The 138,707-nt window shown below is 43.3% G+C and overlaps 2 protein-coding genes across 3 annotated transcripts; both read left to right on the top strand.

Annotated features, from left to right (window-relative positions):
* Positions 1 to 456: 456 nt before the first annotated feature.
* LOC120032369 (son of sevenless homolog 1-like) lies at positions 457 to 86,745 on the top strand. Of its 2 annotated transcripts, XM_038978419.1 has the most exons (23): positions 457 to 1,444; positions 17,744 to 17,869; positions 20,162 to 20,293; positions 32,501 to 32,665; positions 33,548 to 33,757; positions 34,124 to 34,267; positions 34,891 to 35,001; positions 36,479 to 36,577; positions 41,593 to 41,720; positions 46,112 to 46,773; positions 59,485 to 59,566; positions 61,956 to 62,078; positions 65,946 to 66,049; positions 66,214 to 66,436; positions 70,567 to 70,686; positions 72,170 to 72,332; positions 72,629 to 72,746; positions 73,087 to 73,259; positions 73,846 to 73,962; positions 74,896 to 74,946; positions 75,689 to 75,959; positions 84,108 to 84,229; positions 85,018 to 86,745. In XM_038978419.1, exons 1-23 carry the CDS (start codon positions 1,358 to 1,360, stop codon positions 85,594 to 85,596), a joined length of 4,110 nt encoding a protein of 1,369 aa, XP_038834347.1. In that variant the 5' UTR covers positions 457 to 1,357; the 3' UTR covers positions 85,597 to 86,745. The 2 variants fall into 2 exon arrangements, with proteins under 2 accessions (XP_038834347.1, XP_038834348.1); XM_038978420.1 differs by lacking the exon at positions 74,896 to 74,946.
* A 3,589-nt stretch (positions 86,746 to 90,334) lies between these two features.
* On the top strand, positions 90,335 to 103,609 carry LOC120032798 (serine/arginine-rich splicing factor 7-like). The gene is made up of 7 exons (XM_038978979.1): positions 90,335 to 90,440; positions 92,309 to 92,489; positions 92,834 to 93,010; positions 94,128 to 94,196; positions 99,825 to 99,896; positions 100,042 to 100,095; positions 103,338 to 103,609. Exons 1-7 carry the CDS (start codon positions 90,413 to 90,415, stop codon positions 103,390 to 103,392), a joined length of 636 nt encoding a protein of 211 aa, XP_038834907.1. The 5' UTR covers positions 90,335 to 90,412; the 3' UTR covers positions 103,393 to 103,609.
* Positions 103,610 to 138,707: the final 35,098 nt, after the last annotated feature.

The following is a 138,707-nucleotide window of genomic DNA, read 5'->3' on the forward strand; positions in this document are numbered from 1 at the left end:
AAGTAATTAAGTAAGCATACGGTACTATATACAGGACATTTTTTAAATGTTAGTTCCAATACCATATTTACACGTGCAGGGATACTGGAGTGATGGAGGTAGATCTGTATAGGGGTAATGTGACTAGGCAACAGGATATAAAATATACAGAATAGTAGTAGTTTGTATGTGAGTGGGTGTGTCGAGTCAGTAGAAATGTATGTGCATATTATGTGTGAGTGAGCAAATGATGGTAGTGAGTGTGTGTGTGTTGGAGACAGTCAGTGTTTAGAGCCCTGTGAGTATGCAATGGTTTCAAGTGATCCTCATCAAGCGATATTTTTCGTTCTATCGTTTAATCAATTATTGCTCTCGGTTTAGCCAGATTATATCCAGATTTTGGGCAGGCGCGATGATTATCGAAAACAAGCCCGAAGTACGTCATTAGCTATCCATTGCGCCTGTGCAATTCTTCTACCAACAACTGCACCCGACCAGTCATAACAATCGTCCAAATAAATAATTTTGACCAAAGCCAAACTGGTCATTAAAGCCAGCCTGTGCGTGGGAACTTGGTTTTCTCGATAACCTAACAAAAAGCTAAATAGTCTGGAGACATGATTTGGAAATTATAAATTCATGGAGGATAACACGGTTATCAATATCCACCCTGTCGAAGATTCGGTGAAAATGGGCGATTATGCACCGAAGAGGTTTTTTCCCCCCAAAATATAGGGAATGATTCAACTGGCCGAAAAGGACGAACAGTATCGCAGTTCCCGAAACGTGAAGTGACACATTAATCCCCAAATTGGATACTAGCTAGACAGCTACGCCACTGTCCACAGATTGCTAGTTGATCACTACTGCCAACCATCTACCGATTCGGATCGATCGGCTATGGCTAGTAACATCACCAGCTCGGCTGCAAGCTAGTTTGCTAAATTAGCAAGGCTAACGTTGTTGCCATCAACAACGTCCGTTCAGAACTTGGAATAATTTCCATTTGACAACGCAACGCAAGCTTGCTAGTTAGCATTTGAAGTATATTTGGTTTCGTGAATTTTGGCTTTTTTAAACTTGATGTCCGAAAGAGCAAGCCTGCTAGTTAACGATAGCTACTTGCTTAGGCAGCTGCAGACGGCTAGCTAGCAGCTATCAACATCTGCACACGACCGATGCGATGGTCGCATTGTTAACTGTTTTGGTAGAGGAATGCTCATTGCGTGGATATTCTGAGGCAGCGGGCGCACAGAATATTGCACCTCTCAGTTCCAAACACGGGCCACACTATATACTGTTTTGATGTGAAGAGTGGCCGTGAACACACATCGCTCGCTGGCTGCAAGATAGCGCACGAAGACGAACAGCTGAAGCTATGCAAGCGGCCCAGGTTCAGTACGACTTTTTCAGCGAGGAGAACGCACCGAAATGGCGGGGGCTATTGGTACCCTCCCTGAACAAGGTAGGCTAGGAAGTTGGCAGGTGCAAAGCGAACTAACTAGACGGCGAGGGTATGCATTACAAGCAAAGTACCTATTATTAGCTAGTCAGCTAACGTTAATTAGCTAACTCAAACTGTGTTGTCTTGTAGGAATAGATTTTGTTTGCAACATACCCAGGGTCGTTACAATACATTGATGGTGCCATGTCAAAACACACCATGTTGCCAGTGACACATGGTTTGGTTGGTCAAATCACATTTTATTGGGTGCATACACATATTTAGCAGATGTTATTGCGGGTGGAGCGAAATGCTTGTGTGTGTGTGCTAATAGTACCAAGATAACGTTGTATATCGGCTACTGTTGTTAGCTGCCCCCTGCTCATTATTGAGGTGCACCCGTGGGGACCCGTGACAGACGCACACATCCCTATGTTTGACTTAACTTTTTTTTGTTATACCTAAACTCGAACGTCGCTAGTTCCCCTTGCATTACACCATTCCTACAAATGTCTCCTCTTATTTGTATCTGCTATCTCAGCGTCACTGCATGCACATCTTGCCCACGGTGTCAGTTTGAGTGTGGTGGCACTGGCAGCTTCTGTGGGGGAGGACGCTGTCACACTCACAGAACGAGCTTCTGTGGGGGAGGACGCTGTCACACTCACAGAACGTTGTCCCCCCTCGGCAAGACTGCATCACTTTTTCCTAAGCTAAGGGGCCCATAGCAACGTTCAAACTGGGCCCTCAATTTCAGACACGGAATAAATAAACGACTTGCTAGCAGCAACCCTGAATATTGTAGTATTAATCATCTTGAGAAATGCAAGAGTAGTCATAAGTGTCATTATATTGTTGCTGTGGTACTCTGCTTGCCTGCTTCCACAGGTATTTAAAGAGAAATGAGGTTTTGAAACATTACATACTTGGGTCACAGCCCATCAAGATTGATGCAGCACATTTTTTCAAGTAGATTCTGACTCTGTCTAGATATTTTGGGACACCCTCATATAGTCTCATAAAGGTGCTGGCCATGTTTTGGGCGATTTACCAACTCGCTGCTGAGTGAAATTGATGTTATTGATCAAACAAACGCATATCAGCCTTTGTCGGGAGGGTTTGAAATAACATGCCTGATGTGGGCAAATTTTAGTGACACACCACACATGTTACCTTGGTCTACACAGAGTGAACACTGACTAGAGCCTCTCCAGTTTGCGTGTGTTGGTAAATAGAGGCCTGTGACTGGCGTGAGGTGATCAGGGTGGGGGTTTTTCAGCAAGATGCTGCGAGCAGGGGAATGCCGAGTCGGTGAACTTCAGTCACAGCCCTCAAGTGAGATGTTACAATGACAGCTGCGAAAATTGTTTCTTTAAAAAAAAAAATCTTTACATTTTTTTTGTTCACCCCAGTGCTTTCTCAAGATGAGTATTGTTAATGACTAGCATATATTTAGTTCACGACAGCCTAGGCCTAGCCCAAGTTGTTTTGCACTGTAAAGTGCTTAGCTAAACCCACTTCAGACTGACCAATTTAGGCCTAAAAAGTAAAAGTATTAGGCCTATATAATGGTAGTGGTCAAGATGACGAAAAGGACACCTGAATGACAAACAAAATAAGTAGTCCAATTTACAGTGGGAGTTTGACATGAAGGGGTAGGCCCAGCCTAAGCCCCGCTATGTGTCATATTGGGCCAGAGGTAGTGATCAGGAAAAGAGAATGCTAAGAAGAACTGGGAGAATCAGAACAGTACTGAAACAGTAGGTTAATCATACTGAAACTGAATTCTAGCCTACTGAAAAAAACATCCTAATGGACCAGCTAGGACTGAATGATGTAATGATACAGTGTACCATTTGATATGAATCTGGAAATGATCTTTGACATGCCTCGGTTAATCTTTTAGCCAACGCTACAGAAACAGTACACTGTTCATTATGTTGAGAAGTTGGTCTTATGTGGGAGATTGAATGAACTGTGAAGGAATGCTGCAGAGAAACAGTTAAAGTCTTTGCTCGAGTTCCCACTGTTGGACGACTGGCACATGTGGCATCCCAACGATGGGGGATGGAATCTGCATTCCTGTTGTGTGTAGACTGGCAAGGGCCGGCAAATGCTAAAGTGCGATGATGCCGTAGCAATGTAACGCCACAGGCATGGCAGGAATGTAGCCCGATGCATGAGGTTAGAGCAAGTCAGCCCTCGCAGAGAGCGGGAGTGAGAGACAACGGTGGGGAGGTTATAGCCCCAGTGGGTCGCATTAAGGAATTTTTTGCGACAAGCTTTTACCCCCTTTCTTCTCCACCCCCCTCGGATCCCTCAAGTGTGGCTTTCCCCGCTCAAGCTGTGTCAACAAGTCTAGGAGAGGTTATGGAAGACTTCAAAAGAGCCCCATGGCAAGACCAGCTTTTCCCCATTGAGCCGTTCAAAGTGGACACACTGTCTGTTAACCTTATTGATTTAGCCATTGGCCTCTCGGCTTTAAAAAAAAAAGTGTTACATTTGTCTGGAACGTGCTGGCACAGGGAACTGAGAGGATTCAAAAATGTGCATGCGCTCCAGTGGATGAGCATTGTTCAGGTTTCTGCTGTGGAATGAAATGGGGAAATCGGGATTGTTTTGTCATGCCATTTTTAAAATTTATATTTCCTCCTTGGTTCATTGCTCAAGACATTTTGGCCAGCTTTGCCAAAGTCAAAATGCCACGTTTGTCAGCCCTGCCATGAGAGTGCCATGAGAGGCTTTGTCAAGAGCAAGCCCTCATTTTAGCCTCCCTGCACATTTCCAATGGAGTGAGTTTGCAAAGTCTTTCAAGTTCTCTGCTGGAATTTTTGTACTTAATGCGCAGAGTAATTTGTTCATTTTGTAGGCAAAATTGTGGTCAGGTTTTTCAGAAACCCAGCTGTAGTCTGTAGAATATTCCCTAATATTCTCCCAGCCCTGCTAAATATCAATGGAGATAATCTTAAATTGAAGATGGATAATGTCACACCAACTCAGCCATATGTACTTACAAAGACTTTTCACGTTACAATTGCATTTACATCCAAACATGCTGCATCTTGTGCCTCTACTCTTCGACGATAATCAATCAAATTAATCAGTTTAGCGTCGGCAATAATCACAATTTTCAAGCGCAGACAATTTTCCATATAAACAGTGTGCCCCATTTCCTCTTTCTGTTGTTCTCCTAGTCTGTTTGCTAGGGATGTAACGATTCACCGATACACATCAGTCCCCAATTCAAATGTTTAACATCCGCATTGGTCTGCGGACTCAAAACCGATCCAAATGTAGCTTGCATCAGTCAGAAAATCGATTTTAAACTTTACGAATCACCCGTTCGCAATTTTTTGGGGAGTCGTATTACATTATTTCTGCCTTCTGAAAGTATCTAATCTTTTGCGACAACTGATGTGTCCTCTCCTTCAGTGTCGAACTGTGTGTAACTGTTAACAGTCATTGATCTACAAGTCATTTTGCATGCCGAACAACCCCAGACAACATCAGTAGCCTAGACAAACTGCGCACTGTGCTCAGCTTTGGGCGCTGACCAACGTGGGGTAGGCAGCCTGTTCCGGATATTGCACATCTGCTCGGTACCTTCAGCATTCAAATTGTAAAATGGCTTGCGTAATATTAGGCTTTATTAGTTCAGCAACAACCTATGTGTTTGCTGGGTAATTGTTATCTATGCACTGTTGAAAATAGAGGTTGACTGATTTAATCGGCATGGCCGATTTCAAGTTTTCATAATCGGTATTTGGCATTTTTGGACGGCGATTATGGCCGATTACATTGCACTCCACGAGGATACTGCGTGGCAGGCTGACCACCTGTTACACGAGTGCAGCAAGGAGCCAAGGTATGGTCCTAGGTAGCATTAAACTTATAAAAAAACAATCAATCTTAACATAATCACTAGTTAACTACACATGGTTGATGATATTACTAGTTTATCTAGCTTGTCCTGCGTTGCATATAATCAATGCGGTGCCTGTTAATTTATCATTGAATCACAGCCTACTTCGCCAAACGGGTGAGGATTTAACAAAAGCGCATTTGTGAAAAAAGCATAATCGTTGCACCAATGTGTACCTAACCATAAGCATCAATGCCTTTCTTAAAATCAATACACAAGTATATTTTTTAAAAACCTGCAATTTTAGGTAAAAGAATGCATGTTAGCAGGCAATATTAACTAGGGAAATTGTGTCACTTCTCTTGCGTTCAGTGCAAGCAGAGTCGGGGTATATGCAGCAGTTTGGGACACCTGGCTCATTGCGAACTGTGTGGAGACCATTTCTTCCTAACAAAGACCGTAATTAATTTGCCAGAATTGTACAGAATTATGACATAACATTGAAGGTTGTGCAATGTAACAGCAATATTTAGACTTACCACCCTATTGATAAAATACGGAACGGTTCCGTATTTCACTGAAAGAATAAACGTTTTGTTTTTGAAATTATAGTTCCCAGATTTGACCATATTAATGCCCTAAGGCTCGTATTTCTGTGTGTTTATTATATATAATTAAGTCTATGATTTGATAGAGCAGTCTGACTGAGCGGTGGTAGGCAGTAGCAGGCATTCATTCAAACGGCACTTTCCTGCGTTTGCCAGCAGCTCTTCGCAATGCTTGAAGCACAGCGCTGTTTATAACTTCAAGCCTATCAACTCCCGAGATTAGGCTGACAATACTATAGTGCCCATAAGAACATCCAATAGTCAAAGTGAAATACAAATGGTATAGAGAGAAATATTCCTACAATTCCTATAATAACTACAACCTAAAACTTCTTACCTGAGAATATTGAAGTCTCATGTTAAAAGGAACCACCAGCTTTCATATGTTCTCATGTTCTGAGCAAGGAACTTAAACGTTAGCTTTTTTACATGGCACGTATTGCCCTTATACTTTCTTCTCCAACACTGTGTTTTTGCATTATTTAAACCAAATTGAACATGTTTCATTATTTATTTGAGACTAAATTGATTTTATGTATTATATTAAGTTAAAATAAGTGTTCACTCAGTATTGTTGTAATTGTCATTATTACATATATATATCTATATCGCCGATTAATCGGTATAGGCTTTTTTTGGTCCTACAATAATCGGTATCGGCGTTGACAAATCATAATCGGTCGACCTCTAGTTGAAAATTGGGAAAAGTAAGCTACCGGAGACGACTCTCATCTGGATATACCTGCCGAACCGGGCTTAAAATTGATTTTATTTTGATTGTTGAGGTTTACCATCAGCAATAGTTTTTGTAGGTTTGCTTTAAACAATCTGTATCGTCATTTATACATAAAAAGGGTAAAGTTGATCATTTCATAACGAGGACAGCAATCCTTTTTGCGAGGCCCACTGCGTGGTCGAAGCGAGAGTGGAAGAAAATGTCACTCTGTAAAAACTTAAAAATGGTCAAAACCATTAGATTTTGAGATGGGGTGAAATCCAAAGTATTGCTATATATTCATTGGCTATGTCATAGCTAATTTGTAAATGATAAATATTGATACACTACTAGCTTAAACACTTAATCTGCTAAAATGACAAGTTAATTAGTGGGTGGTGGCGATTTTAGAAGAGGGGGGGACAAAAAACATTACCCCCCAGATCTGATAGATCTGATAGTGGTAATGGGGTAGTAGATGCCTAGTCTCCCTTATTGCTCAGCTTATTGCTCAGCTCAGGTGCCTACATAGTACACCATAGACATGCATAATTTACACACACACACACACACACACACACACATAAATCAGCTCAGACAGATCCAGCTCAGGGAGGCCCAGCTTATGAGTTCCATCAGCAGATTTTAATTTGGAATGGAAAATGAATGTGTTTTACACAACAAATGTTAGTGTATCGCATTGAACTGAATTGCATTGATTCATTCTCCAATCGAACTGAATCATTTCAAACTGAAATGTATCATTCCTGTATGGGAAAGATGCACATCCCTACTATTTGCATGTGGTGCCGTGCAGGCCCGCACTGGCTGGGGTTCCTGGGAATGAAATTCCTGGCATTGCTTTGAGTTAGTCTAGCATGCAGGAACCAGGGCCTTCTCTCCACCACACCCACCTGCCTGTGACGGGCAGCTCCAGCCCGGATTCCTTCTGCTCTTTTCCCCCATTTTTTTCTAAACCCTTAGCCCATTCTCACATGATTCGCACAGACCTGACAGGACCTGGACAGGTGAAAGCAATATGGTGCTATTGAAGATCTACGTTGCAGATTAAGAGATCTGTCTGGTCCCTTCAGTTCTGCTAAGACTCTTGAGAAAAGGGCTATGGGCAAGGGTTGGGGACCGGAATTGAGCTGAGATTTGAGGGAGAAGCACCTGGGTACACCGGCTTGGTTGTCATCGGCAACCTCTGGGACAAGAGTGACACAGGATCATGTCAAGCGGTCATGTGGGGCTAGGGCTCACAAGGCCACCTTGCGCATCGGGAGTCAATTCACTTGAGCTTGAATTATCAACAAACTTGATTCACATGATCAGCAGCTTACTCTGGATTTGAGACTCCCGTACTACCTTCAAGAACGACACTCAGTCCACTCATAACTCGGGGTTGGAGAGTGACCTTGGATTTGCAACCAAGGGTTCAATTATACTCTTTACTTGATGTTATCTATCAGAGGACCACACTGCTCTACTACATATGTCTGGATGTGAGGACACAGACAGGCTGGAAGAACATTTAAAACATACAATACATTTTGAGTTGAAGTCCACCGTAGACATTGTTTCTGTGGGGGAGCATTGAGTTGCCTCCCAATTTTCAGTTGGAATAATGAGCCTTTCTTCCAATTTTTCTGGGAGCGTCCCATAAACCTATCCTCCATATATTATCTTGTGTGTGTTCAGATTTTATTTGCAACTCATTTATTCAGATTATTATTACCCTATTGCAATGAGTTTTAATGCTTTTCACTTTCTAGTTTGTTTCTCATTTGCCGTACAAGGAGGCAGAGCAAAGGAAGAAGACTAAAACGGTCTAAAGAATTGCAGCATGCAATGTATTCCAGCATACAGGTCCTCTACAAGCAGAGCTTTCTTGTCAATCTCCCTGTTTTTTTCCCCCATCGGCAATCACGATGTAGCCTAACATGAGCCTTGTGTCCGGCTAGGCTACATCTTTTCCATTATCTCAGGACCTATGTTAGACCTTGATCGTTCCCCACTCAAAACACACTGAAAGCACCTACGTATATGCCCAACAACAGATGAATACCTCTGCATTCCGACGCAAGCTGAGAAAGGTAGGTAGGTGTGTGTCAGTGGTCGTTGCCGTTTAAGATGAGGGAGGATTATCTTTTTTTATGAGCATTGCCTTCTTTCTATTACAGCATATTGGATGACTCATTCATGTTCCATTCATCCAGCTCAATGTAACATCAATAGTTTCAGGCTACTACATGATACTCAAATGTACCCTGTACCCGTCATGAGGTTGCTACAACCTAGCCTATGAATGAAAGTTTACAACGTAGGTGCACAGGTAGAGAGAATTTTCAGTAATCAAGATGAGAGACAGTGACGCATTCAGTACCACCTTGCCTGCATGTAGCTGATCTAGGGTATAATCATTAGTCCGACAGCTACAAATGAGTTTATATTGTACAAATTCAGGTATGTTTATCCCGGTTTTGTTTTCTTCGGTTTTTGAAAAAATGTTTTTCAACAGAATCGGCGGGATGAATACACCCCTGATCACACGCAGACATAATTCACTTTCATAGCAGCCACATAAAAACAGCATGCTCACTTTGCTCGTTGTGTATATAATTCCTTCTCCCTGTAGACCTTCATTGCAAAACTGTGTGTTTTAATCAATTATTTGGTGATGTGAATATATTTATAGTTTTATCTTAAAAGGATAACTTTTTTTAAATGTTTCACCATTTCTATTAAATTCACTGAGGAGGATGGTCCTCCTCTGAGTAGCCTCCACTGTGTGTGTAATGGAGGCATGTTGAGCTTTTACATTCAGGCTCTATAGACCCAGTACAACAACCTCTGTATTTCCATAGAACATGTCCACTGGGCATTTTTCTTTGCCTATGATGGGAGAAGATTGCACTTCAGCTGCAGTACCGTTTATTGCCACTTTCCGATTCTCTGCCTTTCTAACTGAAGTTTTCTCACTTGCTCCCTCCCCTATTGAGTTGGTGTTTTTCATGGGCTCGAATGGGTTTCCACCATATTTCTTGCTCCATTGAAGAGTCAAGAGAGTGCAAAGGTGTCGTCAAAGCAAAGGGTGGCTACTTTGAAGAATCTCAAATATAAAATATATGTTGATTTGTTTAACACTTTTTGGCTTATTACATGATTCCATATGTGTTATTTCATAGTTTTGATGTCTTTAATATTATTCTACAATGTAGAAAATAGTAAAAACAAAGAAAAATCCTTGAATGAGGTGTCAACTTTTGACTGGTACTGTATGTATTTTGGAATTTTTATTTCGTAATTTTAATTTTTTTAATTGTTGGACATTACTGTTAACACCAGGAAAAAAATGTCCCACAGCTGAATCTAGTTGATGACCCCTGCTGTAGGTTATAGTCCCCTCTACTTACCTCCCTTCCGTCTGCGCTTTTCTTTTTGCTTTTATTCATTCTATCTGCACCTTTTTAGCGCTCAGTTAACTATTTGATGCGGTCTCTCCCTTAAAATGAAATGGCATATTCATAGAAATTGTTTTACTTTCTCTTTCTATGGTCTCCATCTTTTCACTTTCTCTTTCTATGGTCTCCATCTTTTCACTATCTGGCCTCCTTTATCCCTCTCTTACCCCATCCTCAGTTCCTCAGCCCACTCTGTCTCCAAAACTCCCTCTCACACTCACTCTCTCCCTTTAACTCTCAGTCCCTTTCTGCCTCTGAAGTGCTGCTAAGTTGAGTAGAGACTAGAGGTCGACCGATTTTATGATTTTTCAACGCCGATACCGATTTATTGGAGGGCCAAAAAACCCGATGCCGATTTTATAAAAAATAAAATAAATACAATTATTTGTAAAAATGACAATTACAACAATACTGAATGAATGAACACTTATTTTAACTTAATATAATACATCAATAAAATCAATTTAGCCTCAAATAAATAATGAAACATGTTCAATTTGGTTTAAATAATGCAAAAACAAAGTGTTGGAGAAGAAAGTAAAAGTGCAATATGTGCCCTGTAAGAAAGCTAACGTTTAAGTTCCTTGCTCAGAACATGAGAACATATGAAAGCTGGTGGTTCCTTTTAACATGAGTCTTCAATATTCCCAGGTAAGAAGTTTTAGGTTGTAGTTATTATAGGAATTATAGGACTATTTCTCTCTATACGATTTGTATTTCATATACCTTTGACTATTGGATGTTCTTATGTTGGATGTTCCAGTATAACAGTATAGCTTCCATCCCTCTCCTCGCCGCTAACTGGGCTCGAACCAGGAACACATCGACAACAGCCACCCTCGAAGCATCGTTACCCATGCAGAGCAAGGGGAACAACTTCTCCAAATCTCAGAGTGAGTGACGTTTGAAACGCTATTAGCGGGCACCCCGCTAACTAGCTAGCCATTTCACATCGGTTACACCAGCCTAATCTCGGGAGTTGATGGGCTTGAAGTCATAAACAGCGCAATGCTTGAAGCATTGCGAAGAGCTGCTGGCAAAACGCACGAAATTGCTGTTTGAATGAATGCTTACGAGCATGCTGGTGCCTACCATCGCTCAGTCAGACTGTTCTATCAAATCATAGACTTAATTATAGCATATTAACACACAGAAATACGAGTCTTACGTCATTAATATGGTCGAATCCGGAAACTATCATCTCGAAAACAAAATGTTTATTCTTTCAGTGAAATACGGAACCGTTCCGTATTTTATCTAACGGTTGGCATCCATAAGTCTAAATATTGCTGTTACATTGCACAACCTTCAATGTTATGTCATAATCATGTAAAATTCTGGCAAATTAGTTCGCAAAGAGCCAGGCGGCCCAAACTGTTGCATATACCCTGACTCTGCGTGCAATGAACGCAAGAGAAGTGACACAATTTCATCTGGTTAATATTGCCTGCTAACCTGGATTTCTTTTAGCTAAATATGCAGGTTTAAAAATATATACTTCTGTGTATTGATTTTAAGAAAGGCATTGATGTTTATGGTTAGGTGCACGTTGGAGCAACGACAGTCCTTTTTCGCGAATGCGCACTGCATTGATTATATGCAACGCATAAATAAATAAACTAGTAATATCATCAACCATGTGTAGTTATAACTAGTGATTATGATTGATTGATTGTTTTTTATAAGATAAGTTTAATGCTAGCTAGCAACTTACCTTGGCTTCTTACTGCATTCGCGTAACAGGCAGGCTCCTCGTGAGGCAGGTGGTTAGAGCGTTGGACTAGTTAACCGTAAGGTTGCAAGATTGAATCCCTGAGCTGACAAGGTAAAAATCTGTCGTTCTGCCCCTGAACAAGGCAGTTAACCCACCATTCCTAGGCAGTCATTGAAAATAAGAATGTGTTCTTAACTGACTTGCCTAGTTAAATAAAGGTGTAAAAAAAAAAATATATATATATAATCCATTTTGGCGTCCAAAATTACCCATTTCCGATTGTTATGAAAACTTGAAATCGGCCCTAATTAATCGGTCGACCTCTAGTAGAGACCATGCCCCCTCTAAGAGGAGGAGGGGAGTAGAGACGCTCAGAACTTGCTTAGTCATGCTCTGATAGGATGCCTTGGCTAGCGATGCGAACTGACGAGACAGGAGTGTCAGTGCAGTGTTCTCGTCATGCTCTCGTCGCTGGGCTCAGTCAGTTACCAGTGACGGCTTTAGAGGCAGTAGTCCCACTCCATGGGCTTCGAACCCGTATGCTTATTCCAACCTAAACTAAAGTAGCCTAATTGTGTACTTCTTCCCCTAATGTATTTGACCCATTACCAGCCATAAAGTCAAGATTGAATTCTTGTACCAACTCAATGGATGATGGTTTAGGAGATGCAGGACCAAAAGGTAGTAATGTGTCTTTATGGTTATGTTCGTAGCGACTGCGATAAACCTTCATCGCTGGTCATCTCTTTTTCTAGCCATGTTTGTTACTGTTTGAGTGACTGCATGAAAGTGGGCACAAGTAGGCAGTAAGTCCACACAAAATTAGTTAGTGATAATGAGCACTTAAATAGCAATTTCCTGCTTGAAAAATATGAATTGACTTGGAAAATGGCTTTCATCAATATTCATGTAGCCTTTGTCTAGTGTTTGATTTTACAGCCAACCATGGGCTGTGTTTAAGGAGTTTGGAACTATGTTATGATGGGCGTGTTCTGCAAGAACTCCTCATGTAGGTCTTTCTATACATTAACTTGTGACTGTTATGATTGAGTGCACTTGACTGGAATGCAGATGGGCCTATCCAACCAAAAGTATCTCTGAGAGTGTGAAGTCTAGCCTACTTTCAGTAAAAAGTTGACTATTGTATTCTGTCTGTTTTTGAGTGGTCCAAATGAGAAATCCAACTTTTTTTCATATTTTTTTTCTCACAACGGTTATTTTCACATATAGTCCTTTTTTAACATGAACTCCGGGTAAAAAATAAGGAAAATAACTCTGTTCTCTTTGTATTCACACTGCCCTCGCCTTTGAATGAGGACTCAACTCTTTTGCCAGTTCACTTCACCTATTTTGTGTTCCGAGTTCTCTTTGTATTCACATTTGCTATGTTTAGAAAGGATCCAAGAGCATTTTCCAGCATTCCCTCAATGCACTCTGGGTTTTTACAAAGTGCAGGACAAGCCATTCCATCTGAATTTGTTATCAGACAGCTAGATTGGAAAGCTTAGAGATTCAGACACATTTTCGGAATGTTCAGGTCAGCAGAACTTTGACTATTGACCTCTATGGTACATAGCAGCAGTGTTGGGAAAAGTACTCAATTGTTATACTTGAGTAAAAGTAAAGATACCTTTTCTAATAGAAAAACACTCAAGTAAAAGTCAGTGACCCAGTAAAATACTATTTGAGTATTTAAAAAAATATATATACATAAGTATCAAAAGTAAATGTAATTGTTAAAATATACTTAAGTATTACAAATTATAAATAATTTCAAATTCCTTATAAAGCAAACAAGACGTCACCATTTTTTAAATAATTTTTTGGTTTACTTATGGACAGCCAGGAGAACACTCCAACAGACATAATTTACAAACGAAGCATGTGTGTTTAGTGATTCCGCAAGATCAGAGGCAGTAGGTAGATAGATGTTTTTGAGATCTGAAAGTCGTATTCCTATTAACTTCCAGTGTAGTGAGTGCGACTTTGTCATAGTGCTGCGTCATACCGGACGGATTCTGCCTGCTTGAACGCCAATAACTCCGATACACATTAAATCACCCAAGGGTATCGATAGAACATCACTCAGAGATGCACAAAAACAGTATAACATTCAAAATCGGTGAACCTTTCCTTTAAGTATTTTACACGAATGCCTACATACATTTTGGAAGCTAATAGATTACAATTATTGGTAACAGAATAAATAGCAGAATAATAACTGCAGATTAAATAATGCTGTTATTGAAAATTGTATACCGAATGTAGGCTACTGCCTCTTTAAGAGCTTGAATTTATTTTGTACCCCATGTTGTGATTTTCACCAAATATGTTGTCTTCTCACACTATTCAAACCCCACAATTTAATAAACAGTGTATAAACAGTGTATGAAGCTATCTTAGCCTATAGATCACATATTGCAAACAAATACCGGTGACTAGAACCATTCAACGCTGGTCTGACCAATCGGAATTCATGCTTCAAGATTGTTTTGATCACCAGGACTGGGATATGTTCCGGTCAGCCTCAGAGAACAACATCGATCTATACGCTGACTCAGTGAGTGAGTTTATAAGGAAGTGCATTGGAGATGTTGTACCCACTGTTACTATTAAAACCTACCCTAACCAGAAACCGTGGATGGATGGTGGCTTTCGCAAAACTGAAAGCGCGGACCACCGCATTTAACCATGGAAAGAGATCTGGGAATATGGCTGAATATAAACAGTGTAGTTGTTCCATCTGCAAGGCAATCAAACAAGCGAAATGCCGGTAAAGGGACAAAGCGGAGTCGCAATTCAACAGCTCAGACACGAGACATATGTGGCAGGGTCTACAGAAAATTACGGACTACAAAAAGAAAACCAGCCACGTCACGGACACCGCCACGCTTCCAGACAAACTAAACACCTTCTCTGCCCGCTTTGAGGATAATACAATTGCCACCGTCGCGGCCCGCAAACAAGGACTGCGCCCCCTCCCCCTTGGCCGACGTGAGTAAAACATTTAAACATGTTAACTCTCGCAAGGCTGCTGGCCCAGACGGCATCCCTAGCTGTGTCCTCAGAGCATGCGCAGACCAGCTGGCTGTTGTGTTTACAGACATATTCAATCGCTCCCTATCCCAGTCTGCTGTCCCCACATGCTTCACGATGGCCACCATTGTTCCTGTACCCCAGAAGACTCACTTCTGTCATCATGAAGTGCTTTGAGAGACTAGTCAAGGATCATATCACCTCCACCTTACCGGCCACCCTAGACCCACCTCAGTTTGCATACCGCCCCAACAGGTCCACAGACGATGCAATCGCCATCGTACTGCACACTGCCCTATCCCATCTGGACAAGAGGAATACCTGTGTAAGAATGCTGTTCATTGACTACAACTCAGCATTCAACACCAAAGTACCCTCCAAGCTCATCAAGCTGGAGGCCCTGGGTCTGAACCCCACCCTGTAGAATTGGGTCCTGGACTTTCTGATGGACCACCCCTAGGTGGTGAAGGTAGGAAACAAAATCTCCACTTCGCTGACCCTCAACACTGGGGCCCCACAAGGGTGCGTGCTCAGCCCCCTCCTGTACTCTCCGTTCACTCACGACTGCGTGGCCATGCACGCCTCCAACTCAATCATCAAATTTGCAGACGACACAACAGTAGTGGGCTTGATTACCAACGACGACGAGACAGCCTACAGGGAGGAGGTGATGGCACTCGGAGTGTGGTGTCAGGAAAACAACCTCACTCAATGTCAGGAAAACAGAGGAGATGATCGTGGACTTCACGAAACAGCAGAGGGAGAACCTCCCCCATCCACATCGAAGGTGGAAAGCTCCACGTTCCTTGGCGTACACATCACAGACAAACTGAAATGGTCCACCCACACAGACAGTGTGGTGAAGAAGGTGCAACAGCACCTCTTCAACCTCAGGAAACTGAAGAAATGTGGGTTGTCACCCAAAACCCTGACAAACTTTTTTACAGATGCACAATCGAGAGCACCCTTTTGGGCTGTATCACAGCCTGGTACGGCAACTGCACCGCCCGCAGCCGCAGGGCTCTCCAGAGGGTAGTGTGGTCTGCACAACGCATCACCGAGGGCAAACTACCTGCCCTCCATGATACCTACAGCACCCGATGTCACAGGAAGGCCAAAAAGATCATCAAGGACAACAACCACCCGAGCCACTGCCTGTTCACACCGCTACCATCCAGAAGGCGAGGTCAGTACAGATGCATCAAAGCTGAGACCGAGAGACTGAAAAACAGCTTCTATCTCGGCCATCGGACTGCCAAACAGCAATCACTAACTCAGAGAGGCTGCTGCCTACATTGAGACCCAATCACTGGCCACTTTAATAAATGGATCACGAGTCACTTTACACAATGCCACTTTTAAACAATGCCAATTTAATAATGTTTAAATATCTTACATTATCATATGTATATACTGTATTTTATACCATCTATTACACCTTGCCTATGCAGCTCGGCCATCGCTCATCCATATATTTCCATATATATTCTCATTCATCCCTTTTTAGATTTGTGTGTATCCGGTAGTTGTTGGGGAATTGTTAGATATTACTGCACTGTCGGAACTAGAAGCACAAGCATTTCGCTACCCTCACATTATCATCTGTATGTGACCAATAACATTTTATTTGATTTCATCTGAACAAAACCTCCACACATTTTGGAATTTCTGTGCATCCTTAACAATCGCTAATCAGTATCCAAACATGCCCTTTCTTTCTTTATCTGACCCTGCATATCATCTCCTGTAACACGTTATGACACGGTCAAAACCATGTCATATCTCATAACAGCTGACATAACTTGTCATAACACTGTCATGAATCATATATTTACACCTGTTGTGACATATTGCGTTATTTTATGGCTGGTTATGACACCTACTTAAGAGTGTCAAAACCCAAATTTATTTAAGTTTTTTTTTCTCTGTGAAGAAGTTTCCTTTCCACTCCTATGTAGGTGTCATAACAGCCATAAAATGACACAATATGTCACAACAGGTCTAAATATATGTCATGACAGTGTTATGTCGTCTGTTACGACGTGACACGGTTATGACCGTTTAATAACGTGTTATGACGCTGGGTGTCAAGTGAAGTGTTACTTCATCTTCTCTCTCTTGTGGCACCAATGTGAGGGCTTATGGCAGGGAAAACGCTGCTGCAGTAGCCTAGTGTGGTGCGGAAATTCAAGCAAACCCAATTCCGACCACCTCTCACAATGGTCTCAATTCGGTTTGCTTTTGGGGCTCTTTTAAGGGGTCTGAGTTCTTTTGGAGTGTTCATACTGCACAAAACATTAAGCGAACGGCACCGAGTTCACACAAATTACCTGAAAAGGGACTAAGTGTGAAAACACTCAAACTATGCTACACTAGAAAATGTCTCTCCAGTTGCACCCCGAGGATTTTAACAGTTTGATTGTTTAAAAAAAAAACATAGACGTCACTTCAACGTTTAGATTTGCATTTGATTGCGTCGTCAACTAACGTGTAATCAACAAACATTTGAGCTGTGTCATTGGATTTAGGTTCAAAATTGGGTGAAAAAAATTACAAAATGTCTCAATTCCTTTTATGTTGATTTACTTTTTGCAAATTCAATCAGTTTTCCACGTTCATTCTATTCCATGGAAACACCATTGAGTCAACCAGTTTGGGCCCAGCGGCAATCTGTACTGAATTAGTAGCCTAGCCACATCTCTCTTAGTTTCTGTGTAAAGCTGCTGAGCCAGATGCACTCCAAGCTTTTTAACAGTTTATTTAAAAAATGATATGATAATCAACTCCACCTATACTGAACTCATACATGTCTACCACATTCTACCAATCCAACCTCTTTTAACAGTTGATTTTCTTAATTTTTTTTTTGACACTTTTTTTTTTTGACTCTTGAACTAATGCACAACTCTGTCTCTGTGAAGGTGCTGAGCCAGGTGCATCCCAAGCTGTCGTCCCAGGAGGATGCGCTGCAGTACATCGAGGAGCTGATCCTGCTGCTGCTCAGCATGCTCTGCCAGGCACAGCCACGCAGCGTGCAGGACGTGGAGGTGAAGATCTCCGTCAATAGCGCAACAAGACCTAAAACCTTGTTGACCCCCTTTTTTACAGAGGATAAACAGAGGGTGGTTTTGTACACTTCCAAAGCAATAACGGGAGCTTTGGACAAAAAGGTCCAATACATAGAGAAAAAGGGAATGTGTGCTTCAAATGTGATCTTTTACTAAAGCTTAGGCCCAGGTGATAAAATCACAACATTTCAATCACAATTAAGTTGATTCGTCGTGATTGTGTTGTCTAAGCTGTATTAAAAGATCCCGTTGGGAGCAGAAAAAGAGTGAGCAGACCGTCCCTTTCAGAATCCCTCAGGGCATCAACAACAGATCAATGAACTGCGGCGAGGTAGAAGTTGCCTCTAAATCACAGGTCTGGGATCAGACGACTGTTCCCCTGATCCTCTCACTTTAACCTATTGTCCAGTAAATAAACTGACCCTTGACCAGTGGTTAGGGGCTACTTCTACTTAAAGGGGCAGTCAGCAGTTGCTACACTAAACAAAAATATAAACGCAACAAACACTATATAGCCTCAAAACATGGTTAAAACTATAATTTTGATATAATGGATGGCCAGTCCTTGCATCCATAGCTCTGTCTATGAATTTGAGTGGTTACATTTCTCTAGCCCCATCCCTCAGCTTTTTACCAAACCGGGGCAAGGAGTCCGCTTTGTTATTGTTTCAACTGCTGATTGCCGCTTTAACGTCGCTCACAGCGTATCATAGCATTCAGCTTAATTTTATTCTGTAGCAGACCCACTTTTTATTGACAGCTGGTTAAGTCAGGGTTCCCGTAAAGGAGGATGTTGATTTATGTCCCCAACCAAAAAGGGGAAATTGTAAATGTTTGTGAAGTTTAATTTCTTTTCAGCTCAGATCATGGTGTTCTTTAGGCGGTTTGTTTTGCACTGAGATATAACTCTGTTTTTGTCCATTTGTATTCTTATGAATCCAATCCAATCCATTTACCCAAAGTGAAAGGTAGAAAAGTTAAGCTATTTGCGGACAGGTATTTTGACTCCTATTGCTTTGACAATCATTTGAACAGAACTCGCAACAGTCTCATATTTTGAGTATGAATACCTTTTTAGTTCAAGTTTGGTTTTATGTCATTTAACAGTAGAATGTTTTCTTGCGCATCATCGCACTAATGGCCACTACTATTGTGTTGATTTTTTTGCAAATCTTTCTTTGTTCAGGCCATGTTTTAGAGGGCCAACCTGTTTTCACCTCTTGTTTTTGTTTTGTCCACCTTGACTCATTTTCGCGAGCAGACGGATCACGTGAAATCCACAGGTGCTTTTTCGGGTCCATGGCCCTAGCCATGGGGCATGGTAAAGTCAAACCATGAATATGTGGTCTCTTTTTACCATGTTTACTCCTCCCTTAGTTCTGTGCTCTCACTTTCTGTTGACCTCTCCCTGTGACCCAGTCTGTAAGAACTTTAACCCTTGACCTGTGCTCCCTTTTTAACCATTGACCTGCCAGGGTTGATGATTGGCCACACTCATTTGTGCTTGTGTGTATTGTAATACAAAAATGTGTATTGTTTGTTTACTATGTATGTACCCTACATAAGAACTACATAACACATTCATAAGGAGTTCCTTAACACCTTTGTAGGCACAACATACATGTTTGATTCCCTCTAATATACAACACAAACATTTTGTAAATGCCTAGGCCTCAGAAAGCCTATGTCAACTTGAAGTTGTTGACAAAAGCGCTTATTCATTTTTATGTAGTGCTTATGAAGATGTCCTCTGTTAACTGTGGATGTATTTTGTAGTGCTCACCCTTTTTTAAAGGGTTACAGTAACTCTTAGACCAACTCCTACGTCAAGGGAAGGACATCCTGGTAGTGCCTCTAGCGGAAAGTGTGACTTGACATGTACATGTCACGTACCCGCCCTCCCATTGACATAACCTGTTAATGTCCCTTTTTAAGGGAAAAGTCCCTTGTGAAATGCCTGCGACCAATAAAAAAAGTGGTGTAAAGTGTCATAGGGCAGTTTGAAGGAGGAGGAGGCATGTTTACCCCCAGTGAACGTCTTCGTTCACTGGGGGTAATGTTTGCTTTGCCTATGGATGCAGCATCAATAGAGTACCAGGAAATATGTAATTAAAGTAAATAAGAGATAAGTAAGTCTGCAGCCCAAATGGCAACCTATTCCCTATGTATTCCACTACATTTGACAAGGGCCCATAGGGCTCTGGTCAAAAGTATTGCACTATTAAAGGGCTCTCGATCTCCCTCACTCCTTCCCTCCTTTCCTCCCCTCAGGAGCGAGTGCAGAAGAGTTTCCCTCACCCTATCGACAAATGGGCTATCGCTGATGCCCAGGCGGCCATTGAAAAGAGGAAGAGGAGGAATCCTTTGGCATTGCCCGTGGATAAGATCCACCCGCTGCTCAAGGTAACCCATAATCCCAAATGTCTGGGTCATGTTCAGTAGGGCAAAGCAATTTGAAATGGAAAGCGAAAATGTACGTTTCTTACTGGACACTTTTAGCAGGATCTGACATTAATGGTTGCCCGCTGGCCAGTAAAAACATGCTGGGCCAATATCTTCTCGGCACATTTTGTCTTTCCAGTTTACCTTCTGCGTCGCAGTATGCTATTGAAAACCATTGAAGACTGCACATGCTCATGCTATTTGTATTTGAGCAAAATGATTGGCCGTTCATTCAACCACGCTCCTCGCCAATCACAACTTCTTGAGCATGCGAGCGGTACATGAGTTGATGCCTTCACACGGCACACATGAGCTGTCGAGAGTGAAAAGAAGTGCTCAACAATCTACTCACTAAGCTTATTTATTTTAGGGAAAGTAGTGAACATACTAGCAAAAATAATACATTGTCTATATTGCTAAATTATATTAGTTTTTTTTAATACAGTATATACCATAATGACCAAATGTAGCCTATTACTCGCTGAATATATAATATATATATATATATATACACTGCTCAAAAAAATAAAGGGAACACTTAAACAACACATAACTCCAAGTCAATCACACTTCTGTGAAATCAAACTGTCCACTTAGGAAGCAACACTGATTGACAATAAATTTCACATGCTGTTGTGCAAATGGAATAGACAACAGGTGGAAATTATAGGCAATTAGCAAGACACCCCCAATAAAGGAGTGGTTCTGCAGGTGGTGACCACAGACCACTTCTCAGTTCCTATGCTTCCTGGCTGATGTTTTGGTCACTTTTGAATGCTGGCGGTGCTTTCACTCTAGTGGTAGCATGAGACGGAGTCTACAACCCACACAAGTGGCTCAGGTAGTGCAGCTCATCCAGGATGGCACATCAATGCGAGCTGTGGCAAGAAGGTTTGCTGTGTCTGTCAGCGTAGTGTCCAGAGCATGGAGGCGCTACCAGGAGACAGGCCAGTACATCAGGAGACGTGGAGGAGGCCGTAGGAGGGCAACAACCCAGCAGCAGGACCGCTACCTCCGCCTTTGTGCAAGGAGGAGCACTGCCAGAGCCCTGCAAAATGACCTCGGTAGTCTAAACTGTGGCAGTTAATGGAGGAGTTTTCAGTCAGTCTCTCCTTTGGCACTAGAGTCCTGCATCAGGCAACAACAACAAAAACTGTTGGTGGTCCTGGAGTTAAGAGAGAACTTGGGTAAATACAATGGGGGAATTTCACTTCATGTGGATTGATGATTTTCAAAAAAAATAGGCACGGTAGTCTTTTGCTTTCTCTCCATCTAAAAACAGAAATAAATAATTCTAAATAACAAACTGAATTTATTTACAAATTAGTAAGAATGTCTCACCCCATGTTCAAGAATGGCCTTTTTCCCTTTATTCAGATTACAAATGCTCACTTTTGATTATTTGAAATGAAATCATATCCAACATATCCTTATTTTTAAACAAGCCATAGAAAGTTAGATGCAATTTCAGTAAATAAATTGAAAAAAGTAATGAACTTGTCTGTCGGCCCTGGATTAAAGACCAAAATTGGTTAAAGAAAATTGTGATGAATAAAAATATATACCACCGTCTCTTGCGCATGTAATTTTCCTTTCATAATGCGTTCTTATTTACAAAGCGACTATTAACCCTCCATTATTATTAGATTAAGCCCCTTAGGGGAAATCTGGTCTGTGAGAATATCTAACGAAAAATGCCCCTTATATATTCATTTAGAATCCTTCAATCCTCTAAATGTAATTATTGGCGGAGAGTCAGGCCGCATTGGCGGAGTTGAAGAGGGCGAGGAACGAGATGGTGTCACAATCCATGCCAGGCAAACATGCAGTTGTTTATTTCAACTACATTTTAGTGGCAACAAGTTCGATCGGGTTTAAATCAGGAGACCTACAAAATATTTGTAGATATACTGTAGGCCTACCGTAGGCGACATGAGTCTCACTAGTGTTGAGTAATGTGCTGTTAAAAGTGTTGTAGGTCTTTTTTAATTAATTAATTTTTATTTAACCTTTTATTTTACTTCATGAAGGTCTACTTACTCTGCTGGCATCTTGACCCAGTTTATGCCCTCATTTTCAATGCAAACCATAACGAATTACTATGGGAATAAATGGAAGAGGCAAGTGGAAGGGGGAAAAAGTAAGGAACTTCTCTGTCGGCCCTGGAGGCCTTTGGCTATTAGCAGGACAATAGACACGACGTTGTCCCAAAAACACCTCTCTCACCAGCTTTGATCTGGGCCTGCAGTAACCAAAGTTCTTAGATTGTCAGAAGAATTATTGGGTCAACTAGAGAACAGTACAAAACAAGAGAACACACATGGTTAATGTTCTGGGGGGGAGAAATAAATATATATTTGAAAAAATGTCTTACAGAGCCTTTCCATAAGTCCACTCAAGTTTATTCAACTGTCTTCTGACTGTGATTAGAGCGATGTTGATTGCCTTTGCCGATCGCTCATCTTCAACCATCAGTGAGTCCATCTTAGAGTCCACCAAATGCATTGTTTTCTAATAAGGTCACAGTTATGAAAACTTAGGACACTAAAGAGGCCTTTCTGCTGAAATCCCCAGGGTCCCTACTCATCTGCGTGAACGTGCCTTAGGCATGCTGCAAGGAGGCATGAGGACTGCCGATATGGCCAGGAAGAAGCCACTGCTCCAAAACCGCGATTAAAAAGGCAGACTATGGTTTGCAACTGCACATGGGGGACAAAGATCATACTTTTTGGAGAAATGTCCTCTGGTCTGATGAAACAAAAATAGAACTGTTTTGCCATAATGACCATTGTTATGTTTGGAGGGAAAAGGGGGAGGCTTGCAAGCCGAAGAACACCATCCCAACCGTGAAGTATGGGGGTGGCAGCATCATGTTGTGGGGGTGCTTTGCTGCAGGAGGGACTGGTGCACTTCACAAAATGGAATGGCACAATGAGCAAGGAAAATTATGTGGATATATTGAAGCAACATCTCAAAACGTCAGGAAGTTAAAGCTTGGTTGCAAATGGGTTTTCTTAATGGACAATGACTCCAAGCATACTTCCAAAGTTGTGGCAAAATGGCTTAAGGTTGACAAAGTAAAGGTATTGGAGTGGCCATCACAAAGCCCTGACCTCAACCCTGTAGAACATTTTTAGGCAGAACTGATAAAGCGTGTGCTAGCAAGGAGGCCTACAAACCTGACTCAGTTACACCAGCTCTGTCAGGAGGAATGGGCCAAAATTCACCCAACTTATTGTGGAAGGCTACCCAAAACGTTTGACCCAAGTTAAACAATTTAAAGGCAATGCTACCAAATACTAATTGAGTGTATGTAAAATTCTGACCCACTGGGAATGTGATGAAAGAAATAAAAGCTGAAATAAATAATTCTCAACTATTATTCTGACAATTCATATTCTTAAAATAAAGTGGTGATCCTAACTGACCTAAAACAGGGAATTTTTACTAGGATTAAATGTCAGGAATTGTGAAACTGAGTTAAAATGTCTTTGGCTAAGGTGTATGTACACTTCTGACTAACTGTGTGTGTGTGTATATGTATAAACTCAGCAAAAAAAGAAACATCCTCTCACTGTCAACTGTGTTTATTTTCAGAAAACTTAACGTGTAAATATTTGTTTGAACATAACAAGATTCAACAACTGAGACATAAACTGAACAAGTTCCACAGACATGTGACGAGCAGAAATGGAATGTGTCCCTGAACACAGGAGGTGTCAAAATAAAAAGTAACAGTCAGTATCTGGTGTGGCCACCAGCTGCATTAAGTACTGCAGTGCATCTCCTCATGGACTGCACCAGATTAGCCCGTTCTTGCTGTGAGATGTTACCCCACTCTTCCACCAAGGCACCTGCAAGTTTCCGGACACTTCTGGGGGGAATGGCCCTAGCCCTCACCTTCCGATCCAACAGTTTCCAGACGTGCTCAATGGGATTGAGATCCGGGCTCTTCGCTGGCCATGGCAGAACACTGACATTCCTGTCTTGCAATACGTCACGCACAGAACGAGCAGTATGGCTGGTGGCATTGTCATGCTGGAGGATCATGTCATGATGAGCCTGCAGGAAGGGTACCACATGAGGGAGGATGTCGTCTTCCCTGTAACGCTTAGCGTTGAGATTGCCTGCAATGACAACAAGCTCAGTCCGATGATGCTGTGACACACTGCCCCAGACCATGACGGACCCTCCACCTCCAAATCGATCCCGCTCCAGAGTACAGGCCTCGGTGTAATGCTCATTCCTTCGATGATAAAAGCGAATCCGACCATCACCCTTGGTGAGACAAAACCGCGACTCGTCAGTGACGAGCACTTTTTGCCAGTCCTGTCTGGTCCAGCGACGATGGGTTTGTGTCCATAGGTGACGTTGTTGTCGGTGATGTCTGGTGAGGACCTGCCTACAACAGGCCTTCAAGGCCTCAGTCCAGCCTCTCTCAGCCTATTTCGGACAGTATGAGCACTGATGGAGGGACTGTGCGTTCCTGGTGTAACTCAGGCAGTTGTTGTTGCCATCCTGTCATTGTCCTACAGGTAAGATGTTCGAATATACCGATCCTGTGCAGGTCTTGTCACACGTGGTTTGCCACTGCGAGGACGATCAGCTGTCCGTCCTGTCTCCCTGTAGAGCTGTCTTAGGCGTCTCACAGTACGGACATTGCAATTTATTGCCCTGGCCACATCTGCAGTCCTCATGCCTCCTTGCAGCATGCCAAAGGCACTTTCACGCAGATGAGCAGGGGCCCTGGGCATCTTTCTTTTGGTGTTTTTCAGAGTCAGTAGAAAGGCCTCTTTAGTGTCCAAAGTTTTCTGTGACCTTAATTGCCTACCGTCTGTAAGCTGTTAGTGTCTTAATGACCGTTCCACAGGTGCATGTTCATGGTTCATTCAACAAGCATGTGAAACAGTGTTTAAACCCATTTATAATGGAGATCTCTGAAGTTATTTGGAATTTTACGAATTATCTTTGAAAGACAGTGTCCTGAAAAGACTTCAAGCTCTGAAGTTGGTGGTTGATCATTGCTAGACATCCATTTTCAATTCTTGTCATAAATTGGCTTAAAAATCTATGTCTGTAACTAGGCCACTCAGGAACATGCAATGTTGTCTTGGTAAGCAACTCCAGTGTATATTTGGTCTTGTGAAAGGTGAATTTGTCTCCCAGTGTCTGTTGGAAAGTAGACTGAACCAAGTTTTCCTCTAGGATTTTGCCTGTGCTTAGCTATATTCCTACACTCTTTTTATTTATAAAAAAATTAACTTCCCTTGTCCTTGCCGGAGACGAGCATACCCATAACATGATGCAGCCACCACCATACTTGCAAATATGAAGAGTGGTACTCAGTGATGTGTTGGATTTTCCCAAAACATAAACCTTTTGTATTCAGGACAAAGTTAATTTCTTTGCAACATTGTGTGAAGTATTACTTTAGTGCCTTACTGCAAACAGGATGCATGTTTGTGAATATTTCTATTCTGTACAGGCTTCCCTCTTCAATATGTTATTTAGGTTAGTGTTGTAGAGTAACTACAATGTTGATCCATCCTCAGTTATCTCCTAAATGAAATCAAATGTTATTTGTCACATACACTTGTTTAGCAGATGTTATTGCAGTGATTTCAAGTCTATGTACATAGGGCAGCAGCCTCTGTGCTCGTGCTGGCTATTTAACACTGATGGCCTTGAGAAACTGCTTTTCAGTCTCTTGGTTCCAGCTTTGATGTACCTGTACTGACTTCGCCTTCTGGATGATAGCGGGGTGAACAGGCAGTGGCTTAGTGGTTGTTGTCCTTGATGATCTTTTTGGCCTTCCTGTAGTAGTTTTCCCCCAGTGAGGCGTTGGGCAGACCACACCATCCTCTGGAGAGCCCTGCGGTTGCGAGCTGTGCAGTTGCCATACCAGGCGTGATACAGCCCGACAGGATGCTCTCAATTGTGCATCTGTAAAAGTTTGAGGGTTTTAGGTGCCAAGCCAAATTTTTTTCAGCCTCCTGAGGTTGACGTGGCGCTGTTGCGCTTTCTTCACCACACTGTCTGTGTGGGTGGACCATTTCAGTTTGTCAGTGATGTGTATGCCGAGGAACTTTAAGCTTTCCACTTTCTCCACTGCTGTCCCGTCGATGTGGATAGGGGGTGCTCCCTCTGCTGTTTCCTGAAGTCCACGATCAGCTCCTTTGTTTTGTTGATGTTGGGTGAGAGGTTATTTTCCTGGCACCACACTCCCAGGGCCCTCACCTCCTCCCTCTAGGCTGTCTCGTCATTGTTGGTAATCAACCCTACTGCTGTAGTAGTCTGCAAATTTGATGATTTGAGTTGGAGGCGTGCGTAGCCACACGGTCATGGGTGAACACGGAATACAGGAGGGGGCTTAGCACGCATCCTTGTGGGGCCCCAGTGTTGAGGATCAGCGAAGTGGAGGTGTTGTTTCATACCTTCACGTCCAGTTGGCAGCCCGTCAGGAAGTCTAGGACCCAGTTGCACAGGGCGGGGTTCAGACCCAGGGCCTCAAGCTTAGTGATGAGCTTAGGGCAGTGTAGTGCGATGGCAATTGCATCATCTGTGGATCTATTGGGCCGGTAAGCACATTGAAGTGAGTCTAGGGTGTCAGGTAAGGTAGAGGTGATATGATCCTTGACTAGTTTCTCAAAGCATTTCATGATGACATAAGTGAGTGCTACGGGGCGATAGTCATTTTGTTCAGTTACCAATGCTTTCTTGGGTACAGGAAGAACGGTGGACATCTTGAGCATGTGGGGACAGCAGTCTGGGATAGGGAGAGATTGAAAATGTCCGTAAACACTCCATCCAGCTGGTCTCCGCATGCTCTGAGGACGCGGCTATGATCCTTGACTGGGCCGGCAGCCTTGCGAGGGTTAACTTCTACTTGCACACAATCCCGGATCCGGGAGCACCCCATCAGTAAAAAAGCTGACTAGCATAGCCTAGCATAGCGTCACAAGTAAATACTAGCATCTAAATATCATTAAATCACAAGTCCAAGACACCAGATGAAAGATACACATCTTGTGAATCCAGCCATCATTTCTGATTTTTAAAATGTTTTACAGGGAAGACACAATATGTAAATCTATTAGCTAACCACGATAGCAAAAGACACAACTTTTTTTTCCCACCATTTTCTTCCTGCATAGGTAGCTATCACAATTTCGACCAAATAAAGATATAAATAGCCACTAACCAAGAAACAACTTCATCAGATGACAGTATTTATTGTATAGCATATGTTTTGTTAGAAAAATGTGCATATTTCAGGTATAAATCATAGTTTACCATTGCAGCCACCATCACAACTCTCACCAAAGCAACTAGAATAACTACAGAGACCATCGTGTATTACCTAAATACTCATCATAAAACATTTCTGAAAAATACACAGCGTACAGCAAATGAAAGACAAAGATCTTGTGAATCCAGCCAATATTTCAGATTTTTTTAAGTGTTTTACAGCGAAAACACAATATAGCATTATATTAGCTTACTACAATAGCCAACCACACAACAGCATTGATTCAAGCCAACAATAGCGATAACGAATAAACCAGCAAAAGATATTAATTTTTTCACTAACCTTCTCAAACTTCTTCAGATGACAGTCCTATAACATCATATTACACAATACATATAGAGTTTGTTCGAAAATGTGCATATTTAGCGGCACAAATCGTGGTTATACAATGAGAATAGTAGCCAAGCTGCCAACAATATGTCGGGAGAAATCTTGGGAGAGGCACCTAATCTAATCAGTAACTAATCATAAACCTGACTAAAAAATACAGGTTGGACAGCAAATGAAAGATACATTAGTTCTTAATGCAATCGCTGTGTTAGATTTTTAAAATTAACGTTACTACGACATACAGCGTGCGTTAAAGCGAGACTGCACCGAAATTAATGGCGGAATATGAGTTTTACATTTTTCAACAGAACAACGAATTAACATCATAAATAGTTCTTACTTTTTGATGAGCTCCCATCAGAATCTTGGGCAAGTTGTCCTTTGTCCAAAAGAATCGTTGCTCGGTTGTAGATTGTCGCCTTCAACTTTGGAATTAGCAGTAAACATTAGCCATGTGGCCCAGACGTGCCCAATTCACTAGAACGCAGCACAAATAAATACCCGAAAATCGCAATATACTGATATAAACTGATATAACTCGGTTTAAAATAACAACATTATGATGTCTTTAACATCTATATCGAATAAAATCAGAGCCGGATATATCTAAGGGCTATAACGGGAGCTTTCTAGAACGCCATCCTGAGGTCTGTCTTGCGTCATGGCGAACGAAGGAAAGAGAGGACCCCACGTTGCCAGCCCATTTATAAGGCCTCAGATCTGCCTAGCAACTCCATTCCAATTCTCACTATTTGCTGACATCCAGGGGAAGGCGTATGCAGTGCATCTCAACCAATAGAAGACATGCAAATTAATAAACTGACCTCAGAACAGCCTGCAGATTTCAGATTTCTCACTTCCTCATAGGAAAATTGCTCCAACTCGAGTTCTGTTTTACTCACAGATATAATTCAAACGGTTTTAGAAACTAGAGTGTTTTCTATCCAATAGTAATAATAATATGCATATTGTACAAGCAAGAATTGAGTACGAGGCAGTTTAATTTGGGAACAAAATTTTTACAAAGTGCAAACAGCACCCCCTATTGAGAAAAGGTTAACATGCTTAAATGTCTTACTCGCGTCGGCCACGAAGAAGGAGAGCCCACAGTCTTTGGTAGTGGGCCGCGTCGGTGGCACTGTGCTATCCTCAAAGAGGGCGAAGGTGTTTAGCTTGTCTGGAAGCAAGACGTCGGTGTCCACGACGTGGCTGGATTTCCCTTTGTAGTCCGTGGCTGTCTGTAGACCCTCCCACATACATCTATTGCCTGAGCTGTTGAATTGCGACTCCACTTTGTCTCTTTACTAATGTTTTGCCTGTTTGATTGCCTTACGGAGGGAATAACTACACTGTTTGTATTCAACCATATTCCCAGTCACCTTGCCATGGTTAAATGCGATGATTTGCGCTTTCAGTTTTCCCGCGAATGCTGCCATCTATCCACGGTTTCTGGTTAGGGAAGGTTTTAATAGTCACAGTGGGTACAACATTGATACGGTGACTGAGTTCATCAGGAAATGTATCAGTGTGTATTAATTTATGTTATTCTTAGAGGCTACCCGAAACATATCCCAGTCCGCGTGATCAAAACAATCTTGAAGCATGGATTTCCGATTGGTCAAACAAGCGTTGAATAGTCCTTAGCACAGGTCCTTCCTGTTTGAGTTTATGCTTCTAGGAAGGGAGGACCAAAATGAAGTCGTGATCAGATTTGCCGAAGGGAGGGCCTTGTAGGCATCCCGGAAGTTGGAGTAGCAGTGGTCGAGTGTTTTAGCAGCGCGAGTACTACAGTCAATGTGTTGATAGACCTTTGGCTGCGTTTTTCTCAGATTTGCTTTGTTAAAATCTCCAGCTACAATAAATGCGGCCTTAGGATATGTGGCTCCAGTTTGCATAAAGTCCAGTGAAGTTCTTTGAGGGCTGCCGTGGTATCGACTTGAGGGGGAATATACACACACGGCTGTGACTATAACCGAAGAGAATTCTCTTGGATGGTAATACGGTCGGCATTTAATTGAGGTATTCTAGGCCGGGTGAACAAAAGGTGTTGAGTTGCTGTACATTAACACAATCACGCCATGAGTAGTTAATCATGAAACATACACCCCTGCCCTTCTTCCCGGAGAGATATTTATTTCTGTCTGCGCGATGAACTGAGAACCCAACTGGCTGTACGGAGTCAGACAGTATATCTCAAGAGTGCCATGTTTCCTTGAAACAGAGTATGTTACAATCCCTGATGTCTCTCTGGATGGAAATCCTCGCCCTGAGCTCGTCAACTTTATTATCCAGAGACTGAACATTAGCGAGTAATATACTCAGATGAAGAATATACTCTTCAAGAATATACTCTTGAATCAGTTCAATTGCCCTGGGGGGTATGAACAAAGGGTCCGATGAGGGAAAGTTGTATTCCTGGTCGTAATGCTGGTGAGTTACCACCGCTCTGATATCCAAAAGTTCTTCCCGGCTGTATTTAATAACACACATTTCCTGGGCTAATAATGTAAGAAATAACACAAAAAAACAAATACTGTAAAGTTTCCTATCTGTCGGCGCCATTTTCATTAATGGCTCTCACAGACATTCGATTCTGTAAATGTTCTAAAATCACTGTTGGCCTCATGGTGAAATCCCTGAGCGGTTTCCTTCTTCTCCGGCAACTGAGTTAGGAAGGATACCTGTATCTTTGTAGTGACTGTGTGTATTGATAACTGCACCATGCTCAAAGTGATATTCAATGTCTGCTTTATTTTTTTACCCATCTACCTACCAATAGGTGCCCTTTGCGAACCATTGGAAAACCTTGCTGGTCTTTGTGGTTTAATCTGTGCTTGAAATTCACTGCTTGACTGGGGGACCTTACTAATTGTATGTTTGGGGTACAGAGATGGGGTAGTCATTTAAAAATCATGTTAAACTTCTATTTTTGCACAAGGTGAGTCCATGCAACTTATTATGTGACTTGTTAAGCACATGTTTACTCTTGAATTTATTTAGGCTTGCCATAACAAAAGGTTAAATACTTATTGACCCAAGACATTTCAGCTTTTTTTAAATTAATTTGTAAACATTTCTCAAAACAATTCCACTTTGAAGTTATGGGGTATTGATCAGTGACACAAAATCAAAATTCAAAAAAATGTGTAAACTCATGGGGTGTGAATACTTTCTGAAGTCACAGTAAAAAGTCCTGAATGTTGCAAGTAGGACTGTCTGTCATATATTAATTTATTCATTCATTCTAGCTGTTCTACACAGTATATCTGAAAGTGTTGTAATCCTCCTGCGCAGGGCCTGGTTACTGATGTCTGTGTTCTACACTTCAGGAAGTGGCAATGTTATGAAACAGAAAAAGGATTGATTGGACTGCTTTTGAAGTGACTCAATAAACAAAATAGACATTTTGTGTTGTCCAAAAATGTTTTCTGTTTCGGTTCTTACTGAATGAACACAGCCCTGGTAAAGGTATTGGCCACTTTTCTCACAATACCTATACTGACCAATAGAGGGAGACGTTGAACTGTGTTGTGGAATTGGTCACTTATTGAAAATCCAGGATGAACCGGTGATGCTTAACAAAATGTCTCCCCCCATGCCAAATACTTTGAAATTATATTAAAGGGGCAATCTGCAGTTGAAACAATAAAGTTTTGGGTAAAAGCTGTGGGATGGGTATGGAGAAATGTAGAAAGGCCAGTATGAGGGTTTGCACACAGGCTAGAATGAAGTGTGGCTGTAGAGATATCTGTAGAGTTCTCAAACCACGAGAAGTAAAATTCCAAGGAGAGGCAAAGATTGACTTAATTTAGACCATGCTTCAAAGAATACAAAAGGTTGAAGTTCTGAAAGACCTAAACTTTTTTGCACTTTTACATTTTTGTACTCTTTCACCTATTGCCCCTTTAAATAAGGAATGATAGCAGTCTAAAATGTAAAGCCTAACTAACACCTAACCATAGATGCTTTGAGTGACCAAGCAACCTTTAAAAAAAAAAAAACATGCCTCTTTTTGGATACTTGAAGAATATTCCACTTATATTCTTTTAGACCTTTTTTGCTCTGAGCTCCTAGTGCTCTTTGTTTTAGAAATATACACATATACATTCATGTGCAGCAACAACAGAATTACTGTGGTTGACATCATTTTAAGAACACAGGTTATACAATTCTTAGCGAATTACCTTGCATCACCGTCTCACATGACTTAATTGCTATTCAAGTACCTGTTGTGCCCAATTGCTGTTCAAAGATGTGTACCGGTAACTAAAACGCTTGAAGGAATTCTTCCCCTGCACATTCTGCATTCTGTGGACCATTTAGGCCGACACCGTTTACATTAGTTTGAAAGTACAGTGGTCGGATTGTACAGTAGTTAAACCACACTGACCCTGCTTACCCAGGACTCATTTTGCCATGATTCCTGTTCTGTATTCAGGAGGCACTCGGGTACAATATCAACCACCAGTACAGTAGGTGTACGCGTACATTGTGGACTCATTTTCCCATAATTCCTCTCCCTTGTTCAGGAGGTACTAGGGTACAAGATTGACCACCAGGTGTCAGTGTACATCGTGGCCGTGTTGGAGTACATCTCAGCAGACATCCTGAAGCTGGCAGGGAACTACGTGAGGAACATCCGCCACTACGAGATCTCCCAGCAGGACATCACCGTGGCCATGTGTGCCGATAAGGTGAGAGGAACGCCTGTGTTGTGCATCACAATGTGTTGTAATGCGTTATGAAGAGGGTCTTTAACATCGGCTACAATGAGATCTCCCAGCAGGACATCACTGGCCATATATGCCAATAAACAATTTCTAGTTATATAAGTGTTATTCTTCAAGATTCAATGACTACCAATCCCAGATTGTCCCTTGTTGTTGCTGTGAGTATGAAATTAGATTAGCTTGTAAATGCTATTGTTGTTGTTGGCCTTAGTATGGCTGGTGGTGTGTGATGGTGAGAAGGCCCAGGAACCACACTGACTGGCCAATATTCCACTACAGCTGGAGTCCATAGGGTCATTTCTGAACATAAGCTGATGAAGAATGCCAGGTGTGTGTGTGTGTGTGTGTGCTCGCGCTTCTAAGCTTTGGTCTCTCAGGATCTATTTCAATTCAAGAAGTAAACTGAAATTCCAATATCACATTTTCTTTATAGACAATTACTGAAGAAAATTGGAATTTGAATTTCAGTTTACCTCCTGAATTGACTGAACTAAAATGAATTGACTCCAACCTGGTGTTTATGCTGATGTCCCTCTGTGTGACTATTCAACCTATAATTATTTATTTTTATTTAACTAGGCAAGTCAGTTGAGAACAAATTCTTATTTACAATGACGGCCTACACCGGCCAAACCCGGACGACGCTGGGCCAATTGTGCGCCACACTACGGGACTCCCAATCACAGCCGGATATGAAACAGCCAGGATTTGAACCAGGGACTGTAGTGACGCCTCTTGCACTGAGATGCAGCGCCTTAGACCGCTGCGCCACTCGGGAGCAAAAAGTATCTTTTTGAGTAATTGGTAAGAATATGTCTGGCCGCTTCTATTCCCCCCCATCTCCAGGTTCTGATGGACATGTTCCACCAGGATGAGGAGGACATCAGCGGTTTCCCCCTGATGGACGAGGAGCCATCCACCAATGAGGAGCAGACCTACTACGACCTGGTCAAGACCTTCATGGCCGAGGTCCGACAGTACCTGCGCGACCTCAACCTCATCATCAAGGTGTTCCGCGAGCCCTTCGCCTCCGACGCCGTGCTTTTCCCCCACCATGTGAGTAGTGATGGCGGTAGATGGAGATAGACAGACAGACACACACACACACACACACACACACACACACACACACACACACACACAATTGCGCATACATGCACACACGTGTGCAGAGATGGTCTTCCGTCATGACTTTGTTTGACTCTACTTTAGTCTTTTTCCACTTCTCCCCTCTACCACCACTCTCTCACTTCTCTACTGCCCCCTTCCTGCATTACTGTGCTCCCCATCTCCCCCTTCCACCTATCTCTCTATCACCCCCCCTCTTCCCCCAACTCTCTCGCTGCCTCCCTCCCGTTCCTTAATTCCCTGTCTCCCATCCTCTCTCTCTCGCTCTCTCCCCCTCTCTACTACCCCCTGCAGGATGTGGAGAACATCTTCAGCCGCATCGTGGACATCCACGAGGTCACCCTTAAGCTGCTGGGCCTTATTGAAGACACGGTGGAGATGACAGATGAGGGGAGCCCACACCCGCTGGTGGGCAGCTGCTTTGAAGACCTGGCCGAGGTCGGTTTGTGTGGGGGTGTGTTTGTGGGTGGGTGGGTGCATGTGTGTATATGTGGTGTTTGTGGGAGCCCAGCTTGTTTGTGATGAGCAGCTGCTTCAAAGACCTAGCCATGGTAGGTGTGTGGTTGGGGGGATTGTTATGCATGTGTGTGATAAGCTGTCTGTTAAGAAATTGCTGTCTGCAAAAAAGTATGTTTGTGGGGATATGTGTGTGTTTACAAGCATATATATTGTGTGGGTGGGTGGGCTGTTTCTGCAAATAAATTGCTCCCAGGCACCCAAAGACAACTAAGGCTTAGGCATTAGCTTGGGGAGCTAACATGAGTTTTCAGGTACCAGGCAAGGTTGCTCATTACACAAGTGTGGTTCACTGAACCACTTCTGTTACTCTTACACCCGTGTCTGAAAATACATTGCTCCTGTGCACCACAAGGCTGTGTTAGTCCGCCGAGCTTAAGCCTCGGACCTAGACATTAGCTCAGGGAGCTAACGCAAGTCTTCAGGTCCCAGGCAAGGTTACTTGTCCTTCACAGACCCCACTTACACCCTACGGTTGTGGCCAGTGTCAGCAGCACGACTGTTAAAGCACATGACATTTGATACAGCTTTCTTTTTATTTCCAGGAGCTGGCCTTCGACCCCTACGAGACGTATGCTCAAGACATCCTGCGGACTGGCTTCCACGATCACTTCCTCAACCAGTTGTCTAAACCGGGAGCTGCCTTCTACCTCCAGGTCAGAGACCACAGCCCCCAGCCTGCTAACCACACTCCCAAGCCTGCTCATTACTCCCCCAGCCTACTGACCACACTCTCAAGCCTGCTCATTACTCCCCCAGCCTACTGACCCCACTCCCAAGCCTGCTCATTACTCCCCCCAGCCTACTGACCACACTCCCAAGCCTGCTCATTACTCCCCCCAGCCTACTGACCACACTCCCAAGCCTGCTCATTACTCCCCCAGCCTACTGACCACACTCCCAAGCCTGCTCATTACTCCCCCAGCCTACTGACCACACTCCCAAGCCTGCTCATTACTCCCCCAGCCTACTGACCACACTCCCAAGCCTGCTCATTACTCCCCCAGCCTACTGACCACACTCCCAAGCCTGCTCATTACTCCCCCAGCCTACTGACCACACTCCCAAGCCTGCTCATTACTCCCCCAGCCTACTGACCACACTCCCAAGCCTGCTCATTACTCCCCCAGCCTACTGACCACACTCCCAAGCCTGCTCATTACTCCCCCAGCCTACTGACCACACTCCCAAGCCTGCTCATTACTCCCCCAGCCTACTGACCACTCCTTATCATAACCCCAAAAGTCAGGCTTGGTTACTCCATTGTTGATGTTTATGTCGTCATAGGAGACATTGTAAACAACTGATGTATTCAAATGATGTTTTATAGTTCTGAGTTGCTCTGATGGAATGTAAGTAATCGTGTACTACAAATATTATTGGTCACGTGCTATTTACATGTGAATTTCATTGGAAGCATTTGCTCATTAACTTTTTTTGTTGGTTGCCATTCTTGGATGTGCATCTAACACAGTTTGGCATTAAATTATGACTGTAAGGGCAACCAGGCAAGGTCCACGCCAGGAAGGCCCAGAAAGAAAAATACATTGAGAATCAAGATGAAAGTGGACATTTTAAGCCCTTTTCTAGACCTGTACATGCCTCATGTACAAGTTTTTGATTTGTGAACCGTACATGATACAAGACAGTGTCTTGGTGTCATTGTGCTCCAAAATTTTTATTAGAATGAATGTGAACAATTGTATTTCAGAATCGAGACATACTCCTTATTTTAGAGCACACTATAATGAGTATAATTGCATCACGATGTTGGCATCGTGTACAGTTCATGGATCATAAGGTCTTACAGGAGGCATGTATAGGTCTAAAAAGGGCATAAAATATACACTTTAATCATAATTTTAAAAAAATAATTGTGATTTAAAAAAAAGTACGTCAAACATTCCTCCCAATGCAGTTCCTGTGAGAATTGCCAGAACAATCTGAGATACTAGAAATGTTATTGGCCCTTTCTGGGGTGGATTTTCCCACAAGTAAGACATTTGTTTGTTTAAGAATTTCCCTCCCAGACCACTGTTTGCGTATATCACTGGTCTATATACCTTGATAAGATTTGACACTTTATTACCTGCCCAAGTTAACCCTCATCTCCCTCTGTCTCTGACTCCCCAGTCTATATGCGAAGGCTTTAAGGAAGCAGTCCAGTACGTCCTGCCCCGGTTGCTCCTCACGCCGGTCTATCATTGTCTCCACTATTTCGAGATCTTAAAGGTAAGCATGTATGAGGATTCCTAATGCGGTCCTCTGTAGCTCAGTTGGTTGAGCATGGCACTTGCATTGCCAGGATTGTGGGTTTCGATTCCCAGGGCCACCCATACGTAAAATGTATGCACGCTGGACTGGAAATCGCTTTGGATGAAAGAGTCTGCTAAATGGCATATATTATAACGTTTAATAATAATAGTGTATTAGCGAAGGTACTGTATAGGGATCAGAATGCCTTGGATGGATGCAGGGGGCTGGTTTTTCCCCGACGATGATCCACCAGCCCACAGTAGATGTGGAATCTCAATGTTTCTCTTTTCTTTTTTTTCTTAACGTAATGCAGTTCAAAACGACAACAAAGGGGCCGCGAGGCTAAGGGATGGGGCAGGAGAAATGTAACCACTCTCAAATTCATAGACGGACCTATGGATTCAAGGACGTGAGATCAACATGATCGTTCCTAACCGTGTTTTGAGGCTGTATAGTGTTTGTTTACAAACAATGGAGTACAACAAGCTTATATTTCGGTTTCTGATAGGGTACGACAGTTGAACTGAGCGCATGAGGCATTTTAAAAATATTTTTAAAGAATTAATGGGTATATGTCATTCATTTAAAAGTTAAAAATGAATGTATCAATTGCAGATTGCCCCTTAGGAGGTTCCACACTCCTCCTCGTATTGTTTAACTTATTCAGACAGGTTTGAAGTCAGAGAAGGGAGTGTAGGTGGGAGGGACACGAGAGGAAGGGAGGATGCGGCGATTGGTCTCTGGTGGGTAGTCGTGCGTGTGTTTAGAGCAGAAAGTGTTACCGCTGGACCACATGATCTGTACTAGTGTGGAATATCTGCTAAAAGTCACAAGGACATGAACCATGTGCCCCCTCCGAGAGAGCCTTAGTGGCGGGCTCCTTGTTCACACTTAAGGCCTAGATTTGGCCCACACAGTCCTTATTCTCCCCTAAGCCTCTTTCCAGCAAGCCATGGAAGTGGCGGCTGCTCCGGAGAGGGCTCCGGAGAGGGCTTTTTTTTCTACCCCTAGCTTACTTGCTGCGAGTCCACGGTAAAGGGAAAGTGGGTGTGGAGAGGAGTCTCTTTCTGCCTTGTCCTCAGATGGCATAGCCAAAGGGACAGCCATAGGATGCAAACACATGGGTTATGCAACTCCGTGGAAGGTTAGTTCCACTCCGCTGGCACATAGTAGAACACTCCTTCCACGTCGTTCATGATTTCCCATAGAAAGCATAGCCACTCATTGATAATCCTTTACATGTCATGCGTTTGTACAGGTATACAAGACTATATCAGACCATGGGGCTCCCGAGTGGCGCAGCGGTCTAAGGCACTGCATCTCAGTGTAAGAGGTGTCACTACAGTCCCTGGTTTGAATCCAGGCTGCTCAACCACATCCGGCCGTGATTGGGAGTCCCATAGGGCGGCGCACAATTGGCCCAGCGTCGTCCAGGTTTGGCCGGGGGTAGGCCGTCATTGTAAATAAGAATTAGTTCTTAACTGACTTGCCTAGTTAAATAAAAAATATAGAATAATAATATAGACACTGTTGCTACAGATGCAAAAGGTAGGGCTTTCTGTACTTTAACCACAGCATGCTAGCTACCTTATTAGTTTAGAGACTTGAATAAAACTGCAAAGAAGATGACATGGTTTAAGGATAGAGAGAGGAAAAACTGACGGTTACTTTATGTCCGCTCACCTAAACACATTTGGCTACCAGAGCCATGTACGTCTATATATGGCTTATACATTGCATTCAGAAAGTATTCAGACCCCTTGACTTTTTACACATTTTCTTACGTTACAGCCTTATTTTAAAATGGATTAAATAGTTTTTTCCCCCCTCATCAATCTACACACAATACCCCATAATGACTATTCAGACCCTTTACTCAGTACTTTGATGATGCACCTTTGTCAGCAATTACAACCTTGAGTCTTCTTGGGTATGAGGCTACAAGCTTGGCACACCTGTATTTGGGGAGTTTCTCCCATTCTTCTTTGCAAATCTTCTCCAGCTCTGTCAGGTTGGATGGGGAGCGTCACTGCACAGCTATTTTCAGGTCTTTCCAGAGATGTTCGATCGGGTTCAAGTCCGGGCTCTGACTGGACCACTGAAGGAGATTCAGAGATTTGTCCCGAAGCCACTCCTGTGTTGTCGTGGCTGTGTGCTCAGGGTCATTGTCCTGTTGGAAGGTGAACTTTCACCCCAGTCTGGGATCCTGAGCGCTCTGGAGCAGGTTTTCATCAAGGATCTCTCTGTACTTTGCTCCATTCATCTTTCTCTCGATCCTGACTAGTCTCACAGTCCCTGCCGCTGAACCCCACCATGCTTCACCTTAGGGACCGTGCCAGGTTTCTGCCAGACATGGTGCTTGGCATTCAGGCCAAATAGTTAAATCGTGGTTTCATCAGACCAGACTTGTTTCTCATGGTTTGAGTTTTTAGGTGCCTTTTGGCAAAGTCCAAGCGGGCTGTCATGTGCCTTTTTACTGAGGAGTGGCTTCCGTCTGGCCACTCTAACATAAAGGTCAGATTGGTGGAGGGCTGCAGATATGGTTGTCCTTCTGGAAGATTGTCCCATCTCCACAGAGGAACTCTGGAGCTTTGTCAGAGTGACCAGGCCCTTCTCCCCCGATTGCTCAGTTTGGCTGGGCGGCCAGCTCTAGGAAGAGTCTTGGTGGTTCCAAACTTCTTTCATTTAAGACTGATGGAGGCCACTGTGTTCTTGGGGATCTTCAATGATGCAGTAATTGTTGGGTACCCTTCCCCAGATCTGTGCCTCAACACAATCCTGTCTCGGAGCTCTACAGACAATTCCTTCGACCTCCTGGCTTGGTTTTTGCTCTGACATGCATTGTGAACGGTGGGACCTTATATAGACAGGTGTGTGCCTTTCCAAATCATGTCCAATCAATTGAATTTACCACAGGTGGACTCCAAGTTGTAGAAACATCTCAAGGATGATCAATGGAAACAGGATACACCTGAGCTCAATTTCAAATCTCATAGCAAAAGGGTCTGAATAATAAGGTATTTCTGTTTTTAGTTTTTTTTTTATATATACATTTGTTAAAGTTTCTAAAAACCTGTTTTCACTTTGTCATTATGGGGTATTGTGTGTAGATTGATGAGGGGAATATTTTATCAATTTTAGAATAAGGCTGTAAAAAAAATCAAGGGGTCTGAAAAATCGAATGCAGTCGTGGCCAAAGGTTTTGAGAATGACACAAATATAAAATTTCACAAAGTCTGCTGCCTCAGTTTGTATGATGGCGATTTGCATATACTCTAGAATGTTTAGATGAATTGCAATTAATTGCAAAGTCCCTCTTTGCCATGCAAATGAACTGAATCCCCAAAAAACATTTCCACTGCATTTCAGCCCTGCCACAAAAGGACCAGCTGACATCATGTCAGTAATTATCTCGTTAACACAGGTGTGAGTGTTGACGAGGACAAGGCTGGAGATCACTCTGTCATGCTGATTGAGTTCGAATAACATACTGGAAGCTTCAAAAGGAGGGTGGTGCATGGAATCATTGTTCTTCCTCTGTCAACCATGGTTACCTGCAAGGAAACACATGCCGTCAACATTGCTTTGCACAAAAAGGGCTTCACAGGCAATGATATTGCTGCCAGTAAGATTGCACCTAAATCAACCATTTATCAGATCTTCAAGGAGAGCGGTTCAATTGTTGTGAAGAAGGCTTCAGGGCACCCAAGAAAGTCCAGCAAGCGCCAGGACCGTCTCCTAAAGTTGATTCAGCTGCGGGATCGGGGCACCACCAGTACAGAGCTTGCTCCGGAATGGCAGCAGGCAGGTGTGAGTGCATCTGCACGCACAGTGAGGCAAAGACTTTTTGGAGGATGGCCTGGTGTCAAGAAGGGCAGCAAAGAAGCCACTTCTCTCCAGAAAAAAAATCAGGGACAGACTAATATTTTGCAGAAGGTACAGGGATTGGACTGCTGAGGACTGGGGTAAAGTCATTTTCTCTGATTAATCCCCTTTCCGATTGTTTGGGGTATCTGGAAAAAAGCTTGTCCGGAGAAGACAAGGTGAGCGCTACCATCAGTCCTGTGTCATGCCAACAGTAAAGCATCCTGAGACCATTCATGTGTGGGGTTGCTTCTCAGCCAAGGGAGTGGGCTCACTCACAATTTTGCCTAAGAACACAGCCATGAATAAAGAATGGTACCAACACATCCTCCAAGAGCACCTTGCCATAAGGCAAAAGTGATAACTAAGTGGCTCGGGGAACAAAACATCGATATTTTGGGTCCATGGCCAGGAAACTCCCCTGGAGTTAATCCCATTGAGTTAATCCCATTGAGAACTTGTGGTCAATCTTCAAGAGGTGGGTGGACAAACAAAAACCCACAAATTCTGACAAACTCCAAGCATTGATTATGCAAGAATGGGCTGCCATCAGTCAGGATGTGGCCCAGAAGTTAATTGACAGCATGCCAGGGTGGATTGCAGAGGTCTTGAAAAAGAAGGGTCAACACTGCAAATATTACCTCTGCATCAACTTCATGTAATTGTCAATAAAAGCCATTGACACTTATGAAATGCTTGTAATTATACTTCAGTATTCCATAGTAACACCTGACAAAAATATCTAAAGACACTGAAGCAGCAAACTTTGTGTCATTCTCAATTTTTGGCCACGACTGTGTATATATAAAGGAGGGAGAGACTTGCGTGGTATTTCCCAAAGGGTCATGCGGTGTTAGTTCAATGTTGGTAGCCATTTTGTTCCTTGGTCGTCGCTCAAGAAAGTAAGAATTAAGGGGAAACACTGGAGTTGAGGGGGTTGGGAATGAGAGAATGATGGAGAGATTTTTTTTTTTCCTCAGCCGTAATCTCGCTCATGAGTTTGGCCTTATACCGCATCATGATCCTTCGCTAGACTCCCCCTACCAGCGAAACCACCTGATCCAACATTTTATTCTCTACCCCTCTTTCTCTGCCCCATCCCCTCTTCCCCCCCCTCCTTTCCACAGCAACTAGAGGAGAAAAGTGAGGACGAGGAGGACAAGGAGTGTCTGAAACAGGCCATCACGGCGCTGCTCAATCTGCAGAGTAGCATGGAGAGGATCTGCTCCAAGAACATGGCCAAGAGGAGGCTGAGGTAGGCAGGGGAGCGCCAACTTACAACCCCTCCTGGTCCATCCACACCTGGTTCTCTTTACCCAAGAAGATACAAAGCTAGCTCTGTCACACACAGTACATATGCACACACAATAATAGAAATCCACAAGCAAAATATGGAAAGATGACTCACACACACATAATGGCACAGACCAGACAAGCACCAAAAGGTGGATATGTCTCATATGTGCACTATATATGCTCAGAGGTGTTAACACTTGCACAGCAAAATACACACCTCACAATAGACACCCACACGAACACACACACAGCAATTCATACTACTGCCTCATTGGTGTACTCCTCCCATCCTCTGCACACCCCCCACCCTAAGCTCAGTTCTGAGTTTCCCTCTGGACCTAAAATAGACTCGTGGGGGGGAGGGAGAGGGTTGGAGGGGGGCTCGCCACTGTGTTGTCGGAGGGAAGTTGTGTCAGGATTTGGGCTGTCCTGTTCTGCTATTATTGTTCCCGGCTTTGAGGGAAAAAAAGGTGAGAATTTGAAAGGGGGGAGAAAAATAATAATTCCCTTGCTTTCGACAGTGGACTTTAGCATCCAAACCTTGCGGACCATTTTTATCTCCATCCCTCCTTTTGTATTGGGGAAGAAAACAGGGTGTTTTTTTGGTTACATGCGGTTGTCACTCGTTATTTACTTGAGTGGAAGACATAGAGTATAAACAAGAAGAAGATTACCCCTTTGCTGCTCTTTTTAAGTCGTTTTTTTGTTTATTTTTCATGGGGAAAGGATGGCTTATCTTACGGTATGTCTTTGCACCCCATACTTTGGCGGGAACGTGGGGATGGCGACACACATAGGAGGCTAAAATGGATGTTCCGAGAGGACACACTGAGTTGGGGTACCCGACAAGGGTTACCTTTATTGACTTTGGCCGTTTCGCTACACCTTTCCTGTCTCTAGGGGTCTTTTGTATTTCGAGAGCCAGAACAAAGAACAACCCAAGAGCTCTGTCACAGCCATTTGAATTATGCCTGCTCTTTCGCAAGCTTGCTGTTCATTAGGAAAAACGTAATAAGCTCTTTGTCGCCAATGCTCTGGCAAGGTCCATCGCTGCCTGGGATAAATGATAGTTTGATAATGATGCTCATTATAATGTTTTGCTTTAATTAACTACATGATTCAATTCATTGCAAGACTGCTAGTTTAAAGATGAATGTAAATGCACGTCAAATATAACCTCTTTGATCAGACTTGAGAGTAGGCAAAGTTTTGACAGTTTCTTTCTGTGTATAGTTTTTTGAGTTTCACACTTAATGGACTGGGAAATGGAAATTGTAGTTTCTGGGGCGAGTTTTGTGTGTAGTCTATCCCTTGCCCTTCAGAGGTGCCCCTTGTCTCTCAGCGAAGCTAATTCGGGCCAGGTGAAAGTCATCCTGTACTTTGAGGTGCTGGTATGAAGACAAGCGCGAGTGAGTTGGCTTCGCCTGCCTCCCCCTCCTCTCAGGAGCACTGATGCAAGTCGTCGTGCCTCCACGAAAAACAAAGTAAGCCCTCCCGCGATTGTTTACAAGTAGTTTTAGTTCAGACGCACTGTACTAGCTAGCGGGTGTTAAATCCTTGTTGATTTTTTTCCTAATCATCCTCTCACTCAATCAATTTGTAGAACCCCCCCCCCCCCCAACAAATGTTTAACCACCCCAAAATAAAAAAAATAAATTGGGATATCTGAAATCAAGCCCCAATGGCGCAATGCTGTTCGATTATTCTAAGTATGTGGTTTTAGAAGTGATCATTGGAATTATTGCTCAGCTGATTTGTCATGAGCAGTACGGGTGAGGTTCTGGTGGGCCGCAGAGCTTTCTCGTCTTCTGTATACTTAAGTTTTGTCATTCTGGTTTTGAAAGAGCACCGTATAGTGCTGGTTTTCACAGCAGTCTTTTTGTATTGAATTGCTAAAAGAGTTTTGAACTTCGTCCTCACATGACCTAATTATTACAGGGGGCATGGTCCTTAATAATAAATAAATACTGAAAATAGACATTGGTATAATATGAGAATAAAGATTGATTAAAACAGACTAGTCTACATTGTGGTCCTAAAAGAACTGGAATGAGAGATGCTCATTTTGAATATGATAGTCATACCATAGACCATATTAATGGTACGACGAACCAAAACAATATTTAAATAGTGTCTGGCTCAAAGAAATATAATCAGATGCTCTTTATTCTTTTAGACTCATTCTATTCATTCTATTCGTATGCACTTTCTTTTTTTGGTCCTCCAAGGCACCCTGTTAACCAATGGGTTGTGGGCCCTTCCTCGGGAGACTACCGTTTTGTTTAACTGCTGGAATGGTGAGGAAGTTTAGTCAATTGGCCTGCTGGTCCAACAGTGTTGGGTGTAAACTGAAGGGACATGCCTGACCAGCATACTGATATTGAATTACCTAATTGGTTCTGGTTAAGTTTCGGGTTATTGGTGTGGTTAAAGGAAAACTCCATCCAAAAACGTTTAGTATTTATTGCTGACATGCAAATCATTTAGGGACTATATCAACAATGGACTAATGAAACAAAAACTAAAAGGTAGTTTTTGGGTGGAATTTTCCTTTAAGGTTAGGGTCAGGATTATAAAGTCAGCAAAAATAGAAACTTCCCTTTTTCAGGACCCTGTTTTTCAAAGATAATTCGTTAAAATCCAAATAACTTCACAGATCTTCATTGTAAAGGGTTTAAACACTGTTTCCCATGCTTGTTCAATGAACCATAAACAATCAATGAACATGCACCTGTGGAAAGGTCGTTAAGACACTAACAGCTTACAGGCGGTAGGCAATTATGAAAGTTTCACAGTTATGAAAACTTAGGACACTAAAGAGGCCTTTCTACTGACTCTGAAAAACACCAAAATAAAGATGCCCAGGGTCCCTGCTCATCTGTCTGAACGGACCTCAGGCATGCTGCAAGGAGGCATGAGGACTGCAGATGTGGCCAGGGCAATAAATTGCAATGTCCGTACTGTGAGACACATAAGACCGCGCTACAGGGAGACAGGACAGACAGCTGATCGTCCTCACAGTGGCAGACCATGTGTAACAACACCTGCACAGAACTGGTACATCCGAACATCACACCTGCTTGACAGGTACAGGATGACAACAACAACTGCCCGAGTTACACCAGGAATGCACAGTCCCTCCATCAGTGCTCAGACTGTCCGCAATCGGCTGAGAGAGGCTGGACTGAGGGCTTGTAGGCCTGTTGTAAGGCACCGGCAACAATGTCACCTATGGGCACAAACCCACCGTCGCTGGACCAGACAGGACTGGCAAAAAGTGCTTGTCACTGACGAGTCACGGTTTTGTCTCACCAGGAGTGATGGTCGGTTTCGAGTTTATCGTAGAAGGAATGAGCGTTACACCGAGGCCTGTACTCTGGAGTGGGATCGATTTGGAGGTGGAGGGTCCGTCCGTCATGGTCTGGGGCAGTGTGTCACAGCATCATCGGACTGAGCTTGTTGTCATTGCAGGAAATCTCAACGGTGGTCGTTACAGGGAAGACATCCTCCTCCCTCATGTGGTACCCTTCCTGCAGGCTCATCCTCTCATCCGTTGACCCAATGCCACCTGCCATATTGCTCGTTCTGTGTGTGATTTCCTGCAAGACAGGAACGTCAGTGTGCTGCCGTGTCCAGCGAAGTGCCCGGATCTCAATCCCACTGAGCATGTCTGGGACCTGTTGGGTCGGAGGGTGAGGTCTAGGGCCATTCCCCCAGAAATGTCCGGGAACTTGCAGGTGCCTTGGTGGAAGAGTGGGGTAACATCTCAGAGCAAGAACTGGCAAATCTGGTACAGTCCATGAGGAGATGCACTGCAGTACTTAATGCAGCTGGTGGCCACACCAGATACTGACTGTTACTTTTGATTTTGACCCCCACTTTGTTTACGGACACATTATTCCGTTTCTGCTCGTCACATGTCTGTGGAACTTGTTCAGTTTATGTCTCAGTTGTTGAATCTTATGTTCATACAAATATTTACACATTTTCTGAAAATAAACCCAGTTGACAGTGAGAGGATGTTTCTTTTTTTGCTGAGTTTAGTTATGGGTGGGGATGCCAGTCACGTTGCTTGTTATTTGTAGGAACCCCCTCCTGGACCAGGTTTAGTTGTACCGCTGCTTTAGCCACCCACACCGACCCTCCACTCAATCTCAGTCTCGCTGGCTTTGTTGACTTGTTTTCCATTGTCAATGTGCTGTGAACATCAGACCCACATTTCCCTTCCTCTCTTCTCCCCCTCTTTCCCATTTTTCTCTCACATTCTTTTTCTTACATTCAACTTTCTGTCATTTTATCTCTTTTTCATCTTTTCTTTCTCTCTCTCCTCAAACTCTTCGGCGGCACCAGCGAGTCGGCCTGCCGCTTCTACAGCCAGCAGATGAAGGGCAAGCACCTGGCCATCAAGAAGATGAACGAGATCCAGAAGAACATTGACGGCTGGGAGGGCAAGGACATCGGCCAGTGCTGCAACGAATTCATCATGGAGGGGACGCTGACACGCGTGGGCGCCAAGCACGAACGGCACATCTTCCTCTTCGACGGCCTGATGATCTGCTGCAAGTCCAACCACGGCCAGCCGCGCTTGCCTGGCGCCTCGTCCACCGCCGAGTACCGCCTCAAGGAGAAGTTCTTAATGCGCAAGGTTCAGATCAACGACAAGGACGACAAGGAGGGCGAGTACCGGCACGCCTTTGAGATCATCCTCAAAGACGGCAACAGCGTGGTGTTCGCCGCCAAGTCGGCCGAGGACAAGAATGGCTGGATGGCGGCGCTCATCTCACTGCAGTACCGCTCAACGCTGGAGCGCATGCTGGACTCGGCCATGCTACAGGAGGAGAAGGAGGAGCAAATGAGGCTTCCCGGGGCGGAGCTTTACCGGTTCGCCACGCCCGACTCTGAGGAGAACGTGGTGTTCGAGGAGAACGTGCAGTCCAAGTCGGGCATCCCCATCATCAAGGCGGGTACAGTGCTCAAGCTCATCGAAAGGCTCACCTTCCACATGTATGCAGGTGAGAAAAAGCACATGACACAGCAAAGGTTTCCTATGATGACCTGTTATGACCTTTTTGAAATGCGTGCCTTTTCCATACAGTAGGCTATACAAATACCTCCCTCAGATGTGTGGAATAACAGTAGTTGCTAAATCCTAGTAGAGAACATCTCGCAGACCCTTTCCTATCGTAGAACAGGGGGAAGGGGCCGGGTTTTGGTTTTAGAGAGGAGGAGAATCCTGTGGAAAAAGTAGTCGGTAGGAGTCAAATTTGGTGTTCAACAACAGGTGTAAAGGTTTAACCCTTTACAGTCATGGGATTTGGCCTATATGGATAGGGCTAAATTGAAATGTTTTTTTTAAAGAAGAAATATGAAATGCATAAGCATAGTAGCAATTGAAAGGGAACTGGAGATTATGGGAACATTATTTGACCAAAGTTGAGGATACGACAGTTCACCTTTCACAAGACTGAATCCCAAACATTACACTGTTGATTTTATGTGCGTTTTACCTTTACTGTACTTTTCGCCGCATTTGTTGATAAGGAAATCTGAAATTACTCTGGATACATTCAGTAACATGATAACAATATTCCGGGAAAATTTGGGGTAGGTGCAACATAAGACAAAAAAAATTGTTTGAGTGAGAGGACCAACTGGTGTGCAGAGTTCCTAAGTAATTTCAGTGCACTTTAATGACTCAAAGAAGAGTCTTCAACTATAAGATTTTTTTTTGCGTTCTCCTAGCTGAACCGTTGAGCAACAAGAGCAAGCACACTTGTAGTTGTTTTGTTTGTTACACAGACATGCTTCGCTGCCAATTACTCTTGTTCATGCAATCCAAAAACAGCCCATTTTATAAATTGCAATCGGAGTCAGCTGGGCGTCATGAAAGCTTGTTCTATTGCCAACATGACTAGCTAAGTTATAAAATGCTATCTTACGGTGTTAGGCTTTCACAGGGCAATTCAGAGAAACGGATCGTAATTTTGGTGCGCATAGAAAAGAGTCATGCTTTAGACTGTTAGGTTCTAATTGTTCAGAGTAAATAACTCACGGACACTAGAGAAGCTTAACCAAGTTTAGTATCCCACTTAAGACACTCCTCCTTCTCTCCAATCCTTACATCTTATGGTTCCACAGGAAAAGGGTAGTAAACCCTTATTATTCCCTTCAGGGGATCTGACCTGACCTCAACCCCTCCTTCGCCTAATCCACAGATGTCCATCCGCTTCCCCTATAGCAATCCTGTGATCTCCTCCCGTCCAACCAGCACATTCCACAGCCACTCTGTCTTTCTACAGATCTCGTTCCTTTATATACTCTGCGTCTGATCTATCATGTCTTTAATATCTCAATGTTCAACGTTTAGAATCCATCAAGACAAACAGGCTCATTCTGTTCAGAACAACCGAGGGTATGACACCATGTCATCTTGTAATTGTACATCAAACATAGTGATCATAAACGTTGACACTGCATGTTATTGTATAGCCACTGTTGTTCCAATTTAGGCGCTTAGCAGTGCCCGAATATGCCATTTTCAACCCGTATACAGGTACGAGTGTAAAGGGCTACAGGGAGCAGGAAGTAGACATGGGTCACATTTCAAATTGCTCCCTCTCCACATTTAATTTATTTGAAGTGAGAGAACTGGACAGGCGAAAGCGAATGCCAAGAAACCTAGATATTTTCTGTATCTTGTTAATTTCTGTCCTGACTATTAGGGCCTGGTCTCTTACTCGCGTGTCCCCACCATTGTACACCTCCATTGTTTGTGTTTATGCAATACGCACTTGCCCAGTGCCTGGAGTGCCTGTTCCTGTTATCACCTTGTTGTTCTACACACAAAACCTTGAGCTTGGCACAGACGCAGTTTGTGCCTAAACATAAAAGACAAGATAGTGGAAGGCCTATTTCTTCCCCCCACTTTCGTCATCCCCACATCCATTTATAGCTGTTTTCACACGGCTTGTAAATATTTGGCCACACTTGACGTCAGAACGCGGGATGTGATGACCTGCTTCGTTCCAGTGTCAGTTTAGCCCCAGATAACACAACGAGAGCTGATAAAGAACAAAAAACAAGAGGACGAAGCCTATTTATCGTCACTTCGCCATTTTGTAAGTGACCGGTAGTAGCAGATCTTTCCTGCCTGTTTTTTGTGTTTTAAAGGGGAAGTTCAGTATCCTCACCTTGTGTGTAGCTGTTTACAGAAAACCATGGGTTACAGTTTCTCCGGGCCCATAGACTACTTTCAGGGTCATGAACCGTCTAGCATCATGTTATAAAATACTGAACTTCCCCTTTAAACACAGCCCTTTGTGGAGTGTTGGTGAGCTAGCCATTAGTGTTGTTGAGGTAATCACTTTGCAGACTTCAGTGGCACCTGAACTCCTTTAGTGATTCCTCACTAAAGCCCAAACAAAAAAATTACATTCTTTTTGGAATGTTCATGAAATGTAATCCATAATATAGTCCTTTTGTAGGAAGAATTGTTGACATATATTTGTATCTAGAAGTTGGCATATTTATGACATTTTGGCCTTACCCAGGCCTCCTTTAAGACTCCATAATGCTTCATCTGTAGGTGCTACAAAGCAAAAATGGATGTCATATGAAGCTTTACCACTTGCTCTGTAATACGAGTAGTATTTTAATAGTAAAAAATACTAATTTATTTAGTTCCCCTCTGGAACTTTGATATGCCTGTAGAATAGGCTATATTATGTTCAACAATATATGTTTTTAAGCAAATCAAACATTTCTATATTCATATTTATATTTTTATATATTCAAAAATGTATGAAAAAAAAGTGATTGAAACCAAAATACTACTCGTATTTCAGAGCAAGTGATAAAACTTCATAAGACACCAATGTTTGTTTAGTAGCACCTACAGATGAAACACTATGGAGTCTTAAAGGAGGCCTGGACAAGGCCAAAATATCAGAAAAATGCCAACTTGTATTAAATATTTCTCAATTATGCTTTTAGACACATGTCAACAATCCTTCAACCAAAGGACTATTTTATGGACTATATTTTGTGAACATTTCAAAAATCATGGTCTTTCTTTGACGTTTCGTGAGCAATCGCTCTTAAGAAAGGCTGAATGACCCAGCACACACAGCAGTTGTTAGACCATGGGATCTGTATTCTTCTCCACTGACGGGTGCCGTTGTACCTAACCAGATACAAGGCTGCGATTGGACTAATAAGCTCTTCATTAATTAAAAGTCATGATGTCATTTTGGGGAAATAAATCACCAAATTCAATCGCTCAAAGTCCCAAGTGGATGTGGGCTCTGGTAATCCGGGGAGCAAAACATTTAGGTCAAGCGCTTTTGAAATGTGTTCTGTTTCTATGCGTTGTTATGCAATGTCATGCAGGTGTTGTATAAAATCTTCTTAAAGACACATGTTTTCCTTTGTTTCGCACGGAAGCCTTTCTGAACTCTTACACAAGTTTGGGTTTCATCTTGTTTGTGTCTGGAAGTCTAGAGCGGGGTTTCTCAACTGTGGTAAGTGAGTACCCCCAGACTGTACACATTTCTGTTGACGCACACCTGATTCAACTCACCCAAGTGCTTGATGATTAGTTGACGAGTTGATTCAGGTGTGCTTGTCCTGGGCTACACCAAACCTGTGTGCTGTTGGGGAGTAGTGAAGGACTGGAGTTTAAAAAACACTGGCCCAAGGTTAATGCAGCACAATACAAGGCCAGAAGAGAACATTCCTCGTATGGGTGGACTGTCCAGCTCACACCCCTGTGTAAACTTCCTCCCCCGAATAAAGGGTAGGGTGTAAATTTAGGCCACACTTTTCCTTTTTAGTTTTCAACCGTCTGTGTGCCACTGATTTCCAAATAAGCCAAGGGAAATGAGCCTTTTGAGGAAAAAGTGTGTCTGTGTGGCCAGGGTAATTTGAAGGGGAAAAAGGTGCTTTCTGTGCGATGCACCCCATGCCTGGACACACACCCTGCTCCCACCCAGGAGACAGCAGGGGAGGGACAACGCACGCTTTCTCTCTTGTCTCTCTGTCCTGACTATCTGCATTACAATTTGCAAGGATCTACGCTTCTGTTTTTGCCATAAATTGTCATCAAGAATCCATATAGTCCATGAGGCAGAAGGGTCGGTCGGGCTCACTTGGGACGGCGATGTCTCATGGTGATTTTATTTGAAGGTCTATGTCCCTAGAGTTGGAAAATGTGTGATAGCAGTGCAGCAATGGTAGCTTTCTGCGTGTTGTCTTTCATCCCTCCGTCCCATCAATTTTTCCCATAGGGGTTTTACCCTATGGCAAACAATATCAGTATTGCTCACTTGTACTCTTTAATCTTGTATCATTGGAAAGCTTAGAGATTCAGACACATTTTCAGGAATGTTCAGGTAAACAGAACTTTGACCATTGACCTCTATGGTACATCGCAGCAGTGTTGGAAAAAGTACTCAATTGTTATACTTGATACCACAGAAAAGGACTCAAGTAAAAGTGAAAGTCACCCAGTAAAATACTACTTGAGTAAAAGTCTAAAAGTATTTGGTTTTAAATATACTTCAGTATCAAAAGTAGATGGAACTGCTAAAATGTACTTAAGTATCAAAAGTAAAAGTATAAACCATTTCAAGTTCCGTATATTAAGCAAACCAGACGGCACAATACTTATTTTTCTGTTTTTTATTGATGGATAGCCAGGGGCACACTCCAACACTCAGACATCATTTACAAACAAAGCATTTAGTGAGTCCTCCAGTTCAGAGGCAGTAGGGATGACCAGGGATGTTCTCTTGATACCATTTTCCTGTCAAAATGTAGTACTTTAGGGTGTCAGGGAAAATGTATGTAAAAAATAATGTAAAAAGCACATTCTTTTCTTTAGGAATGTAGTGAAGTAGAAGTTGGCAAAAATATGAATAGTAAAATAAAGTACAGATATCCCAGATATTTTTACTTAAGTACTTTACACCACTGCATATCAGAATGACCTGTAAGCCATTAAAGAGGAAACCCTGATATATTTTAAACTTTGTTTGACAAGTGGTTCTGAAAGGACATGAAATTACCTTTCAAATGATATTTAATATAGTGCATTCGGAAAGTATTCATACCCCTTGACTTTTTCCACATTTTGTTACGTTACAGCCTCATTCTAAAATTGATTAAATCTATTAAAAATAAACTGATCACATTTATGTAAGTATTCAGACCCTTTACTCAGTACTTTGTTAAAGCACCTTTGGCAGCGATACAGCCTCGAGTAATTTATTTTAATTTTATTTAACCTTTATTTAACTTGGCAAGTCAGTCTTCTTGGGTAGGACTCTACAAGCTTGACACACCTGTATTTGGGGAGTTTCTCCCATTTCTTCTCTGCAGATCCTCTCAAGCTCTGCCAGGTTGGATGGGGAGCGTCGCTGCACAGCTATTTTCAGGTCTCTTCAGAGATGTTCGATCGGGTTGAAGTCCGGGCTATGGCTGGGCCATTCAAGAACATTCAGAGACTTGTCCCGAAGCCACTCATGTGTTGTCTTGGCTTTGTGCTTAGCGTTGTTGTCCTGTTGGAAGGTGAACATTTGCACCAGTCTACGGTCCTGAGCGCTCTGGAGCCGGTTTTCATCAAGGATCTCTCTGTACTTTGCTCTGTTCATCTTTCCCTTCATCCTGACAAGTTTCCCAGTCTCTGCCGCTGAAAACCATCCCCGCAGCATGATACTGCCTCCACCATGCTTCACCGTAGGGATAGTGCCGGGCTTCGTCCAGATGTGACACTTGGCATTTAGGCCAAAGAGTTCATTCTTGGTTTTATCAGACCAGAGAATCTTGTTTCTCATGGTCAGAGTCCTTTAGGTGCCTTTTGGCAAAATCCAAGTGGGCTCTCATGTGCCTTTTTTACTGAGGAGTGGCTTCCGCCTGGCCACTCTACCATAAAGGCCTGATTGGTGGAGTGCTGCAGAGATGGCTGTCCTTCTGGAATGTTCTCCCATCTCCACAGAGGAACTCTGGAGCTCTGTCAGAGTGACCATGAGGGTTCATGCTGGGCGGCCAACTCTAGGAAGAGTGTTGGTGGTTCCAAACTTCTACCATTTAAGAATGATGACAGCCAGTGTGTTCTTTTGGACCGTCAATGCTGCAGAAATGTTTTGGTACCCTTCCATAGATCTGTTTCTCGACACAATCCTGTCTCGGAGCTCTACAGACAATTCCTTCGACCTCATGGCTTGGTATTGCTCTGACATGCACTGTCAACTGTGAGACCTTATATAGACAGGTGTGTGCCTTTCCAAATCATGTCCAATCAATTGAATTTACCACAGGTGGACTTAAATAAAGTTGTAGAAACATCTCAAAGATGATCAATGGAAACAAGATGCACCTGAGCTCAATTTAGAGTCTCATAGCAAAGGGTCTGAATACTTATGTAAATAAGGTATTTCTGTTTTTTATTTGTAATACATTTGTTAACATTTCTAAAAACCTAGCTTTTGCTTTGTCATTATGGGGTATTGTGTGTAGATTGAGGAACTATTTTTATGTAATCCATTTTAGAATAAGGCTGTAATGTAACAAAATGTGGAAAAAGTCAAGGGGTCTGAATACTTATCGTGTGTGTGAGAGAGACCATTTGCTCACACACACATAACATGCACACACATTTATACTGACTCAACACAACTCAAAAGTTTGGACACCTACTCATTCAAGGGTTTTTCTTTATTTGTACTATTTTCTACATTGTAGAATAGTAGTGAAGACATCAAAACTATTGAATAACACATATGGAATCATATAGTAACCAAAAAAGTGTTAAACAAATGAAAATATATTTGAGATTCTTCAAAGTAGCCACCCTTTGCTTTGATGACAGCTTTGCACTCTTGGCATTCTCTCAACCAGTTTTATGAGGAATGCTTTTCCAACAGTCTTGAAGGAGTTCCCACATACGCTGAGCGCTTGTTGGCTGCTTTTCCATCACTCTGCGGTCCAACTCATCCCAAACAATCTCAATTGGGTTGAGGTCGGGTGATTGTGGAGGCCAGTACATCTGATGCAGCACTCCATCACTCCTTCTTGGTCAAATAGTTCTTACACAGCCTGGAGGTGTGTTGGGTCATTGTCCTGCTGAAAAACAAATGATAGTCCCACGAAGCGCAAACCAGATGGGATGGCGTATCGCTGCAAAATGCTGTGGTAGCCATGCTGGTTAAGTGTGCCTTAAATTCTAAATAAATCAAAAACAGTGCCACCAACAAAGCACCATCACACCTCCTCCTCCATGCTTCACGGTTGGAACCACACATGCAGAGATCATCCGTTCACCTACTCTGCGTCTCACAAAGACACGTGGTTGGAACCAGAAATCTCCAATGTGGACCCATCAGACCAAAGGACAGATTTCCACCTGTCTAATGTCCATTGCTTGTGTTTCTTGGCCCAAGCAAGTCTCTTCTTCTTATTGGTGTCCTTTAGTAGTGGCTTCTTTGCAGCAATTTGACCATGAAGGCCTGATTTACACAGTCTCCTCTGAACAGTTTATGTTTATGTGTCTGTTACTTGAACTCTGAAGCATTTATTTGGGCTGCAATCTGAGGCTGGTAACTCTAATGAACTTATCCTCTGCAGCAGAGGTAACTCTGGGTCTTCCTTTCCTGTGGCGGTCCTCATGAGAGCCAGTTTCAGCATAGCGCTTGATGGTTTTTGCGACTGCACTTGGAAGAAACTGACTGGCCTTCATGTCTTAAAGTAATGGACTGTCATTTCTCTTTGCTTATTTGAGCTGTTCTTGCCATAATATGGACTTGGTCTTTTACCAAATAGGGTTATCTTCTGTATACCACCCCTACTTTGTCACAAAACAACTGATTGGCTGAAACGCATTAAGATGGAAAGAAATTCCACAAATTAACTTTAACAAGGCACACCTGTTAATTGAATTTAATTCCAGGTGACTACCTCGTGAGCTGGTTGAGAGAATGCCAAGAGTGTGCAAAGCTGTCAAGGCAAAGGGTGGCTGCTTTGAAGAATCTAAAATCTATATATTTTTTGTATACAGTGGGGAGAACAAGTATTTGAAACACTGCCAATTTTGCAGGTTTTCCTACTTACAAAGCATGTAGAGGTCTGCAATTTTTATCATATGTACACTTCAACTGTGAGAGACGGAATCTAAAACAAAAATCCAGAAAATCACATTGTATGATTTTTAAGTAATTAATTTGCATTTTATTGCATGACATAAGTATTTGATACATCAGAAAAGCAGAACTTAATATTTGGTACAAAAACCTTTGTTTGCAATTACAGAGATCATATGTTTCCTGTAGTTCTTGACCAGGTTTGCACACACTGCAGCAGCGATTTTGGCCCACTACTCCATACAGACCTTCTCCAGATCCTTCAGGTTTCGGGGCTGTCGCTGGGCAATACGGACTTTCAGCTCCCTCCAAAGATTTTCTATTGGGTTCAGGTCTGGAGACTGGCTAGGCCACTCCAGGACCTTGAGATACTTCTTACAGAGCCACTCCTTAGTTGCCCTGGCTGTGTGTTTTGGGTCGTTGTCATGCTGGAAGACCCAGCCACGACCCATCTTCAATGCTCTTACTGAGGGAAGGAGGTTGTTGGCCAAGATCTCGCGATACATGGCCCCATCCATCCTCCCTTCAATACGGTGCAGTCGTCCTGTCCCCTTTGCAGAAAAGCATCCCCAAAGAATGATGTTTCCACCTCCATGCTTCACGGTTGGGATGGTACCCATCCTTATTCTTCCTCCAAACAAGGCGAGTGGAGTTTAGACCAAAAAGCTCTATTTTTGTCTCATCAGACTACATGACCTTCTCCCATTCCTCCTTTGGATCATCCAGATGGTCATTGGCAAACTTCAGACGGGCCTGGACATGCCCTGGCTTGAGCAGGGGGACCTTGCGTGCGCTGCAGGATTTTAATCCATGACGGCGTAGTGTGTTACTAATGGTTTTCTTTGAGACTGTGGTCCCAGCTCTCTTCAGGTCATTGACCAGGTCCTGCCGTGTAGTTCTGGGCTGATCCCTCACCTTCCTCATGATCATTGATGCCCCACGAGGTGAGATCTTGCATGGAGCCCCAGACCGAGGGTGATTGACCGTCATCTTGAACTTCTTCCATTTTCTAATAATTGCGCCAACAGTTGTTGCCTTCTCACCAAGCTGCTTGCCTATTGTCCTGTAGCCCATCCCAGCCTTGTGCAGGTCTACAATTATATCCCTGATGTCCTTACACAGCTCTCTGGTCTTGGCCATTGTGGAGTCTGTTTGATTGAGTGTGTGGACAGGTGTCTTTTATACAGGTAACGAGTTCAAACAGGTGCAGTTAATACAGGTAATGAGTGGAGAACAGGAGGGCTTCTTAAAGAAAAACTAACAGGTCTGTGAGAGCCGGAATTCTTATTGGTTGGTAGGTGATCAAATACTTATGTCATGCAATAAAATGCAAATTCATTACTTAAAAATCATACAATGAGATTTTCTGGATTTTTGTTTTAGATTCCGTCTCTCACAGTTGAAGTGTACCTATGATAAAAATGACAGACCTCTACATGCTTTGTAAGTAGGAAAACCTGCAAGATCGGCAGTGTATCAAATACTTGTTCTCCCCACTGTATATGTGTGTTTTTTATATCCTTTTTTCTCCCCAATTTCGTGGTATCCAATTGGTAGTTAGTCTTGTTCCATCGCTGCAACTCCCTTATCGACTCAGGAGAGGCGAAGGTTGAGAGCCGTGCGTTCCCCGAAACACAACCCAGCCAAGCCGCACTGCTTCTTGACACAATGCCCGCTTAAGCCGGAAACACCGTACACCTGGCGACCGTGTCAGCGAGCACTGCGCCCGGCCCGCCACAGGAGTCGCTAGTGCGCGATGAGACAAGAACATCCCTGCCAGCCAAACCCTCCCCAAACCCGGACGACGCTGAGCCAATTGTGCGCTGCCCCATGGGTCTCCCGGTCGCGGCCAGCTGCGACAGAGCCTGGACTCAAACCAGGAACTCTAGTGGCACAGCTAGCACTGTGATGCAGTGCCTTAGACCACTGTGCCACTCGGGAGGCCAATATTTAGATTTTAACACTTTTTTTGGTTACTACATGATTCCATATGTGTTATTTCATACTTATGATGTCTTCACTATTGTTCTACAATGTAAAAAATAAAAACCCTTGAATGAGTAGGTGTCAACATTCGACTGGTCCTGTGTGTGTGTATAGTGGCAAGAAAAAGTATGAAAACCTTTTTGGAATTACCTGGATTTCTGCATAAATTGGTCATAAAATTTGATCTGATCTTCATCTAAGTCACAACAACAGACATACACAGTCTGCTTAAACTAATAACACACAAACAATTATACGTTTTCATGTCTTTATTGAACACAATGTGTAAGCATTCACAGTGTAGGGTGTAAAACGTATGTGAACCCTTGGATTTAATAACTGGTTGACCCTACTTTGGCAGCAATAAACTCAACCAAACATTTTCTGTAGTTGTGGATCAGACCTGCACAATGGTCAGGATGAATTTTTAACCATTCATCTTTACAAAACTGTTTCAGTTCAGCAATATTCTTAGGATGTCTGGTGTGAACCGCTCTTTTCTTCTGTTGAAGCCATTCTGTTGTTGAGTTACTTCTGTTTTTTGGGTCGTTGTCCTGTTGCATCACCCTACTTCTGTTGCGCTTCAATTGGCGGATAGCCTTACATTCTCCTGCAAAATGTCTTGATCAACTTGGGAATTCATTTTTCCGTCGGTGATAGCAAGCTGTCCAGGTCCTGAGGCAGTAAAGCAGCCCCAAACCATGATGCTCCCTCCACCATACTTTACAGTTGGGATGAGGTTTTGATGTTGGTGTGCTGTGCCTTTTTTTTCTCCACACATAGTGTTGTGTGTTCCTTCCAAACAACTCAACTGTAGTTTCATCTGTCCACAGAATATTTTGCCAAAAGCGCTATGGAACATCCAGGTGGTCTTTTGCAAACTTCAGACGTGCAGCAATGTTTTTTTTTTACATCAGTGGCTTCTTCTGTGGTGTCCTCCCATGAACACCATTCTTGTTTAGTGTTTTACGTATTCTAGACTCGTCATCAGAGATGTTAGCATGTTCCAGAGATTTCTGTAAGTCTAGCTGACACTCCAGGATTCTTCTTAACCTCATTGAGCATTCTGCACTGTGCTCTTGCAGTCATCTTTGCAGGACAGCCACTCCTAGGGAGAGTAGCAACAGTGCTGAACTTTCTCCATTTATAGACAATTTGTCTTACTGTGGACTGATGAACATCAAGGCTTTTAGTGTTACTTTTGTAACCCTTTCCAGATGTATGCAAGTCAACAATTCTTAATCTTAGGTCTTCTGAGATCTCTTTGTTCGAGGCATGGTTCACATCAGGCAATGCTTCTTGTGAATAGCAAACTCCAATGTTTTGAGTGTTTTTTATAGGGAAAGGCAGCTCTAACCAAGAACTCCACTCTCGTCTCGTTGATTGGACTCCAGGTTAGCTGACTCCTGACTCCAATTAGCTTTTGGAGAAGTCATTAGCCTTGGGGTTCACATACTTTTTCCAACCTACACTGTGAATGCTTACACATTGTGTTCAATAAAGACATGAAAACGTATAATTGTTTGTGTGTTATTAGTTTAAGCAGACTGTTTGTCTATTGTTGTGACTAAGAGGAAGATGCTGAAATCCAGGTAATTCCAAAAGGTTCACATACTTTTTCGTGTGTGTGTGTGATAACTAAGGTTTGGGGTGTTAAAACGTTTTCAGTGTGAACTTAAACGTTTAAAGCCAGATATAAAGTATGTAGAAAAGATAATGGAGCTGTATATTTTTTTAATAAGATCATCTTTGAGAACTAACAACCACCAGAATAACTGTCTAAAATACATTTTGTTATAAAGTTTGAGTCACTCAGATAGCATAAGAGCACAACATAAGCCAAGGCAAAATGTGTAGAATTGCAGGAAATTGGCAATAAAACTGCCAATATCTCTCTGCCCCATTGCAAAATGCGTAGAATTGCAGGAAGATAACTTTAAAGTAACTACCCAGTGAAAATCGAACCTTTATAAGTTAATATTCTGTTATGTCATACCCAAATAATGTTGTTGACTTGTCCTATACTTGTATTTGTGATCAATGCCTAGTAGAAATACTGCAGTGTGTATGTCGGTGGTGGGGAGGGCAGGCGAGTGATCTATTTTCAAGCGTGTGTGGTGGAGTGGCAGCTGCGTGCGTCAGAGCAGCGTCTGTTTCCTGGCTGAAATAGTTTCAGGCCGATTGTTTGTAAATCCACACTGAGGCAGCTATTGTCTCCCCCCCACCACTGCCCGCCAACCCCAGCCAGACCCCGGTGAAAGGGCTTGGACAGATCCAACATGTGAACCACTAGCTAACGGTCCTGTTCTCCCGCATAACCACAGTATCAGCACTCCTAATATACACACAGACCTGGGTCATGTTCACTAGGGAATGTTTGACATTTTATTTGTCTGTTCTGTTTGGTGCCTAATAAACATGACATTGGTTAGCATATCTTAGACTGTTAACTTAATAGTTATAAGATATCTAGCTAGCAAACAGTAGCGAATTTAATACAAGTCATCACCGCAAAGTCATGAAAGAACAATAGCTACTTGCACACTGCTGAGAATGATTGATTAACAAAATGGCTGACAATCCCCTTGTTTTTCCTTCTTGCAGATCCAAATTTCGTCCGAACATTTCTAACAACCTACAGGTCCTTCTGTAAACCTCAGGAGCTGCTGGGTCTTCTTATGGAGAGGTGAGGTCAACTGGATACACCGACGCTTTCGTGCTAGCAAACTTGCAACATTGTAATAGTCTGGGCCCTCAGAGTTTCCTGAGCCAGTGAGCTTGGGACACATCTGTAGGGATAAGAAGTAATCAGGTATTTTATGACGTTTTCACTGGATCAGACAGAGCATTACATTTTTCCCTTTCATGCTGAGTGGTTATTGAAAGGGGGAGAGATGGATTTTTTTTTAAATATACATTGAGGAACCATTGTCATTCTCAATAAAAAACACACCTTTACTCACTGTTTGAGGTGAATGTGCGGGGGCACATGAATGTGTGAGGGTTAGTCAAGGTAACATGTATATGTAGGTAGAGTTAAAGTGACTATGCATAGATAATAACCAGAGAGTAGCAGCAGTGTAACAGAGGGGGGGGGACACAATGCAAATAGTCTGGGTAGCCATTTGATTAGCTGGTCAGGAGTCTTATGGCTTGGTGGTAGAAGCTGTTTAGAAGCCTCTTGGACCTAGACTTGGCGCTCCGGAACTGCTTTCCGTGCGGTAGCAGAAAGAACAGTCTATGACTAGGGTGGCTAGAGTCTTTGATGATTTTTAGGGCCTTCCTCTGACACCGCCTGGTATAGAGGTCCTGGATGGCAGGAAGCTTGGGCCCAATGATGTACTGGGCCGTATGCACTACCCTCTGTAGTGCCTTGCGGTCAGAGGCCGAGCAGTTGCCATAACAGGCTGTGATGCAACCCGTGAGGATGCTCTCGATGGTGCAGCTGTAGAACCTTTTGAGTATCTGAGGACCCATGCCAAATCTTTTCAGTCTCCTGAGGGGGAATAGGTTTTGTCGTGCCCTCTTCACGACTGTCTTGGTGTGCTTGGACCATGTTAGTTTGTTGCTGATGTGGACGCCAAGGAACTTGAAGCTCTCAACCTGCTCCACTACAGCCCAGTCAATGAGAATGTGGGCGTGCTCAGTCCTCATTTTCCTGTAGTCCACGATCATCTCCTTTGTCTTGATCCCATTGAAGGAGAGGTTGTTGTCCTGGCACCACACAGTCAGGTCTCTGAACTCTTCCCTATAGCCTGTCTCATCGTTGTCGGTGATCAGGCCTACCATTGTTGTGTCATCAACAAACTTAATGATGGTGTTGGAGTCATACCTGGCCGTGCAGTCATGAGTGAACAGGGAGTACAGGAGGGGACTGAGAATGCACCCCTGAGGGGCCCCCTTGTTGAGGATCAACGTGGCGGATGTGTTGTTACCTGCCCTTACCACCTGCGAGATGTCCCTCAGGAATTCCATTATCCAGTTTCAGAGGGAGGTGTTTAGTCCCAGGGTCCATAGCTTAGTGATGAACTTTGAGGGCACTATGGTGTTGAATGCTGAGCTGTATTCAATGAATAGCATTCTCTCATAGGTGTTCCTTTTGTCCAAGTGTGAAAGGGCAGTGTGGAGTCCAATAGAGATTGCATCATCTGTGGGTCTGTTGGTGCGGTATGCAAATTGGAGTGGGTCTAGGGTTTCTAAGATAATGGTGTTGATGTGAGCCATGACCAGCCTTGCAAAGCATTTCATGGCTACAGACGTGAGTGCTACAGGTCGGTAGTCATTTAGGCAGGTTACCTTAGTGTTTTTGGGCACAGGGACTATGGTGGTCTGCTTGAAACATGATGGTATTACATTCTCACAGGTAGAGGTTGAAAATGTCAGTGAAGACACTTGCTAGTTTGTCAGTGCATGCTCGGAGTACACGTCCTGGTAATCCGTCTGGCCCTGCGGCCTTGTGAATGTTGACCTGTCTAAAGGTCTTACTCACATCGGCTGCGGAGAGCGTGATCACACAGTCACCCGGAACAGCTGATGCTCTCATGCATGTTTCAGTGTTACTTGCCTCTATGCGAGCATAGAAGTAATTTAGCTCCTCTGGTAGTCTTGTGTCACTGGGGAGCTCTCGGCTGTGCTTCCCTTTGTAGTCCGTAATAGTTTTCAAGCCCTGCCACATCCAACAAGTGTCAGAGCCGGTGTAGTACGATTCGATCTTAGTCCTGTATTGATGCTTTGCCTGTTTGATGGTTCGTCGGAGGGCATAGTGGGATTTCTTGTAAGCGTCCAGATTAGTCTCCTGCTCCTTGAAAGCGGCAGCTCTACCCTTTAGCTCAGTGCGGATGTTGCCTGTAATCCATGGCTTCTGGTTGGGGTATGTGCGTACAGTCACTGTGGGGACGACGTCCTCGATGCACTTATTGCTAAAGCCAGTGACTGATGTTGTACTCCTCAATGCCATCGAAAGAATCCCGGAACATATTCCAGTCTGGAACCTCGACTGTCTGGTTAAAGGTGTATCCCAGATTCCACACTGCTGTGTCTTCTCGGTTGTGATTTTGTTTTCTGGAACCTTCCAGGTTTGAAATTCCCGAGCCGAAGCCCACAGAGGCGGACCAGATGGCCATAGAGAACGGAGACCAACCTCTCAGCGCCGAACTCAAACGATTTCGCAAGGAGTTTGTCCAGCCAGTCCAACTCAGGTACCTCTGCACCCCTCTCCATTTACCACACCTAATTCCAGAGGTTGTGTTCATTAGGGACTATAACAGAAAACATTCGACAAAAAAAACAGTTATTCTTGGACAAGTCGAGGTAGCCCCTGTCTGTTTTCTTTCATTTTGGTGCCTAAGGAACTTGACCTAGGGGTCAACAGTACATCCTGGTTTTCTTGTGGTACACTCGGAAGGTAGTCTGTCCTGATTAGCAGAGAAAGGTTTCAAACTTTTTCAATGCTGGGCTGAAACAAAAGCATGCACTCTTTACGTTTTTTACATATATTTTTTTTAATGCTCCATATGCTGTGCGTTCGGAAGTATTCAGATCCCTTCCCCTTTTCCACTTTTTGTTACGTTACAGCCCTATTCTAAAATAGATTTTTTTTTAATGTAAAAATCCTCATCAATTTACACATGATACCGCATAATGACAAAGCGGGTTTAGAATTTTTTGCTTATTTATTACAAATAAAAACAGACATACCTTATTTACATAAGTATTCAGACCCTTTGCTACGAGACTCTAAATTGAGCTCAGGTGCATCTTGTTTCCATTGCTCATCCTTGAGATGTTTCTACAACTTGATTTAAGTCCACCTGTGGTACATTCAATTGATTGAACATGATTTGGAAAGGCACACACTTGTCTATGTAAGGTCCCACAGTTGACAGTGCATGTCAGAGCAAAAACAAAGCCATGAGGTCGAAGGAATTGTCTGTAGAGCTCCGTGTCTCGGACTCTTCCTGGGGAAGGGTACCAAAAAATGTTTGCAGCGTTGAAGGTCCCCTACAACACAGTGGCCTCCTTTCTTAAATGGAAGAAGTTTGGAACCACCAACACTCTTCCTAGAGTTGGCTGCCCGGCCAAACTGAGCAATCAGGGGAGAAAGGCCGTGGTCAGGTGGGTGACTAAGAACCCGATGGTCACTCTGACAGAGCTCCAGAGTTCCTCTATGGAGATGGGAACCTTCCAGAAGGACCGCCATCTCTGCAGAACTCCACCAATCAGGCCCTTATGGTAGACTGGCCAGACGGAAGCCACCACTCAGTAAAAGGCGCATGACAGCCCGCTTGGAGTTTGCCAAAAGGCACCTAAATGACTCTCAGACCATGAGAAACAAGATTCTCTGAACTGATAAAACCAAGATTGAACTCTTTAACCTGCATGCCAAGCTTCATGTCTGGAGGAAACCTGGCACCATCCCTATGGTGAAGCATGGTATTTTTCAGCGGCAGTGACTGGGAGACTAGCCAGGATCGAGGGAAAGTGAATGGAGCAAAGAACAGAGAGATCCTTGATGAAAACCTGCTCCAGAGCGCTCAGGACCTCAGACTGGGGTGAAAGTTAATCTTCCAACAGGACAACAACCCTAAGCACACAGCCAAGACAACGCAAGAGTGACTCTGAATGTCCTGGAGTGGCCTAGCCAGAGCCCGGACTTGAACCCAATCGAACATCTCTGGAGAGACCTGAAAATAGCTGTGCAGCAACGCTCCCCATCCAACCTGACAGAGCTTGAGAAGATCTGCAGAGAAGAATGGGAGAAACTATAGGTGTGCAAATACAGGTATGCCAAGCTTGTAGTGTCATAACCAGGAAGACTTGAGGCTGTAATCATTGCCAAAGGTGCTTCAACAAAATACCGAGTGAAGGGTCTGAATACTTATGTAAATGTGAAATTTCAGTTTTACATTTTTTATAAATTTGCAAACATTTCTAGAAACCTGTTTTTGCTGTGAATTTTTTGGGGGTGGGAAAGTCAAGGGTCTGAATACTTTCAGAATGCATTGTATATATTTTTTTGTAAATATATATTTTTTATATATATTTTCCTACTTTATTATTTTCCCCTAACCCTTACACCCCTCCCATCATTGGAGTAAACTAATGGACAACAATACTTAAGCTTAAACTTCAGGTTATACATACTACATAGATAGTATATTTTAAATTAGCTATCTTTTTTTGTTTTTTTGGTCCCAGCCTTCAGCTACCCTCAACCCTTCCCACCTACAGTTGAAGTCGGAAGTTTACATACACATTTAAACTCAGTTTTTCACAATTCCTGACATTTAATCCTAGTAAAAATTCCCTGTCTTAGGTCAGTTAGGATCACCACTTTATTTTAAGAATGTGAAATGTCAGAATAATAGTAGAGAGAGTGATTTATTTCAGCTTTTATTTCTTTCATCACATTCTCAGTGGGTCAGAAGTTTACGTACACTCAATTGGTATTTGGTAGCATTGCCTTTAAATTGTTTAACTTGGGTCAAACGTTTCGGGTAGCCTTCCACAAGCTTCCCACAATAAGTTGGGTGAATTTTGGCCCATTCCTCCTGACAGAGCTGGTGTAACTGAGTCAGGTTTGTAGGCCTCCATGCTCGCACACACCTTTTCAGTTCTGGCCACAAGTTTTCTATAGGATTGAGGTCAGGGCTTGTGATGGCCACTCCAATACCTGGACTTTGTTGTCCTTAAGCCATTTTGCGACAACTTTGGAAGTATGCTTGGGGTCATTGTCCATTTGGAAGACCTATTTGCAACCAAGCTTTAACTTCCTGACTGATGTTTTGAGATGTTGCTTTAATATAACGACATCATTTCCTTTCATGATGCCATCTATTTTGTGAAGTGCACCAGTCCCTCCTGCAGGAAAGCACCCCCACAACATGATGCTGCCACCCCCGTGCTTCACGGTTGGGATGGTGTTCTAAAGGCTTCTAAGCCTCTCCCTTTTTCCTCCAAACATAACGATGGTCATTATGGCGAAACAGTTCTATTTTTGTTTCATCAGACCAGAGGACATTTCTCCAAAATGTATGATCTTTGTCCCCATGTGCAGTTGCAAACCGTAGTCTGGCTTTTTTATGGCGGTTTTGGAGCAGTGGCTTCTTCCTTGCTGAGCGGCCTTTTAGGTTATGTCGATATAGGACTCGTTTAATGTGGATATAGATACTTTTGTACCCGTTTCCTCAAGCATCTTCACAAGGTCCTTTGCTGCTGTTCTGGGATTGATTTGCACTTTTCACACCAAAGTACGTTCATCTCTAGGAGACAGAATGCGTCTCCTTCCTGAGAGGTATGATGGCTGCGTGGTCCCATGGTATTTATACTTGCGTACTATTGTTTGTACAGATGAACATGGTACCTTCAGGCATTTGGAAATTGCTCCCAAGGATGAACCAGACTTGTGGAGGTCTACATTTGTTTTTCTGAGGTCTTGGCTGATTTCTTTTGATTTTTCCCATGATGTCAAGGAAAGAGGCACTGAGTTTGAAGGTAGGCCTAGAAATACATCCACAGGTACACCTCCAATTGACTCGAATGATGTCAATCAGCCTATCAGAAGCTTCTGAAGCCATGACATCCTTTTCTGCAATTTTCCAAGCTGTTTAAAGGCACAGTCAACTTAGTGTATGTAAACTTCTGACCCACTGGAATTGTGATACAGTGAATTATAAGTGAAATAATCTGTCTGTAAACAATTGTTGGAAAAATTACTTGTCATGCACAAAGTAGATGTCTAAACCGACTTGCCAAAACTATAGTTTGTTAACAAGAAATTTGTGGAGTGGTTGAAAAACAAGTTTTAATGACTCCAACCTAAGTGTATGTAAACTCCTGACTTCAACTGTATCTCTGTGAAGTGCATCCCATTTTCATTTCTAGCTGTGGCTCTCTGGTCTCTTATCAGTCAACTAATCTCTCTTCCAGTCTCTTAGGAGTTGGTTTAACTTCCTAAGTCAGGGGCAGATTTATTTAGTTTTTAGGTCAGGATTTGTAGTTAGCGCTCTCTTGCTGGTCTGTAACTGGTATCTTAACTGGTTTTGACCTACTCGCTCTTCCTGCAGGGTACTGAATGTATGTCGCCACTGGGTGGAGCACCACTTCTATGACTTTGAGCGGGACTGTCAGTTACTCAAGTGTCTGGAGGAGTTCATTGCATTGGTGCGAGGTATGTGTGGATGAATCGGGGCAAGGACTTTCTCTTCTTTCGTTGCATATCCTCTCTTTTTGTCTTGTATTTTCTCCTCTCTTTTTTTCTTATTTTCCTCTCTCGTATCTCTCCTCCACTTCTCTTCTCTGAGTGACAACCTCCCTCTCTGTGACCCCTCCCAGGCAAGGCCATGAAGAAGTGGGTGGAGTCCATTACCAAGATCATCCAGAGGAAGAAGCAAGCACAGGCCAATGGGCCCAGCCACAACATCACCTTCGAGAGCTCGCCACCGCTCATCGAGTGGCACCTCAGCAAGTCGGGCCAGACAGACCAGTTTGACCTCATGACCCTCCACCCCATTGAGATCGCCCGGCAGCTCACACTGCTCGAGTCCGACTTCTACAGGTAGGCCTACAGTACCGTATTGCTCTCCACGGCAGTGTTTTTTTTAAACTCCAGTCCTTTTTGTTCCAGTCCAGTACTAAAGCACCTCAATTTATCACTGGCTTGATGATTACTTGGATCAGCTGTGTAAGTGGTGGACTAGAGCAAAAATGTGACTCACCACCTGGATTCGGTGCTATGGAGCAAAATGTGAAATGGTGTCTTTTACATTGGATAAAAGTATAGACTCGGAGATAGAAAATGGTTTATCATACACTCTGCTTTGAAAGTTGATGAACTTGTAACACCACTTTTGAGAAAATGGCCCTTGAATGTTTTTGGACACCTACTTGGAGAGCTCTTCTTTGTCTACACCCATTCAGCATTGTTCACACCCTCTTAAGCCTTAGCCCCGCCCATCTCTTTAAGAATTAAATGTGAGGCCATGTGCTAAACAGAGTGAGTAGTGTAGTAAACAACTGATGATTTCAAGACAAAAAGTGGTAAAAGTAGTAGCCTACAATAAGGAAAAGCTCCAGCTAAAAATACACTTTATCTAGTCCTTGTCCTATATCCTAATTTGACTTTGGTGCAGGTCATGTTCTTCACGTTACCGTCTCTGGTAAACACACACTATATCAAATAATATCTTAGTTTATTTGTCACATGCACAGGATACAGAAGGTGTAAATGGTACAGTGAAATGGTTACTTGCATATTTGCATAGTAGCAATATCAAAAATAGAAAGGCCAGAATTCCGGAGTTGCGTCTTCACTGTTGATGTTGAGACTGGTGTTTTGCAGGTACTATTTAATGAAGCTGCCAGTTGAGGACTTGTGAGGCGTCTGTTTCTCAAACTAGACACTAATGTACTTGTCCTCTTGCTCTGTTGTGCACCGGGGCCTCCCACTCCTCTTTCTATTCTGGTTAGAGACAGTCTGCGCTGTTCTGTGAAGGGAGTAGTACACAGCGTTGTACGAGATCTTCAGTTACTTGGAAATTTCTCACATGGAATAGCCTTGATTTCTCAGAACAATAATAGACTGACGAGTTTCAGAAGAAAGGGCTTGGTTTCTGGCCATTTTGAGCCTGTAATCGAACCCACAAAGGCTGATGCTCCAGATACTCAACTAGTCTAAAGAAGGCCAGTTTTATTGCTTCTTTAATTAGCACAACAGTTTTCAGCTGTGCTAACATAATTGCAAAAGGGTTTTCTAATGATCAATTAGCCTTTTAAAATGATAAACTTGGATTAGCTAACACAACGTGCCATTGGAACACAGGAGTGATGGTTGCTGATAATGGGCCTCTGTACGCCTACCTAGATATTCAATAAAAAATCTGCCATTTCCAGCTACAATAGTCATTTACAACATTAACAATGTCTACGCTGTATTTCTGATCAATTTGATGTTATTTTAATGGACAAAAAATTTGCTTTTCTTTCAAAAACAATAACATTTCTAAGTGACCCCAAAATTTTGAACGGTAGTGTACTTACACACACACACACACACACACATGCATACAGTTGAAGTTGGAAGTTTACATACAGTTAGGTTGGAGTCATTAAAACTCGTTTTTCAACCACTCCACAAATTTCTTGTTAACAAACTAGAGTTTTGGCAAGTCGGTTAGGACATCTACTTTGTGCATGACACAAGTAATTTTTACAGCAATTGTTTACAGAAAGATTATTTCACTTATAATTCACTGTATCACAATTCCAGTGGGTCAGAAGTTTACATACACTAAGTTGACTGTGCCTTTAAACAGCTTGGAAAATTCCAGAAAAGGATGTCATGGCTTTAGAAGCTTCTGATAGGCTAATTGACATCATTTGAGTCAATTGGAGGTGTACTTGTGGATGTATTTCAAGGCCTACCTTCAAACTCAGTGGCTCTTTGCTTGACATCATGGGAAAATAAAAAAAAATCTGCGAAAACCTCAGGGGGGAAAAAGTCTGGCTCATCCTTGGGAGCAATTTCCAAAATGCCTGAATGTACCACGTTCATCTGTACAAACAATAGTACGCAAGTATAAACACCATGGGATCACGCAGCCGTCATACCGCTCAAGGAAGGAGACGCATTCTGTCTACTAGAGATGAACGTACTTTGGTACTTTCCAAAACCACCATTAAAAAAGACAGACTACGGTTTGCAACTGCACAAAGATGGTACTTTTTGGAGAAATGTCCTCTGGTCTGATGAAACAAAAATAGAACTGTTTGGCCAGAATGACCATCGTTATTTTTGGAGGATAAAGGGGATGCTTGCAAGCCGAAGAACACCATCCCAACCATGAAGCACGAGGGTGGCAGCATCATGTTGTGGGAGTGCTTTGCTGCAGGAGGGACTGGTGCACTTCACAAAGTAGATGGCATCATGAGGATGTAAAATTATGTGGATATGTTGAAGCAACATTTCAAGACATCAGTCAGGAAGTTAAAGTTGTGGCAAAATGGCTTAAGGACAACAAAGTCAAGGTATTGGAGTGGCCATCACAAAGCCCTGACCTCAATCCTATAAAACATTTGTGGGCAGAACTGAAAAAGCATGTGCGAGCAAGGAGGCTTACAAACCTGACTCAGTTACACCAGCTCTGTCAAGAGGAATGGGCCACAATTCACCCAACTTATTGTGGGAAGCTTGTGGAAGACTACCCAAAACATTTGACCCAAGTTAAACAATTTAAAGGCAATGCCACCAAATACCAATTGTAAACTTTTGACCCACTGGGAATGTGATGAAAGAAATTAAAGTTGAAATAAATCATTCTCTCTACTATTACTCTGACATTTCACATTCTTAAAATAAAGTGGTGATCCTAACTGACCTAAGACAGGGAATTTTTACAAGATTAAATGTCAGGAATTGTGGAAAAACTGAGTTTAAATGTATTTGGTTGAGGTGTATGTAAACTTCCGACTTCAACTGTACATATACACAAACGTGCAGCACCAGAGAGGGGACACACTTCCCCCTCTGACGTCGCTGGGCCTGTGGGAACAGCTAGGGTGGGCCGTACCCAAGGTTATCCCCTCAACTCTTTCCCACGCTCCGGGGTGAAGTTTCCCCTTGGTGCAGATCTATGATCATCTTCCTTTCTCCTAATTCTAACCGTAACCATTAGTGGGGGAAATTCAGAACTGACCCGAGATCAGCATCTATGGTAACTCAATGTATATACTGTAAGAATATCAATTGAAATGTCCATGAATTGAGCTGGTCCTCATTAATGTACCGTAGGTCACTTCGTTACTCCCTCTTTGTTTACTACACAAGCTTCTGACTCAGCTGACTTTGTTGTTGAAGTATAAAAACATGAGTTACAAAACGCATTCACAGGGTTGGTAAACTCTCGAGGTTCCTCGGGTCTCCACCGGATTAGGTAAATCCGCTTTTTAGTGTTAATGCGCCTCACTGCTGGAACAATTTACAGCTCATTAAAATGAGATGTTCTGTTGCAGCTCGGGCAGTTTAGGGCGTTGATTGAAAACCTAGTAGCTGAGAACTGGAACTGTTGTTTATGAGTCTGTATTTACTTTTTGCGTATTCTTTTTAATATTAGCCCGTATTTATGCATGTTTAGTTTTAAATGTGTATATTGATGTGTATTGTGTACGCAGGGCTCACCTGGAAATGAGACCCTTGGCTACCTGTTTAAAATAAAGTTAAAATAAAAACATAAAAAAATTCACCGTACTCCATTTCCTACGACGAGATCACAACACACCGGCCTTGTGGGCCAACAATGGTCGCCGGTGTTGTCCGAAAATGTTACCACAATGCTGGCACAGAAAACTCCCTTAGCTGCCAAGACTGGAGTCGGTAGAAGTTTGCACCTAACCACTGACACAAGGTCAGATTTTTTTGTTGTTGTTGTCATATAACTAATAATGGTGGTTCATATGGTGAACACATGGTGCTTGCAACACTAAAGTTGTGGCTTCAGTTCCTGCTGGGATCACATATACAGTTTAGTGACTGCATACATTTTTTGTAAGTCTCTTTGAATAATGGCATATAATAGTTTGGGTATATGGTATCTCCTCCTAGATCTTTGGTTTGGAGCATCTACTTGAAGCGTCAAAGCAACTGACCTCTGCATTATTGTCCTCTCTCTGACCTCTGACCTATATCTACAGGGCGGTGCAGCCGTCGGAGCTGGTGGGCAGCGTGTGGACGAAGGAGGACAAGGAGCTGAACTCGCCCAACCTTCTGCGCATGATCCGCCACACCACCAACCTCACGTTGTGGTTCGAAAAGTAAGAGCACCCGTTTTGTATTTTGGCATCACAAAGAAGCGGTCCTCGTGAAACGAGAACATGATATTCCTTACACTTGCACTGTTGACAAAGCATTTTCTATGATGAATTTATGGCATGATAAAGTATATTATGTAGCTCAATGTATACTGAACAAAACTATAAACCCAACATGTAAAGTGTTGGTCCCATGTTTCATGAGCTGAAATATAAGATCCCAGAAATTTTCCGTGAGCACAAAAAGCTTATTTCTCTCAAATGTTGTGCACAAATGAGTTTACATCCCTGTTAGTGAGCATTTCTCCTTTGCCTAGATAATCCATCCACCTGACAGGTGTGGCATATCAAGAAGCTGATTAAACAGCATGATCATTACACAGGTTCACCTTGTGCTGTGGACAATAAAAGGCCACTCTAAAATGTGCAGTTTTGTCACATGTTAGAGGGACCATGCAATTGGCATGTTGACTGCAGGAATGTCCACCAGAGCTGTTGCCAGATAATTGAATGTTCATTTCTCTACCATAAGCCGTGTCCAACATCATTTTAGAGAATTTGGCAGTATGTCCAACCGGCCTCACAAACGCAGATCACGTAACCACGCCAGCCCAGGACCTCCACAATCCGGCTTCTTCACCGGCGGGATCGTCTGAGACCAGCCAGTTGGACAGCTGATGAAACTGAGGAGTATTTCTGTCTATTAAAGCCCTTTTGTGGGGGGGAAACTAATTCTGATTGGCTTGGCCTGGCTACCCATCCATGGCTGCGCCCCTGCCCAGCCATGTGATATCCATAGATTAGTGCCTAATGAATTTGTTTAAATTGACTGATTTCCTTATATGAACTGTAACTCTGTAGAATTGTTAATTGTTGCATGTTGCGTTTTTGTTCAGTATAGTTATGTCATGTCCTTTAGTGCACTGCATACAGGTGTTATGAATGCTTTAGGTGGCCCTAAATAAGGCTGCGATTACTCCTATCCTCCCCATGTTGATTCTCAAGGTGAAAAGGAAAGAAACAATTTGGGACTGTTCTTTGCGTATGAGCTGCTAATCCCTGTCTGATTTAATGTGTGATATCACACCAGGCTTGATATCTCCAGAGACTTCCTGATTAGTTTTCAGGGGCCACTGAATTGGTTGAGTGAAATGTGTCCTTACACTGACTTAATAGCTCACCAAATGAGGACTGACAGGTCAATATGTTGTTACTAATTAATACGTTTGGGAGCATTAAAATGTACCAATATGTATTTTCTTTCCCCCACTTACCTTACACTTTGTCATCCACCGGCTGTGGAAATAAAATGACCGAACTATGCAGACCTGAGTCATGTTTATTAGGGCTTGCAGCGGGAAAACGTTTTGCGATACAAAACAAAAAGGTGGTCCCTCCCTGTTTGTCAGTTGTCCGTTTAGTCCCTAATGAACACGGCCCTGGCCCCTGGGTTTAAATAGCACTCACTCTACCATGTTCTCCACAGGTGTATCGTAGAGACGGAGAACCTGGAAGAGCGGGCAGCGGTGGTGGCGCGTATCATCGAGATCCTGCAGGTGTTCCAGGAGCTCAACAACTTCAACGGCGTGCTGGAGGTGGTCAGCGCCATGAACTCCTCGCCCGTCTACCGGCTAGACCACACCTTCGAGGTGATGAAGGCCGGGAGGGGTTCTTTCTGCAAGATTCTTTTGAAGTTGTTGTTAGGAAATGGTGTGATAACACTATCTGGCCATTGCATGAATCCAATGAAAATTGCAGTACCAAATAAGTGCCTAGTGTTGATGAGTATTGTAATTAGTAATTCTCTATGTTGGGGTAACATAAAGTTACGGATTTCTTATCAATAGAAAGCATGACACAATGTGTGCCTCTGTGTACCATAGAGACACATCTGTAGGACGAAAGATATACAATTGTTTTGACTGAGCTTTCGGCCCCTCTCCAGCAAATTCCAAGCCGACAGAGGAAGATTCTGGAGGAGGCCCATGAACTGAGCGAGGACCACTACAAGAAGTACCTGGCAAAACTACGCTCCATCAACCCCCCCTGTGTCCCCTTCTTTGGTATGCTCTAGAGCAGTGTTTCTCAACCTTTTTGATACCAGGGACGAGGAAGCTATGGTCCTTTTTGTGTCAGGGACTCACAAGTAATGTGCCGTTTTTATTTTGTACACAGCAGTACTGTGCAGCTAAGACAATTCCCCCCTTGGGAACATTAAAGTTGATCCTGTCCTATGCTATCCTAAGCTAGGGTTTTTCCTCCTTGGAGGACCGCTTACATTAATACTAGTGTTGGTTAACCATCTCGGGGACCGGCCAGCAACATTCCACGAACCGGGTGCCAGTCCATCGACATCATTATTCCACTCTTTCATGTCTTTTCTCGCTCTAACTCTGTCCTCAGGGATCTACTTGACGAACATCCTGAAGACGGAGGAAGGCAACCCCGACTTCCTGAAGAGGCACGGCAAGGAGCTGATCAACTTCAGCAAGCGACGGAAAGTGGCGGAGATCACCGGGGAGATCCAGCAGTACCAGAACCAGCCCTACTGCTTACGGGTGGAGAGCGATATCCGGGTGAGGAGTGAAAACGGGGATGACGCACGTTCCGTTGAAGTTGGTCACCACTATATGGCCAGCCTGCATAGTCAAAAAAAAATGAGAAATTGGCATACTTTCCGGCTTTGCAGCATGGTCCCAACCCATCAACGTTTCACAAATACCATTTAGTTACGTGGAATATGAATGGGTATAAATATGATTAACACAAGGGAGTAATATAAAACATAATTTGGCCTGTTTCCTTTCACGATTTCATCTCTACAGTGCCCATGTACAGTTGACAGTTTTCCAAGTCATAGCAACCTCTTAGTTTTTGATTAGATATACATTTAGTGGTGATTCCTAGCGTAAACGTTAGTCTCATTGACATCAATGACATCAATGCATGACTAAGTGAAAATTCGAAAATGTAGAAGTTAGAATTCACTGCTTAGTAGCGAGTTACTGTCACTCAGCTCCCGACATGTACTATTTGGTTATTTATCCAATTGTCCCCAATCACCCACACACCCTTGTCTGTAGTCATTAGGACAACAATGTGTATTTCACAATGGATCTGTCCTTCTGACGACTCCCTGTTTCTCTCATTTGTGTTAAACAGAAGTTCTTTGAAAACCTCAATCCAATGGAGGACAAGGCAGAGAAGGAGTTTGCTGACTATCTGTTCAACAAGTCACTGGAGATTGAGCCTCGGAATGCCCGGTCGTTGCCTCGATTTGTAAGTGTCTTGTTCCTCACCTTACGGTTCACATGATTATCCTCTCTCGGACTCCCGATGCAGTTGGATCAGTTATGGTATTTCAAACCTTTTGTTAGAATGACATTGAAACTTCATGAGTTAAGATGAAAAATCATTTTTGTCCACTATTCATTGTTTTACATTTTAGTCATTTAGGAGACGCTCTTATCCAGAGTGACTTACAGTAGTGAGTGCATACTTTTTCGTACTGGCCCCCCGTGGGAAACGAACCCACAACCCTGGCGTTGCAAGCGTCATACTCTACCATCTGAGCCACGGGACCACACTGAGCCACACTTAAGCATGTGTGGCTCCATGTATGCCCTTAAGCAGTGGCGTCTCGTGAACTTTCCAACAAGTGGGGCTGACAAATAAGTCCACATTTCCAAACGGAATAAGTAGGCTACTGCAAATGTTCAACTTCAAATTATTTGCTAGACGTACAAGCATGTGGGAATATAATAACAGACGAAAACTTGTAGTAGTTTAGTTACAGCTAACGTCATGGCTTGTTTGAGCTTTGCTGTAACAGCTGTTTTGACAGTGTCATCTTCTGTGTCTGCGCTCACTTCATACCTGACAAGTGCAGCGTTTTTGTCGATCATCGCCATCTGGTGTACAGAGTTATAATTGCAAACCAGGGGCTCTTTGGATAGGTTCAATACGAGTGGCTAAAATCCTATGATAACCGCAAGGGGTATAGGGATAACTTTGAATGGCATTGAATGAGGTGGCTCGAGAAGCTCTCTGGACTGCTGGAACTACGCTGCCAATTACAGCAGCACATTTTCTTTTTGAAAACTCCAATTTGTAATCTAAATGTCGTTATTTATATACACAAACTTGATATTATTACAATATTTTATCATTATATTAATTTTTGTAAATCCATTTTTATCTCATTGCTGCCAGGTGGGGCGGCGTCCGAGCGCCCTCTATGGACGCAACGCCCCTGCTATTAAGGTAGAAAAAAGACTGAAAAATTTGTCCGCAGAATTTATACCTCTAACAGTTACAGGTAGCTGCCAAAATAAAGGACTCACTTGAGTAAATGAGGGATATTGAAATCAGTTGCTTCCCCACAGGTGTTCCTGAGCTAATTAAGCAATTAACATACCATCATGTTTAGGGTCATGTATAAAAATGCTCAGTTTCCCATTATTTTGGCTACCATGGCTAGAGGAGATCGGTGACTTTGAAAGAGGGATATCAATGGTGCATAGAGGGTTTAAAGGGTGTGTGTGTGTGTGTGTGTGTGTGTGTGTGTGTGTGTCAGCCACCAGATCTCACCCAATTGAACACTTATGGTAGATTCTGGATCGGCACCTGAGACGGCGTTTTCCACCACCATCAACAAAACACCAAATGATGGAATTTCTCATGGAAGGATGGTGTCACATCCCTCCAAATAAAGTTGTCAACACTTGTAGAATCTATGCCAAGGCATATTGAAGCTGTTCTGACGGCGTGTGGCGGCCCAACGCCCTATTAATACACTAAAGTGTTGGTGTTTGTTTATTTTGGCAGTTACCTGTAGGTAACACACTAACCAGATAGTCCCCCAATCTCTGACATGAATTGAACAATTAACTACCAGAACCAGCAGTACTTGAGGGCTGAGGGTCTACAGTTGAGTAGCCCTGACATTGTAGAAGTGTTGCCCTGACCCCTCCTTCAACTCCCCCCTCTCCCTTTCTCTTTCCAGCCCAAGAAGTACAACTGCCCGCTCAAGTCCCCCGGCGTGCGCCCGTCCTCTGTGCGCCCGGGCACCATGCGCCATCCGACGCCACTGCAGAATGAGCCGCGCAAGATCAGCTACAGCCGCATCCCTGATAGCGAGATGGAGAGCGCCGCCTCTGCACCCAACTCGCCGCGCACGCCCCTCACGCCGCCGCCGGCCTCGGCTGCCTCCAGCTCCACAGATATCGGCAGCGTGTTCGACTCGCCCCAGGGCCCCTCCAGCCCCTTCCACTCCAGTAGGTGGTCCTTCAAGCTGGACGAGGGAGCGGGTTGGGTGGGGATTGTGGAGGAGGGAGGATAGGTTGGGTGGGAGCATAGCTAGATCTTATAGAGAAAGTGTTTAAACACAGTTTGAGATTTTGAATTTAAGGTGGTACCTAAAGAAAACTGTCAAAATGCTTCCTTCCTCCCCTTCTTGGATCTAAGATGATAAGTGATTAGATAGGTGAATGCAAAGTGTTTCACTTCTTAGCTTTCACCAATCCAGTCAGACCAGTCAGAGTGCAATCAATGTGAAATGTTGGCACCAACATGGATAATGCCAGTATTCCAATGTATGTACAGTATATGGTACTGAGCACATCCAACGGAATACAACACAACCACTTGCCCTAAAGATACTAACTCTGAACTAACCCATTCTACATTACCCTGTAACTCGCATTATATCAGTAACTTTCCCATTTTCAGAACTCCGTTGTAACAAGGAGTTTGTGTGGGGGGGGGGAGGCTTGACACCCGCAGTCCTTTCAGAATTGTGAACAGTTTGGGTGGTCCGAAATGAAACTGGTCCTTCCGCCTCAGTCTCTCATTCTCTCAGGGCCTTCTCTCTCCTCTCTTTTCTCTCCTCCGGCCTCTCCCTCCGTCCAGACTGCGACAGCATCTTTGCCCAGGTCTCCTTACCACACGGCCCACGTTAGTATGACCCTCAAAGCCTTCCTGTTGTCAGTGTCCCCTCACTACCCATCCACCCACACCCCATACAAACTACTACATCAACCCACCCCCGTCTCTCACTCATTCTGACCCTGCCAAGCCCTACTTGCCTCTCCCTACCCGCATGCAACTGGCATCCACCTCATTGCTCCCATCTCCGCCCACCGTTGCACCTGTCCATCTCCATGGCAAGGAATGCTCTGTTGTCTGTGTGTGTGTGTGTTTCCAAGTAGACGTTGCCCACAGAAACAGATCTAGGATCAGCTCTAAATCCTGACCCTAACCAGGCTCCTGACCAGCTGAACTGACCTTAGATCAGTGTCATCCCCCCTCCTGTTCTCCTGTGCTTAATTCATTGTCACTGTGAGGTTTTGCTCTATGCATCCTTGTACAACATCACTCTGTGGTATACAGTGCATTCGGGAAGTATTCAGACCCCTTGAGTTTTTCCACATTCTGTTACGTTAGAGCCTTACTCTAAAATGGATAAAAAATAAATAAAAATCCATCTACATCAATCTACACACAATACCCCATAATGACAAAGCAAAAACCTTTTTTAGAAATTTTTGCACATTTGTTACAAATAAAATACTGAAATATCACATTCACGTAAGTAATCAAATCAAATGTTATTTGTCACATGCGCCGAATACAACAGGTGTGGACCTTTACAGTAAAATGCTTACTTACAAGCCCTTAACCAACAATGCAGTTTTAAGAAAAATACCAAAAATAAATAAAAGTAACAAATAATTAAAGAACAGCATTAAAATAACTATAATGAGGCTATATACAGGGGGTGGCGGTACAGAGTCAATGTGCAGGGCACCGGTTATGTAGATAGAGTTAATAAAGTGACTATGCATAGATAATAACAGAGTAGCAGCAGTGTAAAGAGGGTTTGGGTAGCCAATTGATTATATGTTCAGTCTTATGGCTTGGGGGAAAAAGCTGTTTAGAAGCCTCTTGGACCTAGACTTGGCGCTCCGGTACCACTTGCCGTGCGGTATCAGAGAGAACAGTCTGGCAGGAAGCTTGGCCACAGTGATGTACTGGGCCGTACGCACTACCCTCTGTAGTGCCTTGCGGTCGTAGGCCGAGCAGTTGCCATACCAGGCAGTGACGCAACCCATCAGGATGCTCTCGATGGTGCAGCTGTGTAGAACCTTTTGAGTATCTGAGGACCCCATGCCAAATCTTTTCAGTTTCCTGAGGGGGAATAGGTTTTGTCGTGCCCTCTTCACGACTGTCTTGGTGTGCTTGGACCATATTAGCTTGTTGCTGATGTGGACGCCAAGGAACTTGAAGCGCTCAACCTGCTCCACTACAGCCCAGTCGATGAGAATGTGGGTGTGCTCGGTCCTCATTTTCCTGTAGTCCACGATCATCTCCTTTGTCTTGATCACGTTGAAGGAGAGGTTGTTGTCGTCCTTGCACCACACAGTCAGGTCTCTGACCACCTCCCTATATGCTGTCTCGTTGTTGTCGGTGATCAGGCCCTACCACTGTTGTCATCGGCAAACTTAATGATGGTGTTGGAGTCGTTCCTGGCCGTGCCGTCATGAGTGAACAGGGAGTACAGTAGGGGACTGAGCACTCACCCCTGAGGGGGCCCCCGTGTTGAGGAGCAGCGTGGCGGATGTGTTGTTAGCTACCCTTACCACCTGGGGGTGGCCCGTCAGGAAGTCCAGGATCCAGTTGCAGTGTTTAGTCCCAGGGTCCTTACCTTAGTGATGAGCTTTGAGGGCATTATGGTGTTGAACGCTGAGCTGTAGTCAATGAATAGCATTCTCACATAGGTATTCCTTTTGTCCAGGTGTGAAAGGGCACTGTGAAGTGCAATAGAGATTGCATCATCTTTGGATCTGTTGGGGAGATATGCAAATTGGAGTGGGTCAAGGGTTTCTGGGAGAATGGTGTTGATGTGAGCCATGACCAGCCTTTTAAAGCACTTCATGGCTACAGACGTGAGTGCTGCGGGTCGGTTGTCATGTAGGCAGGTTACCGTAGTCCCTTTGCCCAAGAGCACTATGGTGGTTTGCTTGAAACATGTTGGTATTACAGACTCAGACAGGGAGAGTTTGAAAATGTCAGTGAAGACACTTGTCAGCGCATGCTCAGAGTACACGTCCTGGTAATCCGTATGGCCCTCCGGCCTTGTGAATGTTGACCTGTTTAAAGGTCTTACTCACATCGGCTGCGGAGAGCGTGATCACACAGTCGTCCGGAACAGCTGATGCTCTCATGCATGTTTCAGTGTTACTTGTCTCGAAGCGAGCATGGAAGTAATTTAGCTCCTCTGGTAGGCTCGTGTCACTGGGCAGCTCTCGGCTGTGCTTCCCTTTGTAGTCTGTAATAGTTTGCAAGCCCTGCCACATCCGACGAGCATCGGAGCTGGTGTAGTACGATTCGATCTTAGTCCTGTATTGATGCTTTGCCTGTTTGATGGTTCGTCGGAGGGCATAGTGGGATTTCTTATAAGCTTCCAGGATAGAGTCCCGCTCCTTGAAAGCGGCAAGTGCTTTGCAAGTCCCTTTAGCTCAGTGCTGGTTGGGGTATGTACGTACAGACAACGTCATCGATGGACTTATTGATGAAGCCAGTGACTGATGTGGTGTACTCCTCAATGCCATTGGAAGAATCCCGGGAAGATATTCCAGTCTGTGCTAGCAAAATAGTTCTGTAGCTCAGCATCTGCTTCATCTGACCACTTTTCTATTGACCGAATCACTGGTGCTTCTTGCTTAAATGTTTGCTTGTAAGCAGGAATCAGACCCTTTACTCAGTACTTTGTTGAAGCACCTTTGGCAGCGATTACAGTCTCAAGTCTTCTTGGGTATGACGCTACAAGCTTGGCACACCTTTATTTGGGGAGTTTCTCCCATTCTTCTCTGCAGAGCCTCTCAAGCTCTGTCAGGTTGGATGGGGAGTTTCGCTGCACAGCTATTTTCAGGTCTCTCCAGAGATGTTCGATCGGGTTCAGGTCCGGGATCTGGCGGGGCCACTCAAGGACATTCAGACTTGTCCTGAAGCCACTCCTGCGTTGTCTTGGCTGTGTGCTTAGGGTTGTTGTCCTGTTTGAAGGTGAACCTTCACCCCAGTCCAGAGCGCACAGGACTTCGTCAAGAATCTCTGCACTTTGCTCCGTTAATCTTTTACTCGATCCTAACTAGTCTTCCTGTAACTGCCTACTGAAAGAAAATCCCACAGTATGATGCTGCTACCACCATGCTTCACCGTAGGGATGGTGCCAGGTTTCGTCCAGACGTGACACTTGGCATTCAGGCCAAAGAGTTCAATCTTGGTTTCACCAGAACAGAGAATCTTGTTTCTTATTTTCTGAGAGTCTTTAGGTGCCTTTTGGCAAACTCCCAAGTGGGCTGTCATGTGCCTTTTTACTGAGGAGTGGCTTCCATCTGGCAACTCTACCATAAAGCCTGATTGGTGGAGTGCTGCAGAGATAGTTGTCCTACAGGAAGGTTTTCCCATCTCCACAGAGGAACTTTAGAGCTTTGTCAGAGTGGCCGTCATGGGTTCTTGGTCACCTCCCTGACCAAGGCCCATCTCCCCCGATTGCTCTGTTTGGCCGGGTGGTCAGCTCTGGGAAGAGTCTTGGTGTTTCCAACCTTCTTCCATTTAAGAATGAGGCCACTGTGTTCTTGGGGACCTTCAATGCTGCAGAATTGTTTTGGTACCCTTCCCCAGATCTGTGCCTCGAAACAATCCTGTCTCGGAGCTCTAAGGACAATTCTTTCAACATCATGGCTTGGTTTTTGCTCTGACATGCACTGTCAACTGTGGGACCTTATATAGATAGGTGTGTGCCTTTCCAAATCATGTCCAATCAATTGAATTTACCACTAGTGGACTTTAAGTTGTGGAAACATCTCAAGGATGATCAATGGAAACAGGATGCACATGAGCTCAATTTCGAGTCTCATAGCAAAGGGTCTGAATACTTCTGTAAATAAGTTCTTCGGCTCCAAATTGAAAGATGGTGCCGAAGAACATGGCTGACGTTTTACATTCTCCCAACCAATTGTGCTATTTTGTTATTTTTTTAGCATTTTGTGTAACTTATTTTTTTACTTATTGTGTACATAATGTTGCTGCTACCGTCTCTACCAACGGGACATTAAAAACTGTAACATCTTATGTTTCACCGAGATGTGGCTGAACGAAGATACGGACCATATAGAGCTAGCGGGATTTCCATGCACCGGCAGAACAGAGACGCTACCTCTGTTAAGACGAGGGGTGGAGGTGTGTCTTTTTTTGTCAATAACAGCTGGTGCGCAATGTCTAATATTAAAGAAGCCTCGAAGGTATTGCTCGCCTGAGGTAGAGTACCTTATGATAAGCTGTAGACCACACTATCTACCAAGAGAGTTCTCATCTGTATTATTCGTAGCCGTCTATTTACCACCGCAAAACAAAGCTGGCACTAAGAGCGCTCTCAACCAACTCTATAAGGCCATAAGCAAAGAAGAAAATGCTCACCCAGAAGCGACGCTCCTAGTGGCCGGGGACATTAATGCAGGCAAACTTAAATCAGTTTGACCAAATGTCACATGTGCAACCAGGGGGGGAAAATCCTAGACCACCTTTACTCCACACACAGAGTTGCATACAAAGCTCCCCCCCGCCCTCCGTTTGGCAAATCTGACCATAATTCTATCCTCCTGATTCCTACAGCAGGAAGTACCTGTGACTCGCTCTATACGGAAGTGGTCAGATGACACGGATGCTGCACTACAGGACTGTTTTGCTAGCACAGGCTGGAATATGTTCCGGGATTCATCCAATGGCATTGAGGAATACAAGACCTCAGTCATCGGCTTCATCAATAAGTGCATCGATGACGCCGTCCCCACAGTGACTGTACGTACATATCCCAACCAGAAGCCATGGATTACAGGCAACATCCGCATCAAGCTAAAGGATAGAACTGCCGCTTTCAAGGAGCGGGAGACTAATCTGGACGCTTATAAGAAATCCCGCTATGCCCTCAGACAAACCATTAAAGAAGCAAAGCGTCAATGCAGGATTAAGATTGAATCCTACTACACCGGCTCTGACACTCGTCGGATGTGGCAGGGCTTGAAAACTATTACGGACTACAAAGGGAAACCCAGACGCAAGCTGCCCAGTGATGCGAGCCTACCAGACGAGCTAAATGCCTTTTATGCGCACTTCGAGGCAAGCAACACTGAAGCATGCATGAGAGTACCAGCTGTTCTGGATGTGTGATCACGCTCTCGGTAGCCAAATGTGAGCAAGACCTTTTTTAAACAGGTCAACATTCAGAAATCCGCTGGGCCAGTCGGATTACCAGGACGTGTATTCAAAGCATGCGCGGACCAACTGTCAAGTGTCTTCACTGACATTTTCAACCTCTCCCTGACCGAGTCTGTAATACCTACGTGTTTCAAGCAGACCATCATAGTCCCTGTGCCCAAGGAAGCAAAGGTAACCTGCCTAAATGATTGCCACCCTGTGGCACTCACGTTGGTAGCCATGAAGTGCTTTGAAAGGCTGGTCATAGCTCACATCAACAGCATCCTCCCGGACACCCTAGACCCACTCCAATTCGCATACCGCCCCAACAGATCCACAGATGACTCAGTCTCAATCGCACTCCACACTGCCCTTTCTCACCTGGACAAAAGGAACACCTATGTGAGAATCCTCTTCATTGACTACAGTTCAACCATAGTGCCCACGAAGCTCATCACTAAGCTAAGGACTCTGGGACTAAACACCTCCCTCTGCAACTGGATCCTGGACTTCCTGACGGGCCGTCGCAAGGTGCTGTGTAGTCCCCTCCTGTATTCCCTGTACACCCACGACTGCGTGGCCAAACACAACTCCAACACCATCATTAAGTTTGCTGACGACACAACAGTGGTAAGCCTGATCACCGACAACGATGAGACGGCCTGTAGGGAGGAGGTCAGAGAACTGGCAGTGTGGTACCAGGACAACAATACAAAGGAGCTGATCGTGGACTACAGGAAAAGCCGGGCCTAACAGTCCCCCATTAACATCAACGTGGCTGTAGTGGAGCGTGTCGAGAGTGTCAAGTTCCTTGGTGTCCACATCACCAACGCACTATCATGGTCCAAACATACCAAGACAGTCGTGAAGAGGGCACGACAAAACCTTTTCCCACTCAGGAGACTGAAAAGATTTGGCATGGGTCCCCAGATCCTCAAAAGGTTCTACAGCTGCACCATCGAGAGCGTCCTGACCGGTTGCATCAACGCCTGGTATGGCAACTGCTCGGCATCTGACCGTAATGCACTACAGAGGGTAGTGCGAACGGCCCAGTACATCACTGGGGCCAAGCTTCCTGCCATCCAGGACCTACATAATTGGCGGTGTCAGAGGAAAGCCCATAAACTTGTTAGAGACTCCAGTCACCCAAGTCATAGACTGTTGTCTCTGCTACCGCACGGCAAGCGGTACCGGAGCGCCAAGTCTAGAACCAAAAGGCTTGTCAACAGCTTTTACCCCCAAGCCATAAGACTGCTGAACAATTCATAAAATCGTCACCGGACTATTTAAATTGACCCCCCCCCCCCCCCCCCACCCTCCCTTTTGTACACTGCTGCTACTCGCTGTTTGTTTACCTATGCATAGTCACTTCGCCCCCACCTACATATACAGATTACCTCCACTAGCCTGTACCCCCACACATGTTATTCTTATTGTGTTACTTTTTATTATTACTTTTTATTTTAGTCTACTTGGTAAATATTTTATTCTTCTTGAACTGCACTGTTGGTTAAGGGCTTGTAAGTAAGCGGTAAAGTCTACACTCGTTGTATTCGGCCCATGTGACAAAGTTGGATTTGATTTCTGTTTTTTTATTTTTAATACATTTGCAAACATTTCAAAAAATCTGTTTTCGCTTTGCCATTATGGGGTATTTTGTGTAGATTGAGGATTATTTATTTTTTGTTATCTATTTTCGAATAAGGTCTGAATACTTTTTGAACGCACTGCACTGTATAGTTTGTAGTAGTTGTATGTAGTAGAACCCGTAATATTAGGCATCATTGAAGTTGGTTGATGTGATTGCTTCCTCAAACATAATACATTAGGGTTGTCTTTGTATACTCTTCCTGAAATAGTTTCTATTACCCATCCATTCATCATCCTCTATTCTATTATTTGTTTCATTTTCTGTGTTTTCAATGCTTGTATTTACTCCATTCTTCGTGGGCCTGAATGTCTTCCGTTCGTCTCTTTCTTTGAAATGAATGTGTGATTTAAAACCTAGGAAACGGTTAAGTGCCAGGCAAAAGAGAGAACCCCCAGACACTCAGTTGCCCATCCCTGAGTTGTAGAGTCCTGTATGGGATGAATTGGGGTTAAATATGTGTAATTGCTGTCTTCTTGTAAGGCTTAATTTTAGTTAACCTGATTTCCTTCTATTCCAGGGTCCTCCTCGGTTTCCTCCATGGTGAGTCTCCACAGGAACACTGAAGACACCACCGTCCCCCCGCCTGTGCCCCCTCGCAGACGCCCCGAATCCGCCCCCGCGGAATCTTCCCCTTCGAAGGTGACTCTATTTTTACCTGTTTGCTACCTAAAGTTTTGCTGAGACTGTACCATTAATCAAATTAAAATCACATTTTATTTGTCACATGCGCCAAATAGACCTTAGAGTAAAATACAGGTGTAGACCTATACCTTACAGTAAAATGCTTACTTACAAGCTCCCGGGTGGCGCAGCGGTCTAAGGCACTGCATCTCAGTGCCTTAGACCGAGGCGTCACTGCAGTCTCTGGTTCGAGTCCAGGCTGCATCACATCCGGCCGTGATTGGGAGTCCTATAGGGCGGTACACAATTGGCCCAGCGTCGTCCGAGTTTGGCCGGGTTTGGCCGTCATTGTAAATAAGAATTTGTTCTTAACTGACTTGTCTAGTTAAATAAATAAAAGTAACAACAATGCAGTTTAAAAAAATACCTTAAAAAGAATAAGAAATAAAAGTAACAAATAATTAAAGAGCAGCAGTAAAATAACAATAGCGAGGCTATATAGATGGGGTACCGGTACAGAGTCAATGTGGAGGCTATATACAGGGGGTACCGGTACAGAATCAATGTGCGGGGGCACAGGTTAGTCGAATCATTAGGATGATTCTTGATTGATTGATTCTAGAGTTTAGATGTGGAATGCTAAATATCCAATGAATGCTAAAGTTCCACTGTCAGTTATTTGCTAGTCATTTCTTGAGATTTTAGATTACATTTTTGAGTTTGTCGAGTCATACTCCCTCACTCTTCATAACGTTTGTGCTTCTCCTTCTTTCTCCTTTTCCACCTGCACGTCTCTCACATTCCAGATGATGTCAAAGCACTTGGACAGCCCCCCCGCCATCCCCCCACGGCAGCCCACCACCACCAAGGTCTACTCGCCTCGCTACTCGCTCTCGACCGAGCGCACCTCCGTGTCGGAGCCGCCTGACAGCCCACCCACCCTGCCGCCGCGGGAGCCCTTGAGAACGCCGGACGTCTTCTCCAGCTCAAACAGCCCCCTGCACCTGCAGCCACCCCCGCTGGGCCGCATCCGCAGCAGCGAACCCACGCTGAGCCAGACCTTCTTCCCACCCTCGCCGTTCGGCCCGCTCACCCCGCCGCCGCCCCCCACTCCCTCGCCCTCGCTGGGGCCGCGCAAGCACCTGCCCTCCCCGCCCTTGCCACTACTGGGGCCCAGCGGCCCAGACTGCTGCAGCGACTCAGCCCTCCTCCCTCTGGGGGGTGCAGCCGGCCCCCCTGTGCCCCCTCGCCAGAGCACCAGCAGTGCCGCCGCCCAAGCTATCCCCAAGCTCCCTCCCAAAACATACAAAAGGGAGTCGGTGTCACACCCGTCCCTAGTGCATCGGGACGGCCCACCCCTGCTGGAGAATGCCAACCCCTCTTAAAAATACTTGTATATGTGATATTGGGGAAATCATTGAACACTAAAGACTTTAGACTTGAACAAAAACAACATTTAATTGTGATGTCGACTTTAAGAAAAAAAAGACAATGCCAGTGTAGGTTCTTAGCTACCTGGAAAAATAATAATGTGCCCTTATAAAAAAAATACTTAAACGAATGATGATTGTCCTTTTTCATTTGTGCAGACCATTGGAGATTCCCTATAAAAACCCTTTTGGGGGGGGGGTATCTTACTGTTTGTTTTTTGTTGTGTGTATGTACAGTATGTTGTTTGTCATCGTACAATGTTTATTTCATTTGGTTTATTTTTTTTAAAAGTGAATCGATTGCAGCATTACTTGTCAATAAGCTCGGTGGCCTACCCATACACATACAGCTTGAACCGTAATAAACCTTGAACCAGGACCACAAGTCCACCGCACGCTGGATGATGGAACGATAAAGACTGTAGACCAGTTTGAACAGACTCCAGGAGAAATCCACAAACTTAATAGTGTTTTAACTCACTGTGTATGGGCTAAATAATCTACTAAAGTGGCCCATATTGACCAGAGACGGACCAGAGAGGACTCAAGCTATCACGGTGTTGTAAACCCATTTCAACTCCCCAATAACGAATGTCTGCCATTCAATCCACCTCACTCAGATTGAAAAAGGGACTTGGGACATCATGTTGTTAAATGGTGTTTAAGGCTTTGTGTAGAGAGACAGTCCGAGGCAAATGTTTTTTTTTTGTGCCAGTAGATCGACCAGAGTACCATGATTTAAGGCAGGGTTTCCCAAACTCGGTCCTGGGTGCACATTTAGTTTTTTGCCCTAGCACTACACAGCGGATTAAAATAATCAAAGCTTGATGATGAGTTGGGTTATTGAATCAGATGTGTAGTGCGCGGGCAAAAAACGAAATGTGGGGGGCCCAGGACCGAGTTTGAGAAACCCTGATTTAAGTCACCCATCCACACCAAAGAGGTACTTTTCAAGCATTCAAGAAACACAAGAAGTGATTGTTCTTAAGTTTGTGTTAGTACTTTTATGTTCTGATTTTAATTCTGCCAATGAGTATATAAAGAAAATGATGATTGACTTCTTTAAACAAGGGAATAAAAGTATTTCTACCACTATGAAACGAGTGAAGAGCTGGCTACCGTCCTGTGCGCGAATGCCCTGAATATATTTGTTTAATGATTCCTTCCTTCCTCGAAGTGGTCACTGATCTGACATGACTGAAGCCTTATGTAGGGTTATGTACTGGAGACCTTGCTCTCTCAGTATCATCATAAAGAGTCATGGGGCATTTACACGTTAAGGTTTTTACATTTCTGTCATTTAGCAGATGCTCTTATCCAGAGCGATTTACAGTAGTGAGTGCATACATTTTTTTCCAGACTCTTTCGTACCTGTCCCCCGTGGGAATCAAACCCACAACCCTGGCATTGCAAGCGCCATGCTCTACCAAATGAGCCACACGTTATAATTTCTTAACTCATGAAACCACACAATCCTTAAAGGAAGGATGAAGGGATACCTTTTTAAAGCATCCAAAAAGGGCCCTAGCAAAATGCTGTTGAATTGCTGGGCATGAATACAGTACATTTAATCACAGGTAGACCACATTCCAGTCAAACGTTACCAACTCGTTATTGGATGGACATACAGTAACAGTACATCTTGAATAGACCAGATTTTAATTAAGAGAACAATAGCCTGTGAGTTCGGCAATAGTTTATATGTGTAAAATCAAACAATTAAGTGTACTTTTGAATCATTTTGGTTTATTTGAACATGTACAAGTGTTCCACCTTCAGTTTATACTATGGTTTGTTCTCTAGGGTCAAAATGTGGGCTGTGAGTCACCCAAAGTGCACTGTGTATGGAATAGGGTGCCATGTATATGGATCCTGGTCAAAAGTAGTGCACTATATAGGGAATAAGGTGCTGTTTGGGATGCGGCCGTGATGAATAGCCTAAAGTAATAGATCTGGGTTTGTTGTCTTCATTGTAATAATTCCTGGCTATTCTCCCTGGTTTCTTCCCATTGGACTAAGTTCCATAGGGCCATCCTGTCAGTTGCTTTCAAAAACATGTTATTTTTCTTGCCCATACACTATGTAATGGTTGGAGTTTGAGAGTCATAGAAATAGAATGCATTCACGTTCAAGTCGCGTTCCGCGATGGGTCAACTGACGGCAATATCAGTGCACCAATATTCCATCTAGGAAAGTAATGATTACCTTTTAAGGAATTTGCAACCAGGTTGTATGTGTGTACTGTATGTATGTGATAACTCTCATTCACAGTGACCTTGTGTTTACCAGCAATACTGTGAAGATGCCTTGGCAACAGAAGGTCTCTTTAACCCACAACACATTGATGCAGTGTCCAAAACGCAATCATTGTGCCACGTTGGGAATGAACATATACTGCTGACCATGACTTCCAAGCATTTAAGTCGACTGCAGCAGTGAGATGTGCAGTCAGGTAAAATTAGATGAGTAAATTAATTTGTATCACTGCTATGTTGAGTTAGAATGTGAACAGAGACTCATATTTGACTGTCACGTTAAACTACATACACACACTTAGGTTAGAAATAGCCCATTTAGCCATTAGCCGGGGCACTTAGAGCATAAGTGCCAGGGGATCATTTGGTTGACTGTTAGAGTTGTACTGAAGGTCCTGACTCAGTGCAGCTGGTCACTTAGAGACTGGCTAATATGTGTGATTTGACTATCTGATAGTATTGGGAGTTGATGACTAAGTTTCAGGAGGAGCCTTGAATCAAACGACACATCCCGTGCACAGCTGGAGTCTTTCTAAGCAGTAACTTCCGGGCACAACCTTCCATCGTCTTGCCCATATCAGGCTTCCTGCAACTGGGGGCTGATCCTGCTGGGAGGCCAGCTACCAACCGGGGGCTGAACACTCATACCCTACTCCATCTACTACCACCCTTTCCAACATGTTTGTCAGATGGCGAGAAGCCAAACTAGTGAAATTTGGTTTTCGGTAATGATATATCACCATGATCTTGGTGTATCTGGAATGACGCCACTAGTCTGTCTGTCCCTCTTGCTGATAGTCTATACATGTGTTATGATTGATTCCTTATTAAAGTATAAATATGTATACCTTTACCTGTTTACACTAATGGTTTTACCATCTGTTTAATAGTGTGCAGTGTGTGTGTTTGTTGATACTCCTGTGTGTTTCAAATGTTTGCCTCTATGAATGGGGGTTGTCCTTCTCTTTCTGCTTTGTCTCTGGGCTTGGCGACAAGATGGATGCTCTGACCAGTGAAGCAAATTTAGCGATACGGATTACAGAGATGAAGAAGTGAGTGCTTCTCTGTTTCGTTGTAATCATATACTCTCCGTTTTATTACCACACTTCTGACCCACTTCTGACCCAAAGAAACCCATGCATTAATATACTATAGGGAATTGTCCCCAAACTCTACAAGTAAGGTCAACCAAAGTATGTGCTTCGTGTTCTCCCCTCTGTGTCTCATTTTTTCTGCTGTCGTTCAGGTTCGGACTGCAAAATCGTCAGTATGCCATGGCTGTGTCGGAACGCTGGATTGATTGTGACGACTGCTGTTCATCGAATGATTAACTGTTTTAAATGAATCAGGTAACTATTAACTCAATAACCTGGGGCACCATGGAAAAATTTGGCTTTATTGAGTTTCTAATTCCCAAATTAACTCAGAATATCGATTTTACAACAGTCGCTAATTAATTCATTTCCTCTACAGTCTCATTATGAACGTGGCATAATCCGGGAATTTGCACAAACACGAGTCCCACTAAATAAGTCTGTCCCACACCAGTTGAGTTGATTATTTATTTACTAACAAGCTAAAATTATAATATAAGATGCACATACACAAACACACAGTCTAGGCTATTGATTAGAATTTAGGCCAACACAATATGACACTTGTTACACAAAATGGGGATTTAAAAAGAGAGAGAAAAAGAGTGCACGAGAGAAAAGCACACTTGGGTACATTTGTAAACTATGATTTAACCCTAACCTTGCCCCGAACTGCCGCTACTATGGGTCAGAATATAATTATGTAATTTCGTGTCGAAGGTCTCCGATGGGGTGTCTCTTCTTGGACCGGGTTCACCTTCTCTGATGACGGCACTTCTTTGGTTACCGGGTGTAACTCTCTGATTGTCCTCACGATGTCAGTGTCCTTTGTCTTAGTGGTCTGTTTCCTTGCCCTTGTTCTGAAGGGGTTTTCTGAGGACAGCCAGCCGTGTAGCTCAGGGCTCCGACGTAGGAATGAAAACAGTGTAGACACACGATTCCTTGGAGAGTGGTAACCGGGTGGTCCTGCTTGAATTCACACTCTTAGACACAACTACTCATCCGTAGCATAGATTGTTAAAAGGTTCCTTTGTCTTCAACCTCGTTTTGGGGTTACAGGTCATCGGACCTTGGCTGCAGCTCGTGGTCACCTAGGCATAATGTTAATTGTTAACTTACATGTTTTATACCGTGTCAAACGCATTCTCCTGAGAGGACGGTCAGACAGGACGGCTCACAAAATGTACTCTTGCAATACAATAAAATGCTAAATCACTCATATTTCATACCATGAATCACACAGTACACTATTAGGTTGGTGAAGGTATTTAATTATTCGGGCCAGAACCTTTGGAATTGTATCACTGTTTACAACGACACATTTGACCGTCGGACAAATTCAATCACAGGCTCAATCCAGCTAGCCAGCTCTAGCACTTGACACGCACATGCGCAGATTGATTGTAAAGCGGGCCTTGAATCATGTCAAGACACGGTCGAAACGGAGGAGGTAAACTAAATAGCATAACGGATTTTAGCATCACAAAATAATGCACAAAAGGCTAACCTAACGCATGTTCAATAGTAGACAAAATATATATTGACGTCAAACTCCGTATTCGTGAAGATAATCTCATGCTTGGTTAACTAGCTAGCTACATTAGGCGTATTTAGCTTTCCTAGCACACCCGATTCGCTAATCAATTGCTTTATTATGTAGCTATTTTTCGATCGAAATGTTTTAATGGGGGCAATCTGCAGTTGCTACATCCATTTGTGGACCTATAAATGAATGAAATGTGCCCATTGTTGCATTGATTCTTGAAGAATTTAAAGGTGCAATATGCAGATCGCTCCGCAATTTCCTGTTTGCTAAAATTCTAATAATTTACTTAATTTCAGTTTGTGACAAAACAATCAGTCATTGTGTAGAGAATCATTGTACTATCTAAACCGCTGTGAAATATATTTTCCATAACAAAAAAGTAACATATTGCGGCTTAAATGCCTCATGACCATAGTTCAACTGTTGTACACCATCAGAACTCAAAATATAAGCATGTTTTACGCCAATGTTTGCAAACAATGTAAATGTTAACAAACACTAGATATACAGCCTCAAAACATGGTTAAAACTATACATTTGATATCATAGATGGTCATTCCTTATATCCATTGCTCTATGGATTTGAGATTGGTTACATTTCTCCAGCACATCCCTCAGCTTTTTAACAAAACAGGGGCGGGGATCGCTTTGTTTCAACTGCACTGTGATAGCTCTGGTTCACAGTCTGAGATTAATGCCATACATTTGTTTGGAAAATGTCCTCACAAGCCAGAATGTTGAATGACTTAACAGGTTGTCTGTAAGGATATGAGACATATACACAGGAAAGTATACTTCAATTAACTTTAAGGCGCTGGTAGTGCGTTCAGATATCTATCACGTGAAGCATGCGCAGAACCATGTAAACACATGCAGAACCATGTAAACACATGCACGAGCATGCGTCTCTTGTGCACATGCTTCTAGTGATCGAAATCTGAACACACTACCAGGGCTTTGAAAAGTTTATGTAATTATACTTCCTGTCGATCTAATGTCTCACATTGCTACCTGCAAAATGACAAACCACATGGACAACCGATAAAGTGAGTAAAAATATAATTTAATCTGTCTCGCAGCCGGCCGTGACCGGGAGACCCATGAGACAGCGCACAATTATCCCAGCGTCGTCCGGGTTAGGGGAGGGTTTGGCCTGCCGGGATTTCCTTGTCCCATCGTGCTCTAGCGACTCCTTGTGGCCGGCCGGGTGGCTGTAAGCTGACCTCGGTCGCCAGTTGGACGGTGTTTCTTGGATATCACGAAATTGGGGGGGAAAGTACGAAAAACTAAAAAATCTTTTTATTCAACATTTTGGCTTGTAGAGGTCGTGAGAGGAAACTTTCCTGATCCAAACGCATATTTCTGCCCGACGTAGAATTCAATGCAATTCAATGCCGGGTCTTCAGGCTAAACTGCTTCAGGCTAAACTGCTTAAGGTTGATTCTTTGCTTAATTTATCACATTTTCAGGCTTCAAATATTTGGTCAAGTGTGATTTAGGTGATACCTAATTGCAGTAAATCACTACATGCAGCTCATTGTTATGTGGAAAAGCACACAATATTATGTTCATATGCCTGACACATAATTTAATTTAGACCATAGCATGAGGAACTGCCTCAGGCCAACTCTATGCTAATCGTTCGCTGACCTCAATACATGGCGTTACTTTTGATACTGAGCTTAGGGGAGTGGGAAATCAAAGGCCTATCGGGAAACAGAATCAGTGAGTTGCAGCAGTGGTTGGCACCTCTTTCTATTTTTCCTTTGCAGACGCTAAGGTTTACGTCGGTAACCTGGGCACTGCTGCAGGGAAAGGAGAACTAGAGCGGGCGTTCGGGTATTACGGACCCTTGAGAACAGTGTGGATTGCGAGGAACCCCCCGGGCTTTGCCTTTGTGGAGTTTGAAGACACCCGGGATGCAGAAGATGCGGTCCGTGGCCTTGACGGCAAGTAAGTGGTACCTCAAGACTCCAGACTTCGCCCCCAAGTTTAGCCTACTCTCCAAGACCTACAAGCTGAAAGGGCTCAGAGGGCACCAGTGTTGTTGATGTTTGCCAGTCAATAATGTAGTTTGCTCTTTGCAAATATTGAAGCATTTGATTGGTTTAGGGACATCTATCAGTAAGCTGGTAGCTGGTATGACCTTGTTACTCATTTGCTGCTATCCAGATGAAACACTTTAGGCATGTTCCTAAATGCTTGTTGCGCTTTAGATGGGTTTCCTCATGTCCTCTTTTTAAAGTGAACTATGCCATTGTGCAATTTGCTTACCATTGAACTGACTGTCCTTTCAGGTTAATTTCTGGATCTCGAATTCGAGTTGAATTATCTACAGGGATACCGCGACGATCTCGGTACGAGCGTGCGCCCACCAACCGGGCCTTTGACTCCAACGACAAGTGCTATGAGTGTGGTGAGCGGGGGCACTATGCCTACGACTGCCACCGCTACAGTCGACGCAGGAGGAGCAGGTAAGCCTCCTTAACCAATGCATCAGATTTAGCTTGTTTTGGTCTTTTTTCATATTTTGGTAGTTGTCGCTTATTTTTCATTGTCTTGATTTTTCAGTGTCTTTATGTAGATTTTTTTTAAAAAGTAAAGATGATTATTATACAATCTTGACAAACTGCCTGTGTCTAGGCTACCTGTTGTTGTTGCTACTTTTGTTTCCGTCTGTCACTTAAATCCCTTTTAAAATATGGAAATACTTCTGAACTGTTATGTGGGATTTTTTTTGTTAACAACTCACCTGGTCAAAACATTTCAGGTTTCGTCGTTTGATTCAGAGTGTCACGATCCTTAACGATTTCATGAGGCATCTAGCAAATTCCACACTTTCGATCCTTCTATGACCATGCGGTTGATCGATCAGCCAGACCTCCCCTTCTCAAGCAACTGCCACATCTAGCTGCACCTTAAAGATTTCATAGAGGGCTGACAATGCACCAGATGATTTGGTTATCAATTTGGGCCTGGGGTTTTGTAAAGAGGACAACCTGGTAGACCATGGTCCCGTCTAGAAAAATCGCCTTGCATCTATCAAGTCTCAATCAAGCGATTTGGCTGTCAATACGACCATCATCGTTAGAAATCGAAGAACACGACTAGATGCAGAGGTCGGCTGATAGATACTTCTAGATCGCCTAGATCTGCTCGAACCTTGGTCCAAAGTGGGTCAACCGGGCAAACTTGCAAGGTTTATTTCAAGTACCAATTAATGTGTTTTTATCTCCAATGTAATGTATGACTTGACAATAACATTCCTCTCTTCCACCCTTTACTAGAGAACTGAAAGGCCTGCTTTAAGCAGGATACGTTAGCTCCATGAACAGCTATGTCTATATAGTGACTCCTACTACCAGTATCATTGCACGTGTAATGTTAAATCTAATGTAACCCCCCCACCCCCCCTTTTTGTGTGTTGATTTGAGCCAGTGTCAGAGCGTCAGTGGGCTTAGGGTGATTTGTTGTTGTCAGTGGTCAGGTTAGAAATAAAAACAGACTAAGGCAGTCTTATGTGGGGCTTCGCGGGGCCTGCTTTGAACTGTCCTTCTTTCCCTCCCTCCACCTCGTTTGGATGTGGTTTAGGTCCCGGTCTCATTCCAGGTCCGGTGGGAGGAGGTATTCTCGCTCTCGCAGCCGGGACCGTAGCAGGAGGTGAGCGCTCTTATGCATTGTCCTTTCTTGTTCCAAAGGCGCTGTTGTCCAACTTCCTCAATCATCAATGGAGTTCCTCAGGGGTCTATTCTTGGTCCTCTTTTTTCATAACACTTATGATGAAATAAAAATGATTGTACAGTGCATTCGGAAAGTATTCAGACCCCTTGACATTTTGTTACAATACAACCTTATTCTAAAATGTATTTAAAAAAAATAATAATAATCTCCCTCATCCATCTACACACAATACCCCATAGAGACAAAGCAAAAACAGGTTTTTAGAAATGTTGCAAATGTAAAATAAAAATATATACACTGCTCAAAAAAATAAAGGGAACACTAAAATAACACATCCTAGATCTGAATGAATGAAATATTCTTATTAAATACTTTTTTCTTTACATAGTTGAATGTGCTGACAACAAAATCACACAAAAATTATCAATGGAAATCTAATTTATCAACCCATGGAGGTCTGGATTTGGAGTCACACTCAAAATTAAAGTGGAAAACCACACTACAGGCTGATCCAACTTTGATGTAATGTCCTTAAGTCAAAATTAGTCTCAGTAGTGTGTGTGGCCTCCACGTGCCTGTATGACCTCCCTACAACGCCTGGGCATGCTCCTGATGAGGTGGCGGATGGTCTCCTGAGGGATCTCCTCCCAGACCTGGGCTAAAGCATCCGCCAACTCCTGGACAGTCTGTGGTGCAACGTGGCGTTGGAGGATGGAGCAAGACATGATGTCCCAGATGTGCTCAATTGGATTCAGGTCTGGGGAACGGGCGGGTCAGTCCATAGCATCAATGCCTTCCTCTTGCAGGAACTGCTGACACACTCCAGCCACATGAGGTCTAGCATTGTCTTGCATTAGGAGGAACCCAGGGCCAACCGCACCAGCATATGGTCTCACAAGGGGTCTGAGGATCTCATCTCGGTACCTAATCAGTCAGGCTACCACATGGAGGGTTTGTGCGGCCCCCCAAAGAAATGTCACCCCACACCATGACTGACCCACCGCCAAACCGGTCATGCTGGAGGATGTTGCAGGCAGCAGAACGTTCTCCACGGCGTCTCCAGACTCTGTCACGTCTGTCACATGTGCTCAGTGTGAACCTGCTTTCATCTGTGAAGAGCACAGGGCGCCAGTGGCGAATTTGCCAATCTTGGTGTTCTCTGGCAAATGCCAAACGTCCTGCACGGTGTTGGGCTGTAAGCACAACCCCCACCTGTGGACGTCGGGCCCTCATACCACCCTCATGGAGTCTCTTTCTGACCGTTTGAGCAGACACATGCACATTTGTGGCCTGCTGGAGGTCATTTTGCAGGGCTCTGGCAGTGCTTCTCCTTGCACAAAGGCGGAGGTAGCGGTCCTGCTGCTGGGTTGTTGCCCTCCTACGGCCTCCTCCACGTCTCCTGATGTACTGGCCTGTCTCCTGGTAGCGCCTCCATGCTCTGGACACTACGCTGACAGACACAGCAAACCTTCTTGCCACAGCTCGCATTGATGTGCCATCCTGGATGAGCTGCACTACCTGAGCCACTTGTGTGGGTTGTAGACTCCGTCTCATGCTACCACTAGAGTGAGAGCACCGCCAGCATTCAAAAGTGACCAAAACATCAGCCAGGAAGCATAGGAACTGAGAAGTGGTCTGTGGTCACCACCTGCGGAACCACTCCTTTATTGGGGGTGTCTTGCTAATTGCCTATAATTTCCACCTTTTGTCTATTCCATTTGCACAACAGCATGTGAAATTTATTGTCAATCAGTGTTGCTTCCTAAGTGGACAGTTTGATTTCACAGAAGTGTGATTGACTTGGAGTTACATTGTGTTGTTTAAGTGTTCCCTTTATTTTTTTGAGCAGTGTATATATATATATATAAAATCACATTTCCATAAGTATTCAGACCCTTTACTCAGTACTTTGTTTAAGCACCTTTGGCAACAATTACAGCCTCGAGTCTTCTTGGCTATGATGCTACAAGCTTGGCACACCTGTATTTGTGGAGTTTCTCCCATTCTACTCTGCAGATCCTCTCAAGTTCTGTCAGGTTGGATGGGGAGCGTCACTGCACAGCTATTTTCAGGTCTCCAGAGATGTTTGATCGTGTTCAATTGGTGCCTCTGTCTGAGCCACTCAAGGACATTCAGAGACTTGTCCCGTAGCCACTCCTGCGTTGTCTTGGCTGTGTGCTTTACACCAACAGGTCATTGTCCTGTTGGAAGGTGAACCTTCGCCCCAGTCTTAAGGTATTGAGCGCTCTGGAGCAGGTTTTCATCAATGGTCTCTCTGTACTTTGTTCCGTTCATCTTTCCCTTGATCCTGACTAGTCTCCCAGTCCCTGCCGCTTAAAAACATCCCCACAGCATGATGCTGCCACCAGCTTGCTTCCCCATAGGGATTAAGGCCTTATTGGTGGAGTGCTGCAGAGATGGTTGTCCTTCTGGAAGGTTTTCCCCATCTCCACAGCGAAACTTTGGAGCTTTGTCAGAGTGACCATTGGGTTCTTGGTCACCTCCCTGACCAAGGCCCTTCTCCCCCGATAGCTCAGTGTGGCCGGGCGGCCGGCTCTAAGAAGAGTTTGGTGGTTCCACATTTCTTTCATTTAAGAATGATTGAGGCCACTGTGTTTTTGGGGACTTTCACTGCTGCAGAAGGTTTTTGGTACTCTTCCCCAGATTTGTGCCTGGACACAATCCTGTCTCGGAGCTCTACGGACAATTCCTTCGACCTCATGGCTTGGTTTTTGCTCTAACATGCACTGTCAACTGTGGGACTTTATATAGACAGGTGTTTGCCTTTCCAAATCATGTTCAATCCATTGAACTTAGCACAGGGGGACTCCAATCAAGTTGTAGAAACATCTCAAGGCTGATCAATGGAAACAGGATATTTCAACAAAGGAGCTGATTGTGGACTTCAGCAGAGGGAGAACCCCCCCCCATCCACGTCGACTGGACCACAGTAGAGAAGGTGGAAAGCTTCAAGTTCCTCGGTGTACACATCACTGACAAACTGAAATGGTCCACCCACACAGATAGTGTGGTGAACAAGGCGCAGCAGCACCTCTTCAACCTCAGGAGGCTGAAGAAATGTGGCTTTACACCTAAAACCCTCACAAACTTTTACAGATGCACAATTGAGAGCATCCTGTCGGGCTGTATCACCGCCTGGTACGGCAACTGCACCACCCGCAACTGCAGGGCTCTCCAGAGGGTGGTGTGGTTGCCCAACGCATCACCAGGGGCAAACTACCTGCCCTCTAGGACACCTACAGCATCCGATGTCACAGGAAGGCCAAAAATATCATCAAGGACAACAACCACCCGAGCCACTGCCTGCTCACCTCGCTATCATCCAGAAGGCAAGATCAGTACAGGTGCATCAAAGCTGGACCGAGAGACTGATAAACAGCTTCTATATCAAGGCCATCAGACTGTTAAATAGCCATCACTAGCACATTAGAGGCTGCTGCCTATATACATAGACTTAAATCATCACTGGCCACTTTAATAATGGAACACTAGTCACTTTAATAATGTTTACATATTTTGCATTACTCATCTCATGTATATACTGTATTATATCCTATTCCACTATATCTTAGTCTATACCGCTCTGACATTGCTGGTCCAAATATTTACATATTCTTAATTCCATTCCTTTAATTTAGATTTGTGTGTATTGTTGTGAAATTGTTAGATCAGGGCTGCCCAACCCTCTTCCTGGAGATCTACCATCCTGTGGGTTTTCAGTCCAACCTTAATACCCTGACTACACTGCTCGCGTGCGTGAGCGTTGCAAAGTAAATGTAGGAATCTATATTATTCAATTATTGCACCCACGCTGCTCGTGCGCGGCAACATGCGTCTGCGTTGCTAAGGGCTAAAATAGAAGTCAGTTCTATTTGTGACGAAGATCGCGCTGCAAGTCCTGCCTCTCCCATCTCCTCATTAGTTTATAGAAGCAGGTATCCACGTGCCATCTCCTCATTGGTTATACCCCCTGAAAAACGAACGAGGTCAGTGGCGGTAATGCACCTAATTTATGAGAGTTGCCAATCGCAGTATAAAGTCAAGAGAAGAAAAGGCCTAGAAGGAGGAGAGATGACTAGAAACGATTCGGTTGACCGTTTTATGTGTAGATTAATTGTCGGAGTAGAGGACCTTGTGCATTTCAGGTAAAATAACAACTATTAATAACAGCTATATTAATAACAACTATATTTAGCTAGCTAGCAACAGAAAGCTAGGTAAATAGCACAAATTAGCTAGCTAAATTGCCATAAATGTTTAATGCTTTTCGACCTGTCCCCAAATTAATGTAATTGGTTTAGAGTTTGTTTTGATATTTTAACCTGCGTGTCGTTATCGCGTTTGGTGTTGGGGGACAAAATGTATTTATGCACGATGGCGCACACGCGCAGCCGGTTTGGGTTCCGTGTAATTTAACACACCTGGTTCTACTTATTAGCTGCTCAACAAGACCTTTATTAGCTGAATCAGATATGCTAAATTAGGGTTGGACTGAAAACCTACAGGACAGTAGATGTCCAGGAAGAGGGTTGCGCAGCCCTGTGTTAGATATTACTGCACTGTTGGAGCTAGAAACACAAGCATTTTGCTACAGCTGCAATAACATCTGCTAAACACGTGTATGTGACATACAATTGGATTTTATTTATTTACCTGAGCTCAATTTCGAGTCTCATAGCAAAGGGTCTGAATACTTATGTAAATAGGTTTTTATATATAATTTTTGCTAAAATTTCTAAAAATCTGTTTTCGCTTTGTCATCATGGGGTATTGTGTGTAGATTGATGAGGAAAATATTTTATTTCATTTTTTTTTTATATATAAGGCTGTAACGAAACAAAATGTTGAAAATTGGAAGAGGTCTGAATACTTTCCAAATGCACTGTATATACACTGAGTGTACAAAACATTAGGGACACTTTCCTAATATTCAGTTGCACCCTAGTTTGCCTTTAGAACAGCCTCAATTCATCGGGGCATGGAGTCTACAAGGTGTCAAGTGTTCCACAGGGATGCTGGCCCATGTTGAATACAATGTTTCCCACGGTTGTGTCAAGTTCTCTGGATGTCCTTTGGGTAGTGGACCCCCCCCCCCTTCATCTCTACACTAATTGAAGTGGATTTTACAAGTGACATCAATAAGGGATCATAGCTTTCACCTGGTCAGTCTGTCACGGTTCTCCAACCCTGTTCCTGGAGAGCTACCTTCCTGTAGGTTTTTGCTCCAACCCCAATTGTAACTAACCTGATTCAGCTGCTCAACCAGCTAATTATTAGAATCAGGTGTGCTAGATTAGGGTTTGAGTGAAAACCTACAGGACGGTAGCTCTCCAGGAACAGGGGTTGGAGAGCCCTGGGTTGTCATGGAAAGAGCAGGTGTTCCTAATGTTTTGTACACTCAGTGCAGCTTAAACTGTCATTACACTTATGCTATACACAACTCCACTTGCATACATTCACCACATAAACATATACAGATGTGTATGTGTTACGGTAGTACAATAGAGTAGTTGATCAGGAATGGCAATGCAGAGTTTACCGGGTCTGCATGTATGTTAGCTAACAGCTTTGATATCTCTGTTCTAGATCAAGATCCTTCTCCCCACGCCGCTCTCGTTCTCCTAGAAGATCTAGAGCCCTTACCCCCAAGAGATCAAGGTAAATTGTAGAAAAATGGACTTGCTTGCATTATTTAAAGATCCCACATTGTGTATAAATAAATAAAGGTTAAATAAAAATAACATTGTTCACTTATTTATTAAATGATGGGTGTTGATGCTTTTTCCCCCTCATTTCTTTTTAGATCTCGGTCAAAGTCCAGATCAAGGTCTAGGTCACTTTCTCGTGCAAAGACCAGGTGAGAAATATAACTGTTTCAATGCTTTGATCAGCGTTTCGGTGCTGTGGTCAACAATGCAGCTACATAAATTGAGTAATTAACACGAAATGCAGCAGTTTATGTCAATCCCCAAAGATTGTCACTACCGCAACAAAATACAATTTTGTGTTGGAGTTGACCGTTTCGGATATTACAATTTAGACATTTGTCCCCTTGATATATTATGTCACTGACTTAAGAGACTAAAGCAGGTGTCAAACTCATTCTATGGAGGGCATGGTGTCTGCGGGTTTTCCCTTTTTAAATGAAGAGAGAGACAACCAGGTGAGGAGAGTTCGTTAGTACATTGAACAAAAATATAAACATAACAAGTGTATGTCCCATGTTTCATGAGCTGAAATAAAAGATCCCAGAAATGTTCCACAAAAAGCTTATTTCTCTCAAATTTAGTGCACAAATTTGTTTCCTGTTAGTGAGCATTAATAGTTTGCCAAGATAATCCATCCACCTGACAGATGTGGCATATCAAGAACCTGATTAAACGGATCGGATCATTTTTCGGATCAGCAAAAAAAAAAGGAGACAAATATAACTTTGCTTTCCATTTTACTTAAAGAACACTTAAAGCAAGGAACTTTTCAATGTTTAAATAAAATATTAAAATAAAATATTCAATACTTAATTGTTAAATTGAAGTGCAATATCAGGCATGATACCTTCTTCCTTTTGTTAGGTTCTTATTTTTGATAGTAAATGACTCACGGACACTAGAGAACCTTAACCAAGTTTAATTCTTCCCAAAGGTTCTGTATTCAGACAGCAAGACATTTCTCACCATCACAGTTACATACATCCCACTTAAGACACTCCTCCTTCTCTCCAATCCTCTCCAAAAGTGTAACAGGATACCAAACCCTTATTACTCCCTTAAGGGAATCTGACCTCACCTCCTGACCTCACCTAATCCACAGATGTCCATCTGTCTTTCCTGTATCAACACGGTGCTCTCCTCCCGTCCCCCAACACATTCCAAAGCCACTCTGTCTTTCTACAGATCTCACTCCTTAATATACTATGCGTCTAATCTATCATGTCTTTAACATCTCAATGTTCAAAATGTCGAATCCAACACTGAACAATAGTGAAAAAATTGCCCGTGTCCACATCATCAAAAAAAAGTTAAGCAAAGCAGACCTGAGCTTATAACTTCAAATTCTTTTTCAAAAAGATGAGGATGTCTACATTGTCTGGGGAGAGGGTAGACCTCTTTGCAGTCACTATGTCCCCTGCCGTGGAGAACACCCTCTAGCTAGGAACTGAAGTGCCAGGCACAGCCAGGTAGGGTTTTGCCATCATGGCAATGTGAGGGTATTTACACTCATTGCTTTTCCACAATGCCAGTGGATCACCATCCACTGGAATGCCACTTGCTGCTTGTAGGATGCCTCCTCCTCTTTGATGGTGTTGGCAAACGTCTTGCCTGTGTCTTTGCTCGCAAAGGTCTCCCCGAAACGCTCCTTCATGGTCAAATTATTTTGTGGAGGAGTTGCCTCTGAGTCTGCTCCTGTCGGCTCTGTGGCTTGACCCTGCAGAAAAAATGACTTGATCTATTAAGCAAATTATTTATTTTCGTATTTCATGGAACTATAATTGTGGCAATAACATTTAATAAAAGCCATTATTATTCCAAATCAAAAATGGATGATTCTAATAGCAATAGCATAGACTAAGATTAGACTGCAGTATATTTATTATTTAAGTAATTCATCCTTATTTTTTATTTTGACCTCTTCAGTGGCCACAATCTCAGTGGTGAGATCACTGTATGTCCTCCGGTGCAGGGCAGGGACTTGAACCTTGGATCCAGTGCAGTAGATCTATGAAGGTAGTCCTGTACATTAGGGGGTATCTGGTGTTCAGCTATGGACAAGGGACGCAATTGCATTTTATTGATGGCAATTTGAATACACAGAGATACCGTGACGAGATCCTGAGGCCCGTTGTCGTGCCATTCATCCGCCACCGTTACCTCATATTTCAGTATGATAATGCACGGCCCCGTGTTTGGGATGCTCTGGATCGACGTGTACAACAGCGTGTTCCAGTTCCCGCCAATATCCAGCAACTTTGCACAGCCATTGAAGAGGTGTGTGACAATACTCCACAGGCCACCTTTTAATTTTTTCAAGATATCTGTGACCAGGTGATGCATATCTGTGTTCCCATGTGAATCCATAGATTAGGGCCTGAATAATTGATTTCAATTGACCGATTTTTGTTATATGAACTGTAGCTCAGTAAAAAAATTGAAATTGTTGCATGTTGATTTATATTTTTGTTCAGTGTAATTAGTGACTTATTTCATCAATCAGATACAAGGGAAGAGCAAAACCCCGCAGATACTCGGCTCTCCGTGGATTGAGTTGAAGTGAGGGCTAAAGCCTTGTTCACACTGCAGGCCTTAATGCTCAAATCAGTTTTGTTTTTCAAATGCGTTTTGTAATAGCGACTGTCATACTTGCGACCAAATCGCACTTGCCCTTTGGGCTGTTGTCTGTGCCCAATAATGTTTGTACTATGTTTTGTGCTGCTACCATGTCTTGCTGCTGCCATGTTGTTGCTACCTTGTGTTTCTACCATGCTGTGTTTTCATGTGTTGCTGCCATGCTATGTTGTTGTCTTTAGGTCTCTCTTTATGTAGTGTTGTGGTGTCTCTCTTGTCGTGATGTGTGTTTTGTGCTATATGTTATTTTTTAATCCCAGCCCCCGTCCCCGCAGGAGGCCTTTTGGTAGGCCGTCATTGTATATAATAATTTGTTCTTAACTGACTTGCCTGGTTAAATAAAAATACATTTGTGTGTGTGTTCAGACAGCAGTCATTTGCTGTCATGGCTACGGCAATAAATCAACAGCAATTACATTCACATCTTTCAGTTCAATATGTGAAATATGTATTAAAAGGTTATTTGAATGGTATTCTTTAAATTCACCCAAATAATACATTTGCATGACGAACTTATATTAAATGCATGGTCTTTAAATACTTTGCTTGCTACCAGTTGCCATTGTCGAAGTCTTGTAAGAATGAGCTCTAAAATTTAAAATGATATTTTAAATCCCAGCTGTTCAAAATCTAAAGCTTCACCTCAAAAACTAAGGTGCCTTTTTCCTCCCAGCTGAGGTAATGACTTTAATTTGTGTTTAATGCACAGCAAATATATGAAGACGGGAAAACTCATTTCTCTTTTTCTCTCTTTCAGCCACTTTACCTCGAGGAGTCCTCGTCGAGGTGACAGCTCGGAGAGAGACGACTGAACTTGGAAGTTTTTGTTTCTTTTTGTAAGCGTCTCTTGTGACTAAGTTCTTTGTTAACCCATTGTATTATTTGAAAATATATAGCTTGTTAATTTCCTCTTGAGGGATATTACTGACATTTCAAAAAGAAGCAATTGGGACCCAGTTTGGAATGCTTTTGTGTTTGTGTTTTAGAAATAGTTGTTGGTTAATAAAGTAGATTTGATTTAAAACTGTTTGGTGGTGTGTTGTCCATCTGGGCACAGTTGGTCTGTATATAGCACAACTCAGTGGAATGGTTGATAAATAAAAGGTTTTTGATTGAGTGATTGTGTTAACTCTACCTATAGAGGGCAATGTTGCACTTGCGAAATGTGCTCTTCGAATTTTGAACTCAGGATCATAGCACACTGTTCTTGTCTTATCCTTGATACAAACGGCTACTAAACTCAGCAAAAAAAGAAACATTGTTTTTTCAGGACCCTGTCTTTCAAAGATAATTCGTAAAAATCCAAATAACTTCACAGATCTTCATTGTAAAATGTTTAAACACTGTTTCCCATGCTTGTTCAATGAACCATAAACAATTAATGAACATGCACCTGTGGAACGGTTGTTAAGACACTAACAGCTTACAGACGGTTGGCAATTAAGGTCACAGTTATGAAAACTTAGGCCACTAAAGAGGCCTTTATACTGACTCTGATATACACAAAAAGAAAGATGCCCAGGGTCCCTGCTCATCTGTGTGAACTTAGGCATGCTGCAAGGAGGCATGAGGACTGCAGATGTGGCCAGGGCAATAAATTGCAATGTCCGTACTGTGAGATGCCTAAGACAGCGCAACAGGGAGACAGGACAGACAGCTGATCGTCCTCGCAGTGGCAGACCACGTGTAACACCTGCACAGGATCGGTACATCCGAACATCACACCTGCGGGACAGGTACAGGATGGCAACAACAACTGCCCGAGTTACACCAGGAATGCACAATCCCTCCATCAGTGCTCAGACTGTCCGCAATAGGCTGAGAGGCTGGACTGAGAGCTTGTAGGCCTGTTGTAAGGCAGGTCCTCACCAGACATCACCGGCAACAACGTTGCCTATGGGCACAAACCCACCGTCGCTGGACCAGACAGGACTAGCAAAAAGTGCTCTTCACTGATGAGTCGCGGTTTTGTCTCACCAGGGGTGATGGTCGGATTTGCGTTTATCGTAGAAGGAATGAGCGTTACACCGAGGCCTGTACTCTGGAGCAGGATCGATTTGGAGGTGGAGGGTCCGTCATGGTCTGGGGCAGTGTGTCACAGCATCATCGGACTGAGCTTGTTGTCATTGCAGGCAATCTCAACGCTGTGTGTTGCAGAGAAGACAACATCCTCCCTCATGTGGTACCCTTCCTGCAGGCTCATCCTGACATGACCCTCCAGCATGACATTGCCACCAGCCAGCCATACTGATTGTTTTGTGCATGATTTCCTGCAAGACAGGAATGTCAGTGTTCTGCCATGGCCAGCGAAGAGCCCGGATCTCAATTCCCTTGAGCACGTCTGGGACCTATTGTATTGGAGGGTGAGGGCTAGGGCCATTCCCCCCAGAAATGTCCGGGAACTTGCAGGTGCCTTGGTGGAAGAGTGGGGTAAAATCTCAGCGCAGGAACTGGCAAATCTGGTACAGTCCATGAGGAGGAGATGCACTGCAGTACTTAGTATCTGGTGTGGCCACCAGCTGCATTGACTTTAACTTTTGATTTTGACCCCACCTTTGTTCAGGGACACATTATTCCAATTCAGTTAGTCACATGTCTGTGGAACCTGTTCAGTTTATGTCTCAGTTGTGGAATCTTGTTATGTTCATACAAATATTCACACATGTTAAGTTTGCTGAAAATAAACGCAGTTGACAGTGAGAGGACGTTTCTTTTTTGGCTGAGTTTATTACTACTACTTCTAATTTAAGCTCTCTTCAGACGTGACCTACTTGTGTGTATGGACTGACATCTATGTGTATCTGATAGTTGCAGACCAGTGGTGGTCAGTGCCGTTTAAGATGAGGGAGGGCACTTTTTTTTTTTCAGGAGCATGGCCTTATTTATATTACAGCATATTGGATGACTCTCATTCATATTCCATTCCCCCAGTTCAGTGTAACAGCTATAGGTTTAGGCTGCTACATGACACTCAAATTTTCCCTATAACCATCATGAGGTTGCTACAACCTAGCCTATGAATAAAAGTTTACAACGCAGCTGTACACAGGTCGAGAAACAAATTTAAGGTGACAGACAGGGACACATGGACAGACAGTGACATTCAATACTGCCTTGCACACTCTTGCCTGCATCTAGCTGATACAGTGCCTTCGGAAAGTATTCAGACCCCTTGACTTTACACATTTTGTTACAGCCTTATTATAAAATGGATGACATAATTAAAAATCCTCAGCAATCTATGCACAATACCCCATAATGACAAAGCGAAAACAGGTTTTTAGACATTTTCGCACATTTATTACAAATAAAAAACTGAAATACCTTATTTACATACGTATTCGTAACCTTTGCTATGAGACTCGAAATTGAGCTCAGGTGCATCCTGTTTCCGTTGATCACCCTTGAGATGTTTCTACAACTTGATTGGAGTCAACCTGTGGTACATTCAATTGATTGAACATGAATTGGAAAGGCACACACCTGTCTATTTAAGGTCCCATAGTTGTGCATGTCAGAGCAAAAACCAAGCCATGAGGTTGAAGGAATTGTCTGTAGAGCGCCGAGACAGGATTGTGTCGAGGCACAGATCTGGGGAAGAGTACCAAAAAACTTCTGCAGCATTGAAGGTCCCCAAGCACACAGTGGCCTCCATCATTCTTATATGGCATTCTTATAAGTTTGGAACCACCTAGAGCTGGCTGCCCGGCCAAACTGAGCAATCGGGGAGAAGGACCTTGGTCAGGGAGATGACCAAGAACCCGATGGTCAATCTGACAGCTCTAGAGTTCCTCTGTGGAGATGGTAGAACCTTCCAGAGGGACGACCATCTCTGCAGCACTCCACCAATCAGGCCTTCATGGCCACTCCTCAGTAAAAGGCACATGACAGCCCGCTTGGAGTTTGCCAAACGACACCTAAAGACTCAGAAACATGAGAAACAAGATTCTCAAGTTTGATGCAACCAATATTGAACTCTTTGGCCTGACTGCCTACTGTCACCTCTGGAGGAAACCTGGCACCATCCATACGGTGAAGCATGGTGGTGGCAGCTTCATGCTGTGGGGATGTTTTTCAGCGGGAAGGACGTGGAGACTAGTCAGGATCGAGGCAAAGTACAGAGAGGTCCTTGATGAAAACCTGCTCCAGAACGCTCAGGACCTCAGACTGGGGCAAAGGTTCACCTTCCAACAGGACAACAACCCTAAACACACAGCCAAGACAACGCAGGAGTGACTTCGGGACAAGTCTCTGAATGTCCTTGAGTGGCCCAGCCAGAGCCTGGACTTGAACCCGATCGAACATCTCCGGAGAGAACTGTCATCCAACCTGACAGAGCTTGAGAGGATCTGCAGAGAAGAATAGGAGAAACTCCACAAATACAGGTGTGCCAAGCTTGTAGCGTCATACCCAAGAAGACTTGAGGTTGTAATCAATGCCAAAGGTGCTTCTCTAAAGTACTGATTAAAGGGTGTGAATACTTATGTAAATGTAATATTTCCGTTTTTTTGTTTTCAATAAATTAGCGAAAATGTCTAAAATCCTGTTTTTGCTTTAAATAAGAATAAGGCTGTAACCTACCAAAATGTGGAAAAAGTCAAGGGGTCTGAATACTTTCTGAAGGCACTGTATAGGGTGTAAACAGTTGCAAACAAGAGTTTCTATTGGACAAATGTACGGATGTTTAACCCCGTTTTGTTCTGTTTGTTTCCGTTCACACGTAAACACAGTTCACTTTCATAGCAGCCACGTTGTGTTCCTTATCGCATATTAGGTAAGGTAATGTCATAGTCAGCATAGCTAATATAACTAATGCGTTAGTAAACCCCATACAATCATGCATTAACATTAGTGTACAGTCAGTAAGCAGTGGTCCCCGGTGGCATTAAATGAGTAATACCAAAAGCTTGACTTGGAAGAGTTCCAGTGTTGTGTTGGAAAGTCATAGCCAGCTAGCTAACATAACATCCATCTGTTTGAGTATGCTAACCTAGCTAGCTGCATTTGCTTGCTAAGTAAGTGAAACTGGGAAAAAATGACAATCTCTCTCTGTCTCTATTTCTCTCTTCTCCTTCATTTTGGAAGATATTCATTTGTTCAAAACTGTTCAACTATTGTCTTTCTTTCTCTTTGAGTCAATTACCCACCACATTTAAACAATGCAGTGCTAGCTAGCTGTAGGTTATGCTTTCAGTACTAAATTAATTCTCTGATCCTTTGATTCGGTGGACAACATGTCAGTTCATGCTGCAAGAGCTCTGATAGGCTGAAGGACGTCCTCCGGAAGTTGTCATAATTGCTGTATAAGTCTATGAAACGGGGTGAGAACCATGAGCTTCCTAGGTTTTGTATTTTAGTCAATGTACCCAGAGGAGGACGGAAGCTAGTTGTCCTCCAGCTACTCCATAGTGCTACCTTACAGAGTGCTGTTGAGGCTACTGTAGACCTTCTTAGCAAAATAGTGTGTTTTAATCAATTATTTGGTGATGTGATTATATTTAGTATAGTTTTATATAAAAAGGATAGCTTTTACATTTTTTTTAATGAAATTCACTGAGGAGGATGGTTCTCCCCTTCCTTCTATGAAGAGCCTCCACTGATGCACACTACAGGTAATGTTTTTACATTTAACTAAATTGTAAAGTATTTTGTCTGTAATGTCTTTTTCGTTATGTGTCGAACCACAGCAAGACTAGCTAATGGGGATCCTAATAAAAATAAAATCGTTAACACATTTGATTGTGAAAACGCCCAAGGCCACAGAGACAAAGGAAGAGATGGTCATAAAAGATGATAATCATGATGCAGTTGATGAGCCTCCAGTTACCCTCTCCACTCATTTTCACTTGGCCAAAGATTTGACAATAATAATAAAAAATCTCATGGCGCAGTAATATCTGAAGTGTTTTTCAGACACGCCAATATGCTCTTGGGCAAGTAAAGACCAGGGAGCGTTTAGCCTGTAACAGCAGTGGGAACGAAGGCATTATGTGCATCCCAAATCGCACCCTTTTCCCTATATAGTGCACTACTTTTGACCAGAGCCCTATGGCCCCCTATCGGCACTAGTCAAAAGTACTGCACTATATAGGGAATAGGGTGGCCTTTTGGGATGCACATATTGATATGCAGCTGTTTACCGCTTGTTTCTCCCCCCTTGTTTTCCCCTTTTCTTCCCAGCTGTTTGATCATAATCCAAAGAGACTGCTCATATCTTTTAATAGCCTCATTAGCCAAAGGCAAAATGCCAACTACCTAATGTGCGTGACCTTATTCTGGTATGCAAGGGGTTGGAAGATGAATCAAGGTTATGTGGTGTGTTGGGGAAATGGGGAATTAAATCCTCTCACATGAGGAAGACACGCATTAGACAAACAACCATCTTCAAAGCCTAAATTTCTTTTATAATGTCCACCTATATTTTGTTGATATGGCAAGTGCTGTTTCCTGCTGCTTGTGTTTATCCATGTAAACCCTCAAAACAATTGAGATAATTGAAACATAGAGCTCAATCTATTGGTATGTTGGTTTCTATAAAGGCAAAGGATCAGCACTGGAAAAGAACACAACCAAAAGTGAATCACGGGGGATTTACGGATTTAATGCAAGGATTTACGTTATAACTTAACTTAATGTCGGAATACCAAATAATTTAACCAGCTCATAACAAATACAGTTTTCATAACCCTTGACTTATTGCACATGTTGTGTTACAGCCTGAATTCAAAATGGATTAATGGAAGGGAAAACAAACATGTTTTTAGAATTTTCTATCAAATTTTGTGAAAATGAAGTACATAAATATCTCATTTACATAAGTATTCAGACCCCTGAGTCAAAACATGTAAGATTTATCTTTGGCAGCGATTACAGATGCTAGTCTTTCTGGGTAAGTCTAAGAGCTTTGCACACCTGGATTGTATACTGAACAAAAATAAACGCAACATGTAAAGTGTTGGTCCCATGTTTCATCAGCTGAAATAAAAGATCCCATATGTTCCATACGCACAAAAAAATATTTGAAAAAAATGTTTGCACTAATTTGTTTACATCCCTGTTAGTGTGTATTTCTCTTTCGCCAAGATAACCCATCCACCTGACGGGTGTGGCATATCAAGAAGCTGATTAAACAGCATGATCATTACACAGGTGCACCTTGTGCTGGGGACAATAAAAGGAGACTCTAAAATGTGCAGTTTTGTCACACAACACAATGCCACAGATGTCTCAAGTTTTGAGGGAGCATGCAATTGGCATGTTGACTGCAGGAATGTCCACCAGAGCGGTTGCCAGATAATTGAATGTTAATTTCTCTACCATAAGCCGCCTCTGATGTTTTAGAGATTTTGGCAGTAGGTCCAGCCGGCCTCACAACCGCAGACCATGTGTAACCATGCCAGCCCAGGACCTCCATATCCGGCTTCTTCACCTGCGGGATGGTCTGATACGAGCCACCCGGACAGCTGATGAAACTGTGGGTTTGCACAACAGAAGGATTTCTGCACAAACTGTCAGAAACCGTCTCATCTGCATGCTCGTTGTCCTCACCAGTGTCTTGACCTGACTGCAGTTCGGTGTCGTAACCGACGTCAGTGGGCAAATGCTTACCTTTGATGGCCACTGACACAATGCAGAAGTGTGCTCTTCACGGATGAATCACGATTTCAACTGTACCGGGGAGATGGCAGACAGCATGAATGGTGTTGTGTGGGCGAGCAGTTTTTTAATGTCTACGTTGTGAACAGAGTGCCCCATGGTGGTGGTGGGGTTATGGTATTGGCAGGCATAAGCTGCGGACAGCAAACACAATTTCATTTTATCGATGGCAATTTGAATGCACAGAGATATGAGACGTGATCCTGAGACTCATTGTCGTGCCCTTCATCCACCGCCGTCACCTCATGTTTCAGCATGATAATGCACGGCCACATGTCGTAAGGATTTGTACACAATTCTTGGAAGCTGGAAATGTCCCAGTTCTTCCATGGCCTGCATACTCACCAGACATTGTCACTCATGTTTGGGATGCTGTGGATAAACGTGTACGACAGCGTGTTCCAGTTCCCGCCAATATCCAGCAACTTTGCACAGCCATTGAAGAGGATTTGGACAACATTCCACAGGCCACACTCAACAGCCTGATCAACTCTATGCGAAGGAGATGTGTTGCCCTGCATGAGGGAAAATGTGGTCACACAAGATACTGACTAGTTTTCTGATCCACCCCCCTACCTTTTTTTAAAAAGGTATCTGTGGCGAACAGATTCATATCTATTCCCAGTCATGTGAAATCCATAGATTAGGGCCTAATTAATGTATTTAAATTGACTGATTTCCTTATATGAACTGTAACACAGTAAAATCTTTGAAATTGTTGTATGTATTCGTTGATATTTTTGTTCAGTGTACAATATTTGCAAATTATTCTTTCAAAAATTATTCAAGCTCTGTCAAGTTAGTTGTTGATCATTGCTATCATTGACAGCCATTTTGAGGTCTCGCCATAGATTTTCAAGACAATTTAAGTCAAAACTGTAACTAGGCCACTCAGGAACATTCAATGTTGTCTTGGTAAGCAACTCCAGTGTATATTTGGTCTTGTGTTTTAGGATATTGTCCTGCTGAAATGTGAATTTGTCTCCCAGTGTCTTTTGGAAAGCAGACTGAACCAGGTTTTCCTCTAGGATGTTGCCTGTGCTTTGCTCTATTACGTTTCTTTTCATCCTAAAACTCCCTAGTCCTTGTCGGAGACAAGCATACCCATAACATGATACACCCCCCACCATGCTTGAACATTTGAAAGTGGTACTCAGTGATGTGTTGTGTTGGATTTGCCCAAAACATAACGCTTTGTATTCAGGACATAAAGTTAATTTCTTTGTACCATTTTTTGCAGTTTTACTTTAGCGCCTTATTGCAAACAGGATGCATGTTTTTTAAATATTTTATTCTGTACAGGCTTCCTTCTTTTCACTGTCATTTAGGTTAATATTGTGGAGTAACTACAATATTGTTGATCCATCCTCAGTTTTCTCCTATCACAGCCATGAAAGGCTGTAACTGTTTTAAAGTCACCATTGGCCTCATGGTGGAAGCGTTTTCCTTACTCTCCGGAAACTGAGTTAGTAAGCATGCCTGTATCTTTGTAGTGATTGATACACCATCCAAAGTGTAATTTATACTAATAGGTGCCCTTCTTTGCGTGGCATTGGGAAACCTCCCTGGTCTTTGTAGTTGAATCTGTGTTTGAAATTCCCTTTTGAGAGACCTTAAAATGTATTGTTCGTGTGGGGTAAAGAGATGAGGTAGTTCTGTTCAAGTTAAACACTATTTTTGTACACAGAGTGAATCCATGCAACTTATTATGTGACTTGTTAAGCACATTTTGACTCCCGAACTTTGCCATAATAAAGGGGTTGAATACGTATTCACTCAAAAACATTTCTTCTTTTCATTTGGAATGAATTTGTCGGCATTTCTAAAAACACAATTTTACTTTGACATTATAGGGTATCGTGTGCAGGCCAGTGACACAAAATCTCGATTGAATTCATTGTACATGTAGGCTGTAACACGACAAAATGTGGAAAAAGTCAAGGTGTGTGAAAACATTCTGAAGGCACTGTATGTCTCAAGCCTGCTCGTAGAATCATGAAGCTGACTAGGGACACTGGCGCACATTGTACATTGTCTTCTCAACGTAAATAGATGGCTACATTTAAATATAGTATAGAATAGGATACTTCATTATCCATAATTTGCATCAAAATACTGGCAGATGTGGCACACAGACATCACGAGACATTTTGACCAGGCAAATAAACACAATATACTGTATATATGGTCCTTGTTTGTGTCAATGAAATAGAATTGAAATAAAGATAGTGAAAGTAACCAGTCAGTGGCGATAAAACTAGGTCTGCATCGTGTTTGTGTAACGATATATCAGACTGCCTCTGAAATGTACATTATCGATCATAGTCCGCTGCTGGGAAAATGTATTTGTTATGGCTTTACACCCCCTGTTATATTGTGGATAAAGAGTTACCTGTCTAACAGAACACAGAGGGTATTCTTTAATGGAAGTTTTTCCAACATAATCCAGGTAGAATCAGGAATTCCCCAGGGCAGCTGTCTAGTCTGTGTCTGTGTGTGCAGATGAATCAACACTATGCACGTCAGCTACTACAGCGACTGAAATGACTGCAACACTTAACAAAGAGCTGCAGTTAGTTTCAGAGCGGGTGGCAAGGTATAAGTTAGTCCTAAATATTTCAAAAACTAAAAGTATTGTATTTGGGACAAATCATTCACTAAATCCTAAATCTCAAATAAATATTGTAATGAACAATGTAGAAATTGAGCAAGTTGAGGTGACTAAACTGCTTGGAGTAACCCTGGATTGTAAACTGCCATGGTCAAAACATATTGATACAACAGTAGCTAAGATGGGGATAAGTCTGTCCATAATAAAGCGCTGCTCTGCCTGGTTAACAGCACTATCAACAAGGCAGGTCCTACAGGCCCTAGTTTTGTCACACCTGGACTAATGTTCAGTCGTGTGGTCAGGGGCCACAAAGACGGCCTTAGGAAAATTGCAATTGGTTTAGAACAGGGCAGCACAGCTGGCCCTTGGATGTACACAGAGAGCTAACATTAATAATATGCATGTCAATCTCTCCTGGCTCAGCTAAAGGGGATCCATAATAAATACAAACACATATACAGTGTGAGTCATAACTACTGGGACATAGTGAGTCATCTAAGATCAACCTCTACCTGCCTGACTCTTATCTTAGCGTCTGCTTTTAGCGTCTGCCCACTGCAGAACATAGTTGTGTTCAGTACGCACAGAACAGAAGAAAACAGACTGTTGCAAAAGATACCAGTAATTTACCAAAGCTACTGTAATCTTTAGTAATTTTGGTAATTAATCAGCTTCTTGATATGCCACACCTGTCAGGTAGATGGATTAACTTGGCAAATGAGAAATTCTCACTAACAGGGATGTAAACTAATTTGTGCACAACATTTGAGAGAAGTAAGCTTGTTGTGCAAATGGAACATTTCTGGGATCTTTTATTTCAGCTCATGAAACATGGGACCAACACTTTACATGTTGCGTTTATATTTTTGTTCAGTTTAGTATTCAATTTTATATATCTTTGTCCATATTTTCCATTACTTTCTAGTGGATAGGCGATATGTTTCAAGATGAAATAGCCTAGTTAAAAAGCATCTAATCAAAAAGGGCCTTATTTTCAATTAACTTTGCAAGTCCTTCTTCAACCATTGACTTTTTCACAACTGCTGCCAGTTTGGCGACAAAACATTGACAACAAAGACATATTGACATAGTAAAATAAATAAAAGTGTGTCAAACAAATAACAGATATTTCATGCTAAAACCCTCATATTTAACATCAATGGTGTTCACTAAGTTGAAGTTTTATATTTAGGATAAAGTTTTACAGCTTTGTCATTCTATTCTTTATTTTAAAAGCATCCTTTTTGGTTGTTTTATATATTTAACATGTGGTAAGGTCACACAGCGAATTCCAAGATGGCGTAGCAGTGCAGACGTGTTTGTCACGATCGTGTGGAAAGACAGACCAAGGCGCAGCGTGATTGGAGTTCCACATCTTTATTTTTAGTGAAACTTAAAACAAACCGAGGTGCAACATGCACTCACTCAAAAACAATATCCCACAAAGCAGGTCGGAACAGGGAACCCTTTAAGTATGATCCCCAATTAGAGACAACGAACATCAGCTGCCTCTAATTGGGAACCATACCAAGAGCACCAACATAGAAATATATAACCTAGAACACCCCCTAGTCACGCCCTGACCTACTACACCATAGAGAACCAAGGGCTCTCTATGGTCAGGGCGTGACAGTACCCCCCCCAAAGGTGCGGACTCCGGCCGCAAAACCTGATACCAAATGCGGAGTGTAGGGGGGTGACTAGTGGCGGTGGCGGCTCCGGTGCAGGTCGTAGCCCCCGCCCAGACCCCGGATCCGGCCATGGCGCCGGGCTGAACGCCGTGCCAGTGTTTGTCGTTGTCCCATGTTAATTTAGTCTTTTTTTGTATATATTTTAATATATTTCAGCCTCTTTTTCCATTTTTAAATTAAATATACCTTCCGGCAACCCGCCTCACCCAATGTGATACAGATCTGCTATTTTTTAGACCTTATAGCTAGAACCTCCATCAGCAGCTAGCCATCAGATGCTAACCAGCTAATTAGCTACTAGCTATTTAGTCATTGTTAGCCACTGCTAGCGGCCTTTACCTCTAGCTCAGACACCAGCCGCTTTAACCCTGGATAATACCCGCCAGTCTGCATAGCACGATATCAACCCTGAGCATATTGGACTGCTTTTCTCCACCATTACTCCAGATTACTCCATTACTGCACCATTACTCCAGATCATCACAGATAGCTACATGTTACTGAGTGGCCCAGCCCCAAAGCTAGCTTTTGAGCCAGGTCCATCTCCTGGCCTGCTCAGTGGACCCTATGAACACTCGACTACACAGCTGATGCCTCCCGAACTCTTCACTAACACAACTAGAAGCCACTACATCGCCGGATTCCTGCTGTAAGCTCTGGACCTTTGCATCGGATCATCGCAACTAACTAGCTGCTACCTAATGCCCTTGTCCTGAAGCTAGCACAGTTAGCCTCGAGCCAGGCGCATCTCCCGGCTAACAAACAAAATTACTCCAGCTACAATACCTCTTTTCCCAATTGGCCTGGACCTTTTGTTGACATGGAGCCCCGCCGATCCATCACGTCTGGTCTGCTGACGTAATGCCGTCTGATGTGCCCTCAACCGGCCCCACTCAACATGCCTCAGATACCTCTTTTGTCCCACCTCCCACACATGGGGTGACCTCACCTAGCATAACTAGTGCCTCCAGAGATGCAACCTCTTATCGTCACTCAATGCCTAGGTTTACCTCCACTGTACCCGCACCCTACCATACCCCTGTCTGTACATTATGCCCTGAATCTATTCTACCATGCCCAGAAATCTGCTCCTTTTATTCTCTGTCACCAACGCACTAGACGACCAGTTTTGATAGCCTTTAGCCGTACCCTCATCCTACTCCTCTGTTCATCAGGTGATGTAGAGGTTAACCCAGGCCCTGTGTGTCCCCAGGCACTCTCATTTGTTGACTTCTGTAACCGTAAAAGCCTTGGTTTCATGCATATTAACACCAGAAGCCTCCACCCTAAGTTTGTTTTACTCACTGCTTTAGCACACTCCGCCAACCCTGATGTCCTTGTCCGTGTCTGAATCCTGGCTTAGGAAGGCAACCAAAAATTCTGAGATTTCCATCCCCAACTACAACATTTACTGTCAAGATAGAACTGCCAAAGGGGGAGGAGTTGCAATCTATTGTAGAGATAGCCTACAAAGTTCTGTCATACTTTCCAGGTCTATGCCCAAACAGTTTGAGCTTCTAATTTAAAAATGTATCTTTCCAGAAATACATCTCTCACTGTTGCCGCCTGTTATAGACCCCCTCAGCTCCCAGCTGTGCCCTGGACACCATATGTGAATTGATTGCCCCCCATCTATCTTCAGAGTTCGTTCTAAACCTAAACTGGATATGCTTAACACCCCGGCCGTCCTACAATCTAAACTAGATGCCCTCAATCTCACACAAATTATCAAGGAACCCACCAAGTACAACCCTAAATCCGTAAACATGGGAACCCTCATAGATATTATCCTGACCAACTTGCCCTCCAAATACACCTCTGCTGTTTTCAATCAGGATCTCAGTGATCACTGCCTCATTGCCTGCATCTGTTATGGGTCCGTGGTCAAACGACCACCCCTCATCACTGTCAAACGCTCCCTAAAACTCTTCTGCGAACAGGCCTTTCTAATCAACTGAGTATCCTGGAAGGATATTGACCTCATCCCGTCAGCAGAGGATGCCTGGTTGTTCTGTAAAAGTAATTTCCTCACCATTTTAAATAAACATGCCCCTTTCAAAAAATGTAGAACTAAGAACAGATATAGCCCTTGGTTCACTCCAGACCTGACTGCCCTCGACCAGCACAAAAACATTCTGTGGCGTACTGCACTAGCATCGAATAGTCCTCGCGATATGCAGCTTTTCAGGGAAGTCAGGAACCAATACACACAGTCAGTTAGGAAAGCAAAGGCTAGCTTTTTCAAACATAAATTTGCATCCTGTAGCTCTAACTCCAAAATGGTCTGGGACACTGTAAAGTCCATGGAGAATAAGAGCACCTCCTCCCAGCTGCCCACTGCACTGAGGCTAGGAAACACTGTCACCACCGATAAATCCACGATAATCGATAATTTCAATAAGCATTTCTCTACGGCTGGCCATGCTTTCCTCCTGGCTACCCCTACACTAGCCAACAGCTCTGCATCCTCTGCAGCAACTTTCCCAAGCCCTAGGTAGCTGCTACCCCCCGCTTCTCCTTCACCCAAATCGACAGATGACGATCTGAAAGAGCTACTACACATCATGATCCCTACACATCAGCTGGGCTAGACAATCCGGACCATCTCTTTCTAAAATGATCAGCTGAAATTGTTGCAACCCCTATTACTAGCTTGTTCAACCTCTCTTTCGTATCGTCTGAGATCCCTACAGATTGGAAAGCTGCCGCAGTCATCCCCCTCTTCAAAGGGGGAGACACTCTAGACCCAAACTGTTATAGACCTATATCCATCCTGCCCTGCCTTTCTAAAATCTTTGAAAGCCAAGTTAACAAACAGATCACCGACCATTTCGAATCCCACTGTACATTCTCCACTATGCAATCTGGTTTCCGAGCTGGTCATGGGTGCACCTCAGCCACACTCAAGGTTCTAAACTATGTCATAACCGCCATCGATAAAAGACAGTACTGTGCAGCCGTCTTCATTGACCTGGCCAAGGCTTTCGACTCTGTCAATCACCACATTCTTATCGGCAGACTCAATAGCCTTGGTTTCTCAAATGACTGCCTCGACTGGTTCACCAACAACTTCTCAGATAGAGTTCAGTGTGTCAAATTGGAGGGCCTGTTTTCCGGACCTCTGGCAGTCTCTATGGGGGTGCCACAGGGTTCAATTCTCAGGCTGATTCTTTTCTCTGTATATATCAATGATGTCGCTCTTGCTGCTGGTGATTCTTTGATTCGCCTCTACGCAGACGACACCATTCTGTATACTTCTGGGCCTTCTTTGGACACTGTGTTAACAACCCTCCAGACGAGCTTCAATGCCATACAACACTCCTTCTGTGGCCTCCAACTGCTCTTAAACGCTAGTAAAACTAAATGCATGCTCTTCAACCGATCGCTGCCCGCACCCGCCCGCACGAGTAGCATCACTACTCTGGACGGTTCTGACTTAGAATATGTGGACAACTACAAATACCTAGGTGTCTGGTTAGACTGTAAACTCTCCTTCCAGACTCATATTAAGCATCTCCAATCCAAAATGAAATCTAGAATTGTCTTCCTATTTCGCAACAAAGCCTCCTTCACTCATGCTGCAAAACATACCCTCGTAAAACCAATCATCCTATGACTTTGGCGATGTCATTTACAAAATAGCCTCCAACACTCTACTCACTAAGCTGGATGCAGTCTATCACAGTGCCATCCGTTTTGTCACCAAAGCCCCATATACCACCCACACTGCGACCTGTATGCTCTCGTCAGCTGGCCCTCGCTACATATTCATCGCCAGACCCACTGGCTCCAGGTCATCTATAAGTCTTTGCTAGGTAAAGCTCCGCCTTATCTCAGCTCACTGGTCACCATAACAACACCCACCCGTAGCACACGCTCCAGCAGGTATATCTCACTGGTCATCCCCAACACCTCCTTTGGCCGCCTTTCTTTCCAGTTCTCTGCAGCCAATGATTGGAACGAATTGCAAAAATCGCTGAAGTTAGAGTCTTTGATTTCCCTCACTAACTTTTAGCATCAGCTATCTGAGCAGCTTACCGATCGCTGCAGCTGTATATAGCCCATCTGTAAATAGCCCATCCAACTACCTACCACATCCCCATATTGTTTTATTTACTTTTTTTCTCTTTTGCACACCAGTATTTCTACCTGCACATCATCATCTGCATATCTATCACTCCGGTGTTAATTTGCTAAATTGTAATTACTTCGCTACTATTGGCCTATTTATTTTACATACCTCCTTACTCCATTTGCGCACACTGTATATAGCTTTTTATATTGTGTTATTGATTGTACTTTTGTTTATCCCACGTGTAACTCCGTGTTGTTGTTTTTTGTCAATCTGCTTTGCTCTGTCTTGGCCAGGTCGCAGTTGTAAATGAGAACTTGTTCTCAACTGGCCTACCTGGTTAAATAAAGGTGAAATAAAAAAACACAGGACCAGATATGATTAGACACATGTGATCATCTTAAATACACAAAAAGGCCACAAGATGTCATTTTATAAAATAATTCTGATAGTTTAGTGGTAAAGTTGGAACATTTCCAGTAATATGTCATCGCCTTGCAACCCTCGTGCTGAGACATGGCTAGTCTCAACTTTAAATTTTTTGGGGCCCTAGCTGTTATTCTCAGCTAAATAATTTGGTAACACCCTCGTAATGCATTTAACCTACCTGCAGGCTACTACAGTGTTAAAAATATTTTCATTCTAGATATTGCTAAACAGAAAGCCAATATACAGCAAATAAAATATGATTTGCCTGAAGCATTTGGCATATTTAATATGCCACTAGCTGTATTGCAAAGAGTCTTTTAACAATGTCCGCCATTAGACTGAAGAGACTTGACGCGCGTGGACAATCTCTCTGCAATATTCATAGCCTCATTCTTCCTTTTTATCGTTTTCAGGCCAGACCTCACGGCCATCTGAATCCCAGCCGTGTGTCTCTTAAATAATCATTGCATCGGGCCTTGTAATAAGAGCATTAAAGATTTATAGCACAATAAATACTCCAGCTACTGTTCTGTGTTGTTGTCCCACCTGTTCTCTCTTCCGAACAACACAACGCAACACTAACAGAGATTAAGCATCCAGTTGGGAGATGAGTTTCTTTTGGGGGGGCGGATTTGTGGACGGGAAGACTTTTTAAATGTCATCACTGAATACATTTGAATAATGTATTCATTGTTACCAAAGCACCTTGAGCCCCTGTAGTTGTGAGCATGCCAAGGTGGTTGTATTAGAGAACACGCATGGGGGCACAGTGGGACTCAGGGAATTAGATGAAGCCTTCATTCACACACACCCAACGGGAGTGTTGTCGGATAGGCGGAAACCAAAGGCTTTGGCAAAATACTTGGCCTTGTCTTGTCTGGAGCCCACCGTCATCGCTGTGTGGATTTGTGTGTGTGCTTGTTCACTGACACTGGTGGCCCCAGTGGAGGCTTTTGTTAGCTGGAAAATTCAGCCATGGATCCTATTCAGAACAATGTTTACTTTTATTCTAAGAAACCATATTTGATTCCATATTCAGTGGAATATTTTTTGCCTCCAACAGCAATCATTGTTTTATTGATTAAACAAGCTCCCTCGGCACAAGAATATTTTGGTTTTATCGAACTCTGGAGTCTTGAGATTGAGAGTACGGAGTGCAATTGTAATGTATGGAAGTATGTATTGGTTTCTATGGCTCATGCAGAGGACAATGTTGAAAGACAAGTGTAGATGTTTTCGGCGGTAACTTCTCAGCAGAGGTGTGTGTGTGTGTGTTTGGGAGTTCTTGGAACTGATTCAGGGGGTGCAGTGTGCCTCTTGTCCATTTTCTCTCACCTCTCCTGTCCCACATGCTGCCCTTCACCTCTTCCTCCCCCTCTTTCTCCTCCTTCATCCATGCCTTTCTCTTTCACTGAGCACCTCTTCACAGGGACGAGAGCCTAATCGATTTTTATCTTCCCCAGCCACCCACTCGGCCTCCAGAAAACTGTTCAAGTTTTGACTTATCGCATAGACAATCCAGCTAGTGTAGTCAATCACAGAGTCATTTGTGCTCATCTCGTTTGGGGGGAATATTCAGTGTTTTAGTGGAGCAACGGCTTTGAGCGGAGTTCATGGTAATGCCATTCAATCTGTTCTGTTACACTCCATCATCTACCTAAATGTCTGCCCTTAACACTGTTGTTGCCCAGATTCGTGACCCTCTAAATGGGATGTTTGTAAATATTTCTCAGGGGTCCTTTCAAATTAGCATTAAATGTCAGGGGGGTAATAAATAACAAAGTCTAATTGAATTATAACGCTCCCCAGAAAAAAAGGAAATTATCTTGGGTTCATTTGTCTAAATTACTTTCTAATGACACCCTTCAGGTCTTTCTGCTGCAACTGAGTTGGAAGACGGAAGCTCATTCAGTTCATTCAGCTAGTGCGTCTTCCCAACAACGTTCAAGGCCAGCCTCTGTACAGTATACCTTTGGGGCTGACCAAATTGGCTGCTCCTATCTTGGGCCTCCCGTGGTGCCAGTTTTGAGCTGTCGGGCAGTGCTTCAGTTCCGCTGGGGTAAAGCCACTGGCACTGCCGGTGCTTATGACAGCTAATGCTGAGCAAAGTCCTGAATGCATACATGTTATTTTAGATGATTTGCCCCTAACTGACTGCACTCTTAACTGTCCAACTGGGATGCCTTGGAATATCCGAAGTCCTCCCTTGGGTAGCTGATCTGATCCATTTTTTGGCCGGACGCGTCTCAAGAAAGACGCTCCAGTAGTCGAGGATAATCCCGCTGCTTTCTCTGGAACTTCTGGGCAGCGCAGAGTTGGCAGTGGGCAACGGGCGAGAAAGCAAAACAAGGACTCCATTGAGGAGGACTTGGTTGCCAGCGGCCCTTTGGCGCCTCGCTCAGTGAGTCAGACTGCGCCAATTCAGGAGTACACAAGGGGGGAGAGGCTGATGATTGGGGCACAATGGTCTAGTACATATCAACTGAAGACATCTTAACACGCTCGCCAAAGTGAGGCAGGGGAATGACCAAAACTCCTCTTGAGATTTTCTTAATATAAAAATGTTTTGGGTATCCTAGCAGTTCAGTGAATCTTCTTTTTCATTTGCTCTGTGTAGGAATTGAGTATGTTACACTACTCGCACCTTTTTAATAATGCAGTCGGCGTGTCACCTCTTCCAGGTAAAAAATGTTTTCGAGGGGGCAAAGGAGCGTGTTACGGAGAGGAGCTGGCAGGTGTAGAGTAAAGCAGAGAGAGAAAAGCAAAGGGCCTTTGAGCACAACTGTCAGCCTATTTTTAAGTGTCAGGGACCAATGTGCACCCCAGCGCTATGGCTCCATTTGACACAGAGGCTGAGGTCTGCCACAGAGAAGACAAGCAAGCAAGGTTGCCCAGAAAACAAACAAAAGCAAGTGAAGCAAAAACAGACCCAGTATGGAGGAGAACTAGTCTGTTCCCAGATCTGTTTGAGCTGTCTTGCCAACTCCTATAGTTCCAGTGACAGCACAAACAGATCTGGTAGCAAGCTAGAGGAGAGCACAGAGGAACCATGAGTGGGGCAGTAAGTAGAAGGTTGGAAGGTACTTTGGACAGAGACGGACAAGGTCTAGACTTCTTAACTAGGTGAATTAACTTAAATTAAGGTAAATTAACACAACACATTGTTGGACACCAGAAGAGCTACATAAACGACTAATTTGTATGCCCTATAGCGGAAATAACAACACACACACACTTATCGTCAAACTTTCTCAGAAGAGGTACTTATTTGTAAGCCCTATAGCAGAAATAATAAATTGCTATGACTTTTGTTTGCTTTGGTCACACCACACACACACACACACACACGCACACACGTACTGTCAAACTTTCTCAAACTCTTGCTCCCACTAGTTGACAACACCATAAGCAAGGCTAATTGGGGGAGGGAATTGCACCAAAATAGCTGTCAGAAAGAAGAGAAGAACAAGACTCTCGAGTGCATCTGAAAACCACTCGGCTCTAATTTCCTCTTTGTCTCTCCCCCTTTGACCATTTTCTGTCTCTCCGCCTTTGACCATGTCTCTTCCCCATTGACCATTTCATGCTCTATTTTATAGTGGTTTCAGAGTGAGAAAGGCCTGAAATGGGTCATAGTTGGCCTTTTTTCTCTCACCCGAGGGGACCGATAGTCTAGACTTCAAATTAGACCACTATGTGAAGTGCATTGAGCTGTACCTGATGAACTTGAGGAAATGTCTGACGTCCGCTTTCACAAAAACCACTTGTACCATTATGCAATTTGATTGTGTGATGGCTGTTTCTGCATAGCATGACATAACATTCATCTATAAAATCACTCAAATGTTTTTGTTTCCATATTATTGTTGTCTGTGTAGGATTCACATTTTAGAAGACAAATGATTGATCCATCCATCAAGTTATAGCACATTATTGCACCCCATTATAAAATCAAATTCTGTCTAATCAATACATCTATTGTCCTCTATATGGCCATGCTGCGGCCTGTGTAGGCTGATCGACATTCAATGTCATACGCCTTCAGGGCCAGACATTCACTCTCGCCACAGTTCATTCCTAACTGTAAGAAATCTGAATCTGATGCTTTGCCAGCGTGAGGACAATTTAGCATGAGTTTGTCCGTGTTTACCTCAAGGGGACTGGCAGAGGGCCTGGCATATGGCATCATTTAACACACGACGGCTGCGGTTCACATGTCCCCGCTCCGACAGGCACACCAACCACGGCACCTCGTCTCTCACAAACTCTCATATTACAGTTTTTCCCAACTGCTTACACACAAAATCTTTTCATCTCACACGATTTTTGAAACCTCTCACTCAAAGTGCGAAACTACACACCAAATATCCAAAACCATAAGCTATTTCTCAGCCTTTGACTCAGTTGTCAATTGCATAAAACACTTTTTTCAAAACACTACACACAATTCTCGACCTAAAACACACAAATCTAACAGGAAGTGACTTGCTTTCCTTTTCAAAACACAAGCAATCAAAATGCTACACTTATTCACCAGGTCACACACACACTCCTCACATGGGGCAAACACTAATAGCTTAACTGATCGCTAACCAATCACTGCTTTACTGTAGTATAGGCCTATAAATAGGTCAAAGGTCAGATTACCTGTTTTGAACAATGGATGCCAACAATGGACAGAGAGCAAGAGGAGTAGGAGGGAGAGGAAGAGGAATAAGAGGACGAGGGCAAAGAAGAGAAGGAAGGAGAGCCATCTCTGATGAGATTAGGGCAACACTTGTTGATCATGTGATCAACCACGGTTTGACCATGAGAGAGGCTGGACTGAGAGTCCAGCCCAACTTGAGTCGATTTACAGTGGCGTCCATAATTTGAACCTTCAGAAATGAGAACAGGTATGCAACTATCTAATGACTATTTTAGCATTACAGTAATGTACTGTAAAATACGTATGACTGCATAGTATTGCATAAACATTTGTAACTCTAAGCCATCCATTTACTGCACTGCATTGAATGAATGAGGGTAGTTATCATGCTGTACTACATTTTTTGGTAAATTGTTTACAGTTCCTATGCTGAACACAGACTGTGTTTGAATTCTGTACAGAGTGGAAAGGCAAAGACATCATGGAGGACGAGGACGCTTGTTTACAGATGTACAAGAGACAGAAATTATAAATATGGTTTTGGCCAACAATGCAATTAGGATTTGAGCGATAAGAGAGCATATCTTGAATAATGACACCATATTTAACAACATCAATGCTGTAAGCCTGTCGACCATACAACGCATCCTCCAACGGCACCGAGTGACGATGAAACAACTTTACAAGGTGCCATTTGAGAGAAACTCTGACAGAGTCAAGAATATGCGACATGACTTTGTAGAGGTATGTATGCAACACTACTTCCAGTACTTCAGACATACCATATTTACTCATCGGTATATCCTTTTGTCTGTTACAGAGAGTATTGGAGCTGGATGCCCATGTAATTCGCCATGAATTTATTTATGTGGATGAGGTTGGCTTCAACCTCACCAAAACCAGGCGCCGCGGAAGAAATGTAATAGGACAGAGGGCAATTACCAATGTCCCTGGACAGCGTGGGGGTAATATAACTGTGTGCTGCCATCACTCAAAACGGGGTCCTCCATCACAATGCCACACTGGGTCCGTACAACACCGGCCATATGCTCACTTTTCTGGATGCAATTTACACAATGCTTGTCCCTGATCCAGATCAGGAGCCTGCTAGATTTGTGGTTTTATGGGACAATGTTAGTTTTCACCGGGCTGTTCTGGTCCAAAACTGGTTTGCCACCCATCCACAATTTGTAGTTTTTTTACCTACCCCCATATTCACCTTTTCTAAATCCCATAGAGGAACTCTTCTCAGCCTGGCGCTGGAAAGTGTATGATCGCCAACCCTATGCCCGCATGCCGCTTCTCCAGGCAATGGAGGACGCATGTGGGGACATAGAGGTTGCCTCTGTCCAAGGTTGGATACGCCATGCTAGGAGATACTTCCCTCGATGTTTGGCAAGAGAAAACGTATCTTGTGATGTGAACAAAGTATTGTGGCCAGACCCAAGCCGGAGAAGAGATGAAGCGTAGCTTAGCACTGGTGACTGCCCCCCCCCCCTACCAATTCCTGGACTGCCCCCCCGGGACCCCACAAACACAATTGTGTTCTTTACTGTATTCTAAAGAATATACTTTTGGTTTACATATGTTTATGGTTTTGTTGTATGCTACTGTATACAACAGTAATGGTTGGCCTAATAAATATGTTCTGTTTCTACATTGCATTGGTGTTTACAGTGTACTTGTTACCCCTCTCAGCAGATTACTTTCACTGTAGAACATTGTATTGAAATGTAGATATAAGCCTATGAAAGACCAAAGAGCTTTAGATTTAGAACAACAGTGTTTATGTAGCAGTGTGATGTTGTTCCCCTAGATTACGCACCAAATTGCACACAAGGACCAATTCAAATAGGCCAGGTCAAGAGGGGATGTTAATAATTTGATAATAATAATAATAATTCAGTGTAATTTTTTATTTAATTACAGCTGCATAGCTAATGTTTTTATTTGGTGTACAAACACTTTTTCATACCAATATTGTACATACATGTGATTGTAAAAGTTTTGTATATTTTGGTTTGGCCCATCGCGGGTTATCTGTATTTCCATACCCCTTTATCGTTCTCTTTTGCTTGACCTTCGGCTAGCAAGGTATGTTGTCCTTGGCTCTGAAACTGTTTAATATACAACCGTCATAAGGTTATACAATGTACTGTTTTGCAACCATAAGTTTGTTATAGTGTGGACAGTGTAGGAATTTATGTTAACAAGTTTCACAGAGTTCACTGACTGAGGTATCTGTTGTAACTTGTGAGTACTTGTGACAGTGGTTGAGTGAGTGTCCATGTGCTCGCGCAGGTGCCCGAGAGCTGTGACTGCGCCAAGGGTAACGTGTGTGTTGTCTCTTTGTGTGCAGGGCAAATAAAAAGATTTCAACGAGCAGACCGTCAGTTGTGGCAGCGTTCTAATTAAAATTACACAACGCAGAACGAACCACGCTACATTTACATGGTATATCCAAAAATGTACTCTTATGAAAGCAGTGTTTGCCATTTGATGCAAATGCTTCATTCTGACATGTGTTTATGGCATTTTGAATGCAGTGTTACATTTTGAAGGAGATGTGAGGCATTTTGCAGTTTGTGTGTGCAGTTTTTGGGAATTGTGTGTAGAGTTTTGAAAAAAAGGAGATAGTTTTGAAAACGTGTGTAAGCGGTTGGAAAAAACTGTAACACCCATTATGCTGAACGCTGTTGACGATCAATAGGTGCAGCTGCCTCTTACTCTCTTCTCCCCCTCTCTCTTTTTCTTTCTCTCCCTCTTCTCTCCCCTCCAATAAAGCAGTGTGCTGAAAAATGAAACAAGACTAAATGGATGGACTTGGAGGTAAACTTCTTTCTACCCTATGCTTGTGATTCACGGCTGAGCCACCGCTGCGCAAAAGAGGGATACATGAAAAATCTGTTTGATCCTTCCGCCCAGCTGTACATGCAAATGAGGCAGCCAGGCTTTTTTAGTCCCCATCACACACATAATTGGGAGGCTCATTTGGGTGTGATGTATGCAGAGCGAGAGAGAGAGAGAGGTGCGTGATGTGCACGTGTCAGTTCGATGAGTCTACTGGCTCTGTGTTTGAATGGTACGTGTGTATGTGTCTGCGCCCACATGTGTGTGTACGTGGGTGCCTGTGTGCGCGTGGGCACTGAAAGAGGTGTAGCCTGCTCTTCTCTAGGCTCGATGTTGACCACAGAGGGTCCGGGACATCAAAATAACGAAGCGTCTTTCAGCTAACATAATCCCAACCACACACCGAGCGTCCATGAGTCCATGCATCTTACATACACAATGTTTACAAACGGGGTATTTCAGTCGACCTACTGGATTGGCTACATTTAAATGGAATTGACCCAATGCTGGTTTGAAACAAATTTGACTCTGTCGCGTCAGTAATTCTGTAACTCACTGTTGTGTATTTTATGGAAGCCTATTTTATATACAACTACTGTAGTGAAGCAGGCCTATCTTGCTCCTCATTCAAAAAATGTCATTGAATTTGGGCTGGCTTAGATTTACAACAAGATATTTTTCTGTCTTCAAGCAATAGCCTACTGTGTCACCGGCTATCGTGAAATTTGATTTCCTCCATCTTCCAGTAAACAAATTATCCTGAGTCGCTGCTACACTAATTTGCATGGCGTGATCGAGGCTAAGATAGAGAGAGAGAGAGAGAGACGGAGGGAGAAGGGAAACAGACCTGGGTTAAAATCATTTTTGAAATCTTTTAAATTCTTTAAGCATTTGCTCTAGCCTGCCTGGAGTGCCATCTGGCCGGGGTTGACTATTTTGGGACTATTCTATTGGTCCATTAAGCCAGGCAAGCAGTTTAATCAAGCACAGATAAAGGATTTGAAATAATTTAAATAGTATTTGAACCCAGGTCTGTAGGGAAACAACTTATGTCTGTGGGGAAACAGCCTATGTTTGTAGGTAGATGAACAAACACCCACAGGATGTAATCTCACAGTTGGATGCACTGATCCTACACCGTCATTGTCCTCCCAACAGATTCACGCAGGTTTTAGAGCTTCATCATTGTTCGTCCACTCAGCACGGGGTGGTACTCGAGTGTGGTGACCATACGGGAAATGGACAAAAGGCAGCAGGAGGTGCCCTTGAGGGTCTTGCGGTAATGCTGCAGCCACCGGTACACATGCATTCAGTGTAAGCTTAGGTTCAAAACTGTCCTTTGACACAACCTCTGTTCATCTTTCAGCATTGTCATCCTCTCACTATCTGTTCAATAAAATCAAAGGAATACCTTAAAATATACTTTAAAAAGGTACCAGTAAGATGTAGCCATATAAATAAAATGGCATAAAAATTAATTACGTTCTATTTGTGTGGTTGTCTACAACCTAGGAGGCCTTGACTGAAAGGCGATATATGGACTTTTTGGAAATCTATGCGAGCCAAATTCTAGGTGACCCTAAAGTAAATGGACATGTTTTGTGTGTGTGTGTATGTGTTTAGGTGATTGTGTTTTGGTGTAAATCCATTCAATGAAGGTAAAATGAAAACCATTAACAGAAAATAGCCACATTTTTCTTTATGTGGTTTTCCCTCAACTCACATTATTAACAAATGTGACTTTTTATAGCTCAACTAGAATTGAACCCTCCTGGGTCTCTTGAGATTGGTTTAAGTTATTTTATGCTTTTTTTTATTCATTGAGGCAACAAGAGAAAAATATTCACTCAGAAAATCAACATCCACAAGGGTCCAGGAGGACAAGTATGAATAAAAATAGATTTAATCCATCCTACCAATTCAAAATCCTCCTTCGGCAAACAAGCAACATTGATATTTTACCTCCATGGATCCTTGTCAATGAATCATTTGTGTTGTGTAACAGCAGTAAAAAGCAACACTGTGAAAATACAAACCTTATTTGCCAATGAATGCTAATGAATAGTCATTATTAAAATGATTACAAATGTACTGTAACTCGACCACATTGCACTCTTTCCCCCTGTCATTAAACTGTTTCCACAAATGAGTCTCTTTTAGCTTCCAGCTGAAAAACAATGACAAACAAACCGTGATGGACTGAGAAAACCATCAACTGTAAAAAAGTTCAAAACAACGTCATTACAGATGAATTAATACATTCTCCCATGACTGCCTTTTCCAACCATCACTGAACTTTGTCATTTTTACTCACTAGGTCCCTGTGATTAATTATGTAGGCGTAATTGCCTTTACTTTATTTTGTGTTTTTAGGAACTTACAGCAACAATTTATTTGAAAGTGACATTATATACTGTAAATCAAATTATAGTCATGCATAATTGTTAAATGTGTGGCCCAGTGTGAAATGAATGTGTGGCCCCAGTGTGAATTGAATGTGTGGCCCCAGTGTGAAATGAATGTGTGGCCCCAGTGTGAAATGAATGTGTGGCCCCAGTGTGAATTGAACCCACTACCCATGCCGTTGCAAGCACCATGATCTACTAACTGAGCCACACAGGACACCCAGTTGACTACATGAGACACAATCATGTGTTAACTGGTCACATTGCTGGTCTCCATCGCTAATCGGCTATAACACATTTGGATTCCAACGTTTCAGTGCATCGTGCTTCAGAACAGGGCAAAGACAGACAAAATGACATAAATTGACATAAACGGCTATATAAAGCTTCAAGTTACAACAACCGTATGTAGGCAAGTGAGTGAGCTGTACAGGAAGTCTTAGCCATGGATCCTGCTGTAGAAAAATGAGAGCACTGCTCCCTGCATCACACATACAACATGATACACGTTGCTTGCTGTAATATAGAATTTCAACAAAATATTGAATCAATGTTTTTTTTGTTAGTCAGTTCAGTTAAGTCTTCTTCATTCCCACGTTGAACATAAGGCTTCCAACGAGAGAGAGCCATTGCTGCTGATCTTCTGCCTTTTTTGGGGATGATTTTCCATGACAGGCCACTGTCCTTCATCTGCTTCTCCACAGTTTTTTTGCCAGGTTTCTTTTAGGCAGCCACGCATCCTTTTTCCATCTGCTGTCCAGTGAAGTCTTTGGGAGCGCAGGCTCATTCATTCAGCATACGCGCCCTAGCCGCCTCCTTGTCATTGTTTGGGGTTTTTGTGATGCTGTCTTTCGGTGTAACTCTTCGTTTGATATCCTGTTTGGCCAGTAAATGCCAAGTATCTTCCGGAGACACTTGTTTTGGAAAGTCTCTAGTTTTCTAGACAGTCTGGATGTTCGCCTCCAACATTCAGAGTCGTACAGGAGCACACCGAGGACATTACTATTGAACAGGATGAGTTTGCTTTTGATATCGAGTTGTTTGATTTCCATGTGGTTTTTTAACATGTCAAAAGTGTAGGTTGCTTTTATGATCCGGGTGTTGGCGTCCTTTTCCGAATCTCCGCCATTAATGACCTCGCTGCCTCAGTAGAGGAATTCTTGAACTTCCTCCACCGCTTCTCCGTTTATGTTAATGAGCGTGTGTGTCTTGTGGTCTTTCCTCGTGAGCTTAGTTTCCTTTGCATTGATTTTCAAACCAATTTGTAGGGACGTGTTTGTGAGCTTGTCAACTTTTCCTCGCATGTCAGATTGTCTGCTGGAGAGCCGGGTGATGTCATCTGTATTATCCAGATCTTCCAGAGTTGAGGGGAGTGTCCATCTGATGCCACTTTTTCCGTTTGTCAGGGTCTGTGTCATAAGCCAGTTAATGGCGTTAATGACCAGGGTGGAGGAGAGGATGCATCCTTGTTTAACTCCAGTGTTGATTCCCGAAACTGTTGGTTACATGTCTCTTACAGACAACCTGACAGTGGAAATCGGTTTACAAGGTCTTGATGACGTTGACTGTTTTGGGAGGGATTCCATAGTGGTGAAGTATTTTCCACAGGGATATTCGGTGGAGAGTGTCGAAGGCCTTTTCAAAATCAAAAGGTGGTGTGTCTGGAACTGGTACCCGGGCTCAATATTGAATATGGAATTCCCAAACCGTAACCAGTAGACCTGTTATCATGTAGCAACAGGGAGCAGTCAGTGCCACATCATTGATTCACATGCAAACTACATCCCAAAGGCACCCTATACTCTTTAATAGTGCCCTACTTTTGACCAGGATCTATAGGGCTCTGGTCAAAAGTTGTCCACTACAGGGAATAGGGTGCCATTTGGGACCCTTGTTCTTATTGTATATTGTCAGTCACACACTGTTATTGGAGAAATGAAGCCTCTACAATGTAACGTAATGTGTCCTACACTTGTATTGTACAATATTGTTCAGCAGGAGTATTTCCATGGAAACCTAACCTTAACATTTGTCTCAAGTCTGTGGTGTGACGTGAAACAATGTTATGGTACAGAGTCATCTCCATCCTCCTCTTAAATTCTTCAGCCTTCGTTTTTTAAGTGAAATCGTAAATGTTGGCTACTGGGGTAAATGGATGTTTGAAAATAATGATGTGCATTCCACTTACTCTATTAAATGATCCCAGTGATTGGAATCAGCTGCTTATGGTGGCCAAATAGCATTGGAAACATTCGCACACATACAGTGTACTTTACTTTTAAGAAAATATCTATTCTAAACATGTTTAAATCCGGAATGGATGTGTTATTTATAAAACAAGTGAACGATAGGAAATTGAGGGCAGATCTTGAACCAAGAGGTGAGCAAAAATATCTATTTAATCCATTTTGAATTCAGGCTGTAACATAACAAAATGTGGAATAAGTCAAGGTGTATGAATACTTTCTGAAGGGGGGGCCAGTTATCCCCAACATAGTCGATTATGTATCTTTAGGCTCGCCTAATAGAATAGATATATATACACTTTATAGATGTCATTTAATTAGATTATATATAACTTTTTCTAAATGACGAAAATATTAGACCAATTTACCTCAGAATCGTTTTGTTAAAGTGACTTAAACATTTTCGATAAGACAGATAACATTTTAGTTGAGCAAGACTAGTGGCAGCCAGGGAAAGTGTTGGGGGAAAAATTGGTGAGATAAAGTGGTTTCTGTGAGAATTACAGGGGGGTGCAGTTACCTCGGGGGGGCTAGTTACCCCACGTTACTCTGCTGCCTACAATCTATGACCTCTAACAAACATTGAAATCATAAAATAGCTTGTGAGATCCGTCTACAGTGTCTACATTGTTAAGAACAGGCCTAGCTGGACTTGCAATGTGGTTTGCAAGAAAGCAAATGCAAACCATGTGAATGTAATGAAACCTGCTACCGTGTACTGCATCAAATTATAGAACCATTTGTTTGACAGGAAACTCGTTTATTGACAATTATGTAGACTTCTGGATCCGTGAGAAGGTTGGTGAAGCAGTAGGACATTTGAAAAATCCCTTTTGATTGCATATTTTTCTGTGGAGGCCAGTACCATTGTTTTATGATACATAGTCTCTGAAACACCGCATCGTCTCTGAAACACCGCATAGTCTCTGAAACATTTTGAACTGTGTGTGTGTGTGTGTGTGTGTGTGTGTGTGTGTGTGTGTGTGTGTGTGTGTGTGTGTGCGTGCGTGCGTGCGTGCGTGCGTGCGTGCGTGCGTGCGTGCGTGCGTGCGTGTGTGTGTGTGGGTGTGCATGCATTTACATTATTCATTTTTTGACACAACATACCCTCATAGTTTCTGTTTTTTATTTAAATTATTGAAGGGAATGAGTGGGCTAAAACGACCTATTTTCATGCTGAATGAGTTAAGACCCTCTGAGGTGAAAGCGAAGTGCCCTATGGTCTACTCAGTGGCGGTATCCCAATGGCACCCTATTCCCTACACACAGTAGTGCACTACTTTTGTTCCCTGTATAGTACACTAATTTTTGACAAGGGCTCTGGTCAACAATAGTGAGAATATGTTGCCTTTCGGGAACACAGGCTCAGTATGCCTGGGCATATTTTTCTCCTGGCACATTATAAAAGGACGGTTGTCAGATGAGTTGACTCTGACCTTGAGATTATTAAATCCTCTTTTCATCTCTGGCTGGGAGATATACTGCCCTCACTTCACAGTAACAGGCTCACAGCGTACTTGAGTACTGGAGTTCTAAGAGAAGCATGCTGTTGTAGGTGGAATTTATTTTTCAGGGATTCTGAAACGAAGACCTAAGTACATGATATTATCAGGGCCTTTGGTGTAGACCTGTATCAAATACAAAAGTTCTTACATTTGAGAGCAAAATAGCTGTCATAGATATGTATGTCAAGAAACTATTTGACACCATAAAAGTAAAGTACAATGTCATCATCATATTATTGTTATTGTTATTACCTAAAATTTCATGAGGGATAAATTCAAACGTGTACGACCAAATATTTAGTAACATCTCAACAAGAGATCTTACCGCCATCTTGGACTGAATATTTATTTTATCTCTCCGTTGCAGTACTGAAGATAATATTATTGAATTGGGGAACAGCTTATCTCATATTTCTAGTGACATTTAACTAGCAGCTTGAGGGGAATTCTACCCAGAAAAGCCTAATTGACTAACAATTTAGATTAATCAAATCGTTAAACATCAATACAATAAATTAATACTATACTTAATTTACCATTTCTCACCCAGGTGAGCAGAAATTCCAATTCCCAATTCATATCTTGTTGTAAATCATTGTCGTTACTCAAATGAACCATAACTCCATGAAAATGGTGTTAGGTCATGAATGCAAAGAAGGAATGTTCCCTGGAGACCATGGAAATGAGATTTTTGTGTTCTCAAGGCGATTTACTTCATTCATTCATTTTACGTGAACAACCTGAGGCCCTTTCAGTAGAACTGTTGACTTTCAGAGGGTTCGTTGTCCAGCAGAGGTGAAAGAGAGAAAAGGAAAGAAACAGAGAAGTAGCAGTATCTGGATAAGAGGAAGGAAAAGAGCCTAGTAGATGGATTTTTTAGGTAGATAAAAGACTTGGCTGGGAGTGTTTTTGTTTCAATCTAGCTGAAAAACAAGATGAGTATCCACAGATGGAGAGAAAATCTTGTTGAAAAATAGAGGAAAGTACTCTGAACAGAACTGTCCTGTGTTCATCTTTGCCTTTCTTCTCATACAGTCCCCTAAAATGGAGACAGAAAATCAATTGACACTCACAACCCTTTGTTGCCTTGTGTACATTCTGAACACAGCCACTCAAAAGTACAGACCGCCACAAAGCGTAAAAGATTGATGCTCAAAGCTTTTATCCGTAGCTGCTCACTCTGTTCCATGGCTCCTTGGCATGGAACAGAATGTCCTTAAAGGGGCTTTCAGCAGTTGAAATAATAACAAACAATTTTCACCGCCTCTGTTTTGGTAAAATGCTGAGGGATGGGGCTGGAGAAATGTAACCACTCTCAAATGCATAGGCAGAGTTATGGATGCAAGGGCTCACCATGCATGATACAAAATTATAGTTTTAACCAGGTTTTTAGGCTATAAAGTGTTTGTTTTCATTTACTTTGTTTAGAAACATTGGAGTAAAACAAGCTTACATTTTGGCTTCTGTTATATTCTTCAAGAATCAATGGGTACATATAACTAATTTACAAGTCGAAAAATGAAATGAAATGAAATGAAATGCAATTTTATTTGTCACATGTCACATGCACATGCACCGAATACAACCGAATACAGCAGCTTACAGTGAAATGCTTACTTACAAGCCCTTAACCAACAATGCCGTTTTAAGAAAAATAAGTGTTAAGTAAAAAATAGATAAGTAAAAAATAAAAATAAAATAACAAATAGTTAAAGAGCAGCAATACAATAACAGTAGTGAGGCTATATGTCACACCTGCTCCTGCAACGCCCTCTACTGCTCATCCTGTGTCTACTTGACCTGCCGCCACTCCCCCACTCCCCCAGTACCCTCTCCCTCTCCCTCTCCCTCTCCCTCTCCCTCTGTGTGTGTGTGTGTGATTGTGTGGGCAGAGTCAGGTGTGCTGGAGTCAGAGCAGATCCCCACCAGCTGCAACCTGTTCCATAATCAAGACCTCTACAAATACTCAGTCCTGCCACTTCCACGCTGACAGATCGTAATCTCTGCTCAGTCAGTCTACGCTTCTAGCCGTTTGTTACGATTAGATCCTGTTATCCTGTTGTGCCTGTTTTCCTTGCCTGACACTGTTTTCCTCTCCACTGCAGTTCCGCCCGCTCTGACTCTGGTCCCTGTCTCCAGTTCCACGTTTCGTCATCCTGCTACTCTGTCCTGGATTCCCCACTCTACTACTCCCTTGGATTCCCCTCAGGACCTGCTTACCCTGTCCCAACCCCTCTAGCTCCAGCGTCAGCCTCCGCACATGGTATCCTCTCCCGAGCTTCCCCTGGCCTGCACTCCATCTTCCCCTTGTGTTTCAATAAATACCTTGGTTACTTCATCCCAGTCCCCTCGTCTGAGTCTGCTCTTGGGTTCCCCTGTTCCACTCCGCTCCGGGGCACTGGTTAGTCGAGGTAATTATGTAGGTAGAGTTAAAGTGACTTTGCATAGATAATAACCAGAGAGTAGCAACATTGTAAAAGAGGGGGGAGACACAATGCAAATAGTCTGGGTAGCCATTTGATTAGCTGTTCAGGAGTCTTATGGATTGGGGGTAGAAGCTGTTAAGAAGCCTTATGGAACTAGACTTGATGCTCCGGTACCACTTGCCATGCGGTAACAGAGAGAACAGTCTATGGCTGGAGTCTTGGACAATTTTAAGGGTCTTCCTCTGACACCGCCTGGTATAGAGGTCCTGGATGGCAGGAAGCTTGGCCCCAGTGATGTACTGGGCCGTACACACTACACTCCGTAGTGCCCTGCGGTCGGAGGCCAAGCAGTTTCCATACCAGGCAGTGATGCAACCAGTCAGGATGCTCTCGATGGTGCAGCTGTATAACTTTTTGAGGATCTGAGGACCATGCCACATCTTTTCAGTCTCCTGAGAGGGAATAGGTTTGGTCGTGCCCTCTTCACAACCGTCTTGGTGTGTTTGAACCATGATAGTTTGTTGCTGATGTAGACACCAAGGAACTTGAAGCTCTCAACCGGCTCCACTACAGCCCCATCGATGAGAATGGGGGTGTGCTCGGTCCTCCTTTTCTTGTAGTCCACAATCCTCTCCTTTGTCTTGATCACATTGAGGGAGAGGTTGTTATCCTGGCATCACACAGCCAGGTCTCTGACCTCCTCCCTATAGGCTATCTCATCAATGTCAGTGTTCAGGCCTACCACTGTTGTGTTGGCCATGCAGCCATGGGTGAACAGGGAGTACAGGAGGGAACTGAGCACGCACCCCTGAGGGACCCCCATGTTGAGGATCATTGTGACAGATGTGTTGTTACCAACATTTACCACCTGAGGGCGGCCTGTCAGGAAGTCCAGGATCCAGTTACAGAGGGAGGTGTTTAATCCAAGAGTCCTTAGCTTAGTGATGAGCTGTGAAGGCACTATGGTGTTGAACGCTGAGCTGTAGACAATGAATAGCATTCTCACGTACAGTAGGTGTTCCTTTTGTCCAGGTGGGAAAGGGCAGTTTGGAGTGCAATAGAGATTGCATCATCTGTGGATCTGTTGGGGCGGGACGTAAATTGGAGTGGGTCTAGGGTTTATGGGATAATAGTGTTGATGTGAGCCATGACCAGCCTTTCAAAGCACTTCATGGCTACAGACGTGAGTGCTACGGGTCGGTAGTCATTTAGGCAAGTTACCTTCGTGTTCTTGGGCACAGGGACTATGGTGGTCTGCTTGAAACATGTTGGTATTACAGACTCCGTCAGGGACAGGTTGAAAATGTCAGTGAAGACACTTGCCAGTTGGTCAGCGCATGCTCAGAGTACACGTCCTACAAAAGAACGGTTGGTTTTTTCTTTGTGTTATCTTATACCAGATCTATTGTGTTACATTCTCCGACATTCCTTTCACATTTCCACAAACTTCAAAGTGTCCTTTCAAATGGTACCAATAATATGCATATCCTTTCTTCAGGGCTTGATCTACAGGCAGTTAGATTTGGATATGTCATTTTAGGCAAAAAAAAAGGAAAAAAAAGGGGCAGATCCTTAAGAGAGCGTGAAAACACAGTCGTCCGGAACAGCTGAAGCTCTCATGCATGCTTCAGTGTTGCTTGCCTCTAAGCAAGCAAAGAAGTAATTTAGCTCGTCTGGTAGGCTCGTGTCACTGGGCAGCTCGCGGCTGTGCTTCCCTTTGTAGTCTGTGATTGTTTGCAAGCCCTGCCACAGCCGATGAGCGTCATAGCCGGTGTAGTACGATTCAATCTTAGTCCTGTATTGATGCTTTGCCTGCTTGATGGTTCGTCTGAGGGCAAAGCGGGATTTCTTATAAGCGTCCGGGTTAGTGTCCCGCTCATTGAAAGCGGCAGCTCTACCCTTTAGCTCAGTGCGGATGTTGCCTGTAATCCATTGCTTCTGGTTGGGGTATGTACGTACGGTCACCGTGGGGACGACATCATCGATGCACTGAAGCCAGTGACTGATGTGTTATACTCCTCAATTCCATCGGAAGAATCCCTGAACATATTCCAGTCTGTGCTAGCAAAACAGTCCTGTAGCTTAGCATCTGTGTCATCTGACCACTTCTTTATTGACCGAGTCACTGCTGCTTCCTGCTTTAGTTTTTGCTTGTAAGTCGGAATTATGGTCAAATTTGCAAAATGGAGGGTGAGAGAGAGCTTTGTACACGTCTCTGTGTGTGGAGTAAAGGTGGTCTAGAGATTTCTTTCCTCTGGTTGCACATTTAACATGCTGGTAGAAATTAGGTAAAACGGATTTAAGTTTGCCTGCATTAAAGTCCCCGGCCACTAGGAGCACCACCTCTGGATGAGCGTTTTCCTGTTTGTTTATGGCCTTATATAGCTCATTGAGTGCGGACTTAGTGCCAGCATTAGTTTGTGGTGGTAAATAGACAGCTACGAAAAATATAGATGAAAACGCTCTTGGTAAATGATCTCCAGCTTTTCATGAGATACTCTGCAGGGGTATATACCTCAGGCGAGCAAAACCTCGAGACTTCCTTAATATTAGGTTTCGTGCCACAGCTGTTATTTACAAATATACACAGAACGCCATCCCTTGTCTTACCAGCCGTTCTATCTTGGCGATGCAGCGTAAACTCCGCCGGCTGTATTTTATCCATTTCGTTGTTCAGCCACGACTCGGTGAAACATAAGATATTACAGTTTTTAATGTCCCGTTGGTAGGATATTCGTGATCGTAGCTCGTCTATTTTGTTATCCAATGATTGTACGTTGGCTAATAGGACTGATGGTAGAGACAGATTACCCACTCGCCGTTGGATCCTTACAAGGCACCCTGACCTACATCCCGGATATCTCCAGCTCTTCTCCTGCGAATGACAGGGATGAGGGTCTTGTCGTGTGTCTGAAGTAAATCCTTTGCGTCCGACCTGCTAAAGAAAATATATTTGTCCAGTACGAGGTGAGTAATCGCTGTCCTGATATCCAGAAGCTCTTTTCGGCCATAAGAACGGTGGCAGAAAGATTATGTACAAAATAAGTTACAAATAACGGGAAAAAACACACACAATAGCACAATTGGTAAAGCACAATTGGCGCCATTCTATCTGGATGTAGCAACTGCAAATAGCCCCTTTAACTATTTTAGGGGTATACATTGTAGCGGTATACAAAAGAATAGGGCTAGCTATGTTTCTATATCCATACTGCCATGCCATTTAGAATGGATGTACATTGCATTGTTACCACAAGGGTGCGTTCTCAGACCTCTCCTGTACTCCCTGTTCACCCATGACTGGCCATGCATGCCACCAAATCAATCATCAAGTTTCTAGACGACTACAGTGGTAGGCTTGACTACCAACAACAACGAGACGGCCTGCAGGGAGGAGGTGAGGGCCCTCGGAGTGTGGTGTCAGGAACATCACCTCACACTCAACGTCAACAAAACAAAGGAGCTGATCGTGGACTTCAGGAAACAGCAGAGGGAGCACCCCCCTATCCACATCGACGGGACAGTAGTGGAGAAGGTGGAAAGTTTTAAGTTCCTCGGCGTACACATCACGGACAAACTGAAATGGTC

The sequence above is a fragment of the Salvelinus namaycush genome, chromosome 39, assembly GCF_016432855.1.
Source record: "Salvelinus namaycush isolate Seneca chromosome 39, SaNama_1.0, whole genome shotgun sequence".
Classification (NCBI taxonomy): Eukaryota; Metazoa; Chordata; class Actinopteri; order Salmoniformes; family Salmonidae; genus Salvelinus; species Salvelinus namaycush.

Bases quoted from the DNA above. Each gene is read 5' to 3' on its own strand.
- LOC120032798 (XM_038978979.1), top strand. From the start codon at position 90,413: ATGTCAAGACACGGTCGAAACGGAGGAG. The intron at 94,197-99,824 runs GTGAGCGCTCTT...TCTCTGTTCTAG, and splicing joins AGCCGGGACCGTAGCAGGAG to ATCAAGATCCTTCTCCCCAC. The intron at 100,096-103,337 runs GTGAGAAATATA...TCTCTCTTTCAG, and splicing joins CTTTCTCGTGCAAAGACCAG to CCACTTTACCTCGAGGAGTC.
- LOC120032369 (XM_038978419.1), top strand. From the start codon at position 1,358: ATGCAAGCGGCCCAGGTTCAGTACGACTTTTTCAGCGAGGAGAACGCA. The intron at 34,268-34,890 runs GTCGGTTTGTGT...TTTTATTTCCAG, and splicing joins GCTTTGAAGACCTGGCCGAG to GAGCTGGCCTTCGACCCCTA. The intron at 75,960-84,107 runs GTAGGTGGTCCT...CTTCTATTCCAG, and splicing joins CTCCAGCCCCTTCCACTCCA to GGTCCTCCTCGGTTTCCTCC.